The sequence below is a fragment of the Pseudophryne corroboree genome, chromosome 1 (genome assembly GCF_028390025.1).
Source record: "Pseudophryne corroboree isolate aPseCor3 chromosome 1, aPseCor3.hap2, whole genome shotgun sequence".
In the NCBI taxonomy this organism is placed as follows: Eukaryota; Metazoa; Chordata; class Amphibia; order Anura; family Myobatrachidae; genus Pseudophryne; species Pseudophryne corroboree.
The window spans coordinates 896,968,552-897,112,730 of record NC_086444.1 but is presented as its reverse complement, the minus strand read 5'-3'; the positions used below and the strand labels follow the sequence as shown (position 1 = coordinate 897,112,730).

At 47.3% G+C, this 144,179-nt stretch overlaps 1 protein-coding gene across 1 annotated transcript; it reads right to left on the bottom strand.

Moving 5' to 3' along the window:
* Positions 1-31,210: 31,210 nt before the first annotated feature.
* METTL14 (methyltransferase 14, N6-adenosine-methyltransferase non-catalytic subunit) lies at positions 31,211-125,366 on the bottom strand. Its single transcript, XM_063920225.1, has 11 exons — positions 125,149-125,366; positions 100,900-100,988; positions 71,279-71,366; positions 59,736-59,816; positions 55,372-55,459; positions 54,891-54,981; positions 39,319-39,460; positions 36,654-36,746; positions 33,786-33,902; positions 33,146-33,356; positions 31,211-31,667 (listed from the first exon to the last, which is right to left on the bottom strand). Exons 1-11 carry the CDS (start codon positions 125,212-125,214, stop codon positions 31,363-31,365), a joined length of 1,371 nt encoding a protein of 456 aa, XP_063776295.1. The 5' UTR covers positions 125,215-125,366; the 3' UTR covers positions 31,211-31,362.
* Between the last annotated feature and the right edge of the window lie 18,813 nt (positions 125,367-144,179).

Below are 144,179 nucleotides of genomic sequence, written 5' to 3'. Positions count from 1 at the left end.
ACTTCTAATAGCACAGTGCTGCCTTTGTCTATGGAGCATTCTTACTTGTCCCACTCTCAGCCGCGCACTCCGTTCCGGCCGCCGCCCGCGCTCCCCGCTGCAGTGTTTCAGATCTGGCCGCTCTGTGGAGCGGCTCTAACCCATGCTTCCCTGCTGCGGCCAGTTGGTTTGCCAGCCACAGCTACGTCTTGTACGGGGATTGCTGTTGCAGCACCGCTGTGACTAAGCGCTACATTGATAGGGGTAATAGCAGGAGATTCTATCTCTGACTCCCCTGTCCTGTCTGTCTATAGAGGCTTCCATACAACTAGTACTTAAAGAGCAGGGCTGCAGAGAGGATCTCCCGGAGAAAGATGCAGGTCCCTTCAGAAGGGATCTTTGTCTCTCAAAAACCTTTTTAGCTTTGTCTGCCTTTACTTTAGGTGGACGCAGCACTCATATAAGGTATCAATTTAGTAATACTTCAAGGAGCAGTATATAAAAAACCAGTACTCACTGTTAAAACACTGTTGAACATTAGGATCTCCTTGAAGAGAGATGCAGTTCCCTTCAATAGGGAACTTTGTCTCTCTGATGATATGTAGCCTTGTCCCCCTTTTAGTTAGGTTGACGCAGCCACCCTACATATACGTAGTTTAGTTTTAATCAGGAGCTCAGTGCTCCACGTGCTGTACCTCCAGCACAATTTTTCAAACTGGGGGATGAGGGATGTGAAGGGGGAGGAGCCGGCTGTGCAGACAATGCTAATTTTAGATTGTGCCACACCTCCAGTTGCAAGCTTCACACCCCTACTGTATAAGACTCCAGTGTCCCCTAGTGGATGAAAGAGAAAACAGCTAGCGAGCAATTAACTCGGAATGACCCCCATACACTTTAGGATAGGTTTCTATCTTCCGATCCCCAGGGTCCTTCATGGAAAAGGAGCCCGGGGTAGGTAGCACCGCCTTCTTAGACAAGCGAGAGACTGAGACATCCACCCCAAGGGGGTCCTCCCAAAATTTGGGAGGAAAAAATAAGAATTTACTCACCGGTAATTCTATTTCTCGTAGTCCGTAGTGGATGCTGGGAACTCCGTAAGGACCATGGGGAATAGCGGGCTCCGAAGGAGGCTGGGCACTCTAGAAAGATCTTAGACTACCTGGTGTGCACTGGCTCCTCCCACTATGACCCTCCTCCAAGCCTCAGTTAGGTACTGTGCCCGGACGAGCGTACACAATAAGGAAGGATTTTGAATCCCGGGTAAGACTCATACCAGCCACACCAATCACACCGTACAACTCGTGATATGAAACACAGTTAACAGTATGAAACAATAGAGCCTCTCAACAGATGGCTCAACAATAACCCGATTTAGTTAACCATAACTATGTACAAGTATTGCAGATAAACCGCACTTGGGATGGGCGCCCAGCATCCACTACGGACTACGAGAAATAGAATTACCGGTGAGTAAATTCTTATTTTCTCTAACGTCCTAGTGGATGCTGGGAACTCCGTAAGGACCATGGGGATTATACCAAAGCTCCCAAACGGGCGGGAGAGTGCGGATGACTCTGCAGCACTGAATGAGAGAACTCCAGGTCCTCCTCAGCCAGGGTATCAAATTTGTAGAATTTTTGCAAACGTGTTTGCCCCTGACCAAGTAGCTGCTCGGCAAAATTGTAAAGCCGAGACCTCTCGGGCAGCCGCCCAAGATGAGCCCACCTTCCTTGTGGAATGGGCATTGACAGATTTTGGCTGTGGCAGGCCTGCCACAGTATGTGCAAGCTGAATTGTACTACAAATCCAACGAGCAATAGTCTGCTTAGAAGCAGGAGCACCCAGCTTGTTAGGTGCATATAGGATAAACAGCGAGTCAGATTTTCTGACTCTAGCCGTTCTGGAAACATATTTTCAGTGCCCTGACAACGTCTAGCAACTTGGAGTCCTCCAAGTCCCTAGTAGCCTAGGCACCACAATAGGCTGGTTCAGGTGAAACGCTGACACCACCTTTGGGAGAAACTGGGGACGAGTCCTCAATTCTGCCCTATCCATATGGAAAATCAAATAAGGGCTTTTACAAGACAAAGCCGCCAACTTTGATACTCGCCTGGCAGAAGCCAAGGCCAATAACATAACCACCTTCCACGTGAGATATTTCAGATCCACGGTTTTTAGTGGTTCAAACCAATGTGATTTTAAGAAACTCAACACCACGTTGAGATCCCAAGGTGCCACAGGAGGCACAAACGGGGGCTGACTCTGCAGCACTCCTTTTATAAATGTCTGAACTTCAGGTACTGAAGCTAGTTCTTTTTGAAAGAAAATCGACAGAGCCGAGATCTGTACCTTAATGGAACCCAATTTAAGGCCCATAGTCACCCCTGCTTGCAGGAAATGCAGAAATCGACCTAGTTGAAATTCCTCTGTTGGGGCCCTTTCGGCCTCACACCATGCAACATATTTTCGCCATATGCGGTGATAATGAGTTGCTGTAACCTCTTTCCTGGCTTTAGTAAGCGTAGGAATGACTTCCTCCGGAATGCCCTTTTCCTTCAGGATCCGGCGTTCAACCGCCATGCCGACAAACGCAGCCGCGGTAAGTCTTGGAACAGACAGGGCCCCTGCTGCCGCAGGTCCTGTCTGAGTGGCAGAGGCCATGGGTCCTCTGATATAAGTTCTTGAAGTTCTGGGTACCAAGCTCTTCTTGGCCATCCACGAGTATCGTTCTTACTCCTCGCCTTCTTATTATTCTCAGTACCTTTGGTATGAGAGGCAGAGGGGAGAACACATAAACCGACTGGTACACCCACGGTGTTACCAGAGCATCCATAGCTATCGCCTGAGGGTCCCTTGACCCGGTGCAATATCTTTTATAGCTTTTTGTTGAGGCGGGACGCCATCATGTCCACCTGTGGCCTTTCCCAATGGTGTACAATCCTATTGGAAGACTTCTGGAGAAAGTCCCCATTCTCCCGGGTGGAGGTCGTGTCTGTTGAGAAGATCTGCTTCCCAGTTGTCCACTCCGGAAATGAACACTGCTGACAGTGCTAACACATGATTTTCCGCCTATCGGAGAATCCTTGTGGCTTCTGCCATCGCCATCCTGCTTCTTGTGCCGCCCTGTTGGTTTACATGGGCGACTGCCGTGATGTTGTCTGATTGGATCAGTACCGGCTGGTTTTGAAGCAGAGGCCTTGCCGGCCTCAGGGCATTGTAAATGGCCCTCAGGTCCAGAATATTTATGTGTAGGGAAATAACCTGACTTGACCAAAGTCCCTGGAAATTTCTTCCCTGTGTGACTGCCTCCCAGCCTCAAAGGCTGGAATCCATGGTCACTAGGACCTAGTCCTGTATGCCGAACCTGCGGCCATCTTGAAGATGGGCACTCTGCAGCAACCACAGTAGAGATACCCTGGTCCTTGGAGACAGGGTTATCAGCCTATGCATCGGAAGATGCGATCCGGACCACTTGTCCAACAGGTCCCTCTGAAAAGTTCTTGTATGGAACCTGCCTAATGGGATTGCTTCGTAGGAAGCTACCATTTTTCCCAGGACTCGCGTGCAATGATGCACCGCTACCTATTTTGGCTTCAGGAGGTCTCTGACTAGAGATGACAACTCCTTGGCTTTCTCCTCCGGGAGAAACACTATTTCTGGTTTATGTCCAGAACCATCCCCAGGAACAGTAGACGTGTCATAGGAACCAGCTGTGACTTTGGACTGTTTAGAATCCAACCATGCTGTTGTAGCACTTTCCAAAATAGTGCTACCCCGACTACCAACTGCTCCTTGGACCTCGCCCTTATAACGAGATTGTCCAAGTACGGGATAATTACAACTCCCTTTTTTTGAAGGAGTATCAACATTTCGGCAATTACCTTGATAAAACACCCTCGGTGCCATGTACAGTCCAAACGGCAGAGTCTGGACTTGGTAATGGTAATCCTGTATCACAAATCTGAGGTACTCCTGGCGAGGATGGTAAATGGGGACATGCAGGTAAGCATCCTTGATGTCCCAGGATACCATGTAATCCCCCTCGTCCAGGCTTGGAATAACCGCCCTGAGCGATTCCATCTTGAACTTGAATTTTTGTGTTCAAGGATTTTAAATATAAAATGGGTCACACCGAACCATGCGGTTTCGGTACCCCAACCCGTGTGGAATAGTAACCCCGTCCTTGTTGAAGTAGGGGCACCTTGAGTATTACCTGCTGGGAATACCGCTTATTAATTGCCTCTAGCACAGCCTCCCTGCCTGAGGGAGTTGTCAGCAAGGCATATTTTAGGAAACGGCTGGGGGGAGACATCTCGAATTCCAGCTTGTACCCCTGAAATACTACTTGAAAGAAACAGGGATCCACCTGTGAGCGAGCCCACTAATTGCTGAAATTTTTGAGACGGCCCCCCACCGTACCTGGCTACACCTGTGGAGCACCCGCGTCATGGTGTGGCCTCACAGGAGGCGGGGGAAGAATCTTGATTCTGGGAACAGGCTGACTGGTGCAGCTTTTTTCCCTCTACCCTTGTCTCTGTACAGAAAGGAAGCGCCATTTGACCCGCTTGCTTTTCTGAAGCCGAAAGGACTGTACCTTTGTCTGTGAGGAAACCTGAGGTAAAATTATTTCTTCCCAGCAGTTGCTGTGGATACGAGGTCCCAGAGACCATCCCCAAATAATTCCTCACCCTTATAAGGCTCTCTATGCGCTTTTTAAGTCAGCATCACCTGTCCAGTGACAGGTCTCTAATACCCTCCTGACAGAATGGACATTACATTTATTTTGGATGCCAGCCGGCAAAATATCCCTCTGTGCATCCCCCATATATAAGACGACGTCTTTAATATGTTTTTATGTTTTCCAACTAGTATCCCTGTTTGACAGGGTCACCGACCACGCTGCAGCAGCACTATCTGCAGGTCTCAGTCTAGTACCTGAGTGTGTAAATACAGACTTCAGGATAGCCTCCTGTTTTTTATCAACAGGTACCTATTAAAGTGGCCGTATCCTAAGACGGCAGTGCCACCTTTTTTGACAAACGTGTGAGCGCCTTATCCACCCTAGGGGATATCTCCCAGCGTAACTTATCCACCTGGCGGGAAAGGGTACGCCATCAGTAACTTTTTATAAATTACCAGTTTCTTAACGGGGGAACCCACGCTTTCACATACTTCATTTATTCATCTGATGGGGGAACAAAACACTGCCTGTTTTTTCTCCCCAAACCTAAAACCCATTTTTAGAGGTGCTTGGGTTAAAGTCAGAAATGTATAACACATTTTTTATTGCCGGGATCACGTCACGGATGTTCCTAGTGGATTGTGTATATGTCTCCACCTTGTCGACACTGGAGTCAGACTCCGTGTCGACATCTGTGTCTGCCATCTGAGAGAGCGGGCGTTTTTGAGCCCCTGATGGCCTTTGAGACGCCTGGGCAGGCGCGGGCTGCGAAGCCGGCTGTCCCACAGCTGTTACGTCATCCACCCTTTTATGTAAGGAGTTGACACTGTCGGTTAATACCTTTCACCTATCCATCCACTCTGGTGTCGGCCCCACAGGGGGCGACATCACATATATCGGCCTCTGTTCTGTCACCATATAAGCCTCCTCATTCAACATGTCGACACAGCCGTACCGACACACCGCAGACACACAGGGAATGCTCTAAACGAGGACAGGACCCACAAAAGCCCTTTGGGGGGACAGAGTAAGAGTATGCCAGCACACACCAGAGCGCTATATATATATACAGGGACTAACTGAGTTATGTCCCTAATAGCTTTTATATAATATACTGTATACAGTGCCAATTTTAATGCCCCCCCTCTCTTTTCCCTCTTACTGTACTGTAGAATTGCAGGGAAGAGCCAGGGAGCTTCCCTCCAGCCGAGCTGTGAGGGAAAAATGGCGCCAGTGTGCTGAGGAGATAGGCTCCGCCCCTTTTTCGCGGCCTATTCTCCCGTTTTTTATGGAATTCTGGCAGGGGTATTTACCTCATATATAGCCCCTGGGGCCATATATTGAGGTATTTTAGCCAGCCAAGGTGTTTTTATTGCTGCCTCAGGGCGCCCCCCCCAGCGCCCTGCACCCTCAGTGACCGGAGTGTGAAGTGTGTGAGAGGAGCAATGGCGCACAGCTGCAGTGCTGTGCGCTACCTTGGTGAAGACAGAGTCTTCATGCCGCCGATTTTCCGGACCATCTTCTTGCTTCTGGCTCTGTAAGGGGGACGGCGGCGCGGCTCCGGGACCGAACATCAAGGCTGGGCCTGCGGTCGATCCCTCTGGAGCTAATGGTGTCCAGTAGCCTAAGAAGCCCAATCCGGCTGCAAGCAGGCGAGTTCGCTTCTTCTCCCCTTAGTCCCTCGCTGCAGTGAGCCTGTTGCCAGCAGGTCTCACTGAAAATAACAAATTCTAAGACTATAACTTTCTAAGAGCTCAGGAGAGCCCCTAGTGTGCATCCAACCTCGGCCGGGCACGAAATCTAACAGAGGCTTGGAGGAGGGTCATAGTGGGAGGAGCCAGTGCACACCAGGTAGTCTAAGATCTTTCTAGAGTGCCCAGCCTCCTTCGGAGCCCGCTATTCCCCATGGTCCTTACGGAGTTCCCAGCATCCACTAGGACGTTAGAGAAATAAGAATTTACTCACCGATAATTCTATTTCTCGTAGTCCGTAGTGGATGCTGGGGACTCCGTAAGGACCATGGGGAATAGACGGCTCCGCAGGAGACTGGGCACACTAAAAGAAAGATTTGGTACTACCTGGTGTGCACTGGCTCCTCCCTCTATGCCCCTCCTCCAGACCTCAGTTAGGATACTGTGCCCGGAAGAGCTGAGACAATAAGGAAGGATTTTGAATCCCGGGTAAGGCTCATACCAGCCACACCAATCACACCGTATAACTCGTGATATTCTACCCAGTTAACAGTATAAATAACAACTGAGCCTCTCAACAGATGGCTCAACAATAACCCTTTAGTTAGGCAATAACTATATACAAGTATTGTAGACAATCCGCACTTGGGATGGGCGCCCAGCATCCACTACGGACTACGAGAAATAGAATTATCGGTGAGTAAATTCTTATTTTCTCTAACGTCCTAGTGGATGCTGGGGACTCCGTAAGGACCATGGGGATTATACCAGAGCTCCCAAACGGGCGGGAGAGTGCGGATGACTCTGCAGCACCGAATGAGAGAACTCAAGGTCCTCCTCAGCCAGGGTATCAAATTTGTAGAATTTAGCAAACGTGTTTGCCCCTGACCAAGTAGCAGCTCGGCAAAGTTGTAAATCCGAGACCCCTCGGGCAGCCGCCCAAGATGAGCCCACCTTCCTCGTGGAATGGGCTTTCACTGATTTAGGATGCGGCAAACCAGCCGCAGAATGCGCCAGCTGAATTGTGCTACAAATCCAGAGAGCAACAGTCTGCTTAGAAGCAGGAGCACCTATTTTGTTGGGTGCATACAGGATAAAAAGCGAGTCAGTTTTCCTGACTCCAGCCGTCCTGGAAACATAAATTTTCAAGGCCCTGACTACGTCTAGTAACTTGGAATCCTCCAAGTCCTTAATAGCCGCAGGCACTACAATAGGTTGGTTCAAGTGAAAAGCTGATACCACCTTAGGGAGAAACTGGGGACGAGTCCTCAATTCTGCCCTATCCATATGGAAAATCAGATAAGGGCTTTTACACGACAAAGCCGCCAATTCTGACACACGCCTGGCCGAAGCCAAGGCCAATAACATGACCACTTTCCACGTGAGATATTTGAGATCCACGGTTTTAAGTGGTTCAAACCAATGTGATTTTAGGAAACTCAACACCACATTGAGATCCCAAGGTGCCACAGGAGGCACAAAAGGGGGCTGAATATGAAGCACTCCCTTTACAAAAGTCTGAACTTCAGGCAGTGAAGCCAGTTCTTTCTGGAAGAAAATCGACAGAGCCGAAATCTGGACCTTAATGGAACCCAATTTTAGGCCCATAGTCACTCCTGACTGTAGGAAGTGCAGAAAACGACCCAGTTGAAATTCCTCTGTGGGGGCCTTCCTGGCCTCACACCACGCAACATATTTTCGCCAAATGCGGTGATAATGGTTTGCGGTTACTTCTTTCCTGGCTTTTATCAGCGTAGGAATGACTTCCTCCGGAATGCCCTTCTCCTTTAGGATCCGGAATTCAACCGCCATGCCGTCAAACGCAGCCGCGTTAAGTCTTGGAACAGACAGGGCCTCTGCTGTAGCAGATCCTGTCTGAGCGGTAGAGGCCATGGGTCCTCTGATAACATTTCTTGAAGTTCCGGGTACCAAGCTCTTCTTGGCCAATCCAGAACCACGAGTATCGTCCTTACTCCTCGCCTTCTTATTATTCTCAGTACCTTTGGTATGAGGGGCAAAGGAGGGAACACATAAACCGACTGGTACACCCACGGTGTCACTAGCGCGTCCACAGCTATCGCCTGAGGGTCCCTTGACCTGGCGCAATATCTCTTTAGCTTTTTGTTGAGGCGGGACGCCATCATGTCCACCTGTGGCCTTTCCCAACGGTTTACCAACAGTAGGAAGACTTCTGGATGAAGTCCCCACTCTCCCGGGTGTAGGTCGTGTCTGCTGAGGAAGTCTGCTTCCCAGTTGTCCACTCCCGGAATGAACACTGCCGACAGTGCTATTATGTGATTTTCCGCCCATCGGAGAATCCTTGCGGCTTCTGCCATCGCCATCCTGCTTCTTGTGCCGCCCTGTCGGTTTACATGGGCGACTGCCGTGATGTTGTCTGACTGGATCAGTACCGGCTGGTTTTGAAGCAGGGGTTTTGCCTGACTTAGGGCATTGTAAATGGCCCTTAGTTCCAGAATATTTATGTGCAGGGAAGTCTCCTGACTTGACCATAGTCCTTGGAAGTTTCTTCCCTGTGTGACTGCTCCCCAGCCTCGAAGGCTGGCATCCGTGGTCACCAGGACCCAGTCCTGTATGCCGAATCTGCGGCCCTCTAGAAGATGAGCACTCTGCAGCCACCACAGTAGAGACACCCTGATCCTTGGAGACAGGGTTATCAGTTGATGCATCTGAAGATGCGATCCCGACCACTTGTCCAAGAGGTCCCACTGGAAGGTCCTTGCATGGAACCTGCCGAATGGAATTGCTTCGTATGAAGCCACTATTTTTCCCAGGACTCGTGTGCAGTGATGCACCGATACCCGTTTTGGTTTTAGGAGGTCTCTGACTAGAGATGACAGCTCCTTGGCTTTCTCCTGCGGGAGAAACACTTTTTTCTGTTCTGTGTCCAGAATCATCCCCAGGAACAGTAAGCGTGTGGAAGGAACCAGTTGTGACTTTGGGATGTTTAGAATCCAGCCATGCTGTTGTAGCACTTCCCGAGATAGTGCTACTCCGACCAGTAACTGCTCCCTGGACCTCGCCTTTATTAGGAGATTGTCCAAGTACGGGATAATTAAAACTCCCTTTTTTCGAAGGAGTATCATCATTTCTGCCATTACCTTGGTAAACACCCTCGGTGCCGTGGACAGTCCAAACGGTAGTGTCTGGAATTGGTAATGACAATCCTGTACCACAAATCTGAGGTACTCCTGGTGAGGAAGGTAAATTGGGACATGCAGGTAAGCATCCTTGATGTCCAGGGATACCATGTAATCCCCCTCGTCCAGGCTTGCAATAACCGCCCTGAGCGATTCCATCTTGAACTTTGATTTTTTTATGTATGTGTTCAAGGATTTCAAATTTAAAATGGGTCTCACCGAACCGTCTGGTTTCGGTACCACAAACAGTGTGGAATAGTAACCCCGTCCTTGTTGAAGTAGGGGCACTTTTACTATCACCTGCTGGGAATACAGCTTGTGAATTGCCTCTAGTACAGCCTCCCTGCTCGAGGGAATTGTCGGTAAGGCCGATTTGAGGAAACGGCAGGGGGAGTCACCTCGAATTCCAGCTTGTACCCCTGAGATACTACTTGAAGGATCCAGGGATCCACCCGTGAGCGAACCCACTGATCGCTGAAATTTTTGAGGCGGCCCCCCACCGTACCTGGCTCCGCCTGTGGAGCCCCACCGTCATGCGGCGGATTTGGAAGAAGCGGGGGAGGACTTTTGTTCCTGGGAACCTGCTGCGTGGTGCAGTTTCTTCCCCCTTCCTCTGCCTCTAGACAGAAAGGACCCGCCTTTTCCCCGCCTGTTTTTCTGGGTTCGAAAGGACTGCACCTGATAGTACGGCGCTTTCTTAGGCTGTGAGGGGACATGGGGTAAAAATGCTGACTTCCCAGCTGTTGCTGTGGAAACAAGGTCTGAGAGACCGTCCCCGAATAACTCCTCACCCTTATAAGGCAAAACTTCCATGTGCCTTTTAGAATCTGCATCCCCTGTCCACTGCCGAGTCTATAAACCTCTCCTAGCAGAAATGGACAATGCACTTATTCTAGATGCCAGCCGGCAGATCTCCCTCTGTGCATCTCTAATGTACAAGACTGAGTCTTTTATATGCTCTATGGTAAGCAATATAGTGTCCCTGTCCAGGGTGTCAATATTTTCTGACAGGGAATCTGACCAAGCAGCAGCAGCACTGCACATCCACGCTGAAGCAATAGCTGGTCTCAGTATAACACCAGTGTGTGTATATATAGACTTTAGGATAGCCTCCTGCTTTCTATCAGTAGGTTCCTTTAGGGCGGCCGTATCCGGAGACGGTAGTGCCACCTTTTTAGACAAACGTGCGAGCGCTTTATCCACTCTAGGGGGAGTTTCCCAACGTGACCTATCCTCTGGCGAGAAAGGGAACGCCATTAGTAATTTTTTTGAAATCACCAATTTCTTATCAGGGAAAGCCCACGCTTCTTCACACACTTCATTTAATTCTTCAGATGGGGGAAAAACTATTGGTAGTTTTTTCTCCCCAAACATAATACCCTTTTTTGAGGTACCTGGGTTTATATCAGAAAGGTGTAAAACCTCTTTCATTGCCTCAATCATGCCACGAATGGCCCTAGTGGACATTAAATTTGACTCATCGTCGTCGACACTGGTATCAGTATCTGTGTCGACATCTGTGTCTGCCATCTCAGGTAGTGGGCGTTTTAGAGCCCATGATGGCCATTGAATTGCCTGGGCAGGCACGGGCTGAGAAGCCGGCTGTCCCGTATTTGGCCTGTCGTCAAATTTTTTATGTAAGGAGTCGACACTTGCACGTAATTCCTTCCATAAGTCCATCCACGCAGGTGTCTGCCCCGCAGGGGGTGACATCACATTTATAGACATCTGCTCCGCCTCCACATAAGTCTCCTCATCAAACATGTCGACACAGCCGTACCGACACACCGCACACACACACAGGGAATGCTCTTAAAGGAGACAGGACCCCACAAAAGCCCTTTGGGGAGACAGAGATAGAGTATGCCAGCACACACCAGAGCGCTATATAATGCAGGGACTAACTGAATTATGTCCCTTATAGCTGCTATAATATTTACTGCGCCTCAATCTGTGCCCCCCCCCTCTCTTTTTTACCCTTTTCTGTAGTGTAGACTGCAGGGGAGAGTCAGGGAGCTTCCTTCCAGCGGAACTGTGAGGAAATAATGGCGCCAGTGTGCTGAGGGAGATGGCTCCGCCCCTTTTTCGGCTGACTTTTCTCCCGCTTTTTTCTGTATTCTGGCAGGGGTAATTACCACATATATAGCCTCTGGGGCTATATATTGTGGTTATTTTGCCAGCCAAGGTGATATTATTGCTGCTCAGGGCGCCCCCCCCCAGCGCCCTGCACCCTCAGTGACCGGAGTGTGAAGTGTGTATGAGGAGCAATGGCGCACAGCTGCAGTGCTGTGCGCTGCCTTGGTGAAGACTGAAGTCTTCTGCCGCCGATTTTCCGGACCATCTTCTTGCTTCTGGCTCTGTAAGGGGGACGGCGGCGCGGCTCCGGGAACGAACACCAAGGACGGGTCCTGCGGTCGATCCCTCTGGAGCTAATGGTGTCCAGTAGCCTAAGAAGCCCAAGCTAGCTGCAAGCAGGTAGGTTCGCTTCTTCTCCCCTTAGTCCCTCGTTGCAGTGAGCCTGTTGCCAGCAGGTCTCACTGTAAAATAAAAAACCTAAAATATACTTTCTTTCTAGAAGCTCAGGAGAGCCCCTAGTGTGCATCCAGCTCGGCCGGGCACAGAAATCCAACTGTGGTCTGGAGGAGGGGCATAGAGGGAGGAGCCAGTGCACACCAGGTAGTGCCAAATCTTTCTTTTAGTGTGCCCAGTCTCCTGCGGAGCCGTCTATTCCCTATGGTCCTTACGGAGTCCCCAGCATCCACTAGGACGTTAGAGATACTGGGAAAGTGCACAAAAACTTTTTGGACACTTGGAATTTTTGGTCTGGATTTTTCCAGGCCTGTTTGAATAAGTCATCTAACTCTGGAGAATCAGTAAAAGTGACATTGGGCTTATTTTGCACAAAGAAAAATGACTGCTGTGATGCAGCATCCTCTAGGGGGAGCCTTAACCCTGGGAAGAATCAGGATCCAGGTCATCCCCATAATTCGGTATAACATCATCTGTATCAAACAGCAGTGCAGGTAAACTACGCTTCTGGGGACCTGCATGGGAGAGGGAGGCTGTGCATCAGCCCTAGCAGCTAAATCTGCCACAGCTTGTTGCAGTAGCTATGTTTGCAAGTCTGCCCTACTGTACGTGAGAGGAGACACAGGAGAGAGGACCTCAGTACACCCTGAGCTGCACAGCCCCAGTGAGGCTGTCAGCTCTGTAATTCACAGTAAACACTATCAAATACAGTCCTAATTAGACACAGGACAGTGTACACTAGCGGCTCTCCCCCTTTTGCTACACCCTGTACCAGTTTCCAGCGTGTCTTTGAGGCAGGAAGCACTGAGTGTGTGCTGCTGATGGTTTCTGTAAGCAGAGGAAGGTGCCAAAAATGCCCTGGTCCCGCTCTGAGGAAGCTTCGCTTCCCCCTAATGGCGCCAGAGCTAAGTATATTATTTATACTGGCAAAGTCTTCAAACAGTCTAAAACCTCTCACCAGTGCTCAGGTCTGCATTTTTGTGCCAGTTTACACTAGAGATGAGCGGGTTCGGTTTCTCTGAATCCGAACCCGCCGAACTTCAGCTTTTTTTACACGGGGCCGAGCAGGCTCGGATCCTCCCGCCTTGCTCGGTTAACCCGAGCGCGCCCGAACGTCATCATCCCGCTGTCGAATTCTCGCGAGACTCGGATTCTATATAAGGAGCCGCGCGTCGCCGCCATTTTTCACACGTGCATTGAGATTGATAGGGAGAGGACGTGGCTGGCGTCCTCTCCGTTTAGAGTGACTAATAGTACTAGAGAGAGAGACACACAAATTTTGGGGAGCATAATATAGGAGGAGTACTACTTGCTGCTGATAGTGTGACCAGTGGCAGTGACCAGTGCCACCAGTTTAATGAATCCGTTCTCTGCCTGAAAAAAAACGATACAGTGTGACACAGTCACACATACCATATCTGTGCTCAGCCCAGTGTGCTGCATCATATACTGTATATCATTATCTGACTGCTGAGTGCTCACTGCTCACACAGCTTAATTGTGGGGGAGACTGGGGAGCAGTTATAGCAGGAGTACATATTTTAAGTACAGTGCACACTTTTGCTGCCAGAGTGCCACTGCCAGTGTGACTGACCAGTGACCACTGACCACCAGTATTGTGATTGTCTGCTGACCACCAGTATATTGTGATTGTCTGCCTGAAAAAGTTAAACACTCGTCGTGTGGTGTTTTTATAAACGCATTCTGCAGACAGTGTCCAGCAGGTCCGTCATTACATAATATATACCTGTCCGGCTGCAGTACTAGTGTGATATATATATATATTTTAATTTTATCTCATTATCATCCAGTCTATATTAGCAGCAGACACAGTACGGTAGTCCACGGCTGTAGCTACCTCTGTGTCGGCAGTCGCTCGTCCATCCATAATTGTATACCACCTACCCGTGGTTTATTTATTTTTTTCTATCTTCTTGATACTAGTAGCTTACTTTAGGAGTCTGCAGTGCTGAGTCTGACAGACAGTGTCCAGCAGGTCCGTCATTACATAATATATACCTGTCCGGCTGCAGTACTAGTGTGATATATATATATATTTTAATTTTATCTCATTATCATCCAGTCTATATTAGCAGCAGACACAGTACGGTAGTCCACGGCTGTAGCTACCTCTGTGTCGGCAGTCGCTCGTCCATCCATAATTGTATACCACCTACCCGTGGTTTATTTTTTTTTTCTATCTTCTTGATACTAGTAGCTTACTTTAGGAGTCTGCAGTGCTGACAGACAGTGTCCAGCAGGTCCGTCATTACATAATATATACCTGTCCGGCTGCAGTACTAGTGTGATATATATATATATATATTAATTTTATCTCATTATCATCCAGTCTATATTAGCAGCAGACACAGTACGGTAGTCCACGGCTGTAGCTACCTCTGTGTCGGCAGTCGCTCGTCCATCCATAAGTATACTAGTATCCATCCATCTCCATTGTTTACCTGAGGTGCCTTTTAGTTGTGCCTATTAAAATATGGAGAACAAAAATGTTGAGGTTCCAAAATTAGGGAAAGATCAAGATCGACTTCCACCTCGTGCTGAAGCTGCTGCCACTAGTCATGGCCGAGACGATGAAATGCCAGCAACGTCGTCTGACAAGGCCGATGCCCAATGTCATAGTACAGAGCATGTAAAATCCAAAACACCAAATATCAGTAAAAAAAGGACTCAAAAATCTAAAATAAAATTGTCGGAGGAGAAGCGTAAACTTGCCAATATGCCATTTACCACACGGAGTGGCAAGGAACGGCTGAGGCCCTGGCCTATGTTCATGGCTAGTGGTTCAGCTTCACATGAGGATGGAAGCACTCAGCCTCTCGCTAGAAAAATGAAAAGACTCAAGCTGGCAAAAGCACAGCAAAGAACTGTGCGTTCTTCGAAATCACAAATCCACAAGGAGAGTCCAATTGTGTCGTTTGCGATGCCTGACCTTCCCAACACTGGACGTGAAGAGCATGCGCCTTCCACCATTTGCACGCCCCCTGCAAGTGCTGGAAGGAGCACCCGCAGTCCAGTTCCTGATAGTCAGATTGAAGATGTCAGTGTTGAAGTACACCAGGATGAGGAGGATATGGGTGTTGCTGGCGCTGGGGAGGAAATTGACAAGGAGGATTCTGATGGTGAGGTGGTTTGTTTAAGTCAGGCACCCGGGGAGACACCTGTTGTCCGTGGGAGGAATATGGCCGTTGACATGCCTGGTGAAAATACCAAAAAAATCAGCTCTTCGGTGTGGAAGTATTTCAACAGAAATGCGGACAACATTTGTCAAGCCGTGTGTTGCCTTTGTCAAGCTGTAATAAGTAGGGGTAAGGACGTTAACCACCTCGGAACATCCTCCCTTATACGTCACCTGCAGCGCATTCATAATAAGTCAGTGACAAGTTCAAAAACTTTGGGCGACAGCGGAAGCAGTCCACTGACCAGTAAATCCCTTCCTCTTGTAACCAAGCTCACGCAAACCACCCCACCAACTCCTTCAGTGTCAATTTCCTCCTTCCCCAGGAATGCCAATAGTCCTGCAGGCCATGTCACTGGCAATTCTGACGAGTCCTCTCCTGCCTGGGATTCCTCCGATGCATCCTTGCGTGTAACGCCTACTGCTGCTGGCGCTGCTGTTGTTGCTGCTGGGAGTCGATGGTCATCCCAGAGGGGAAGTCGTAAGCCCACTTTTACTACTTCCACCAAGCAATTGACTGTCCAACAGTCCTTTGCGAGGAAGATGAAATATCACAGCAGTCATCCTGTTGCAAAGCGGATAACTGAGGCCTTGACAACTATGTTGGTGTTAGACGTGCGTCCGGTATCCGCCGTTAGTTCACAGGGAACTAGACAATTTCTTGAGGTAGTGTGCCCCCGTTACCAAATACCATCTAGGTTCCACTTCTCTAGGCAGGCGATACCGAGAATGTACACGGACGTCAGAAAAAGACTCACCAGTGTCCTAAAAAATGCAGTTGTACCCAATGTCCACTTAACCACGGACATGTGGACAAGTGGAGCAGGGCAGGGTCAGGACTATATGACTGTGACAGCCCACTGGGTAGATGTATGGACTCCCGCCGCAAGAACAGCAGCGGCGGCACCAGTAGCAGCATCTCGCAAACGCCAACTCTTTCCTAGGCAGGCTACGCTTTGTATCACCGGTTTCCAGAATACGCACACAGCTGAAAACCTCTTACGGCAACTGAGGAAGATCATCGCGGAATGGCTTACCCCAATTGGACTCTCCTGTGGATTTGTGGCATCGGACAACGCCAGCAATATTGTGTGTGCATTAAATATGGGCAAATTCCAGCACGTCCCATGTTTTGCACATACCTTGAATTTGGTGGTGCAGAATTTTTTTAAAAACGACAGGGGCGTGCAAGAGATGCTGTCGGTGGCCAGAAGAATTGCGGGACACTTTCGGCGTACAGGCACCACGTACAGAAGACTGGAGCAACACCAAAAACGCCTGAACCTGCCCTGCCATCATCTGAAGCAAGAAGTGGTAACGAGGTGGAATTCAACCCTATATATGCTTCAGAGGTTGGAGGAGCAGCAAAAGGCCATTCAAGCCTATACAATTCAGCACGATATAGGAGGTGGAATGCACCTGTCTCAAGCGCAGTGGAGAATGATTTCAACGTTGTGCAAGGTTCTGCTGCCCTTTGAACTTGCCACACGTGAAGTCAGTTCAGACACTGCCAGCCTGAGTCAGGTCATTCCCCTCATCAGGCTTTTGCAGAAAAAGCTGGAGACATTGAAGGAGGAGCTAACACGGAGCGATTCCGCTAGGCATGTGGGACTTGTGGATGGAGCCCTTAATTCGCTTAACAAGGATTCACGGGTGGTCAATCTGTTGAAATCAGATCACTACATTTTGGCCACCGTGCTCGTTCCTAGATTTAAAACCTACCTTGGATCTCTCTTTCCGGCAGACACAAGTCTGCTGGGGTTTCAAAGACCTGCTGGTGAGAAAATTGTCAAGTCAAGCGGAACGCGACCTGTCAACATCTCCTCCTTCACATTCTCCCGCAACTGGGGGTGCGAGGAAAAGGCTCAGAATTCAGAGCCCACCCGCTGGCGGTGATGCAGGGCAGTCTGGAGCGACTGCTGATGCTGACATCTGGTCCGGACTGAAGGACCTGACAACGATTACGGACATGTCGTCTACTGTCACTGCATATGATTCTCTCCCCATTGAAAGAATGGTGGAGGATTATATGAGTGACCGCATCCAAGTAGGCACGTCAGACAGTCCGTACTTATACTGGCAGGAAAAAGAGGCAATTTGGAGGCCCTTGCACAAACTGGCTTTATTCTACCTAAGTTGCCCTCCCACAAGTGTGTACTCCGAAAGAGTGTTTAGTGCCGCCGCTCACCTTGTCAGCAATCGGCGTACGAGGTTACTTCCAGAAAATGTGGAGAAGATGATGTTCATTAAAATGAATTATAATCAATTCCTCCGTGGAGATATTGACCAGCAGCAATTGCCTCCACAAAGTACACAGGGAGCTGAGATGGTGGATTCCAGTGGGGACGAATTGATAATCTGTGAGGAGGGGGATGTACACGGTGATATATCGGAGGATGATGATGAGGTGGACATCTTGCCTCTGTAGAGCCAGTTTGTGCAAGGAGAGATTAATTGCATCTTTTTTGGTGGGGGTCCAAACCAACCCGTCATTTCAGTCACAGTCGTGTGGCAGACCCTGTCACTGAAATGATGGGTTGGTTAAAGTGTGCATGTCCTGTTTATACAACATAAGGGTGGGTGGGAGGGCCCAAGGACAATTCCATCTTGCACCTCTTTTTTCTTTAATTTTTCTTTGCGTCATGTGCTGTTTGGGGAGTGTTTTTTGGAAGGGCCATCCTGCGTGACACTGCAGTGCCACTCCTAGATGGGCCAGGTGTTTGTGTCGACCACTAGGGTCGCTTATCTTACTCACACAGCTACCTCATTGCGCCTCTTTTTTTCTTTGCGTCATGTGCTGTTTGGGGAGTGTTTTTTGGAAGGGCCATCCTGCGTGACACTACAGTGCCACTCCTAGATGGGCCAGGTGTTTGTGTCGGCCACTAGGGTCGCTTAGCTTACTCACACAGCTACCTCATTGCGCCTCTTTTTTTCTTTGCGTCATGTGCTGTTTGGGGAGTGTTTTTTGGAAGGGCCATCCTGCGTGACACTGCAGTGCCACTCCTAGATGGGCCAGGTGTTTGTGTCGGCCACTAGGGTCGCTTAGCTTACTCACACAGCTACCTCATTGCGCCTCTTTTTTTCTTTGCGTCATGTGCTGTTTGGGGAGTGTTTTTTGGAAGGGCCATCCTGCGTGACACTGCAGTGCCACTCCTAGATGGGCCAGGTGTTTGTGTCGGCCACTAGGGTCGCTTAGCTTAGTCATCCAGCGACCTCGGTGCAAATTTTAGGACTAAAAATAATATTGTGAGGTGTGAGGTATTCAGAATAGACTGAAAATGAGTGGAAATTATGGTTTTTGAGGTTAATAATACTTTGGGATCAAAATGACCCCCAAATTCTATGATTTAAGCTGTTTTTTAGTGTTTTTTGAAAAAAACACCCGAATCCAAAACACACCCGAATCCGACAAAAAAAATTCGGTGAGGTTTTGCCAAAACGCGGTCGAACCCAAAACACGGCCGCGGAACCGAACCCAAAACCCGAAAAATTTCAAGTGCACATCTCTAGTTTACACACGGGTGACCTTAGTGGGACCCCCCCAGGGAGGGTCCCATATGCTGCGCCCGTGGTCTGCTGCACTTTGAAACCGGGACACACGGTGTGTACTCCCCACTGATGTCACCTTCAGGCAGCGTTAGGGGTGTGCGGCGTGCTGCAACAGCCAAGGCACAGTGCCCCGCTAAACAAACAGCCCCTTAGGACGGTGGTCCTGCAGCGGGGAAGCGGCTCTGCCCCCCCCCCCCCTCCCCCCACTAACTCCCACGGCGCAGGTATGCTGTTGGCCTGACAGCATACCGAAAAAAATAATAGTTTTAAATGAAATTGAAGAACACTCTCTAGAACTGCAGAGATGTGCATCCTCTCCTGAGAGCACTTTTTTCTAAACTGCCTGTGGGAGGGGGCATAGAGGGGAGGAGCCAGCACACCCAGTTGAAGAAATTTAAAGTGAACTGGCTCCTTTAGACCCCATCTATACCCATCGTACTAGTTTCCCCCAATATCCCTTATGGATGCTAGAGAAAATAAGATTTTACTTACCGGTAAATCTATTTCTCGTAGTCCGTAGTGGATGCTGGGGACTACGTAAGGACCATGGGGATAGACGGGCTCCGCAGGAGACATGGGCACTTTAAGAAAGAATTTAGGTTCTGGTGTGCACTGGCTCCTCCCTCTATGCCACTCCTCCAGACCTCAGTTAGAGAAACTGTGCCCAGAAGAGCTGACAGTACAAGGAAAGGATTTTGGTAATCCAGGGCAAGATTCATACCAGCCACACCAATCACACCGTATAACATGTGATAACAACCAGTTAACAGTATGACAAATAACAGAGCATCAGGTCAAACCCTGATGCAACCATAACTTAACCCTTATTGAAGCAATAACTATATACAAGTATTGCAGAAGAAGTCCGCACTTGGGACGGGCGCCCAGCATCCACTACGGACTACGAGAAATAGATTTACCGGTAAGTAAAATCTTATTTTCTCTAACGTCCTAGTGGATGCTGGGGACTCCGTAAGGACCATGGGGATTATAGCAAAGCTCCCAAACGGGCGGGAGAGTGCGGATGACTCTGCAGCACCGATTGAGCAAACACAAGGTCCTCCTCAGCCAGGGTATCAAACTTGTAGAACTTTGCAAAAGTGTTTGAACCTGACCAAGTAGCCGCCGACAAAGCTGTAATGCCGAGACCCCTCGGGCAGCCGCCCAAGAAGAGCCCACCTTCCTAGTGGAATGGGCCTTAACTGATTTTGGCAGCGGCAATCCAGCCGCAGAATGAGCCTGCTGAATCGTGTTACAGATCCAGCGAGCAATAGTTTGCTTTGAAGCAGGAGCACCAAGCTTGTTGGAAGCATACAGGATAAACAAAGACTCTGTTTTCCTGACCCTAGCCGTTCTGGCTACATAAACCTTCAAAGCCCTGACCACATCAAGTAACTCGGAATCCTCCAAGTCAGTAGTAGCCACAGGCACCACAATAGGTTGGTTTATAAGAAAGGATGAAACCACTTTCGGCAGAAATTGTGGACGGGTCCGCAATTCTGCTCTATCCGCATGGAAAACCAGATAGGGGCTTTTATGTGACAAAGCCGCCAACTCTGACACACGCCTAGCCGAAGCCAAGGCTAATAGCATGACGACCTTCCACGTGAGATATTTCAACTCCACCGTTTTGAGTGGTTCAAACCAGTGGGATTTCAGGAAACTCAACACCACGTTAAGATTCCAAGGTGCCACTGGAGGCACAAAAGGGGGCTGAATATGCAGCACTCCCTTTATAAACGTCTGAACTTCAGGTAGAGAAACCAACTCCTTTTGAAAGAAAAGGGATAGGGCCGAAATCTGGACCTTAATGGAACCCAATTTTAGGCCCAAATTCACTCCGGACTGTAGGAAGTGAAGGAAACGGCCCAGCTGGAATTCCTCCGTAGGAGAATTTCCTGGCCTCACACCAAGCAACATATTTTCGCCATTTACGGTGATAATGTTGAGCTGTCACGTCCTTCCTAACCTTTATCAGCGTAGGGATGACCTCATCCGGAATGCCTTTCTCTGCTAGGATCCGGCGTTCAACTGCCATGCCGTCAAACGCAGCCGTGGTAAGTCTTGGAACAGACAGGGCCCCTGTTGCAACAAGTCCTGTCTTAGAGGAAGAGGCCACGGGTCCTCTGTAGGCATTTCTTGCAGATCTGGATACCAAGTCATTCGTGGCCAATCTGGAACAATGAGTATTGTTCTCACTCCTCTTTTTCTTATTATCCTCAGCACCTTGGGTGTGAGAGGAAGAGGAGGAAATACATAAACCGACTGGAACACCCACGGTGTCACCAGGGCGTCTACAGCTATCGCCTGAGGGTCTCTTGACCTGGCGCAATACCTCTGTAGCTTTTTGTTGAGGCGGGATGCCATCATGTCCACCTGTGGCAGTTCCCACCGACTTGTAATCTGTGCGAAGACTTCCTGATGAAGTCCCCACTCTCCCAGGTGGAGGTCATGTCTGCTGAGGAAGTCTGCTTTCCAGTTGTCCACTCCCGGGATGAACACTGCTGACAGTGCGCTTACGTGATTCTCCGCCCAGCGAAGAATTCTGGTGGCTTCCGCCATCGCCACTCTGCTCATTGTGCCGCCTTGGCGGTTTACATGAGCCACTGCGGTGATGTTGTCTGACTGAATCAGAACCGGTTGGTCGCGAAGCAGGGTCTCCGCTTGACGTAGGGCGTTGTATATGGCCCTTAGTACCAGGATGTTGATGTGAAGGCAAGTATCTTGACTTGACTACAGACCTTGGAAATTTCTTCCCTGTGTGACTGCACCCCAACCTCGGAGGCTTGCGTCCGTGGTCACCAGGACCCAGTCCTGAATGCCGAATCTGCGGCCCTCAAGAAGGTGAGCGCTCTGCAGCCACCACAGGAGTGACACCCTGGCCCTGGGGGATAGGGTGATTAACCGATGCATCTGAAGATGTGATCTGGACCACTTGTCCAGTAAGTCCCATTGAAAAGTCCTCGCATGGAACCTGCCGAAGGGAATGGCCTCGTATGATGCCACCATCTTTCCCAGGACACGAGTGCAGTGATGCACTGACACCTGTTTTGGTTTTAATAGGTTCCTGACCAGTGTCATGAGTTCCTGAGCTTTCTCCATCGGGAGATAAACCCTTTTCTGGTCTGTGTCTAGAATCATGCCCAGGAAAGGCAGACGAGTCGTAGGAACCAACTGCGACTTTGGAATATTTAGAATCCAGCCGTGTTGCCGTAACACTTCCAGAGTAAGTGCTACGCTGATCAGCAACTGCTCTCTTGATCTCGCTTTTACGAGGAGATCGTCCAAGTATGGGATAATTGTGACTCCTTGCTTCCGCAGGAGTACCATCATTTCCGCCAATACCTTGGTAAATAATCTCGGTGCCGTGGAGAGACCAAACGACAACATCTGAAATTGGTAATGACAATCCTGTACCACAAATCTGAGGTACGCCTGATGAGGTGGATAAATGGGGACATGAAGGTATGCATCCTTTATGTCCAGAGACACCATAAAATCCCCCCCTTCCAGGCTTGCGATGACCGCTCTCAGCGATTCCATCTTGAACTTGAACCTTTTCAGGTATATGTTCAGGGATTTTAAATTCAATATGGGTCTGACCGAACCGTCCGGTTTCGGGACTACAAACATGGTCGAATAATAACCCCTTCCTTGTTGAAGGAGGGGAACCTTGACCACCACCTGTTGAAGATACAATTTGTGAATTGCAGTTAACACTATTTCCCTCTCGTGGGGGGAAGCTGGCAGGGACGATTTGAGGTATCGGTGAGGGGGCATCTCCTCGAATTCCAGCTTGTATCCCCTGAGACACAATATCTATTGCCCAGGGATCCAACTGGGAGTGAACCCACTTGTGGCTGAAATTTCGAAGACGTGCCCCCACCGGGCCTAGCTCCGCCTGTGGAGCCCCAGCGTCATGCGGTGGATTTTGTAGAGGCCGGGGAGGACTTCTGTTCCTGGGAACTAGCTGTGTTGTACAGCTTCTTTCCTCTGCCCCTGCCTCTGGCAAGAAAGGACGCACCTCGGACTTTCTTGTTTTTCTGTGATCGAAAGGACTGCATTTGATAATACGGTGCTCTCTTAGGCTGTGAGGAAACCTATGGCAAAAAATTTGACTTTCCAGCAGTAGCTGTGGAGACCAGGTCCGAGAGACCCTCCCCAAACAATTCCTCACCCTTGTAAGGTAAAACCTCCATATGCCTTTTTGAGTCGGCATCACCTGTCCATTGCCGAGTCCACAGGACCCTTCTGGCAGAAATTGACATAGTATTTATTCTAGAACCCAGTAGACTAATGTCTCTTTGAGCACCTCTCATATATAGGACAGCGTCTTTAATATGCCCCAAGGTCAACAATATTAGTATCCTTGTCTAAGGTATCAATTTCCTCAGACACGGTATCCGTCCATGCTGCTACAGCACTACACACCCAGGCCGACGCGATCGCCGGCCTCAGTAAGGTACCTGAATGTGTATAAATGGACTTCAGGGTAACCTCCTGTTTGCGATCCGCAGCATCTTTGAGGGTAGCCGTATCCTGTGACGGCAGGGCTACCTTCTCGGATATGCGTGTTAAAGCTTTGTCCACCTTAGGGGAGGATTCCCAGCGTAACCTGTCCGTTGGCGGGAAAGGATGCGCCATAAGAATCCTTTTGGAAATCTGCAGTTTTTTATCTGGAGATTCCCAAGCCTTTTCACATAACTCATTTAGCTCGTGTGAGGGGGGAAAGGTTACCTCCGGCTTCTTTTCCCCATACATATGTACCCTCTTGTCAGGGACTGGGATTTCCTCTGTGATGTGCAACACATCCTTAATTGCTATAATCATATAACGGATGGATTTAGCCAATTTTGGCTGTAACTTTGCATCATCGTAATCGACACTGGAGTCAGAATCCATGTCGGTATCTGTGTCAACAATTTGGGATAGTGGGCACTTCTGAGACCCTGACGGCCTCTGCGACATAGGATCAGGCACGGGTTGGGACCCTGACTGTCCTGAGGCTTCAGCTTTTTCTAACCTTTTATGCAAGGAATTAACATTATCATTTAAAACCTTACACATATCCATCCAATCAGGTGTCGGCGCCGTCGGAGGAGACACCACATTCATTTGCTCCCGCTCTGCTTCCACATAGCCTTCCTCATCAGACATGTCGACACAAGCGTACCGACACACCACACACACAGGGAATGCCCTTTTTGAAGACAGTTCCCCCACAAGGCCCTTTGGAGAGTCAGAGAGAGAGCATGCCAACACACACCCCAGTGCTATAAACCCAGGAATAACACAGTAACTTAATGTTAACCCAGTAGCTGCTGTTTATATATTGTTTTTTGCACCTAATTATGTGCCCCCCCTCTCTTTTTACCCTCTTCTACCGTGTATCTGCAGGGGAGAGCCTGGGGAGCTTCCTCTCAGCGGAGCTGTGGAGAAAAAATGGCGCTGGTGAGTGCTGAGGAAGAAGCTCCGCCCCCTCGGCGGCGGGCTTCTGTCCCGCTTAAATATGCAATTTTTGGTGGGGGCTCATACATATATACAGTGCCCAGCTGTATATATGTTGCCAAAAGAGGTCCCAAATGCTGCCCAGGGCGCCCCCCCTGCGCCCTGCACCCTTACAGTGACCGGAGTATGTGAGGTGTGTGGGAGCAATGGCGCACAGCTGCAGTGCTGTGCGTTACCTCAGTGAAGAACGGAGTCTTCTGCCGCCTGTGAAGTCTTCTTTGCTTCTCATACTCACCCGGCTTCTGTCTTCCGGCTCTGCGAGGGGGACGGCGGCGTGGCTCTGGGATCGGACGGCGAGGGTGAGATCCTGCGTACGATCCCTCTGGAGCTAATGGTGTCCAGTAGCCTAAGAAGCAGGACCTAGCTTCAGAGAGTAGGGCTGCTTCTCTCCCCTCAGTCCCACGATGCAGGGAGTCTGTTGCCAGCAGAGCTCCCTGAAAATAAAAAACCTAACAAAATACTTTCTCTCAGCAAACTCAGGAGAGCTCACTGAAAAGCACCCAGCTCGTCTGGGCACAGTATCAAACTGAGGTCTGGAGGAGGGGCATAGAGGGAGGAGCCAGTGCACACCAGAACCTAAATTCTTTCTTAAAGTGCCCATGTCTCCTGCGGAGCCAGTCTATCCCCATGGTCCTTACGGAGTCCCCAGCATCCACTACGACGTTAGAGAAATATACAATTAGCAGGTGCATAAAAGGGCAGATGTGTATTTATTCTAACTTCTCCCTCTCTGCTTCTCCTTCTCTACCTCCCAAAGCTACCAACACTAAACGGAACGTTGAGGCCATCTACAGTTTCCCTTATTCTCCCTGCTGGACTCACTTCACTCTCCTGAACAAACCATTTCCCTATACAATGTTCACTCTCCTGTCCTGAACAAGCCATTTCCCCATACAATGCCTCCCTTACTTCTGCTCTTGACTCTGTTGCTTCAGCGACCACTATTCACCCTTGCAGACCCTTGCAAACACCTCAGCCCTGGCATTCCAAATTCACCAGATAGCTGCAAAAATGTTCATGCACTGCTGAGCGATAGTGGAGGAAATTGTGCTCTAAAGCAGACTTTAATTTTAAATTTATGTTCTCATCCTACAGTGCTGCTCTTTCCATCTCTAAACATCATACTTCAAGAACCTCATCTCCTCCCAATCTTCGAACCTCGACGTCTCTTTGCAACCTTCAACTCCCTCCTCTGCCCACCCCTACCTTGACTCCCTTCCTCACTTTCTGCCCTTGACTCTGCCACCTACTTTACATCCAAAATTACCCCCATACGTCATGAAATCACATCCCAACAGACCCTCAACAATCTGCCCCATCCTTTCCCTGACCACTCTTTCCCATCCATCTCACCAACTCTAACTTCTTTTTCCCCTGTATCTGGAGACAAAGTAATAGTTCTCATCCCTTCAAACCACACATTCAGCACCTCTCGCAGTCCTCATCAAAAAATATTTCCAGGATATGACCCTTTCTTACCCAGGATGCTACTAAGACCCTTATCCACTCACTGGTCATCTCCAGATTGGACTACTGTAATCTCCTCCTATATGGCTTCCCTGAGAAACGCCTCTCTCCACTCCAATCTATCCTCAATGCTGCTACCCGGCTCATCTTCCTCTCCAAACGTACTACGTAAATCCACCTCTCCACGCTTACAAGCTCTACACTAGCTCCCCCTTCTCCTTCCAATTCAAGCTTCTGATACTCACTTACAAAGCCCTGACCCACTTCTCTCCCATTTACATATATGACCTTATCTCCCTTTACCTTCCCACCCGCCATCTTTGCTCCAAAAATACATGCCGCCTCTCCTGCCAACTGGTTACTTCCTCCCATTCCTGCCTCCAAGATTTTGGTCGTGGTGCTCCATACCTCTAGAATTCACTACCTCTCCACATCAGACTCCCCACAAAACTTTAAACGGGCTCTCAGGACACTTATCTATCAAGCCCAGCCATCTCTCATCCTAACCTTGTTACATGCTTGCTTCTACCCCCTTCTGTGTCACTCCTGTCTGTCTGCCCCTCCCCTTCAGAATTAAAGCTCTCACAAACAGGGCCCACCCACCTCATGTGCTTTTCCATCACTTAGACTTTCCTACTCCATACACCCTTCAACGGCACTTAACCCTCGGTTTCTGCCACCCTAATGATTATTTCAGTGTCCTGTCCCTAGATGCAGCAATGTTAATATACCATGTACTTGTCCTACATTGTCTTGTACTGTAAGTCGTTTTCTTGTTTTGCTCATTTGTTTATGTATTCTGTTAGGCGCTGCGGAACCCTTGTGGTGCCATATAAATAATAATATTAATAATTATTGTGTACTGTAGTGTATGGCCAGCTTTACCTTGTTGCAGTGTCTTGTAGAGGAGAGACAGTACTGCCACGCTGATCCATGATACGGGAGGTCTGTGTGTTATGCGCCGGAGACATGATCATTGAGAATCACAGTGAGTGCACCTAGTTCTCACTTCAGGGCTCCACATATATTCTCTCCCCACACGTATGAGGGGTCCAGACAATACATTTGCGCACAAACCTAATACATAAAATGTCCCAGCAAGAGGGGGATGACCACCATCACCTTTGAACTTCATATAGTTCATGGAGCTTCAAACACTGGCAATAAGAGCTAATCAAGATGTACGTTTAACCAAGGTTGGAGCAGCACATTACAAATTACTATTCTTGACTACAATAACCATTGTAGTATTCTCTCTAACAAAGTAAGAAGTGTACCAAATCCCATATTTTTTTCACACAGGTTAATCAGAGGTGCGGATCCTCTCTGATAGAATTTCAGCACACCAATTCTTTACACTTCAATTTCATGTGTCCATACCACTCGAGTCACTTTCTTACCAGAAAGCAGAAGTAGTATACTTGCCCCCAAATCATCACACACCACCCTCATTCTAACACTCTCTCATCTGGTTGACAGTTACTCTGGCTGAGGTGATTCGCCTCTCCCAGTAAACCAATTATTGTCACAACAGAAAGCAGAAGTGTTCACACACACTCATTTGGAAAATACACGGTTTGTGTCAAGTACAAAAAGCAGAAGTGTTTCTCCCATTCTTGAATTAACTGCCCACGGCCATACTATTCTGAATACGCCTGATACCGGGGGTAATTCCAAGTTGATCGCAGCAGGAAATTTTTTAGCAGTTGGGCAAAACCATGTGTACTGCAGGGGAGGCAGATATAACATGTGCAGAGAGAGTTAGATTTGGGTGGGTTATTTTGTTTCTGAGCAGGGTAAATACTGTCTGCTTTATTTTTACATTGCAATTTAGATTGCAGATTGTACTCACCACACCAAATCTATCTCTCTCTGCACATGTTATATCTGCCCCCCCCCCCCCTACAGTGCACATGGTTTTGCCCAACTGCTAAAAAAATTCCTGCTGCGATCAACTTGGAATTACCCCCACCGTCCGATCTCGGAAGCTAAGCAGGTAAGGCCTGGTCAGTACCTGGATGGGAGACCACCTGGGAATACTAGGTGTCGTGGGCAATTTTTCAAGAAACAAACATCCCATATATACTACCATATGATCCATCTTTAGATCCTGTTACTGTCAACAGAGATTGTCAGTTAAAGATATCACATAGTTACAAACCACTCAGTGGTCAATCAGATTCCTTTTTATTAATAAAGGGATCCACAATACATTCCACAGATTTTCAACTGCAGTTAATTCTGCACCTTGAACCTTATGGGGTATATGCAATTAGCGGCGAATCACGGCAAATTATCGCCGTTTTTAAATTCGACACAATTCGACCGTCCAATTTCGGCAAGTGGTTGCCGAAATTCACCATATTCAATGGAAAACGGATTCGACAGTCCCGCGGGCGAAAAACGGACAATTTGACGGATTTTGACGCGATTTAAAAAAACAACGGGAAAAAACCCGAAAAAAAATGGCGTGGGGTCCCCCCTCCAAAGCATAACCAGCCTCGGGCTCTTCGAGCTGGTCCTGGTTCTAAAAATCCAGGGAAAAATTGGACAGGGGATCCCCCGTATTTTTAAAACCAGCACCGGGCTCCACTAGCTGGACAGATAATGCCACAGCCGGGGGTCACTTTTATACAGTGCCTTGCGGCCGTGGCATTAAATATCCAACTAGTCACCCCTGGCCGGGGTACCCTGGGGGAGTGGGGACCCCTTCAATCAAGGGGTCCCCCCCCCCCCAGCCACCCAAGGGCCAGGGGTGAAGCCCGAGGCTGTCCCCCCCCATCCAAGGGCTGCGGATGGGGGGCTGATAGCCTTGTCAAAATTGAAAGAATATTGTTTTTTCCAGTAGTACTACAAGTCCCAGCAAGCCTCCCCCGCAAGCTGGTACTTGGAGAACCACAAGTACCAGCATGCGGGAGAAAACGGGCCCGCTGGTACCTGTAGTACTACAGGAAAAAAAATACCCAAATAAAAACAGGAGACACACACCGTGACAAGTACAACTTTATTACACACTGCCGACACACACATACTTACCTATGTTGACACGCCGACTACCACGTCTCGACTCCGACGATCCGGGGTACCTGTGAAAAAAAAAACACTCACCTGATCCAGTGTCCAGAGATAAATCCACGTCCAGAGATAAAATCCTCGTACTTGGCAAAAAAAAAAAAAACACGAACACCCGACCACCGGACTGAAAGGGGTCCCATGTTGACACATGAGACCCCTTTCCCCGAATGCCGGGACCCCACGTGACTGCTGTCACTGAGGTCCCTTCAGCCAATCAGGAAGTGCCACGTCGTAGCGCTCACCTGATTGGCTGTGCGCGTCTGAGCTCAGACAGCGCATCGCACAGCTTCCTCCATTACTTTCAATGGTGGGAACTTTGCCATCAGCGGCGGGGTTACCCACGGTCAGCCGCTGACCGCGGGTGACCCCACCACTAACCGCAAAGTTCCCACCATTGAATATAATGGAGAGGCTTTGCGATGCGCTGTCTGACAGCTCAGACGCGCACAGAGCCAATCAGCAGAATGCAAGGACGTTGCACTCGCTGATTGGCTGAAGAGACACTTCTGTGACAGCTGTCACGGGGGTGTCTGCATTCGTGGAAAGGGGTCTCATGTGTCAACATGGGACCCCTTTCAGTCCGCTGGTCGGGTGGTCGTTTTGTTGTTTTGACAAGTACGAGGATTTATCTCTGGACCCTGGATCAGGTGAGTATAATTATCTTTTATTTTCAGGTACCCGTGGATTCTACTTGGAGAAGAGGACCGACTGCTTCGTGTCAACATAGGTAAGTATGTGTGTGTCGGCAGGTGTGCAATAAAGTTTTACTATCAAGGTGTGTGTCTCCTGTTTTTATTTGGGTATTTTTTCCCCAGTAGTACTACAGGCACCAGCGGGCCCGTTTTTCTCCCGCATGCTGGTACTTGTGGTTCTCCAAGTACCAGCTTGCGGGGGAGGCTTGCTGGGACTTGTAGTACTACTGGGAAAAACAATATTCATGTCATTTTCTCAAGGCTATCAGCCCCCCATCCGCAGCCCTTGGATGGGGGGGGACAGCCTCGGGCTTCACCCCTGGCCCTTGGGTGGCTGGGGGGGGGGACCCCTTGATTGAAGGGGTCCCCACTCCCCCAGGGTACCCCGGCCAGGGGTGACTAGTTGGATATTTAATGCCACGGCCGCAAGGCACTGTATAAAAGTGACCCCCGGCTGTGGCATTATCTGTCCAGCTAGTGGAGCCCGATGCTGGTGTATAAAATACGGGGGACCCCTACTCTTTTTGTCCCCCGTATTTTTTGCACCAGCACCAGGCGCAGAGCCCGGTGCTGGTTTTAAAAATACGGGTGATCCCCTGTCCATTTTTCCCCCAGATTTTTAGAACCAGGACCGGCTCGAAGAGCCCGAGGCTGGTTATGCTTTGGAGGGGGGACCCCACGGCATTTTTTTCTGGGATTTTACCATTCCATCTAAAAAAATAAAAATAAAAATATTATTTTTAAAAATATATAAAAAATACTTGTGCCTCCAAAAAAGACAAACCAAGTACCTAATCCCTTCTAATATAAATAGATATGCTATTACCAAGAAAAAAAAACCACAAAAAAAAACTTGTTTTAATTTTTTTTTATTAGTTTCACCCACCAAAGTGTGGCGGATTGAAAATTACGAATTTACTGTCTAAAAGCACTGTTGTCGAATTTCCAAACTTCAATTGAATATACTTTTGTCGAATTGCAGCACTTGTATCATTGCAGAAAAGTCGAATTTGACAAAAGTCGAATTTCAAAAAGTCGAATTTTGAAAGTCCGTTTTTTTGACGGAAAGTACTGAATTGCATTGTCAATTTTTTTTTTTTGGGGAAAAAGTCCCGAAATTGTCGTTCGACCGCAATTGCATATACCCCTATGTGTTAAAAAAAAGCAATCAAGTTTTTATATAACTGTTCTAAGACAATAATGTCAGATTTTATTGGGAAATCAATTAAAGGTTAAGTTTTATATTATTCGCACATTCAGAATTTTTTCATTCATTTCACTTACTTTATTATTACAAAAGAGTGCTCCCAAAGAGAGTTTTTTTGTCTGTCTTTCTCACTTTAAAATGTGCGATAATGATGCCTGCTCCCGCAGGTCGTTATCGTTTATCAACTGAACATGCAGTCCAATTTAGGCTATATCTTTCATGACTGCATGTCCAGGAATGGGAGAGGTGACGTCACTGAACGATCTTGTTCACTCTATCGTTCAGTGTGTATACTTTTTATCTTTCATTCTGCAGCTGGGGATATTTCAAGTGAAATCTTTATCGGTTCAAAATAGTCTAGTGTGTACCTGCCTTTAGATACATAAGCAGAATCAACTGGTAGTGATTTGCTTGCTAGGCAGTACACATTGCTCCGTCATTAGCAATATCCAAAATAAGCACTTTTAAAATAGTCACATTTAAGTAAAAAACACATTTATTGACCAGGATGACACAGCTTTACAGTATATCCACAGATTTTGAAAAGTTACATCTCAATTTTAAAAAAAAATCCTAACACAATTATGTTTTGGTGAACATAAAAAGTTAAAAGCCTTGAAAAGGAATGAATTAGCGAGGGGCAAATCCTCCTCTATGTGGTCCTCCACGTCCTCGGAAGCTTCCTCTATCCCCTCTGAAACTTCCTCTGTTCCTTTCTCTACCTCTTTCTCCTCTACCAGCGGAAAGCCCACCCCTGCCACCACCTCTAGATGCACCAAACCCTCGATCTGATTTAGGTGGGGGTGTTTTTGGTCGAAGTCTTTCAATTTCATCAGTACACCCAGTTAGAGTTGAGTTAGGAGCGCTGAAATATGAAGTATACACCTCGGTGTTGAAGTTACTATTTGTAAGAGTAGGTCCCACGGTAAGCCAGCCTGGCAAAAGAACAGGAAAGACAAAACAAAACCGTAAGAAATAAAAGTTACTGTAAAACTTACATATTTCAGTGAAGTGGTCAAATGCAACACTAATTATACCATACTAGTAAAATATGCCATGTCACCTCAGCAGCCCTCACTTCGCCTCTTCCCTAATACATACTGTAATGGCCTATAAGTAACAAAGGGTTAATAAGGGATTTATTGAATACCATGATTACTTTAAACCCTTGTTAGTGTATCCTAATAGAGAGGATGTGAACAAGTTAATCTCTTGATTAACAAAATCATCAAGAACATGGATATTGAGTACAACTGCATTAAAGAGCAGCAGTGAACGTGTTAATTCCCTTGTTGTATGGAGCTAGCAGTGAAATTCTGAAACCGATGCATCAACACATTATACAGAAGGATGCACTGCGGACCCATCCACCATAAATCAGCTGGGCTAGAGAGAGCCTCCCATACAGTCAGATAATCATATAACACTGGCTAGAGGCATGTAACACAGAGCAGCATAAGTACACTGTATAGAAAGAAAAATAGGTAAAAAAAACCTTCTAAAGAGGACAGGTAATCTTGCCCATAGCAACCAGATTATGCTACATAAATTATCGCTATTAGCTGGTTGCTACGGGCAACTTCTCAAATTGTCCTTATAAGGTATAATACATCTCCTCCAGTCAGTTACTAACATCCATTTGGTCAGTAAAATAGTTAGTTACTCACATATTGTCAGTAAGTAAAATATAGTCAGTTACTCACAAATGGTCACAGAGGTTAGTATCAATTATTCGATTATTAATACAAGTTACTTAAAGGTAGTCCATCAGATTGATGTTATGCAGTCAGTTTAGTTATCATTAAACAGGCTACTAGTGATAGTCAGTGAGAGTTAACAGTGAGTAGGGTAAAGTTGCAGCCACAACAGCCGACAGGACTTCAGAAGACATCACCAAGGGTCCAAAGGTGAAAACATTGTCCAAATCAAGCCACGGATGTTTTCAGGCTTTGGCCGCATCTCCGATAAATACTAACACCTGGCCACCGAGCTAATGCACATGCGCAGAGACACTCCGGGGCAGAAACCCGAAAGTGCGGCAGTTGCAAAGGAAAGCTCTTATCGGGGAGTACATATGTGATTAGTATCAATGCAGTAAGTGGAGAGATGTACTGCACAGGACTGGACAGTGCCTGAGGTCAGCTCCAAAAAAACAAGTGAGGCTGTGACCGACTAGTCAGCTGCCAGTGAGAGGTGTGAGGGGGGCTCCCTCCAACTCTCTACTATGCAAATGCCAGAAAGATAGCATGAGCTCAAGTTAAAACAGGTTGTCTCCACCTTTTCAAACATAATGTTGGGAATAATGCATAGAAGAAATACATTACTGAAAAAAATAACCCCCCCCCCCCCCCTCCCCCTAAAGAAAAAAAACAACCCAGACAAAAACAACAAAAAAACAGCTACTAATCCTCACCAGGTCTAATGGTGCTATCTCTTCCAAAGAGGTGGAGACGTCTCCGTCCGAGACAGAAATGTTCAATAATGTGAAAGATCTCTACAGGCTTTTCAATGTTTCCTATTTCTGGCTCCTCTGTGATAATGAGGTCAATGTCTACATTGGCATGGATGAAATCGCCATCAGTGCTGCGGTGTACTGTTCCTCTAATACCCATAAGGCAGTGCTCCTGTGGAAACAATGGGTAGAATGTGGAGTTACAGTGATTGGACATTGATGTAGGTTTGCAGATGCAGCATAGCCCTACACACAATGACCACTAAAAGAGTATGGGAAACATTTACTACCAACAATGAGTAGGAAGAGGATGATCTCTGATCAAATAAGCCACTGTAGCAAACCCCCAACGCCTCCACCTTATTTGGAAATTAATTATATACCCAGTAACTCATAAAATGTGCTGACTGTAAGAAAACACACGCTCTCACAAATGCTGCAGCATGTCCACGGCTTTCTGACACCCAAAAGAGAATCTCTGTGATGTAAAAAATGTTGAAGTTTGTACTATAAATATGTAACTAATTTATTTCTCAAGTTTAGACACAATCTTGTGTATTGCAGCAATTCTTTATTCCAGTGACACGCAGGAATGCAGTACCTTTGTCCTCTGGAAGATTGCTTTAGGGTCCAGGGTCTTCGTCTTCCCAGGATTGTCCTTATTTGTTTTTATCCAGCAAATGTCTTCTGATCGCCTGAAACCCCACTTTCGCAAACACTGAAGATCATAACAAGGTTGTTAGAACAATATACAGATATACATACAACTTTGCTGCAGTCGCACCAAACAGCCACTTTTTTGACAAGCCAGGTCATTGAAGAATCTTTTAGCGCCAGGCGTCTTTTTTTGCCAAAAATGCTACTTGGTCGCAATGCAATGTGACTAGGATGCATGAGGAGACTGTGCTGATTAATTTAATATATGACACTTGTGTAATTGTGTGTGCGCGAATGAGATTCTGAATCTGTACACAAAGTGCTACAATGTAGCAGCCGCATCTTTTTTCCAATACATGTTCTGTTCTGCTCCGTATACAGACTCAGTGACACAAAGATATACAAGTGTCATATCACACTAATCTGCACAGTCCCCTTGTGTGTCCTAGTCATGACTAGGACGCATTTTCTGCAAAAACAAACGCCCGATGTTAGCAGAGCAGCGCGGGATCTGGCGTATAACTTGCACCAGGCATCTCACACTGCATGGTGTATTGAGGTCAGATATACTGTAGGACACATCTGTATGCAAAATCATCAATACACTAGCAAACGAAAACTTACACTGTCACAAACGAGCCTTTAATTCTAATGAATAAAGTAAAGCATTAACTCTATAGAATGGCCTTTTTATTATAAGCCCTGCACCACGATGAATTATAGGTCACAAGTGGGCCCTAATAGCAATACCTCTTTGGACTGCCATTGCATCGGTCCAATAACTGTATAAACACATGCTACCCGACCTGCTCTTGGGAGGCTCAGGGAAGACATGCACATGCAGCTGTTCCGGCAATGACTGGGAAGTAACGGAACAGGGAAGGAAACAGTGTGGGCACACATTTACATTTCTACAGGTGGGGGAAGCTCACCTAGAGGCAATTTAATTAATTATTCAGTGAATTCACAGAATTTTTTTTTTTTTTAATATATATACAGGTTGAGTATCCCATATCCAAATATTCCGAAATACAGAATATTCCGAAATACGGACTTTTTTGAGTGAGATAGTGAAACCTTTGTTTTTTGATGGATCAATGTACACAAACTTTGTTTAATACACAAAGTTATTAAAAATATTGTATTGTATGACCTTCAGGCTGTGTGTATAAGGTGTATATGAATCATAAATGAATTGTGTGAATGTACACACACTTTGTTTAATGCACAAAATTATAAAAAATATTGGCTAAAATTACCTTTAGGCTGTGTATATAGGGGGTCATTCCGAGTTGTTCGCTCGCAAGCTGCTTTTAGCAGCTTTGCACACGCTAAGCCACCGCCTACTGGGAGTGAATCTTAGCATATTAAAATTGCGAACGAAAGATTAGCAGAATTGCGAATAGACACTTCTTAGCAGTTTCTGAGTAGCTCCAGACTTACTCGGCATCTGCGATCAGTTCAGTGCTGGTCGTTCCTGGTTTGACGTCACAAACACACCCAGCGTTCGCCCAGACACTCCTCCGTTTCTCCAGCCACTCCCGCGTTTTTCCCAGAAACGGTAGCGTTTTTTCGCACACTCCCATAAAACGGCCAGTTTCCGCCCAGAAACACCCACTTCCTGTCAATCACATTACGATCACCAGAACGAAGAAAAAACCTTGTAATGCCGTGAGTAAAATACCTAACTGCATAGCAAATTTACTTGGCGCAGTCGCAGTGCGGACATTGCGCATGCGCATTAGCGACTATTCGCTCCGTTGCGACAAAAAAATTACGAGCGAACAACTCGGAATGACCCCCATAAGGTGTATATGAAACATAAATGCATTCTGTGCTTAGACTTAGGTCCCATCACCATGATATCTCATTATGATATGCAATTATTCCAAAATACGGAAAAATCAGATATCCAAAATACCTCTGGTCCCAAGCATTTTGGATAAGGGATACTCAACCTGTATATCTATTCACAGCAATAATTAAGAGCAGAGGATTTAATTATGTACTGTTCATTTACCTTCCTCCTGAAAATTAAATGGCAATAAATCCTAGCTGTATGTAAACTCGGTTACTTGGACTACTTGGTTACTTGGTTTACTTGGATAAATGGGATGCAGTACACTCAGACAGTATTATGAGACACCTGCCTCAATGCGCACTATGGGGCTAATTCAGACCTGATCGCTGTTGTGCGTTTTCGCACAGCGGGCAATCAGGTCTGAACTGCGCATGCACCGCAATGCGTAGGCTCGGCGGTGAGCGCCGGGATAGTGCGACAAATCCGATCGCACCAGAGATCACAAGAATATTGACAGGAAGAGGGCGTTTGTGGGTGGCAACTGACCGTTTCTAGGGAGTGTCCGAAAAAACGCAGGAGAGACTTGGAGTTTTGTGGGAGGATTTGCGACGTCAGCTCCGGCCCCGATCATCGCAGCGGCTGAGTAAGTGCTGGGCTGCGCAGAGACTGCAAAAACTGCTGTTTGTGCAGCTCTCCTGCACATGCGATCGCACACCTGCACAGGGAATTCCCCCTCCCCCTGTAGGCGGAGACTACTTGATCGCAGGGATGCAAAAGACGCACTCTAGCGATCAGGTCTGAATTATCCCCTATATCCACATGGCCCACAGAACAGCACCACTATTGTCATGCTAGTAACATGGAATCCAGCTCATTCTGACACATTATCTCACCCACCTGCATCCAGAAACCTCATAACAGACTTCATTTGTCAAATGCGTGTGATAAGTGACTCAGGAAGCAGCCACCAGCTGCAGCCCCCTAATGGAGGAGGACGACATTAAGGCTTACCATTCTGCCGAAATCCAGACCTTCTCCAGAGCCACACCACAGGAAAACAAAGGCTCTTTGGCCGGCAATGCCTTCTATATCTAACTTCATTATCTACAACACAAATGACATTTTAGATGTTGATTCGCACGGACAAGTGGATAATATATCTGGGAGAGTGAAGACATTTGATAATCTACGACAGCTCTGTAGTACCAGATATTATATAATAATAACACTGCTAATATGCAACAGATGTTTTACATTAATAACAAAAACCTAAGTGTATCATGGGTAATCACTCTCTTTGCATACTGTGTGTTGCAGAAGCTTATTTAGATTACTGGGGATACTGTATAAGTAGTCAGATGCGACAGAAAAGACAGCTCGCAGTACTAGGATAACTTCTGCTGGATTTGGGATTTATATTGGTTTGTTTAATTGTTCTTTATTTAGAAGCAGCGTACAGCCATGGAATGAAAGGTACCATGCTGTAAGAAGGAGGTGTATGCTAGGACAGAAGGGTCAGTGTGCTGTAGCGCTGCCTTTACATGCAGTGATAGATAAAAGAAGGGAGAAACAAAGAAAAGACATTGATTAAAACATTGTTCACTGAAGCAGAATCCAATTATTTTCATGAAATGGATTCCTTTAATATAGCAGACAAATAGTAAGGGTTAGGGTCAATCTCTTTCCTCTAACAGGTTGGTGACCAGATTAACCTGTGGTCAAAGCAAAAATCCCAGGGGAAGATACACCATCTGTTCCCATATTGTGGTTGCTCGGCTTCTGACTTTCTCCAGGTGACCCCTGGAGAAACCTAAGTAACAATGCGCACTACCTGCAGCGTATCATATACACAACTGCATTTATTATTTGATATGCCTATAGGAAGGCAAACCATTCTGTAAGTGCTTAACCTGGGCAAACTGCATATGTACCGCATGCAGATGTAGCCGGGCTCAGCTTACCTGTAATGTGTACGTATGCATCGCTGCTCGCGGGTGCGACTATTCACACCCATGATCACATAATGTAAAGTCTATGGATCGCGGGTGCGAATGTACGCAAGCGTCTGCAAACATGCGCAAGCACTACGACAAATAAGTTGCAGGCGCACCCAGACACAGACAGGCTGAGCGTGGCTACATCTGTACATAAGTTATAAGAAGGCGCATGTTTAAAGTTCATAGTCATCTACTCCAGTAGTATAAATATCTATGGAAAGGAATTACCCACAGGTTAGACGCTCTGCTTGGCCGAGACTAGACACGCCTGATACTCGTTTGCTGCAGTGTGCAGACACGTTCGCGGGCACTTGAGCATAATCGCATGCGCGATCCTTAGACTTTATATTATGCGTCTGCGAATTGTCGCAGCTAATCACACCCGCAATGCATACGCCCACGCATCGCGGGTGAGCTGAGCCTGGCTACATCTGTATGTGCATGCATGAAAGTATATCTACCCCTTTACTTGCAAATATTTCTATTTTCCTTGTATAATAAGACTACCAAGATCACTTTCCTTTATTACAGAATCCCGGACACAATGGATCCTGTGCAGTGTCATGCTGAAAAATGTTTAGTTAAATACCGTATGTAACAAACTAAAATTAATTGTCAGACCTGTGACGATGGGTTCCGTATGCTATCCCGGGACTTCGGGATGCCAGTGGTCACATGACCGACACCAGCATCCCAACATTGAAGATACCAACAGGTGAGGGGGTAAATATTTTTACCCATCCACTCACCTACCCTAACCCTGTGGGGGTGGCGGCTAGGGCTAACCTCTCCCTAGTGCCTAACCCTAATCTCCCCTCCCTTGTGCCTAACCCTAACCCGCCCCCAAGCTGCGCCCTAACCCTAAAAGTCTACCCGATACTTACCTTCAGGATGTCGGTCTTCCGGCACAGGTCTCCTGAGTGGTGTTGGGATTCCGGCGTCAATCATGTGACCGCTGGCATCCCGTCCATTGCAATGCTGAAAGCATCCCGTGACGTCTATAAAGGAAGTGTTTCCCAGACCACTGGCTAGGTTTAGCACATTATGGACAATTACTTATCAAGCTGTGGGTAATTCAAAATAACTAAAATGAACAAAAATAAGATTTTTATTTCATTTATTTTTAAAAGGAGGGGGTCCATGTTTCCAAATGTCCTAGTAGATTATGTTGTCTTGCCATTAATATATCCACGTACATTGTATTGATGCCAAATATAAGTGTGCAACCTAAAGCCATAGATGGCAAGCCTTTTGGTTGACCGCATTCATCCTGAATAGTTTTAAAATGCCTTTATATAACAGGAAGAGAAAAGCAGAACCACTAAATATCTGGGAGAGGTGTATGGTGACAGGACAAGAAGATTGGACACTGCATGGTGAAGATAAACCGAAAACAAAACCACACAAACGTTTATTGTACGCGTATAACAAGCAGCGATGGCTCCTTCTGCACTGGCTGTACAATCCTAATCGTTTTGCCAAGACCCACAAGTTCTAACATCAGCATGCTTACCATGTATTGTTACAGCTTTCCCAATTCAGTCACAGAATATCACATATCCGAAAAAAGAACTCATTTTTAAGCACAATGTCACTAGCCACCTAGTAAGATATTACTTAGGTCACAGAAATAAACACTGTTTCAGATCTGATCCAGTTAGCATTTCCTTATAACTTACATCTTCCCAAGCCCACCACTTTTCATTAGCGGCAATGCCAGTTTCCCTGTAATACTCCTCTAGTGGCGGTTCAAGGAGAATTACATCAAACTCACTCTTCAGCTCTCTTAGATCAAACGTCTCCAGGTCTGCTTGTAAGTACCTATATCAGCACAACAAAGAAAAAAAGAAAACAAGAGTGTGCATGATGAGACTGACTTGTCCTAAAGCACAGTACTAATGAGCAATTACAGCCGGGAAGACTTTCTCTGGCACTTAGATGACAGAAGCTCCTCGCTGCACAGAATGAGATCATTACAACAGAACGTGTGCAGTAACATTATATAGAGATATATAGAGAGATATATATATATATATATATATATATATATAAATAAATAATAGTATCAACAGCCCGGCACTCTCTTGTATATGGGAGATATGAAGTGCCCTGGTGCCCTCAGGATCAAATGAACACAAACTGAAGAAAAGGACTGCGGCACTCAAGGACTTTTGAAGAATCACTGTATTAAGTGCAATACATCGTTCATCGACGTTTCGGGGATTTTAACCCCTTTCTCAAGATGTGGTAGAGACACACATCTACCACATCTTGAGAAAGGGGTTAAAATCCCCGAAACGTCGATGAACGATGTATTGCACTTAATACAGTGATTCTTCAAAAGTCCTTGAGTGCCGCAGTCCTTTTCTTCAGTATGTATGTATGTATGTATGTATGTATGTATGCATGCATGCATGCATGTATGTATGTATGTATGTATGTATATATATATATATATATATATATATATATACACACACACATATATACATACATACATACATACATACACACACATATATACATACCCCTTCTGTCCGCACCGGCACTCAGCTGAATAACAGAATTTGCCTGGGTGCCATCCAAAGAAACCCTGTACGGGTCTAAACAGTCTCTATGTAGCAATAGGCGGCACTCACAGGACTAATAGCTTCAAAGCAACGGAAGAGACAAAGAAAAAACTTCTTTGTCTCTTCCGTTGCTTTGAAGCTATTAGTCCTGTGAGTGCCGCCTATTGCTACATAGAGACATATATATATATATATATATATATATATATATATAACTAGTAGGCAAGTACAAACTGCAGAAATGGTCTTGTTAACTCTTGCAGCTGCTGAAAGAGATGGGGTTCATTAGCACTCCATAATACAAAATTAAAGGGACACTTGGTATGTGGAACAGTATTTGGTGACACATTAGGCTTAGTAGGTCTGACATGATCCTACCAAAAATAAAAATGCACATTACAGACAACAAATTATAAGAGGGTACATTTTACATATGCTGGAGCAAGAGAGATGCGGTTGCACACTCTTAGCACTAAGAACACTGATAGTAAAAATAATTTGAATAAACCCTCACAGTTAACATGGAGTATAATTGAAGTTCTTAATACACATTTGCGCAAATATGAGGGCCATGTACCGCGGCCAGGTGACTTCATCACATGGGTCCCTAACATTCCTAATACTATCACATTCTATAAATTTATTCAGGACTTACCTCTAAATAGTGCCTTATCAATGTGTGATCTGAAATGCAGGAACCCAGCTAATTAAAACACCTGAGGGTGAATGGGAGGAGTGCCAATACCAGAGGAAGGAAGCCTTGCCTTCCAGTGTACAATATATACACAAATATAGTGGAAAAAGGAGGGTGACCTGGATTGCACATCCTATTACTAAAGACATCAGGAGGTGCTATATTGCTGAGGCTTCTAATACTATGCTGGATGCAGATGCACACTCCTAGCACTAAGAACACGGATAGTAAAAATAAGAATTTACTTACCGATAATTCTATTTCTCGGAGTCCGTAGTGGATGCTGGGGTTCCTGAAAGGACCATGGGGAATAGCGGCTCCGCAGGAGACAGGGCACAAAAAGTAAAGCTTTAGGATCAGGTGGTGTGCACTGGCTCCTCCCCCTATGACCCTCCTCCAAGCCTCAGTTAGGATACTGTGCCCGGACGAGCGTACACAATAAGGAAGGATTTTGAATCCCGGGTAAGACTCATACCAGCCACACCAATCACACTGTACAACCTGTGATCTGAACCCAGTTAACAGTATGATAACAGCGGAGCCTCTGAAAAGATGGCTCACAACAATAATAACCCGATTTTTGTAACTATGTACAAGTATTGCAGATAATCCGCACTTGGGATGGGCGCCCAGCATCCACTACGGACTCCGAGAAATAGAATTATCGGTAAGTAAATTCTTATTTTCTCTATCGTCCTAGTGGATGCTGGGGTTCCTGAAAGGACCATGGGGATTATACCAAAGCTCCCAAACGGGCGGGAGAGTGCGGATGACTCTGCAGCACCGAATGAGAGAACTCCAGGTCCTCCTTAGCCAGGGTATCAAATTTGTAGGATTTTACAAACGTGTTTGCCCCTGACTAAGTAGCCGCTCGGCAAAGTTGTAAAGCCGAGACCCCTCGGGCAGCCGCCCAAGATGAGCCCACCTTCCTTGTGGAATGGGCATTTACATATTTTGGCTGTGGCAGGCCTGCCACAGAATGTGCAAGCTGAATTGTATTACACATCCAACTAGCAATAGTCTGCTTAGAAGCAAGAGCACCCAGTTTGTTGGGTGCATACAGGATAACAGCAAGTCAGTTTTCCTGACTCCAGCCGTCCTGGAACCTATATTTTCAGGGCCCTGACAACATCTAGCAACTTGGAGTCCTCCAAGTCCCTAGTAGGCGCAAGGCACCACAATAAGCTGGTTCAGGTGAAACACTGACACCACCTTAGGGAGAGAACTGGGGACGAGTCCGCAGCTCTGCCCTGTCCGAATGGACAAACAGATATGGGCTTTTTTGAGAAAAAAAAACCACCAATTTGACACTCGCCTGGCCCAGGCCAGGGCCAAGAGCATGGTCACTTTTCATGTGAGATGCTTCAAATCCACAGATTTGACTGGTTTTAAACCAATGTGATTTGAGGAATCCCAGAACTACGTTGAGATCCCACAGTGCCACTGGAGGCACAAAAGGGGGTTGTATATGCAATACTCGATTGACAAACTTCTGGACTTCAGGAACTGAAGCCAATTCTTTCTGGAAGAAAATCGACAGGGCCGAAATTTGAACCCTAATGGACCCCAATTTGAGGCCCATAGACACTCCTGTTTGCAGGAAATGCAGGAATCGACCGAGTTGAAATTTCTTCGTGGGGCCTTCCTGGCCTCACACCACGCAACATATTTTCGCCCCATGTGGTGATAATGTTGTGCGGTCACCTCCTTCCTGGCTTTGACCAGGGTAGGAATGACCTCTTCCGGAATGCCTTTTTCCCTTAGGATCCGGCGTTCCACCGCCATGCCGTCAAACGCAGCTGCGGTAAGTCTTGGAACAGACATGGTACTTGCTGAAGCAAGTCCCTTCTTAGCGGCAGAGGCCATAAGTCCTCTGTGAGCATCTCTTGCAGTTCCGGGTACCAAGTCCTTCTTGGCCAATCCGGAGCCATGAGTATAGTTCTTACTCCTCTACGTCTTATAATTCTCAGTACCTTAGGTATGAGAAGCAGAGGAGGGAACACATACACCGACTGGTACACCCACGGTGTTACCAGAACGTCCACAGCTATTGCCTGAGGGTCTCTTGACCTGGCGCAATACCTGTCCCGTTTTTTGTTCAGACGGGACGCCATCATGTCCACCTTTGGTATTTCCCAACGGTTCACAATCATGTGGAAAAACTTCCCGATGAAGTTTCCACTCTCCCGGGTGGAGGTCGTGCCTGCTGAGGAAGTCTGCTTCCCAGTTTCCATTCCCGGAATGAAACACTGCTGACAGTGCTATCACATGATTTTCCGCCCAGCGAAAAGTCCTTGCAGTTTTTGCCATTGCCCTCCTGCTTCTTGTGCCGCCCTGTCTGTTTACGTGGGCGACTGCCGTGATGTTTTTCCCACTGGATCAATACCGGCTGACCTTGAAGCAGAGGTCTTGCTAAGCTTAGAGCATTATAAAATTACCCTTAGCTCCAGTATATTTATGTGGAGAAAAGTCTCCAGACTTGATCACACTCCCTGGAAATTTTTTCCTTGTGTGACTGCTCCCCAGCCTCTCGGGCTGGCCTCCGTGGTCACCAGCATCCAATCCTGAATGCCGAATCTGCGGCCCTCTAGAAGATGAGCACTCTGTAACCACCACAGGAGAGACACCCTTGTCCTTGGATATAGGGTTATCCGCTGATGCATCTGAAGATGCGATCCGGACCATTTGTCCAGCAGATCCCACTGAAAAGTTCTTGCGTGAAATCTGCCGAATGGAATTCCTTCGTAGGAAGCCTCTTTTCCTGGTTTTAGGAGGTTCCTGACTAGCTCGGATAACCCCCTGGCTTTCTCTTCCGAGAGAAACACCTTTTTCTGGACTGTGTCCAGAATCATCCCTAGGCACAGCAGACGTGTCGTCGGGAACAGCTGCGATTTTGGAATATTTAGAATCCACCCGTGCTGTTGTAGCAGTATCCGAGATAGTGCTACTCCGACCTCCAACTGTTCCCTGGACTTTGCCCTTATCAGGAGATCGTCCAAGTAAGGGATAATTAAGACGCCTTTTCTTTGAAGAAGAATCATCATTTCGGCCATTACCTTGGTAAAGACCCGGGGTGCCGTGGACAATCCAAACGGCAGCGTCTGAAACTGATAGTGACAGTTCTGTACCACGAACCTGAAGTACCCTTAGTGAGAAGGGCAAATTTGGGACATGGAGGTAAGCATCCCTGATGTCCCGGGACACTATATAGTCCCCTTCTTCCTGGTTCGTTATCACTGCTCTGAGTGACTCCATCTTGATTTGAACCTTTGTAAGTGTTCAAATTTTTTTAGATTTAGAATAGGTCTCACCTAGCCTTCTGGCTTCAGTACCACAATATAGTGTGGAATAATACCCCTTTCCTTGTTGTAGGAGGGGTAATTTGATTATCACCTGCTGGGAATACAGCTTGTGAATTGTTTCCCATACTGCCTCCTTGTCGGAGGGAGACCTTGGTAAAGCAGACTTCAGGAGCCTGCGAGGGGGAAACGTCTCGACATTCCAATCTGCACCCCTGGGATACTACTTGTAGGATCCAGGGGTCCTGTACGGTCCCAGCGTCATGCTGAGAGCTTGGCAGAAGCGGTGGAAGGCTTCTGTTCCTGGGAATGGGCTGCCTGCTGCAGTCTTCTTCCCTTTCCTCTATCCCTGGGCAGATATGACTCTTATAGGGACGAAAGGACTGATGCTGAAAAGACGGTGTCTTTTTCTGCAGAGATGTGACTTAGGGTAAAAACGGTGGATTTTCCAGCAGTTGCCGTGGCCACCAGGTCCGATGGACCGACCCCAAATAACTCCTCTTCCTTTATACGGCAATACACCTTTGTGCCGTTTGGAATCTGCATCACCTGACCACTGTCGTGTCCATAAACATCTTGTGGCAGATATGGACATCGCACTTACTCTTGATGCCAGAGTGCAAATATCCCTCTGTGCATCTCGTATATATAGAAATGCATCCTTTAAATGCTCTATAGTCAATAAAATACTGTCCCTGTCAAGGGTATCAATATTTTTAGTCAGGGAATCCGACCAAGCCACCCCAGCTCTGCACATCCAGGCTGAGGCGATCGCTGGTCGCAGTATAACACCAGTATGTGTGTATATACTTTTTATGATATTTTCCAGCCTCCTGTCAGCTGGCTCCTTGAGGACGGCCCTATCTATAGACGGTACCGCCACTTGTTTTGATAAGCGTGTGAGCGCCTTATCCACCCTAAGGGGTGTTTCCCAACGCGCCCTAACTTCTGGCGGGAAAGGGTATACCGCCAATAATTTTCTATCGGGGGGAACCCACGCATCATCACACACTTCCTTTAATTTATCTGATTCAGGAAAAACTACAGGTAGTTTTTTCACATCCCACATAATACCCTCTTTTGTGGTACTTGTAGTATCAGAAATATGTAACACCTCCTTCATTGCCCTTAACATGTAACGTGTGGCCCTAAAGGGAAATACGTTTGTTTCTTCACCGTCGACACTGAAATCAGTGTCCGTGTCTGTGTCTGTCGACCGACTGAGGTAAAAGGACGTTTTAACGCCCCTGACGGTGTTTGAGACGCCTGGACAGGTACTAATTTGTTTGCCAGCCGTCTCATGTCGCCAACCGACCTTGCAGCGTGTTGACATTATCACGTAATTCCATAAATAAGCCATCCATTCCGGTGTCGACTCCCTAGAGAGTGACATCACCATTACAGGCAATTTGCTCCGCCTCCTCACCAACATCGTCCTCATACATGTCGACACACACGTACCGACATATAGCACACACACACAGGGAATGCTCTGATAGAGGACAGGACCCCACTAGCCCCTTGGGGAGACAGAGGGAGAGTTTGCCAGCACACACCAAAGCGCTATATTTTACAGGGATAGCCTTATAATAAGTGCTCCCTTATAGCTGCTTTTATAAAATCACAATTTCGCCAAATTTTGCCCCCCCTCTCTTGATTTAACCCTGTTTCTGTAGTGCAGTGCAGGGGAGAGCCTGGGAGCCTTCCTGACCAGCGGAACTGTGTGAGGAAATGGCGCTGTGTGCTGAGGAGATAGGCCCCGCCCCCTTTTCGGCGGGCTCATCTCCCGCTTAAAAATGGATTCTGGCAGGGGTTAAATATCTCCATATAGCCCCGGAGGCTATATGTGAGGTATTTTTTGCCAAAAAAAGGATTTTCATTGCTGCCCAGGGCGCCCCCCCCCAGCGCCCTGCACCCTCAGTGACTGCCGTGTGAAGTGTGCTGAGAGCAATGGCGCACAGCTGCAGTGCTGTGCGCTACCTTAAGAAGACTGAGGAGTCTTCTGCCGCCGATTCTGGACCTTCTTCTCTTTTCAGCATCTGCAAGGGGGCCGGCGGCGAGGCTCCGGTGACCATCCAGGCTGTACCTGTGATCGTCCCTCTGGAGCTAATGTCCAGTAGCCAAAGAAGCCAATCCATCCTGCACGCAGGTGAGTTCACTTCTTCTCCCCTAAGTCCCTCGATGCAGTGATCCTGTTGCCAGCAGGACTCACTGTAAAATAAAAAACCTAAGCTAAACTTTTCTAAGCAGCTCTTTAGGAGAGCCACCTAGATTGCACCCTTCTCGGCTGGGCACAAAAACCTAACTGAGGCTTGGAGGAGGGTCATAGGGGGAGGAGCCAGTGCACACCACCTGATCCTAAAGCTTTACTTTTTGTGCCCTGTCTCCTGCGGAGCCGCTATTCCCCATGGTCCTTTCAGGAACCCCAGCATCCACTAGGACGATAGAGAAAATAATTTAAATAAACCCTCACGATTAACATGGAGTATAATTGAAGTTCTTAGCACACATTTGCGCAAATAAGTCACCTGGCCGCGGTACATGGGCCCGCATAGTTGCGCAAATGTGTGCTAAGAACTTCAATTATACTCCATGTTAATTGTGAGGGTTTATTTAAATTATTTAACTACAACAATTAAAAAAACAATTACAAATAAAAAAAATCTCTAATTTATTTCAATTGGATTTTTATAAAGATGATAAAGTAAACCAAAAAACCAAGTAAAAACAATAATACAAAGTTCTTTTAAAATACTGTAACTTTAATATATTTAATTTAAATGGCTTGAGAGTGTCACTATGAATCATGGCATGGCACGGCACCACAAACTACACACCAATCACACAAACTGCAGAAGGAAGGAAACAGCAATGATGTTAAAAGTTGCAATAGTTGCCAACTGCCTGATTTGTAAATCTGAATTGCTACACATTAGGTTTTTAGAACACCTTAAAGAGAAATACAAGTTTTGCAGCTTTGTCAGTACCTAAGCGGTTTCTCAGTTTTTACTGCACCAAACCAAATGTGGAAAATATTCTTTGTACTGAAGAGGATGATGCTGCAGCTGTTAGCAATTGCTCTACTGCTATCATGATATTCTCATTACCAACTACAATTTCTGAACCAACGCGCATTTTCCACCAATCTATTGGTGCCACCGTTGACACAACATTGTGGTCAAACAAGAGGTCAATAAACAGGGTTGCTTTTGCTTGGAACTTAACTAGTGCTGGTAGAAGGGTATTTGAATGTGGATATTTTTCTACAGCTTCTAACTTTTCTTCTGCAGTTAGACAACTACCACAGTAACGTGGGTCCCTCAAGTAAGCAAGAAAATGTGCAGGTCCCAATGCTTGATTATAGTGGTCCAAAAATGTCTTCATGCTTGGTTTGTCCAGATTTAGGTCAAGATTTATCAAGTCCTGGAGAGTGAGAAATTGCACTGTTATAAAGTATCAGTCGGCTCCTAACTGACATGGTACAGGCTGTGTTTGAAAAAATGACAGTTAGGAGCTGATTGGTTGGTACTTTATCACCGTGCAATTTATCACTCTCCAAGGCTTGATAAATCTGAGCCTTAATTTCATCAAACTATCCTCTAATTCTTTCCACACATGTACAGCATTGGGAAAAAAAAAACCTTTTATTTATGATTTATTTATTTTAAATCATGTGTGATTTAAATCGTGATTTAAATCAAGTTGATTTAAATCAGCACACCCCGATACAAAAATAAGAATTTACTCACCGGTAATTCTATTTCTCGTAGTCCGTAGTGGATGCTGGGAACTCCGTAAGGACCATGGGGAATAGACGGGCTCCGAAGGAGACTGGGCACTCTAAAAGAAAGATTAGGTACTATCTGGTGTGCACTGGCTCCTCCCTCTATGCCCCTCCTCCAGACCTCAGTTAAGGAAACTGTGCCCGGAAGAGCTGACATTACAAGGAAAGGATTTGGAATCCAGGGTAAGACTCATACCAGCCACACCAATCACACCGTACAACTCGTGATAACCATACCCAGTTAACAGTATGAACAACAACTGAGCCTCAGTAACAGATGGCTCATAACAATAACCCTTTAGTTAAGCAATAACTATATACATGTATTGCAGAGAGTCCGCACTTGGGACGGGCGCCCAGCATCCACTACGGACTACGAGAAATAGAATTACCGGTGAGTAAATTCTTATTTTCTCTGACGTCCCAGTGGATGCTGGGAACTCCGTAAGGACCATGGGGATTATACCAAAGCTCCCAAATGGGCGGGAGAGTGCGGATGACTCTGCAGCACCGAATGAGCAAAGGCAAGGTCCTCCTCAGCCAGGGTATCAAACTTGTAGAACTTAGAAAATGTGTTTGAACCCGACCAAGTAGCAGCTCGGCAAAGCTGTAAAGCCGAGACCCCTCGGGCAGCCGCCCAAGAAGAGCCCACCTTCCTTGTGGAATGGGCTTTTACTGATTTAGGATGCGGCAATCCTGCCGCAGAATGAGCTTGCTGAATCGTGTTACAGATCCAGCGCGCAATAGTTTGCTTTGAAGCAGGAGCACCCAGCTTGTTGGGCGCATGCAGGATAAACAGCGAGTCAGTTTTCCTGACTCCAGCCATCCTGGCTACATAGATTTTCAAAGCCCTGACTACATCTAGTAACTTGGAGTCCTCCAAGTCCCGAGTAGCCGCAGGCACCACAATAGGTTGGTTCAAATGAAACGCTGATACCACCTTAGGGAGAAATTGGGGACGAGTCCTCAATTCTGCCCTGTCCATATGGAAGATCAGATAAGGGCTTTTACACGACAAAGCCGCCAATTCTGACACCCGCCTAGCCGAAGCTAAGGCCAATAGCATGACCACTTTCCACGTGAGATATTTTAGCTCCACGGTCTTAAGTGGCTCAAACCAGTGGGATTTCAGGAAATCCAACACAACGTTAAGATCCCAAGGTGCCACTGGAGGCACAAAAGGGGGCTGAATATGCAGCACTCCCTTAACAAACGTCTGAACTTCAGGCAGTGAAGCCAGTTCTTTTTGAAAGAAAATAGATAGGGCTGAAATCTGGACCTTTATGGATGCTAATTTTAGGCCCATAGTCACTCCTGACTGTAGGAAGTGCAGGAATCGACCCAGCTGGAATTCATCTGTAGGGGCCTTCCTGGCCTCACACCAAGCAACATATTTTCGCCATATACGGTGATAATGTTGTGCTGTCACGTCTTTCCTAGCCTTTATCAGCGTAGGAATCACTTCATCTGGAATGCCCTTTTCCGTTAGGATCCGGCGTTCAACCGCCATGCCGTCAAACGCAGCCGCGGTAAGTCTTGGAACAGACAGGGCCCCTGCTGTAACAGGTCCTGTCTGAGAGGCAGAGGCCATGGGTCCTCTGAGATCATTTCTTGTAGTTCTGGGTACCAAGTTCTTCTTGGCCAATCCGGAACGATGAGTATAGTTCTTACTCCTCTCTTTCTTACTATCCTCAGTACCTTGGGTATGAGAGGAAGAGGAGGGAACACATAAACCGACTGGTATACCCACGGTGTCACTAGTGCATCCACAGCTATCGCCTGAGGGTCTCTTGACCTGGCGCAATATTTTTTTAGCTTTTTGTTGAGGCGGGACGCCATCATGTCCACCTGTGGCCGCTCCCAACGGTTTACAATCTGCTTGAAGACTTCTGGATGAAGTCCCCACTCTCCCGGGTAGAGGTCGTGTCTGCTGAGGAAGTCTGCTTCCCAGTTGTCCACTCCCGGAATGAACACTGCTGACAGTAGCACGTGATTTTCCGCCCATCGGAGAATCCTTGTGGCTTCTGCCATCGCCATCCTGCTTCTTGTGCCGCCCTGGCGGTTTACATGGGCGACCGCCGTGATGTTGTCTGATTGAATCAGCACTGGTTGGTTTCGAAGCAGGGGCTCTGCTTGGCTCAGGGCGTTGTAAATGGCCCTTAGTTCCAGTATATTTATGTGTAGTGAAGTCTCCTGACTTGACCACTGTCCTTGGAAGTTCCTTCCCTGAGTGACTGCCCCCCATCCTCGGAGGCTTGCGTCCGTGGTCACCAGGACCCAGTCCTGTATGCCGAATCTGCAGCCCTCGAGAAGATGAGCACTCTGCAGCCACCACAGCAGAGACACCTTGGCCCTCGGGGACAGGGTGATCAACCGATGCATCTGAAGATGCGATCCGGACCATTTGTCTAACAGATCCCACTGAAAGATCCTTGCATGGAACCTGCCGAAGGTAATTGCTTCGTAAGAAGCCACCATCTTTCCCAGGACTCGCGTGCAGTGATGCACCGACACCTGTTTTGGTTTCAGGAGGTCCCTGACCAGAGATGACAATTCCTGGGCCTTCTCCACCGGGAGAAACACCTTCTTCTGTTCTGTGTCCAGAATCATGCCCAGGAAGAGCAGACACGTCGCAGGATTCAGCTGCGACTTTGGGATATTCAGAATCCAGCCGTGCTGTTGCAACACTTTCCGAGATAGTGCTACGCTGACTAACAACTGCTCCTTGGACCTCGCCTTTATAAGCAGATCGTCCAAGTACGGGATAATTATAACTCCCTTCTTCCGAAGGAGTATCATTTCGGCCATTACCTTGGTAAATACTCTCGGTGCCGTGGACAGACCAAACGGCAACGTCTGGAATTGGTAATGACAGTCCTGTACCACAAACCTGAGGTACTCCTGGTGAGGTGGGTAAATGGGGACATGCAGGTAAGCATCCTTGATGTCCAGCGACACCATAAAATCCCCCTCTTCCAGGCTTGCAATAACCGCCCTGAGCGATTCCATTTTGAACTTGAACTTCCTTATATAAGTGTTCAAGGATTTTAAATTTAGGATAGGTCTCACCGAACCGTCTGGTTTCGGTACCACAAACATTGTGGAATAGTAACCCCGTCCCTGTTGAAGGAGGGGAACCTTGATTATCACCTGCTGGAGGTACAGCTTGTGAATAGCCGCAGGTACTACCTCCCTTTCCCTGGGAGCAGCTGGCAAGGCTGATTTGAGGTAACGGCGAGGGGGAGTCGCCTCGAACTCCAGCTTGTATCCCTGAGATACAACTTGTACAACCCAGAGATCCACCTGTGAGCGAACCCACTGGTTGCTGAAGTTCCGGAGACGCGCCCCCACCGCACCTGGCTCCACCTGTGGAGCCCCAGCGTCATGCGGTGGACTTAGTGGAAGCAGGGGAGGATTTTTGTTCCTGGGAACTGGCTGCCTGATGCAGCTTTTTTTCTCTACCCCTGCCTCTGGGCAGAAAGGATGCGCCTCTGACCTGCTTGCCTTTCTGAGGCCGAAAGGACTGTACTTGATAATACGGTGCTTTCTTAGGCTGTGAGGGAACCTGAGGTAAAAAAGTCGACTTCCCAGCTGTTGCTGTGGATACGAGGTCCGAGAGACCGTCCCCAAACAATTCCTCACCTTTATAAGGCAAAGCCTCCATGTGCCTTTTAGAATCAGCATCACCTGTCCACTGCCGAGTCCATAATACTCTCCTGGCAGAAATGGACATTGCATTAATTCTAGATGCCAGCCGGCAAATGTCCCTCTGTGCATCCCTCATATATAAGACGACGTCCTTTATATGCTCTATGGTTAGCAAAATAGTATCCCTGTCGAGGGAATCAATATTGTCTGACAGGGTATCAGACCATGCTGCTGCAGCACTACACATCCATGCTGAAGCAATAGCAGGTCTCAGTATAGTACCTGAGTGTGTATACACAGACTTCAGGATAGCCTCCTGCTTTCTATCTGCAGGCTCTTTTAGGGCGGCCGTATCCTGAGACGGCAATGCCACCTTTTTTGATAAGCGTGTGAGCGCCTTGTCCACCCTAGGGGATGTTTCCCAACGTAACCTATTCGTTGGCGGGAAAGGGTACGCCATCAGTAACCTCTTAGAAATCACCAGTTTCTTATCAGGGGAACACCACGCTTCTTCACACAATTCATTTAACTCATCAGAAGGGGAAAAGTCACTGGTTGCTTTTTCTCCCCAAACATAATACCCTTTTTGGTGGTAACCGGGTTAATGTCAGAAATGTGCAATACATTTTTCATTGCAGTAATCATGCATCGGATGGCCCTTGTGGACTGTACATTTGTCTCATCCTCATCTACACTGGAGTCGGACTCCGTGTCGACATCTGTGTCTGCCATCTGAGCTAGCGGGCGTTTATGAGCCCCTGATGGCCTCTGAGACGCCTGGGCAGGCGCGGGCTGAGATCCCTGCTGTCCCAAGGCTGCTGCGTCATCGTACCTTTTATGTAAGGAGTTGACACTGTCGGTTAATACCTTCCACATATCCATCCACTCCGGTGTCGGCCCCGTCGGGGGCGACACCACACATATCGGCTCCTGCTCCGCCTCCACGTAACCCTCATCAAACATGTCGACACAGCCGTACCGACACACCGCACACACACAGGGAATGCTCTGACTGAGGACAAGACCCAACACAAAGTCCTTTGGGGAGACAGAGAGAGAGTATGCCAGCACACACCACAGCGCTATATAACACAGGGATTTACACTAAAAAGAGTGATTTTTCCCAATAGCTGCTTATTATCACAATTGCGCCTAAATTTATGTGCCCCCCCTCTCTTTTTTACCCTTGTTGTAATGGATACTGCAGGGGAGAGCCTGGGGAGCGTCCTTCCAGCGGAGCTGTGAAGAGAAAATGGCGCTGGTGTGCTGAGGAAGAAGGCCCCGCCCCCTCAGCGGCGGGCTTCTCCCGCATTTTGTATAATATTAATGGCGGGGTTTTTTGCACATATACAGTTTTATAAACTGTATTATGTGCATTTTGTGCCAAAAGGTAATCTAATTGCTGCCCAGGGCGCCCCCCCCCCCAGCGCCCTTCACCCAACAGTGACCGGAGTGTGTGGTGTGCTGTGGGAGCAATGGCGCACAGCTGCAGTGCTGTGCGCTACCTTAATGAAGACAGGAGTCTTCAGCCGCCGATTTCGTCGCTTCTTCTGTCTTCTGGCTCTGCAAGGGGGACGGCGGCGCGGCTCCGGGAACGGACGACCGAGGTCGGGCCCTGTGTTCGATCCCTCTGGAGCTAATGGTGTCCAGTAGCCTTAGAAGCACAAGCTAGCTGCAAGCAGGTAGGTTTGCTTCTCTCCCCTCAGTCCCTCGTAGCAGTGAGTCTGTTGCCACCAGATCTCACTGAAAATAAAAAACCTAACAAATACTTTCTTTCTAGCAAGCTCAGGAGAGCCCACTAGGAGCACCCAGCTCTGGCCGGGCACAGATTCTAACTGAGGTCTGGAGGAGGGGCATAGAGGGAGGAGCCAGTGCACACCAGATAGTACCTAATCTTTCTTTTAGAGTGCCCAGTCTCCTTCGGAGCCCGTCTATTCCCCATGGTCCTTACGGAGTTCCCAGCATCCACTAGGACGTCAGAGAAATGAGCATAAGACTCTCAAAGGTGACGGATCTCCTTGTCTTCTTATTCTAAGTAAGGGGTTAACACAGCTCCACCCTACACCATTTCTCTTATCTCCAAGATTCTTCATTACACCCCTTCTGATTCTTCAGTTATCATCTAGATCAGTGGTTTTCAAACTTTTTTGAATAAGGGCACCCTATAGTATCAGAATTTTGTTCATAACACCCCTAGGGCAAAAGTTTCTTATTGTGAAAATGAAATAAAAAAAATATTAAATTAAGTCATTTGTGTTTATAGGTCATCCTTAGGCTCAGTTATGTGGCAAGGGACAGGATTCACTTGTTTATCCACATAAATTATGATGGGAAGCGACAAGCACTGGTTTTGCCTATAACACTGACCAAAAATTATTTGAACTGGCCCTGGACCACCAAACCAGGGCACCCCTGCAAGTGCCCCGAGACACCCAGTCTGAGAACCACTGATCTAGAGTCTTGAACACTTGGGGGGTATCCAATTACAGATGAAAAGACATTGGGCATAAAAAACCTGCAATTTTTCACCGGTATTTTTTCTGGGCTGAAAACAGGGCTGTTCCCTGGGATTCTGTTTTGTCTGCATGAGGCAGGTGAAACAAAATCCCAGATAAACTGGTGCGAGGCGTGGCTTCACGGGGCTAATTGGATAGCCCCCGGCAGGACAATTAGCCACGGTAATTAACCACAGCTAATTGGATAGCCTCCTTGATCTCTGCCCAGTCACATTTACACCACCACTCTTGTGCTGCAAACCAGCAGTTGAAATCTTTGCTGCAAAACAGCACAGTCTTCTAGCTTACCCGCCAATAAACCTCACAAAATACTTTATGCTTTGTCTAGGCATACTTTATATATGTAAATCCCATCATTTCCTTGTAGCTCTTCATGAAGCATGGGCCTAACCACATTATGTTTCCACCTTGCTTATTTTGTGATTATTGGGATTTATTCTCTGCACAGGGCTGTAGAATATCCAGGGACTCCATAACTAAAACGCAATATTAATACATCAGAAATTCAGTAGCTCCTCACTGGCTGCAATGAGATCATGCTGCCACTAGGGAGCAACAAGGGACTGTTTCATTCCAGAACAAAGGTTCATTGCAACACAATATAGTGATGGAACACAGACATTCTGAGAGACGCTGGGACAGGTAAGGAATACATCCATCACTAAACAGTAACTGCAGCAATGTTATAAAGAATTAAATAACTAGTAGAGCAAGCGTTACAGCTGGAGGCGCACACTCACATAGGAGGGGTATTGGATTTACATATGAAGTCATCTTTAAGTCTGATCAGCTCCCGCAGTTTTGGATATTCCTCAAATCGGTCTGCTAATCCTATACATAGAATCAAAAAGGTGTTAATAAGTTCTGCAAAACAAGCTCTGATGTACATGTGCAGACAATCTGACCATTACATCGGAGACCACCAGATCATAAAGCAATCCCATGTGCGGCTAGCTGGCTGCAAACAGGATGTTATTATAGAGCTCATACATTATGTACTTTCAGGACTGCTCTCTGGGCTCAGTGTCTACAGCTATGACGACAGTGTACTACTACAACATACCAATTTACATTATTTACCACTAATGCACTGATATATGCTGTCTGTTTACTCCCGGGAGGTACGGGGCACCTGTCTACAGCAAAGTGCACAGAAACCAATACTGAAAAATACCACTCAGGCAGTAGACAGTGTGTTACTAGCAGCAGGGGGCAACATACCAACATCTCTGATAAAGTTCTGAGGCCTGTGCCCTGTGTCAACAAAATGCTGGCAATAGTCATTGTGGGGGTTCAAGCTTTGGGTCCCCTGCAAAAAAATATAAAAAAACAAAAATAATGGTTAAACAGCAGCTTCAGGTTAATGTGTCCCATAAAATATAGTATTTCAGCTACAAAACTGACTATTTGAGAATCCATAAGCAAATACAGACAATTTCAGTGTTTTACATGTAGCTTCTCACTAGCAGGGACCTTTCCATGACTTGTATCAGTCAGCACTATAAGTCCGTACTTTGCCTCATTTTTTTTGCATCGCCATGCAGTCCTGTAATAAGCAGACTGACACGTGCTGGAAGTGATGACAGTTTAACTGAAACATGTAAACTATTGGGTCAAATGGTATATCAGTCACCTACCCTCACATGGACACGTTTTTAGATGGGGTTAATTCTAAATATAGATTTATGGATAAATACAGTACACCGAGTTGGCAAATTATTATTATTGCTTCATTTACACATTATTTCACAAGCAATACACTTAATTAGTTTGAATACCTTTGCCTTTCCGTTCTTACACAGATTCAGACATCCTACCTCAGCATAAAATCCCCTGGTTGTCATAACAACTGGACCACTCTATGTATGTATATATATATATATATATATATATATATACATACACACACACACACACACACACATACTCCGTAGCCTCTATTAGGGTACATCTTTCTAGTACTGGGTAGAATTCCCCCTTTGCACAGAGAACTGCATGAAATCTTTGTGGTGTGGATTTAACATGATGCTGGAAACACTAAAGAGATTTGGCCCATGTGGCCATGATAGCATAAGGAAGCTGCTACAGATTTGAAGGTAAAAGCTCCTCAGAGCAAGTTATATTGTGTAACAAAACGCATATTCCGTCGTATATGGCTGTGAGACGCTGTTGGCGACTATGACCTTCCTGCGTTACATGATTCCACTTGCTGGTCGCTGCTGGTGGTGACTAATAGAGCAACCTATATATGACAGACCGTTCTGTGTTTTAAACAAGTGCGGCCTTTGCACAAATGTCATTACGGGAGACAAGTTACCCTAATATATGTCAAAGGAATAGGCGTCTGAACCGCTCATCTGTCTTGCTTTGGGACTAATGCTCTGGAGTTAATTATTTGAAGATGGCTATGTGCCCTCGTCACTGCCCATCTACAGTCTTTGTTAGTAAAGAGACTTATTATACGGACATAATAAACTAAATAACATGTGCAGTCACTTGGCAATTTCTCAGTTTGTGAAGGTACATTATTAGTCGAGGCTGAGGTTGTGTCATTGTGGTGTTATTTTTAATAGCTTATGTAGTTAATGTGTTAATTGAGCCACTAATGTATTTTGGTGTACATATTATCTCTTTTTTTTTTACCAAAGAGAATGGACTGGATGTTCTCGGGCCATTCCATAGCTCATCTTACACTGTTCTCTGCATTTCCCCTATTCCGCAATGCTATCTTACTGACTTCCAGCTGCGTGCTGTTAGGGTAAAGGTGTGTACACACGGTGAGATCCTTGCTATGCCCAATTTTGACTATGCGATTTCCCTTGAACTCCCCCAGAGCCCAGAAGCACAGATTTTGACTATCTGTACTTCGATTTTGACTAAGTGCCAATTTTGACTATACTTTGTACTAGATAGTACACTAGTCAAGATTGACTTACCTGCACAGTCTATCTAGTCTTGTGATACCGACCCCGCGGGAGTGTGCATCGGGATCCAATCGGTATCGCAAGCTGCTTAACACCTTGCGTTTCCACTAACTTTCCTTATGGAAAGGATATAGATCACGGTGTGTACACACCTTAACTCAGAGTCAAAGCCTGAAGATTCCTGATGGGCTCCATGCAGCCGCCTCACATGCTCACAGCACAGGAGTGAAGCCATCTCTGCTCTGAACATTCTGATTGGCTGCAGAATGATCTGTCCCCACCCACATTAACACCTGGATGTGCATGATGAATAACAGATCAGAGAGATCTCTTTGGAATGAATATTAAGCAAAGTATCACCAAATACTACAGTAAGCAACTTTCAAATCCCAGAAATGGGCTAATATGGTCGCAATATCCTTACTATGAATGACACAATGTGTTCAAAGGTCTATGAAATGAAACTATAGCCGTGTTTACAGCATGGCCGTCTGGGGATCACTAGCATTGCTGCCTGCACAGCTCTTCCAAACTTGTTTTAAAATAAACTTAGTAAAGCAATCAGGGGCAGAGTCATTAAGCCTGGTGAAGTGATAAAATGGAAGGTGATAAAGGACCAGCCAGTCAGCTCCTGTCATTTTTCAAACCCAGCCTGTGACATGGAAGTTAGGATCTGATTGGCTGGTCCTTTATCACCTTCCACTTAATCACTTCACCAAGCTTAATAAATCTGCCCCTCTGTTACATAAAACAAAAAGATGTTTCCTACATAGCAAAATGAACATTACAATGTCTGAGAAAAGCTTTGTTTTAAAGTTAGATTAATCTTAGTACAATCCTGGCAAAGAAACATTAACTCCATGTGGAATTGATCAATGGGTAATCGCGGTAACCTTATACTATGAAGGGTCACACTAAGCTGTCTACAGGTACAGCCATTATAAATGCAGTGATGCTACAAACATGCTTCTCTCTCCCCGTTGGCTAATACACACTCTGGCAAACCTGGCAGTCACAAGATGAATTACTGGGTGACTCTCTGAAGAAATATCTTACTTGGGCCTGTTCCTGATTACATGTTTAAAATAAAGTAATGGCTTGAGACAAGTCAGTAGGCTAATTGACTTTTCCATTTGTGAAATGTGAAACCATTCAATGGAATATATTAGTAACCTTTCCACATTAGCGTGAACCTTTGATTTTATGTTGTTAGTTTGACTGCCCCTTTGTCATGTTATGTGACAGCTATTTCCCCAGGCTCTCTCAGCAATCTCTGGCCAGCAAATCCGAGATTGCACATTTTTTTTCTGTGAGCTAGAAATACTCCTCTTAAAAATCTTAGGTATTCCCAGCCAAAGAGGATGGTATATCTGTAATTCAGCATAATGGTCATTTTGAAAGATGTAATGCATTTCATATTCTAAGTGTTTGCCTCCAGTCTTAATGGAAGTATGCCTTAGTTACTGAGCCAAATATACACAAAGTGCTATGCTTGTGCACATGTGCCCTAACATGACGTGTATGTGCCTGCAGCAACCAGCAGTTAGCAGGCCATTGTGCTTGTCTGCGAGTCACACACAGAACGCTGAGCAGAGGAGAACAGCAAGTTCTGAGGGGTACATTTACTAAGCAGTGGTAAGAGCGGAGAAGTGAGCCAGTGGAGATATTTCCCCATCAACCAATCAGCAGCTCTGTATCATTTTATAGTATGCAAATTATAAATGTTACTTCAGTGCTGATTGGTTGCCATGGGCAACTTCTCCACTGGCTCAATTCTCCACTCTTATCACTGCTTAGTAAATGTACCCCTGAGTCTGAAAGCAGTGGTCCTGGGAGATGAACTCCTAGGTCTCCAGCAACCCTGACACTAGTCTCAAGCATGAGATGGATATGGAGGAGCGTCAGGCTTGTGTAGGGAGAAAGGAATATCTGCATATAGTTTTCCTATACTAGCTGTGTACAGTTAAAAGAGCTCAGAGAATCAATGTACACCGATTGTGATCGCAGCAACTGTTTGAAGGGGATGCTAACACTCATCTTCACCACAATGGCTATTTAATTCTTTACCGTAATTGGTGCTAATACTCACATCTGCTATATGCTGTATGGCGGAAGGGACATTCCTTTTCTATTTAAGCCTGCTGGTTTTTGCACGTGGCCAACTCTTATAACAAAACGTGCTGGGTGGGTGGCTTTGGCAAAAATCTGCTAAGCCTAGTTTTCCCAGCACAGATATTATCACTTCTGCATAGAACATCCATAAAGACTTTTGCAGACAGCATTCAACGGGTCAAATCGGAGAGAAGAGTTTTTATACCCAATATGTGTGTTACACGGAACTATTCCAGAGAATTTTACTCTATGGAAGCATCCACCCCGTCCCCACTGTTTATAGATATGCCTGTATAAGTATTAACATGATCTCAGAGGCGAATGTTACCATACACCTAGCAATAGTTATTTCTCTTTGTACTAGGAATTCTGAACACTCTGCTACCACAACATTTATTTATATACAAATCACTGTACAATGAGATCAGACCATGGACAGCTAACCAAGCACTATTTGCAGAAAGCCTGCTGCTGAAAGCTAACATGTAATAAGGGCAGTGTAAACCTCAGGAAGAAAAAGGTGCATGAGCGAATTAGTGTTGCAATTACCTTTAAGAAAGTGCTGGAGTCCTTGTAAATTTCCTCTTTATATGGTAGATTTTCCTCTTCTTTCTGGGGTTCAACTGTATCCTGAAAAATGGAAACCGCAAAAACAAAACAGCATAAACACATACAGAAAAACAGAAGAAAACATGGGCGCTACTTAATAAAATAGATGGTTAAATAGAGCAGTTAATATTTTTAATGTTGCTCCGCTTTTCTAGCTGCCCACAATTGGGGATCTGGACATCCACCAAAGCTAGGATACAACCAAAAAAATAATGTAATAATAATATATCACAGTATAAAGACAAATAAACAAATTAATAAAACATTTAAAAAACAATTGTCCAAGAGCTCAGAGCTTGCTGGCAGTCATGGAAATAGCCTATTGGATAACGTGGTTATTATTATCCTTTATTTATATGGCGCCACAAGGGTTCCGCAGCGCCCAATTACAGAGTACATAAACAAATAATCAACCAGGAAAACAGCAACTTACAGTTGACTACAATATAGGACAAGTACAGGGTAAATAAACATAGCTACATATGCAGATGACACTGGAATAAGTATCAGGTGGCAGAAGACTGCTGGATTTGGTGCAGCTGAAGATTATTAAAATAAGAATTTACTTACCGATAATTCTATTTCTCATAGTCCGTAGTGGATGCTGGGGACTCCGAAAGGACCATGGGGAACAGCGGCTCCGCAGGAGACTGGGCACAAAGTAAAAGCTTTAGGACTAGCTGGTGTGCACTGGCTCCTCCCCCTATGACCCTCCTCCAAGCCTCAGTTAGGATACTGTGCCCGGACGAGCGTACACAATAAGGAAGGATTTTGAATCCCGGGTAAGACTCATACCAGCCACACCAATCACACCGTACAACTTGTGATCTGAACCCAGTTAACAGCATGATAACAGAAGGAGCCTCTGAAAAGATGGCTCACAACAATAATAACCCGATTTTTGTAACTATGTACAAGTATTGCAGACAATCCGCACTTGGGATGGGCGCCCAGCATCCACTACGGACTATGAGAAATAGAATTATCGGTAAGTAAATTCTTATTTTCTCTAACGTCCTAGTGGATGCTGGGGACTCCGAAAGGACCATGGGGATTATACCAAAGCTCCCAAACGGGCGGGAGAGTGTGGATGACTCTGCAGCACCGAATGAGAGAACTCTAGGTCCTCCTCAGCCAGGGTATCAAATTTGTAGAATTTAGCAAACGTGTTTGCCCCTGACCAAGTAGCAGCTCGGCAAAGTTGTAAAGCCGAGACCCCTCGGGCAGCCGCCCAAGATGAGCCCACTTTCCGTGTGGAATGGGCTTTTACAGATTTTGGCTGTGGCAGGCCTGCCACAGAATGTGCAAGCTGAATTGTACTACAAATCCAACGAGCAATCGTCTGCTTAGAAGCAGGAGCACCCAGTTTGTTGGGTGCATACAGGATAAACAGCGAGTCAGATTTTCTGACTCCAGCCGTCCTGGAAACATATATTTTCAGGGCCCTGACTACGTCCAGCAACTTGGAATCCTCCAAGTCCCTAGTAGCCGCAGGCACCACAATAGGTTGGTTTAAGTGAAATGCTGAAACCACCTTAGGGAGAAATTGAGGACGAGTCCTCAATTCTGCCCTGTCCGTATGAAAAATTAGGTAAGGGCTTTTATAGGATAAAGCCGCCAATTCTGATACACGCCTGGCTGAAGCCAGGGGCTAACAGCATTACCACTTTCCATGTGAGATATTTCAAGTCCACAGTGGTGAGTGGTTCAAACCAATGTGATTTTAGGAATCCCAACACTACATTGAGATCCCAAGGTGCCACTGGAGGCACAAAAGGAGGCTGTATATGCAGTACTCCCTTGACAAACGTCTGAACTTCAGGAACAGAAGCTAGTTCTTTTTGGAAGAATATCGACAGGGCCGAAATTTGAACCTTAATGGACCCTAATTTGAGGCCCATAGACAGTCCTGTTTGCAGGAAATGCAGGAATCGACCCAGTTGAAATTCCTCCGTAGGGGCCTTCCTGGCCTCGCACCACGCAACATATTTACGCCAACTACGGTGATAATGTTGTACGGTTACATCCTTCCTGGCTTTGATCAGGGTAGGGATGACTTCATCCGGAATGCCTTTTTCCTTCAGGATCCGGCGTTCAACCGCCATGCCGTCAAACGCAGCCGCGGTAAGTCTTGGAACAGACATGGTCCCTGCTGGAGCAGGTCCTGTCTTAGAGGTAGAGGCCACGGGTCTTCCGTGAGCATCTCTTGAATTTCCGGGTACCAAGTCCTTCTTGGCCAATCCGGAGCCACGAGTATAGTCTTTACTCCTCTCCTTCTTATGATTCTCAGTACTTTTGGTATGAGAGGAAGAGGAGGGAACACATACACTGACCGGTACACCCACGGTGTTACCAGAGCGTCCACAGCTATTGCCTGAGGGTCCCTTGACCTGGAGCAATATCTGTCCAGTTTTTTGTTGAGGCGAGACGCCATCATGTCCACCTTTGGTTTTTCCCAACGGTTTACAATCATGTGGAAGACTTCTGGGTGAAGTCCCCACTCCCCCGGGTGAAGATCGTGCCTGCTGAGGAAGTCTGCTTCCCAGTTGTCCACTCCCGGAATGAACACTGCTGACAGTGCTATCACATGATTTTCCGCCCAGCGAAGAATCCTTGTCACTTCCGTCATTGCCCTCCTGCTTCTTGTGCCGCCCTGTCTGTTTACGTGGGCGACTGCCGTGATGTTGTCCGACTGGATCAATACTGGCTGACCCTGAAGCAGAGGCCTTGCCTGACTTAGGGCATTGTAAATGGCCCTTAGTTCCAGGATATTTATGTGAAGTGACGTTTCCATGCTTGACCACAAGCCCTGGAAATTTTTTCCCTGTGTGACTGCTCCCCAGCCTCTCAGGCTGGCATCCGTGGTCACCAGGACCCAATCCTGAATGCCGAATCTGCGGCCCTCTAGGAGATGAGCACTCTGTAACCACCACAGGAGAGACACCCTTGTCCTTGGAGACAGGGTTATCCGCTGATGCATTTGAAGATGCGATCCGGACCATTTGTCTAGCAGATCCAACTGGAAAGTTCTTGCGTGGAATCTGCCGAATGGAATCGCTTCGTAAGAAGCCACCATCTTTCCCAGGACCCTTGTGCACTGATGCACTGACACCTGGCCTGGTCTTAGGAGTTTCCTGACTAGGTCGGATAACTCCCTGGCTTTCTCTTCCGGGAGAAACACCTTTTTCTGTACTGTGTCCAGAATCATCCCTAGGAACAGCAGACGTGTCGTCGGAATCAGCTGTGATTTTGGAATATTTAGAATCCATCCGTGCTGTCGTAGTACTATTTGAGATAGTGCTACTCCGACCTCTAACTGTTCTCTGGACCGTGCCCTTATCAGGAGATCGTCCAAGTAAGGGATAATTAAGACGCCTTTTCTTCGAAGAAGAATCATCATTTCGGCCATTACCTTGGTAAAGACCCGGGGTGCCGTGGACAATCCAAACGGCAGCGTCTGAAACTGATAGTGACAGTTCTGTACCACAAACCTGAGGTACCCTTGGTGAGAAGGGCAAATTGGGACATGGAGGTAAGCATCCTTGATGTCCAGAGACACCATGTAGTCCCCTTCTTCCAGGTTCGCCATCACTGCTCTAAGTGACTCCATCTTGAACTTGAACCTTTTTATGTAAGTGTTCAAGGCTTTCAGATTTAAAATGGGTCTCACCGAGCCGTCCGGCTTCGGTACCACAAACAGCGTGGAGTAATACCCCTTTCCCTGTTGTAGGAGGGGTACCTTGATTATCACTTGCTGGGAATACAGCTTGTGAATGGCTTCCAATACCGCCTCCCTGTCGGGGGTAGACGTTGGTAAAGCAGACTTCAGGAACCGGCGAGGGGGAGACGTCTCGAATTCCAATTTGTACCCCTGAGATACTACCTGCAGGATCCAGGGGTCCACTTGCGAGTGAGCCCACTGCGCGCTGAAATTCTTGAGACGGGCCCCCACCGTGCCTGAGTCCGCTTGTAAGGCCCCAGCGTCATGCTGAGGACTTGGCAGAAGCGGGGGAGGGCTTCTGGTCGTGGGAAGAAGCTGTCTGTTGCAGTCTTTTTCCCCTTCCTCTGCCCCGGGGCAGATATGAGTGGCCTTTTGCCCGCTTGCCCTTATGGGGACGAAAGGACTGAGCCTGAAAAGGCGGTATCTTTTTCTGCTGCGAGGTGACTTGGGGTAAAAAGGTGGATTTCCCAGCCGTTGCCGTGGCCACCAGGTCCGATAGACCGCCCCCAAATAACTCCTCCCCTTTATACGGCAATACTTCCATATGCCGTTTGGAATCCGCATCCCCTGACCACTGTCGCGTCCATAATCCTCTTCTGGCAGAAATGGACATCGCACTTACTCTTGATGCCAGAGTGCAAATGTCTCTCTGTGCATCTCGCATATATAGAAATGCATCCTTTAAATGCTCTATAGTCAATAATATATTGTCCCTGTCCAGGGTATCAATATTTTCAGTCAGGGAATCCGACCAAGCCACCCCAGCACTGCACATCCAGGCTGAGGCGATTGCTGGTCGCAGTATAACACCAGTATGTGTGTATATACTTTTAAGGATATTTTCCAGCCTCATATCTGCTGGCTCCTTAAGGGCGGCCGTCTCTGGAGACGGTAACGCCACTTGTTTTGATAAGCGTGTGAGCGCCTTATCCACCCTAGGGGGTGTTTCCCAACGAGCCCTAACCTCTGATGGGAAGGGATATAGTGCCAATAATTTTTAGAAATTAGCAGTTTTTTGTTGGGGGTAACCCACGCTTCATCACACACTTCATTCAATTCATCTGATTCAGGAAAAACTACGGGTAGTTTTTTCACACCCCACATAATACCCCTTTTTGTGGTACTTGCAGTATCAGAGATGTGCAAAACCTCCTTCATTGCCGTGATCATGTAACGTGTGGCCCTACTGGAAAATACGTTTGTTTCTTCACCGTCGACACTGGAGTCAGTGTCTGTGTCTGGGTCCGTGTCGACCCACTGAGGTAACGGGCGTTTAATAGCCCCTGACGGTGTTTGAGACGCCTGGACAGGCACTAACTGAGCTGCCGGCTGTCTCATGTCGTCAACAGTTTTCTGTAACGTGCCGACACTGTCACGTAATTCCTTAATTACGGCCATCCATTCAGGTGTCGACTCCCTAGGGGGTGACATCACCATTATAGGCAATTGCTCCGCCTCCACATCATTTTCCTCCTCATACATGTCGACACACACGTACCGACACCCAGCACACACACAGGGAATGCTCTGATAGAGGACAGGACCCACTTAGCCCCTTGGGGAGACAGAGGGAGAGTTTGCCAGCACACACCAGAGCGCTATATATGTATAGGGACAACCTTACAATAAGTGTCTATCCCTTATAGCTGCTTATATCTGTTATTTTGCCAAATAAGTGCCCCCCTCTCTTTTTTACCCTGTTTCTGTAGTTGCAGGATGCAGGGGAGATTCTGGGAGCCTTCCTACCAGCGGAGCTGTGTGGGAAAAATGGCGCTGTGTGCTGAGGAGATAGGCCCCGCCCCCTTCACGGCGGGCTCTTCTCCCGCTTTTTTCTGGAAAACTGGCAGGGGTTAAATACATCCATATAGCCCAGGAGCTATATGTGATGTATTTTTTGCCAAATAAGGTAAATTCATTGCTTCCCAGGGCGCCCCCCCCCAGCGTCCTGCACCCTCAGTGACCGAAGTGTGAAGTGTGCTGAGAGCAATGGCGCACAGCTGCAGTGCTGTGCGCTACCTTATGAAGACAGGAAAGTCTTCTGCCGCCGATTTATGGACCTCTTCTTGCTTCAGCATCTGTAAGGGGGCCGGCGGCGCGGCTCCGGGACCCATCCATGGCTGAGCCTGTGATCGTCCCTCTGGAGCTAATGTCCAGTAGCCTAAGAAGCCCAATCCACTCTGCACGCAGGTGAGTTCGCTTCTTCTCCCCTTAGTCCCTCGATGCAGTGAGCCTGTTGCCAGCAGGTCTCACTGAAAATAAAAAACCTATTTAAACTTTTACTCTAAGCAGCTCAGGAGAGCCACCTAGATTGCACCCTTCTCGTTCGGGCACAAAATCTTAACTGAGGCTTGGAGGAGGGTCATAGGGGGAGGAGCCAGTGCACACCAGCTAGTCCTAAAGCTTTTACTTTGTGCCCAGTCTCCTGCGGAGCCGCTATTCCCCATGGTCCTTTCGGAGTCCCCAGCATCCACTAGGACGTTAGAGAAAGTAAGAAAAGGGTAAGCACATGAGGGAAGAGGGCCCTGCTCGTGAGAGCTTACATTCTGAAGGGGAGGGGTAGACAGACAGGGGTGAGACAGATGGGGTACATAGAGAGCGTGGAACAGAGGTTTAGGATGAGATTTGGCTGGGTTTGGTGAAGAAGTGGGTCTTGAGAGCCCGTTTGAAGTTTTGTAGAGAGGTGGAGAGTCTGAGGGGGAGAGGTAGGGAATTCCATAGAAGTGGTGCAGCACGTGAAAAATCTTGGAGGTAGGAGTGGGAGGAAGTAATCCGTAGGCAGGAGAGTCGGCGAGCATTAGCAGAGCGAAGAGGACGGGTGGGAGTGTAAAGCGAGATAAGATCAGAGATGTAGATGGGAGAGGAGTGGGTGAGGGCTTTGTAAGCAAGTGTGAGAAGCTTGAAATGGATTCTGAAAGGGAAGGGGAGCCAGTGAAGGTCTAGTAAGAGAGGAGAGGTGGACGTAGTGCGTTTGGTGAGGAAAATGAGCCGGGCAGCAGCATTGAGGATAGATTGGAGTGGAGAGAGGTATTTGTCAGGAATGCCAGTCAGGAGGAGATTACAGTAGTCCAGTCTGGAGATGACCAGTGAGTGGATAAGAGTCTTAGTAGCATCCTGGGTCAGAAAGGGTCTGATCCTGGAAATATTTTTTAGATGAAAACGGCAGGTATGTGAGAGGTGCTGAATGTGTGGTTTGAAGGAGAGGGAGGAGTCAAGGATTACTCCAAGACAGCGCACTTGGGGGGTAGAGGAGATAGTAGTGCCATCAATAGATAATGAGATTGTAGGAGGTGAGGTTATGCGGGAGGGAGGGAAGATGATCAGCTTGGTCTTAGACATGTTAAGTTTAAGTTTAAGAAAGCGCTGGGACATCCAGGAAGAGATAGCAGAGAGACAGTTGGAGATACGAGTGAGGAGAGTAGGGGAGAGGTCTGGAGAGGAAAGATAGATTTGAGTGTCATCAGCATAGAGATGATATTGGAAACCAAAAGAACTAATGAGCTTACCTAGTGAGGACGTATAGAGAGAGAAGAGAAGAGGACCAAGGACAGAACCGGTTAGTATGCATAAGCCGGCTGTTAATGATCGTTAGTAATTTAGGCACATACAGATTATTTCTAATATAGAAAAACAATGCTCAAGCTTAAATATATTAGCATAATCTCATAATAGGTAGTAACTTAAAAACTGTATTTAGCTAATACATTGCCATACGTGCCAAATAGTCTAGTCTAAAGTCAACCCTATATTCTTTTATAAAGGTCTGCTAGATAATACAGTAAACACCTCATTTATTTCCATCTCATTAGCGGTGTACAGGTGTGTGGGTACACACTAATCGATATATCTGCAGATCAATTGATCTGCAGATATATCTATGGACGGATCGGGCAGTGTGTTGTGCATACACACTGCCCGATCCGTCGGGGACTGACGTCATGAACTGGGCGGGCGTGTACACACGCCCGCCCAGTTCAGCTGTCAATCACCGCCGGCCGCCGCAGCATGATTACGGGCGGTCGGCCGACCGCCCCGTACACACACAGCGACGCGCTAATATATCGGTAGATATATAGGCCGTCGGCTGTGCTGCGCGGCCGACGCGATACGTCTGTGAACGACGGAGTTCACAGACGTATCGACCGTACACACTGGCCGACGGACCCGCGATATATCGGCCATTCAAGAGAACGGACGATATATCGACCAGTGTGTACGGGCCTTAAGAGGAAGCACAGCTTTCCCGGTGCTCCTCCTACAGTCATGTTCAAGGGTCAGTAAGATCTAACCCATGCTGTAAGACCGTCATGTAGGATTTAGCAGTAGGGACCCAGCTAAATAGACAACAGAGGTTACCAGGAAGAGAAGGGTGGCTATCTAAGCGTTGCTCATAGTGCATTCATCAACAGCAACTTGTGACAGAAGAACAAACCCACCATAAGGGTCAGAGTCTTACAATGCTTGTAAACCAACATTATGACTTGGTGAAATGTTTAGTAAAATTCACAGCAATTTGGTTACCCACACTACCTAGATTTAACAAGGTGTTAGTGTTTTAGTTTTATTACTATTCTATAGCAGCCTTAGATCTGAGAATTAAGAGTTACTATTTCATTCCAAAAAATCCTAAAAATATTCAGATATGTTTGGAGGACTAATCCCTTACTCAATCTGTTGTTCAACTGAAGTGTACAGGCAATGTTCCCGATCACCAAATCACCCAGGAAGACCTAAATTTACACTAATGAAAGTTAATTACTCCAAGCAAAATAAAAAAAGCAATAAAAGTATTAAAGGTCAATAATGAAACATGATCTTCTAATCAGCACAAGGAGGCATCACCAATTTTGCCTTGTATCATATGTGAACAAACAATGTAAGTGGCCAACCAAACTGTTCTCCTAACCCAGCACTAACGCCTGTTGTGCGCATAGATGTGGTGTACCTGGAACACTTGCAACACTCAGCAAAGAATACTAAAAGATTCTAAAACCACATACATGTATATTCTGTCCATATCAACTTTCTAGTGTCAAAATGGTCACTGTAAAGAATCGGACTGCATGCCGTAGCAAACCACCCCACATGCTCTTATGCAGTCCAACCCAGGTAGAGGTACTGTACATTCCTGCAGGTAGGGACACAAAAGGAAAGCAGAAGCTGCTAGCGGAGTCTACATAGGAGGAATCCGTCAGTGCGATGGTGCCACGCTTCCTGGGGTATTCACCACCCACACCACCCTACTGAGCAGCACAGAAGCCACTGTAATGTGGCAAGTGCACTGCTGTTCCAGCTTATTTACAAAGACTCTCCATTTCTACAAAATTATCAGATGGTGTATGTAGGAATAACTGTATTGACCAATCTGTATATAGATTTAGAAGTGTTATGACATAGGACATACCTGAAACTACTGAGGGGACAAATTAAGCCTTTGCATTTCTTTGTTTCTCTTCTGGGAAATCAAATCTATTCTTTTTTTTTTCTTTTCTTTTTAAACAAGTATAGATTTTTTTTTTCTGTTAATAAAAAGTATTATTGATAAATTAGCTTTTGTAGGGAGTCTACTCTGACAACTGTGGCACAGGGTGCTAGTAAAACTGGGGGTTTCAGCAACGAAACGCCAACATCCACCATATCAATATCTCCGGGGTCCAGTGTCTGCCAACAGGATGATCGTGAAAGCCAATTACAGCATTTCAGAAACCTGCAATCAGCATACCAACGCTAAACAATCAGCATACGAGAAGTGACGTTCCTTATTCCTATCCCCTAGATGTATTACTTATGATGCACATCTTTCTGAAGGTGTGTACACACGGTGAGATACATACTTTCAATTTTGACGTTATAGTCAAAATTACAAGGAAAGTTATTGGAAATCATAAGGTGTTAGGCAGCTTGCGATACGATCCTGATGCGTACTCCCGTGGGGTCGGTATCGTAAGGCTAGGTAGAGTGCAGGCAAGTCACTCTTGACTATCTAGTGTACTATCTAGTACAAAGTATAGTCAAAATTGGCACTTAGTCAAAATTGTACATAGACAAAATTGGAAGTACAGATAGTCAAAATCTATGTTACAGTATCTGGGCTCTGGGGGAGTTCAAGGGAAATCGCATAGTCAAAATCGGGCATAGCAAGGATCTCACCGTGTGTATGCACCTTGAGATAGCAGCATGAACAAATCATTTCCTTACTGTACATTTCTTAAACAGTTTTTTCAGTGTAGAGAAAAAAAAAAACTTTTATAACTGGTTTATGCTTGATCAAGTAAAGGCTCTACAGAGCTAGTAGAACCTCACCCATCCAATACTAACCACTTGCAATGTGTTTCTGGTTTAACTAAAAAAAAAAAAAAAATTGTGTGTACACAGCCCAATATTAAATTTAGCTGTGCTACTGTGTTCTCTCTTAATTCTCTTTCCATTCTCACTCCATTGTTGTTGGGGTTTTTTTTTTTTTTGGGGGGGGGGTTGATTAGTCAGCTTTTCAATTATATTTCAAGCAACTGTACTTAGCTGAAGATCTTGTCTGAATATCAATAAATGCTTAAAGTGCTATTTTTTTAACCAATGTCAATCATCTGAATAAAGTTCAACATTATCCAATCAGGCTGCATGTGAAAACAAAATAAAATATAGACTTGTTTCCCCTTGTGATAGAATATGGTCGCTTTTACAGGCTGGACGGCATTCCCTAATGTTAAACATAATAAGAGGTGCTACAATGCTGAGATATGTAGTACCATACAGGAAAAAGAAAAGTGTAGATGCACACTCTAAGCACTAAATAGCTTTTAATTAGCACATGTTCCTGCATTGCTGTCTACATATTACAATGGGCACTACTTAAAGGGAAGAGCTGGATACATGGATATAACGTGTTAGTATTAGGATGTCAGGGAGCCATCTGATTAAGTTCACCTGGACGCGGTAGTTGTGTCCGCATTTTTGGCCAAACATGTGCCAAGAACTTCTCTTATACTCAATGTTAATTGCAAGAGTTAATCAAAATTATTTTGACTATCTGTATTCTTAGCGCTTAACGTGTGCACCAGCATTTTTCGTTTTCCTGTATGGCTTTGACAGATATCCATCCAAACACTTGTTCCTACTGCACGTAATCTGAAGAGGCCATGACCATTCTAACTTGCAGCTAAATCATATAGAAAATATCTACTAGATTAATACAGTAGGCTACAACCAGTCATTAAAACAGAATGAAGCCTCAACGTGAAAGTACATTTAAACTTTGTGCAAGCAATGTAAAAATTAAGAGGATTTTTAATACTGACTTAAGCTCTCCTGTCTCAGGCTTTGCAGACTAATTGGAAAAATAAATCCTATGATAAACAGAAATACTTTGCCCAATTATGCCAAAATAAGCAAAACATGACTGTGCAATCAATTAATGAAATTTAAATATATTTTATAGAACTGATATAGTATAAATACTGTGAATGGTGCAGTTTATTAATTAATGTTAGCAATATGGGAGGGGTGATAGCTTTTCATAGAAATTTGGTATCTTCAGATCAGGATGCAGCCAGCTAATTCCGATTTAAAATGTCGACACTGACAAAGAGGGCATCACATTACTACCATGCTGGCACGCTGGGGTCGACATATCGCTGTCCCTCTTGTCAGTGTTCTGAATGTCAAACATACATACAGTACCTATCCCTTCTGATCTGTAGGTCACATGAGCACAACATGGAATGACATTAATTGTTTTGATAATTAATACAAAATACTGCAGTCCTACCTTGCACTCCTCAACCACTTCTTCATCTGCCTCTCCTTCTTCTGGTGGTTTCCGCTTCAAATTAGGTGACGATGTATCGTATGAAGAACTTAAAGAACAAAACTACTGTCAAATTGTCAATTATGCAAAACAGGAACTAATATAAACATCAGGGTCAAAGCAATCAATTAAAGAAATAGAATACACATGGTTACAGAGCATGTGGGGTACTAGTAAAACTGCAAGCTCCAGCATGCCCTGACATCCAGGGCAAAGTTTCTACCTGTAGTCCATCTGTATGCAACTTATGAATGAAAAACATTGTACCAATGTGGGTTTACACACTTCAAACCAATGAGAGCAACATTTCCCACACTTTGACCAATCAGAATGAAGCTGCTCTGATTGGTTACAAAGACTAGCCCTAAGCCTGTCATTTGTGAAACAGATTCTCAAAAGAGCAATCCTTTAAGCATTTATGATTTTTATTTTAACTCTTTGGCGTACAAGCCTGCCAGCAAACAGAGCCCCCACTATACAGTGCATCCAGAAAGTATTCCCAGTGCTTCACTTTTTCCACATTTTGTTATGTTACAGCCTTATTCCAAAATGGTCGGGATAGAGGGAAAGATGAATGCAGCAATGTACAGAGAAATCCTGAATAAAAACCTGCTCCAGAGCACTCTTGACCTCAGACCAGGGCAACGGTTCATCTTTCTGAAGGACAACGACCCTAAGCACACAGCCAAGATATCAAATGAGTGGCTTTAGGACAACTCTGTGAATGTCCTTTAGTGGCCCAGACTTGAATCCGATCTCTGGAGAGATCTGAAAATGGCTGCGCATCAACGCTTCCCATCCAACCTGATGGAGCTTGAGAGGTGCTGCAAAGAGGAATGGGCAAAACTGCCCTAAGATAGGTGAGCCAACCTTGTGGCATCATACTCAAAGACTTGAGGCGGTAATTGCTGACAAAGGTGCATCAACAAAGTATTGAGCAAAGGCTGTGAATACTTAAGTACATGTGATTTCTTAGTTTTTTTAGTTTTAATAATTTACAAAAAATCTCAAAAAACCTTTTCACATTGTCATTATGGGTACCGTGTGTAGAATTTGGAGGGAAAAAATTAATTCCATTTTGGAATAAGGCTGTAACATAACAAAATGTTGAAAAGGTGAAGCGCTGTGAATACTTTTCGGATACACTAATTATGTGAGACACGGTGTGGCTGTGTTTTAATTGTAAAGGGCCCCATACACTAGAACGATAATGACCGATTTCAGCCAATTTCAGGCATTCGGGCCGATATATCGGGTGAAATCGGGCATTTTGGAGGCGTTTCCAATCCGATCCACGTTCCCATGAGGGTCGGATCAGCTCCCCTAGATCGTTAGTGCTGCAGTCATTATATGTCGGTTCCCGCAGGCATGGCTGGGATCGCATACGATATACTGCATGCAAAATGTACCAAATCGTTTGGAATCGTATGGAACCTAGAGTTCAAGGCAAATCGCCTCCCACTTCAGCCTCTAGACATATCGTTCTAGTGTATGGGGCCCTCAACAAAGAATTTTAAATCAAGGGATTCTATCTATTTTCCACTGTGTTTATACAGTGGAACTGTGTAAGCTGGGCATACACTTGTCCAATTTTCATCCAATCTGACGTCTGATCTTCCATTATCCAACATTATTAGGCTGTGTACGCTCACACAACTTCTGGTTTCATCCAATACTGGTCATCTGGTTATAGCAAAAAAATTATTCAACCTGCTGAAAATAAATAAATAATCAGGCGACCCAATCGCCAATCACCCAACCAAAATAGAAGTGCGTATGTTATGTTACTGCAACTGTTTTGTTCAATTCTTCGCCCCATTCATCCCTCAAACAGTACCACCCTTGTGGTGTACATTAACTAAGAATCAGGTTTGCTATCTACAGCAAACCACTGGATACCACCATCAATCCATGGTGGAAAGAAAGTACGATCTGTGCAGGCTTCATCATGTTTAACAGTTAATACATGGTTAAAAGGAGATTTATGGTAAGAACTTACCCTTGTTAAATCTCTTTCTGCGAGGTACACTGGATTCCACAGGGAATAACATCGGGGTGTAGAGTAGGATCTTGATCCGAGGCACCAACAGGCTAAAAGCTTTGACTGTTCCCAGGATGCATAGCGCAGCGTCCTCTATATCCCCGCCTCCAGGCACTGGAGCTCAGTTTTGTTAACCAGTCCAATGCAGTAGCAGATAAAAGAGAAGACAACAGTTAGTAGCTACAGACATCACATTCTCACGACAGGAGAAGATATCAGCGGCTAATGCCATACCAACCCAAAGAAGCTAAGTGCATCAGGGCGGACGCCCTGTGGAATCCAGTGTACCTTGCAGAAAGAGATTTAACAAGGGTAAGTTCTTATCATAAATCTCCTTTTCTGCAGTGAAGTACATTGGTATTCCACAGGGAATAACATCGGGGATGTCCTAAAGCAGTTCCTCGTGGGAGGGGATGCACTGTAGCGGGCACAAGAACCTGGCGTCCAAAGGAAGCATCCTGGGATGCGGAACTATCGAAGGCATAGAACCTTATGAACGTGTTCACTGAGGACCATGTAGCCGCCTTGCATAATTGCTCAAGGGTCGCACCACGGCGGGCCGCCCAAGAAGGTCCAACAGACAGAGTAGAATGGGCTTTGATGGTAGCAGGAGCTGGAAGACCAGCCTGTACATAAGCTTGTGCAATCACCATTCTAATCCATCTGGCCAGGGTCTGCTTATTCGCAGGCCAGTCACGTTTGTGAAAACCAAAAAGTACAAAGAGAGAATCAGACTTCCTAATGGAGGCTGTCCACTTCACATAGATACGGAGAGCCCGTACCACATCCAAAGACCGATCTTTGGAGGACAAATCAGGAGAGATAAGGGCCGGAACCACAATCTCTTGATTAAGGTGGAAAGGTAGATAACCAGGGAGCGTTCTAAGAACTGCCCGGTCACGGTAAAAAATCAGAAAGGGAGACCTACAGGATAAGGCACCCAAGTCTGAAACCCATCTAGCAGAGGCAATAGCCAGTAAAAACAAGACCTTAAGCGGAAAGCCATTTGAAGTCGACAGACTAAAGAGATTCAAACGGAGACTCTTGTCGGTTGTTCTGAATGCCCTACAAATCCCAAGGAGCCACAGGAGGAACATAGGGAGGCTGAATCCGAAGAACACCCTGAGTGAATGTGTGAACATCAGAAAGAGTCGCAATTTTTCTCTGAAACCAAACTGACAAGGCAGAAACATGAACCTTGAGGGAGGCCAGACGAAGGCCTAAGTCCAGGCCCTGTTGCAGAATAGCCAAAAGATTGGCAGTACTGAACTTGAAAGCATCACAATTCTTAGCGGCACAAGTAAGAATTCCAGACCCTATGATAAATCCGGGCAGAAGCTGGCTTACGTGCCTTCAACATAGTTTGAATGACCGCCTCAGAAAAACCTTTAGCTCCCAGGACTGAAGCTTTCAAGAGCCACGCCGTCAAAGCCAGCTGGGCCAAATCCTGGTAGACACAGGGGCCCTGAACAAGGAGGTCTGGTCGTTGCGGAAGCAGAAGAGGACACTCTAATGAGAGACCCTGTAGGTATGAGAACCAATGCCATCTGGGCCACGCTGGAGCGATCAGAAGTAGGATTCCTCCTTCTTGCTTGAACTTCCTTATTACTCTGGGCAGGAGTAACACCGGAGGGAACACGTACGGCAGCTGAAAGTTCCATGGAATTTCCAGTGCGTCCACGAACGCTGCTTGAGGATCCCTTGTACTTGCTCTGAAGACCGGAACCATATGATTGTGTCGAGACGCTATCAGGTCTACATCTGGTAGGCACCACTTGTCCATTAGGAGTTGAAATACTTCTGGATGAAGGCTACACTCTCCGGCGTGTACGTCCTGATGACTGAGGAAGTCCACTTCCAGTTGAGGACTCCCGGATTGAAAACTGCCGATATGGCTGGCAGATGGCGTTTCGCCCATCGAAGAATCTTTGACACTTCCATCATTGTCATGCGGCTTTGAGTGCCTCATTGATGATTTATACCACCGAGTATACCACCGAGGTGGAGTTGTCTGACTGTACTTGAACAGGCCTGTTCCGTACCAGAGGCAAGGCTAGTGTCAGCGCATTGAACACTGCCCGTAATTCCAGAACGTTTATCGGGAGGCAAGACTCCTCCCAGGTCCACCGACCCAGAAGAGAGAGTATTGCTCCAACACTGCTCACCAACCCCTCAGACTGGCATCTGTCGTCAGAAGTACGTGGCGACAGACAGACCTCCAGAGACAATGAGATCAATTGAGACCTAATCCGGTGAGGCAGGCTGTCCCACTTGGCCAGAATCAGTTTCTGGAGAGGGTGGGAATGAAAGTGAGCGTACGCTACCATGTCGAAAGCTTTCACCATGAGGTCTAGTATCAACAAACGCGGGCGAGACAGGAAGCATCATATTCTGTCCTGAAGGTTCAGGACCTTCACTTGGGACAACAACCACCGCTGGTTGTGAGTGATCAACAGTGCCCCCAGGTGCACCATGCTCTGTGCAGGGACCAGGGCTGATTTCTTCCAGTTGGTGAGCCACCCGTGGACTTGCAGAAACTGGACCGTCAGAACCAGATGATGGAGGAGAACTTCTAGTGAATTGGCCAGGATCAGCAAGTCGTCCAGATACGTCAGTATCCTGATACCCCAACGGCGGAGTAGAGCAGTCATCACCGCCATGACTTTGGTGAAGATTCGTGGAGCTGTTGTCAGTCCAAAAGGCAAGGCCCGGAATTAATAATGTAGGTTGCCAATAGCAAACCGCAGGTACTGCTGGTGCGACATGGCAATAGGAATATGTAGGTAAGCATCCTGTATGTCCAAGGATACCATATAGTGCCCGGGCTCCAAAGCCAGAACAATCGAGTGAAAAGTCTCCATATGGAACTTGGATACTCGCACAAATTTGTTCAAAGACTTGAGGTTGAGAATGGGCCGTGAGGACCCATTCGGTTTCGGGACTAGGAACAGCGTTGAATAGTACCCCCCTGCCTCTCTGAGTCAGAGGCACCGGTACTACCACTCCTGTGTCCAGGAGGGATCGTACCACCACCTGTAGAGCGTTTGCTTTCACCGGATCGGAAGGGACGTTTGTTGAGCAAAACTGACGAGGGGGTCGCTTCTGGAAGGAGATGGCGTATCAGTGAGTGACGACTTCCCGTACCCAGGCGTCTGTAACCATGTCTGAGCAAACCCTCTAAAAATTGGCCTCCCACCCTGGGATCCCCCAGAGGGAGGCCCGCCCCATCATGCAGCAGGCTTGTCAGATTTGGAAGCAGGCTGATGGGCGGCCCAGGCTCTTTTAGGCTTGGGCTTACTGGACTTGGAAGTGCGTGACTGTTTCGGGTACGCCTGACCCTTTGCTTTACCTGGAGCTCGAAAAGGAAGTACTCTTAGCCTTCAGAACTGAAGGAGCAGTACTAGGCAGACATGCAGTCTTAGCAGAGGCAAGATCAGCAACAATTTTGTTTAGGTCTTCCTTAAAAAGAATATTCCCCTTAAATGGGAGAACCCTCCAGAGTTTTCTTAGAGTCCAGATCCACAGACCAGGACTGTAACCACAGGATACGGCGAGCCAGAATGGACGTAGTAGGCGCTTTGTCCGCCAGAACACCAGCATCAGATGCCGCCTCCTGAATGTATGGAGAAGCCGTAACAAAATACTAGAGACATTGTTTAGCATATCAGGAAAGTTAGATGGCAGTTCCGCTTCCACCTCCTGAACCCAAGAAGTGATGGCTTCAGCAGACCAAGAGCCCGCAATAGTAGGTCTATGCACAGCTCCAACGAAAGTATACTTCAAGCAACCCTTCACACGCTTACCCGTCGGTTCTTTCAGAGAAGTGACAGTAGTGACAGGCAGAGCAGAAGAAACCACCAGCCGTGCGACTTGCGAGTCTACTGGAGGCGGTGTTTCCCAATTTTTACTTAGCTCTGTGGCAAGAGGATAGCGAGCTAGCATCTTCTTATGAGGTGTAAACTTTTTCCCAGGACACTCCCAGGACTCCTATGTCAACCAAATGGTCAGAATGAGGTAAAACAAGTTTAGCGACCTTCTGACATTTGAACCTATAAGGTTTCTTAGAGGCCTCTTGGTGTTCTGTGTCATCAATGATTTAGAGAATCAGCCTGATAGCCTCCAAGAGAACAGGTACATCTACCTGTGAAACAGATTCCACATCAGAAGCATCTGCATCAGTGTCTGAGGTGTCAGTATACACACCTTCTTCATCAGAAGAGGTATCCGGAACATGAGTGGATTGCGAGAAGTAAGGGCCCGCTTAGAAGGCCCCTTGGCCTTAGGCGGGCTAGGGCCTGGTATCTGCTTAGCCATTGTCTGATAGAATTGCTGTTACTGAGTGGACAGAGTATCTGTCCATAGCAGATTAACCTCAGGGACAAATTGTGGCTGCAAAGGCACAGGTGGTCCCATAGGGGGCGCGAGTCTAGTTACAACCGTATTCAGCAATGTAGAGAAGGTAGCCCAAGGTGGGTCTGAATGTGCCCCCGTTGCTACAACCTTACTGGGAGGTAAAGAGCCCCCAGCACTTGAGCCCTCAGCTGCAATGTTATCCTCTAAGGGGTCCATGACGTCACCACCGCGACTGGCGGGATCAGCCACGGAACCATCGCCCCTTGTAGACGACATGATAGGAAGAGTAATCCAAAAGCAAAACAGTACAATAAATGCAGAAAATTTACCCAAACAAGAACCCCATGTACAGTGTAATGCAAAACATAGGATTCAAGTGGCAAATGGTGACTGAAAAACACAGGGAAAAATACTATAGAAGTATATCCTGTGAAAAAATAAGATTTTACTCACCGGTAAATCTATTTCTCGTAGTCCGTAGTGGATGCTGGGAACTCCGTAAGGACCATGGGGAATAGACGGGCTCCGCAGGAGACTGGGCACTCTAAAAGAAAGATTAGGTACTATCTGGTGTGCACTGGCTCCTCCCTCTATGCCCCTCCTCCAGACCCCAGTTAGGATACTGTGCCCGGAAGAGCTGACACAATAAGGAAGGATTTTGAATCCCGGGTAAGACTCATACCAGCCACACCAATCACACCGTATAACTCGTGATACTATACCCAGTTAACAGTATGAAATATAACTGAGCCTCTCAACAGATGGCTCAACAATAACCCTTTAGTTAAGCAATAACTATATACAAGTATTGCAGACAATCCGCACTTGGGATGGGCGCCCAGCATCCACTACGGACTACGAGAAATAGATTTACCGGTGAGTAAAATCTTATTTTCTCTGACGTCCTAGTGGATGCTGGGAACTCCGTAAGGACCATGGGGATTATACCAAAGCTCCCAAACGGGCGGGAGAGTGCGGATGACTCTGCAGCACCGAATGAGAGAACTCAAGGTCCTCCTCAGCCAGGGTATCAAATTTGTAGAATTTAGCAAACGTGTTTGCCCCTGACCAAGTTGCAGCTCGGCAAAGTTGTAAAGCCGAGACCCCTCGGGCAGCCGCCCAAGATGAGCCCACTTTCCTTGTGGAATGGGCTTTTACTGATTTAGGATGCGGCAATCCAGCCGCAGAATGCGCCAGCTGAATTGTGCTACAAATCCAGCGAGCAATAGTCTGCTCAGAAGCAGGAGCACCTAGTTTGTTGGGTGCCTACAGGATAAAAAGCGAGTCAGTTTTCCTGACTCCAGCCGTCCTGGAAACATACATTTTCAAGGCCCTGACTACGTCCAGTAACTTGGAATCTTCCAAGCCCCTAGTAGCCGCAGGCACTACAATAGGTTGGTTCAAGTGAAAAGCTGATACCACCTTAGGGAGAAACTGGGGACGAGTCCTCAATTCTGCCCTATCCATATGGAAAATCAGATAAGGGCTTTTACATGACGAAGCCGCCAATTCTGACACACGCCTGGCCGAAGCCAATAACATGACCACTTTTTTCCACATGAGATATTTCAGATCCACAGTTTTAAGTGGCTCAAACCAATGTGATTTCAGGAAACTCAACACCACGTTGAGATCCCAAGGTGCCAAAGGAGGCACAAAAGGGGCTGAATATGTAGCACTCCCTTTACAAATGTCTGAACTTCAGGCAGTGAAGCCAGTTCTTTCTGGAAGAAAATCGACAGAGCCGAAATCTGGACCTTAATGGAACCCAATTTTTAGGCCCATAGTCACTCCCGACTGTAGGAAGTGCAGAAAACGACCCAGCAGAAATTCCTCTGTAGGGGCCTTCCTGGCCTCACACAACGCAACATATTTTCGCCAAATACGGTGATAATGGTTTGCGGTTACTTCTTTCCTGGCTTTTATCAGCGTAGGAATGACTTCCTCCGGAATGCCCTTTTCCTTTAGGATCCGGAATTCAACCGCCATGCCGTCAAACGCAGCCGCGGGAAGTCTTGGAACAGACAGGGCCCCTGCTGTAACAGATCCTGTCTGAGCGGTAGAGGCCATGGGTCCTCTGAAATCATTTCTTGAAGTTCTGGGTACCAAGCTCTTCTTGGCCAATCCGGAACCACGAGTATCGTTCTTACTCCTCGCCTTCTTATTATTCTCAGTACCTTTGGTATGAGGGGCAGAGGAGGGAACACATAAACTGACTGGTACACCCACGGTGTCACTAGAGCGTCCACAGCTATCGCCTGAGGGTCCCTTGACCTGGCGCAATATCTCTTTAGCTTTTTGTTGAGGCGGGACGCCATCATGTCCACCTGTGGCTTTCCCAATGGTTTACCAACAGTTTGAAGACTTCTGGATGAAGTCCCCACTCTCCCGGGTGTAGGTCGTGTCTGCTGAGGAAGTCTGCTTCCCAGTTGTCCACTCCCGGAATGAACACTGCTGACAGTGCTAAGACGTGATTTTCCGCCCATCGGAGAATCCTTGTGGCTTCTGCCACGACATCCTGCTTCTTGTGCCGCCCTGTCGGTTTACATGGGCGACTGCCGTGATGTTGTCTGATTGGATCAGTACCGGCTGGTTTTGAAGCAGAGGTCTTGCCTGACTTAGGGCCTTGTAAATGGCCCTCAGTTGCAGAATATTTATGTGTAGGGACGACTCCTGACTTGACCAAAGTCCTTGGAAATTTTTTCCCTGTGTGACTGCCCCCCAGCCTCGAAGGCTGGCATCCGTGATCACCAGGACCCAGTCCTGTATGCCGAATCTGCGGCCCTCTAGAAGATGAGCACTCTGCAGCCACCACAGCAGAGACACCCTGGTCCTTGGAGACAGGGTTATCAGCCGATGCATCTGAAGATGCGATCCCGTCCAAGAGGTCCCACTGAAATGTTCTTGCATGGAACCTGCCGAATGGAACTGCTTCGTAGGAAGCTACCATTTTTTCCAGGACTCACGTGCAGTGATGCACCGACACCTGTTTTGGTTTCAGGAGGCCTCTGACTAGAGATGACAGCTCCTTGGCTTTCTCCTGCGGGAGAAACACTTTTTTCTGTTCTGTGTCCAGAACCATCCCCAGGAACAGTAGATGCGTCGTAGGAACCAGCTGCGACTTTGGAATATTCAGAATCCAGCCGTGCTGTTGTAGCACTTCCCGAGATAGTGCTACTCTGACAAACAACTGCTCCCTGGACCTCGCCTTTATAAGGAGATTGTCCAAGTACTGGATAATTCTTTCGGCCATTACCTTGGTAAATACCCTCGGTGCCGGGGACAGACCAACGGCAACGTCTGGAATTGGTAATGACAATTCTGTACCGCAATTTTGAGGTACTCCTGGTGAGGAGGGTAAATAGGGACATGCAGGTAAGCATCCTTGATGTCCAGTGATACCCTGAAATTCTCCAGGCTTGCAATAATCGCCCTGAGCGATTCCATTTTGAACTTGAACCTTCGTATATAAGTGTTCAAGGATTTCAATTTTAGAATGGGTCTCACCGAACCGTCTGGTTTCGGTACCACAACATTTTTGGAACAGTAACCCCGGCCTTGTTGAAGGAGGGGTACCTTGATTTCACCTGCTGGAAGTACAGCTTGAGAATTGCCGCCAGTACTAACTCCCTATATCCGAGGGCAGCAGGCAAGGCTGATGTGAGGTAACGGCGAGGGGGAGTCGCCTCGAACTCCAGCTTGTATCCCTGTGATACTACTTGCAGAACCCAGTGATTCACCTGTGGGCAAGCCCACTGGTCCCTGAAGTTCCCGAGACGCGCCCCCACCGCACCTGTCTGTGGAGCCCCAGCGTCATGCTGTGGACTTAGAGGAAGCGGGGGAGGATTTTTGATCCTGGGAACTGGTTGTCTGTGCAGCTTTTTCCTTCTTCCCTTGTGCAGAAAGGAAGCGCCTTTGGCCCCCTTGCTTTTCTGAAGCCGAAAGAACTGTACCCGATAATACAGTGCTTTCTTAGGGTGTGAGGAAACCTGAGGTAGAAATTTTTCTTCCCAGCTGTTGCTGTGGATACAAGGTCCCAGAGACCATCCCCAAACAATTCCTCACCCTTATAAGGCATAATCTCCATGTGCCTTTTAAAGTCAACATCACCTGTCTACTGCCGGGTCTCTAATACCCTCCTGGCAGAATGGACCTTGCATTAATTCTGGACGTCAGCCGGCAAATATCCCTCTGTGCATCCCTCATATATAAGACTACGTCTTTAATATGCTCCATGTTAGCACCATATTCTCCCTGTCTAGGGTATTAATATTATTTGACAGGGTATCAGACCCTGCTGCAGCAGCACTATTCATGCTGAGGCAATTGCAGGTCTCAGTATAATACCTGAGTGTGTATATACAGACTTCAGGATAGCCTCCTGCTTTTTATCAGCAGGCTCCTTCAAAGTGGCCGTATCCTAAGACGGCAGTGCCACCTTTTATGACAAACGTGTGAGCGCCTTATCCACCCTAGGGGATATCTCCCAACGTGACCTATCCTCTGGCGGGAAAGGGTACGCCAGCAGTAATTTTTTTGAAATTACCAGTTTCTTATCGGGGGAACCCACGCTTCTTCACACACTTCATTCACTCATCTGATGGGGGAACAAAACACCGGCTGCTTTTTCTCCCCAAACATAAAACCCCTTTTATGTGGTACTTGGGTTAATGTCAGAAATGTGTAACACAATTTTTATTGCCGAGATCATGCAACGGATGTTCCTAGTGGATTGTGTATATGTCTCAACCTCGCCGACACTGGAGTCAGACTCCGTGTCGACATCTGTGTCTGCCATCTGAGGTAACGGGCGTTTTTTGAGCCCCTGATGGCCTTTGAGACGCCTGGGCAGGCGCGGGCTGAGAAGCCGGCTGTCCCACAGCTGTTACGTCATCCAGCCTTTTATGTAAGGAGTTGACACTGTCGGTTAATACCTTCCACCTATCCATCCACTCTGGTGTCGGCCCCACAGGGTGCGACATCCCATTTATCGGCATCTGCTCCGCCTCCACATAAGCCTCCTCATCCAACATGTCGACACAGCCGTACCGACACACCGCACACACACAGGGAATGCTCTGACTGAGGACAGGACCCCACACAGCCCTTTGGGGAGACAGAGAGAGAGTATGCCAGCACACACCAGAGCGCTATATAATGTAGGGATAAACACTATCACTGAGTGAATTTTCCCCAATAGCTGCTTGTATAAACAATATTGCGCCTAAATTTAGTGCCCCCCCTCTCTTTTTAACCCTTTAAGCCTGAAAACTACAGGGGAGAGCCTGGGGAGCTGTCTTCCAGCTACACTGTGAAGAGAAAATGGCGCCAGTGTGCCGAGGGAGATAGCTCTGCCCCTTTTTCGCGGACTTTTCTCCCGCTTTTTTATGGATTCTGGCAGGGGTAATTATCACATATATAGCCTCTGGGGCTATATATTGTGATTATTTTGCCAGCCAAGGTGTTTTTATTGCTGCTCAGGGCGCCCCCCCCCAGCGCCCTGCACCCTCAGTGACCAGAGTGTGAAGTGTGTATGAGGAGCAATGGCGCACAGCTGCAGTGCTGTGCGCTACCTTGGTGAAGACTGAAGTCTTCTGCCGACGATTTTCCGGACCATCTTCATGCTTCTGGCTCTGTAAGGGGGACGGCGGCGCGGCTCCGGGAACGAACACCAAGGACGGGTCCTGCGGTCGATCCCTCTGGAGCTAATGGTGTCGAGTAGCCTAAGAAGCCCAAGCTAGCTGCAAGCAGGTAGGTTCGCTTCTTCTCCCCTTAGTCCCTCATTGCAGTGAGCCTGTTGCCAGCAGGTCTCACTGTAAAATAAAAAACCTAACATATACTTTCTTTCTAGGAGCTCAGGAGAGCCCCTAGTGTGCATCCAGCTCGGCCGGGCACAGAAATCCAACTGGGGTCTGGAGGAGGGGCATAGAGGGAGGAGCCAGTGCACACCAGATAGTACCTAATCTTTCTTTTAGAGTGCCCAGTCTCCTGCGGAGCCCGTCTATTCCCCATGGTCCTTACGGAGTTCCCAGCATCCACTAGGACGTCAGAGAAACACCTATATTAACCAAAAGCCTTGACGCACTGAGCCCCCCTCAGGGTAGAGAATATAGGGTTAGCCCTTATGAGATAGAGACACGGAGCAGATATCACACAGCAGCTATATGCAAACACAGTCACATATACAATGCAGAAGTTATGACCAGCAATAAAACTGCACTGGACTAGCAACACTAAGTAAAGCTATATATGTCACTAGATATAACAATGCACAGTAAAGACTGGATGTATATCACAGGGAACTTGTACCAGATTACCCTGTCACAATGCACTATTTCTTAACCAACAATGCCAAAAGACATGTAGAATACTTAAGTGTCCTGCAAATGCACAGTGCTTACTACAGAGGCGGCTTTGCAGAGGAGGTTTTGCCCATGCAGTCCCAGAGCAGTGTGATTGCGCCAAACACTGCCACAGGGAATGAGGGAGAAGATATATGCAGCACCAGGGCGGGAACATTTATATAAAATGGCGCCTGGGGCTGGGGGAGGGGCTACAGGCTGGAGCCATATCCCCTAGCTGGACTTCCTCACCGGGTACTGCGGGCCCTTGTAAAACCCGACCTGTGCCCTTTCCTGGTGGTCTAGTGGGGTCGCTGTACCAGCACAGAGTCCACGCTAACGCGTGCGGCCTGCCTCCCACAGGCCGCGCTGGATCACGGTTTGCGGCGAGTCCCGCCTGGGGGACCCTCTTACCGCCTCCTTGATGCGACCACGTGATCCTGGAGAGCAGCGGTGGATGTGTGTGCTATGTGCCAGGAACCGGAGCCCTCCGCTGTAAGTACCCGGCAACCAGGGACACGGGAGTATACAGCGCCGCCAGGGGAGGTGATGGAGCCGCAGCATTTAATGTCAGACTGACATCCAGCACTTGTCAGTGCTATGCTGTGGCCCTTGAAGTCTTCAGTTTTCAGAAAAAAAGCTCTTGTCAGGGCTGCTTGGAGCAGCCCACCTGTAAGTGATCCTGCCTGCAGGGCACCAACTTACAAACTGAGCTCCTGTGCCTGGAGGCTGGGATATAGAGGAGGCGGCGCAATGCATCCTGGGAACTGTCAAAGCTTTTAGCCTGTTGGTGCCTCGGATCAAGATCCTACTCTACACCCCAATGTTATTCCCTGTGGAATACCAGTGTACCCGCTGCAGAAATGTAATTAACAACAAAAAAAAAAGTGTGCCTGCCAAACCAATAAACAGTCCTGGACATCTGAGCCTGATCTGGTAATGGAACATTAAAAATAGGGGGAAATAATGGTGTGGGGTTCCCACTATTTTCTCAATAACCAGCACCGGGTCAAACCAGCCGAGGGGGATAATGCTACTGTATAAGCTGGGAGAAACACAGCATGGGGTTACCACTGCCATAAAAAGTTAACTATCCCAAACTGGTCAGGCCAGGGCTGGAATCACTCAGAAAGTCTTGACCCCCAAATAAAAAATGGGGTCCCCGCTTCCGAGGGATAAACAGCCCAGTCTTCTTCACACCCCTTGGGCTCCGGGTACAGGGTGTCAAAGTCAAATTGCATATTTCGATATTTAGAATACACTATGGCATTTACTAAGGGATGCGTCTACGACACAAGTCAAATACGCATGCTATAGATAATACGGTAGAAGACACATTTGTTAATAAATATCATACTGTAACACAATAGCAAATATTTCTTACAGAAAATATACACTCTAATAGTGTCCTACACATATCAGATTGTTCTGTCCAAACAGGCATTGTGTCATAAAATATGATATTCATTTATTCATGGAAGATAGACCTTTGACTGATTGGATGTGCAAATACCGTTGTTTGCCTCAATTGTGAACCTGAACAATTGGGACTTGGTGATGATCCCACTGATCCTGTGCAGTCATTGTCTCTAAATTGCAGTATAACAAACAAGAAGCCAGATACCATAGAATGCGTGTTCTAACACACCCCGGCACATACCAGAATCCTGTGTGCTTTTTAAGTGATCTAAGCCAGGCATCTTAAGTGATATTCAATATAATACAGACCAGAGAATGATATTTGAATTAATAGTGATATGTCAAATGTATGATGTACTCTGGATTTATGGCTTACACAGTACTGACCTAACCCCATACACAATGAGTTATACGTAGTCTTTTTTTGTTTTTGTTTCATTAGATATCCAGCCATACGTTTAGTACAGGGATGGCATTGCATAAGGACACCGTGTGTGGGATCAAATTGTTCAGGGTCACATAAGTAGTAATCCGGTGGTTGTGAGGATGTTGTTACATGTTGCGACAACCAGTTATTAGCGATACCGGATTCATGTACTGTATATTCCTGTATGATACTGTGATCGGTTTGAACTGGTCTTTAGGTGGGAGCCCAGAGGTAAACAACTGTAATCCCATCCCAAGATTAGGCATCACCCAGTGTTCGAACTGACCAACAACCCACGGTGTACTAAATATGTCCCGCCCCTGGACCAATGGAAGAAGATTTTACATTCCCCATTATACTGTTTTTAGAACATTGTATAAAAGGACACGCACCTGGCCCAGGAGTCAGTCACCTTTTCTAACCACCAGGATCCCGACATCCTGCAAATTTAACTGATCCCATTTGAAATATGAGCACAACACACATTAATAAAAAAATAGGATTTTAATACCCATAACGGTAAATCCTTTTCTCTTAGTCCGTAGAGGATGCTGGGGATGCTTCAAGAACCATGGGGTATAGACGGGATCCGCAGGAGACATGGGCACTTTAAGACTTTAAATGGGTGTGAACTGGCTCCTCCCTCTATGCCCCTCCTCCAGACTCCAGTTATAGGAACTGTGCCCAGGGAGAAGGACATTTTGAGGAAAAGGATTTATTTAACGTTTTTAACTAAGGTGAGATACATACCAGCTCACACCTCAAACCACGCCGTACAACACGGCATTCAACAACAACGCATGCAACGGCATGACCAACAACAGTCACAGACTGACTGAACTTAACTCAACATGAGTGTAACTACAACCAAACTGCAGATACAGCCCGCACTGGGACGGGCGCCCAGCATCCTCTACGGACTAAGAGAAAAGGATTTACCGGTATGTATTAAAATCCTAGAGGATGCTGGGGATGCTTCAAGAACCATGGGGTTTATACCAAAGCTCTAGAATGGGCGGGAGAGTGCTGATGACTCTGCAGCACCGATTGACCAAACAAGAGGTCCTCCTCAGCCAGGGTATCAAACTTGTAAAACTTCGCAAAGGTGTTTGATCCCGACCAAGTAGCCGAGACCCCCCGGGCAGCCGCCCAGGATGAGCCCACCTTTCTGGTAGAATGGGCCTTCACAGATTTTGATAACGGCAATCCTGCCGTAGAGTGAGCTTGCTGAATCATATTACAGATCCAACGTGCAATAGCCTGCTTGGAAGCAGGAGCCCCAATCTTGTTGGGAGCCCACAGGACAAACAGAGCCTTTGTTTTCCTAATTTGAGCCGTTCTGGTGACATAGATTTTCAAAGCTCTGACCACATCGAGAGACTTTGATTCCGCCAAAGCGTCAGTAGCCACAGGCACCACAATAGGCTGGTTTACGTGAAACGATGAAACCACCTTTGGCAAAAATTGCTGACGAGTTCTCGACTCCGCTCTATCAGCATGGAAGATTAAATAGGGACTTTTGTGAGTCAAAGCCGCCAATTCAGAGACCCGCCTTGCGGAAGCCAAGGCCAACAACATGACCACTTTCCAAGTAAGGAACGTTAACTCAACCTTACGCAAAGGTTCAAACCAATGAGATTGCAGGAACTGCAACACCACATTCAGATCCCATGGCGCCACTGGGGGCACAAAGGGAGGTTGGATGTGTAGTACGCCTTTCACGAAGGTCTGAACTTCTGGAAGGGAGACCAATTCTTTCTGAAAGAAAATCGACAAAGCCGAAATTTGTACTTTAATTGAGCCCAACTTTAGACCCGCATCCACACCAGCTTGTAAAAAATGGAGCAAACGCCCCAGCTGAAATTCCTCCGTAGGAGCCTTCTTGGATTCACATCAAGAAACATATTTCCTCCAAATACGGTGGTAACGCTTTGCCATTACTTCTTTTCTAGCCTGAAGAAGTGTGGGAATCACTTCACTGGGAATACCCTTCCGGGCTAGGATTTGGCGCTCAACCGCCATGCCGTCAAACGCAGCCGCGGTAAGTCTTGATACACGCACGGCCCCTGTTGTAACAGGTCCTCTCGTAGAGGAAGAGGCCAGGGTTCTTCTATGAGCAACTCCTGAAGATCTGGATACCTCAGTGTTCGCAAATACGCGCTATAGCGCGTATTTTACCCTGATCTGTGGTCCGGGGACTCACTTTTCTAAACTGTGTGGGTCCCCGGGGACGCGCTCCGCTAAAGCTGGTTATCTTGTTTAAGCTTCCTGTATCTTGTTCAAGTCCTCTCGTGGCGGCGCGGCCCCCCCCCCGGACAGAGAATGAGGACGGCTCCCCCCCCCCCCTCGCCGATCACCTGCTGCAGCTTCACGGGAGCCAGACAGACAGGGAGGACGGCTTTCCCCCCCCCCCCACCGGTCACCTGCTGCAGCTTATCGGGAGCCGAACAGACAGTGAGGACGCCCCCCCCCCCCTTCCCGCCCATCACCTGCTGCAGTTTCACGGGGGCCGGACAGAGAGCAAGGACGGCTCTGCGGCACGCTACACACTGTGCTGCGCGGGAAGTTGAACGCCGGTGACCGCGGACTGTGCGTGCTGTGCGGAAGGGTGAGCTGGACTTGTGGTGGCGGCTGGGGGGCTGCTCATATCGGTGGGATGGCGGAGATGGGGGCTGCATGGCACCGGCAAACAGGTGTTAAACACCACAAAAATGTTGCATGGAGTGGGGGTGAGGCGAGAGGGTGACACTGCCGCTGGTCTCTGCAGCATACAGGACACTTGATACAACCACTGGATTCGAGTCATGCTGCCTGTAATTTATGTGCTGACTGATCAACTTCAGTGACACTCACTGTGCTGGCTGCCTTTGTTGGTTACTGCTGGTTGCCGCTGGTTACTGTAAAGGCAGCCAGCACAGTGAGTATCACTGAAGATGATCAGTCCGCACATAAATTACAGGCAGCATGACTCGAATCCAGTGGTTGTACCAAGTGTCCGAAGTCGTCGGTCAGGATGTTGGCATTTAGTATACCGACACCAGCATCCCAATCGCAGCAAAGCCGACAAGAGTGACGAGTGCAGAGGGTACCCTAACCTCCCACCCCTAACCCTCCGTTTCCCGCAGCCTAAACCTAACCCACCCCTTTAGTGCCTAACACTTATACCCCCTCTCTGCAGCCTAACCCTAACCTCCCCAATACCATATCCTAAGCCCCACCCGCACGCTAAACCAGTGGCGGCAGTGCATACTTACCTTCAGGATCCTGACTGTCAGGATATCGTTGCCGGGATCCTGATCTCCTCGGGATGCCAGCGTTGGTATTCTGGCGGCTGTCAGGATTCCGACATCGGTATTACGGCTGCTGGGATCCCGACAGCCAGGATCCTGAACGCATACTTCCGATATGATAACAGCCCAGCAGCATTGTCACCCTCCCTCCCCCACAACACTTTTGTAGTGTCTAAATCCAGTCTGGGGCTCTATTATAGCGGCACCATAAAGCCATTACATATAGAAAATGTATTATTTAATAATGTTGTCCTGTTTTTTAATCATATAATTGTTAAGTGCTCTACCTGGCGCAATGTGCATAATGTGCTCTGCCTGGCGCAATGTGAATAACGTGCTCTGCCTGGCGCAATGTTTATAACGTGCTCTACCTGGCGCAATGTGTGGCGCAATATGTATAACGTGCTCTACCTGGTGCAATGTGTGGCGCAATGTGTATAACGTGCTCTACCTGGTGCAATGTGTGGCGCAATGTGTATAACGTGCTCTACCTGGTGCAATGTGTATAACGTGCTCAACCTGGCGCAATGTGTATAACGTGCTCAACCTGGCGCAATGTGTATAGGAGGTTCTACCTGGTGCAATGTGTATAAGCGGCACTACTGTGTGGAATAATGTGAATTGGTACTATTATGTGACCACGCCCCTTCCCCACGAAGCTACGCCCCTAAAAAATTCCAGCGCGCCTTCGCCGCGCACTGTTGCAGTTTTCAGTGTAGGTGCAGGAGAACCAATTCTCTTTCTGCCACAAGGTCACCAAAATGTCTAGTTACATCTAAAGTGCGGGGTATCCTGTATGCTACGCAGCCCAGCAGCATCGTCACCCCATCCTCCCCCTTGCACCACTTTTGTAGTGTCCAAATCAAGTTTGTGTTTTTATATTTGAATCATTAATAAGACTAATTAAAACCTTCATTCCGATGGGACCCAGAAAAGGACAGGTAGGACCCCAATTTTTAAAAGTGAGGGATCCCTGAGACCCACTTTTTTTTGGGTCTCAGCGCGATCACTGGGCCCTCCTTGGCCAGTCTGGAACAATGAGTATCGCCTGAACCCTTGTTCTTCTTATGATCTTTATCACCTTTGGAATGAGTGGAAGTGGAGGGAACACATATACCGACTGAAACACCCACGGTGTCTCTAGGGCGTCCACCGCCATCGCTTGAGGGTCCCTTGACCTGGAACAATATCTCTGAAGTTTCTTGTTGAGGCGGGACGCCATCATGTCTATTTGAGGAAATCCCCAACGACTTGTCACTTCTGCAAAGACCTCTTGATGAAGACCCCACTCTCCTGGATGGAGATCGTGTCTGCCGAGGAAGTCTGCTTCCCAGTTGTCCACTCCTGGAATGAAGACCGCTGACAGAGCGCTTGCATGTTTCTCCGCCCAGCTAAGAATTCTCGTGGCCTCGGCCATTGCCGCTCTGCTCCTTGTTCTGCCCTGGCGGTTTATGTACACCACTGCTGTTATGTTGTCTGACTGAATCAAGACGGGCAGACCGCAAAGAAAATTATCCGCTTGCAGAATGCCGTTGTAAATGGCCCTTAATTCCAGAATGTTTCTGTGCAGACAGGCTTCCTGGCTTGACCATTTTCCCTGAAAATTTCTCCCGTGTAACTGCTCCCCAGCCTCAGAGACTTGCATCTGTGTCCAATCCTGAATCCCGAACCTGCGTCCCTCCAGAAGGTGAGAACTGTGCAGCCACCACAGAAGGGAGATCCTGGTCCTGGACGATAGGAATATTTTCCGGTGCATGTCCAGGTGAGACCCAGACCACTTGTCCAGCAGGTCCCACTGAAACACCCTGGCATGGAACCTACCATACTGAATGGCCTCGTAGGCCGCCACCATCTTCCCCACAACCGAGTGCATTGAAGAATCGACACTCTTGCCGGTTTCAGAATCTGTTTTACCATGATCTGTATTTCCAGAGCCTTTTCCACTGGAAATTCTCTGTAATTCTGTATCCAGAATCATACCCAGGAACGACAACCGTGTCGTCGGAACCAACTGTGATTTTGGCAAGTTTAGAAGCCAACCATGTTGTTGCAGAATCGTCAGAGAGAGTGCAACGTTTTTCAGCAATTGTTCTTTGGATCTTGCCTTTATCAGGAGATCGTCCAAGTACGAGATAATTGCGACTCCCTGCTTGCGCAGGAGAACCATCATTTCCACCATAACCTTGGTGAAAATCCTCGGAGCCGTGGACAGACCAAATGGCAATGTCTGAAATTGGTAATGACAATCCTGAACAGCAAACCTCAGGTATGCCTGATGTGGAGGATATATGGGAACGTGTAAGTAGGCATCCTTTATGTCGACCGACACCATAAAATCGACCTCCTCCAGACTGGAGATCACTGCTCGGAGAGATTCCATCTTGAATTTGAATCTTTTTTAGAAAGAAAGAAATTGAGAGATTTTAGGTTCAGAATCGGTCTGACCGAGCCATCCGGCTTTGGTACCACGAACAAACTCGAATAAAAACCCTCCCCCTGTTGTGACGGGGGTACCGTGACAATGACTTGATTTTGACACAGCTTTAGTATCGCAGCGCATACCACCTCTCTTTCTGGAAGAGAAACTGGCAAGGCGGATTTGAAAAATCGTGAGGGGGCAAGTCCTGAAACTCTAATTTGTACCCTTGGTCTACTATTTCTAATATCCAAGGATCCAGGTCCGAGTGCACCCAGACCTGACTGAAGAGCCTCAGACGTGCCCCCACTGGTGCGGACTCCCGCAGAGGAGCCCCAGCGTCATGCGGTGGATTTGGTAGAAGCAGGAGAGGACTTCTGCTCTTGGGAACTTGCCACAGCCGGTGACCTTTTTCCCCTTCCTCTTCCTCTCGCAGCAATGAAGGAGGAGCCTCGTCCTTTCTTGTATTTATTGGGCCGAAAGGACTGCATCTGATAGTGGGGCGTTTTCTTCTGTTGTGCAGCAACATAAGGTAAAAATGACGACTTACCCGCGGTAGCCTTAGATACCAGGTCAGTGAGGCCGTCACCAAACAAGACACTACCGTTAAACGGTAACGACTCCATCGCCTTCTTAGAGTCAGCATCAGCATTCCATTGATGAATCCACAATGCTCTCCTTGCCGAGACAGCCATGGCATTGGCCCTTGATCCCAAAAGGCCAATATCCCTTACAGCTTCCTTTAAATATGCTGCAGCGTCCCTGATATGACCCAGAGTCAAAAGCACATTATCCCTGTCTAGGGTATCTATCTCAGATGACAAGTTATCTGCCCACTTTTCAATAGCGCTACTCACCCATGCCGAAGCAACGGCAGGCCTGAGTAGCGAACCCGTAGTGACATAAATGGATTTTAGGGTATTTTCCTGCTTACGCTCCGCAGGATCCTTTAGGGCTGCCGTGTCAAGAGACGGAAGCACCACATTTTTGGATAGACGCGATAAAGCTTTGTCTACCGTGGGGGTTGACTCCCACTTTTCCCTGTCCCCTAAAGGAAACGGATATGTCACTGGAATTCTTTTGGGAACCTGTATCTTCTTGTCAAGATTTTCCCAAGCCTTTTCAAAAAGAGCGTTTAGTTCATGAGATGGAGGAAACGTTACCTCAGGTTTCTTTCTTTTATATATACAGACTTTAGTATCAGGAACAGCAGGGTCCTCTGTTATATGCAACACTTCTTTTATTGCCACAATCATGTACTGAATGCTCTTAGCCAGTTTTGGATTCAATCTGGCATCACTATAGTCGACACTGGAATCAGAGTCCATGTCGGTATCTGTATCGGCTATCTGGGTAAAAGCATGTTTCTGTGACCCCAAAGGGGTCTGAGCTTGCGACAATGCATCCTCCATGGATTTTCTCCATGTCTGGTTCTTAGACTCAGATTTATCAAACCTCTTAGACAACCGAGTCACATTTGCATTCAGAACACTCAATATATTTACCCAATCGTCCGTCGGCGGTGCAGACACGGTCACTCTCAGTCTTTTCTGCCCCCACTCCAGCCTCCTCCTGGGAAGAGCACTCAGCCTCAGACATGTCGACACACACGTACCGACACCTACAACCACACTGGGGCTATAGGAGACAGACCCACAACAAAACCTGTTAGAGAGACACAGAGGGAGTTCTGCCAGCTCACAAACCAGCGCCTATCCCGATACTGAAGCGAGTAAAAAGACTGCCCAGACCTGTTAGCGCTTTATATTATATATCAATTAGCACCAAATCACTTGTGACCCCCCCCCCCTTTTGCACCCTGCTACTTGCACAGCAGTGTGGAGGTCAGGGCCAGCGTCTCTGCAGCTTCTGTGAAGAGAAAATGGCGCTGGTCAGAGCTGTGTGGGCTAAGCCACGCCCACTACATGGCGCGCTTCAGTCCCGCTTAAACTTATATTTATACTGGCGGGGGTCCCTTAACTAGTGCCTAGGCACTGTTTTAACTTATGCCAGTCGCTATTTGAGGTCTTTCATGCTGCCCAGGGCGCCCCCCCTGCGCCCTGCAGTGCCATGTAATGTGTGGGAGCGCGCCCGCTGCGCGGTACCTCAAACGCGTCTTCTGTCGTCACTGAAGTCTTCTGATCTTCTCATACTCACCCGGCTTCTGTCTTCCGGCTCTGTGAGGGGGTGACGGCGCGGCTCCGGGAACAAGCAGCTAGGCGGACCAAGTGATCGAACCCTCTGGAGCTAATGGTGTCCAGTAGCCTAAGAAGCAGAGCCTTTGAACTCAGAGAAGTAGGAATGCTTCTCTCCCCTCAGTCCCATGATGCAGGTCTCCCTGACAATAAAAAACCTAACAAAAGTCTTTTTCCGAGAAACTCAGGAGAGCTCCTCAGTGTGTGACCAGTCTCTCTGGGCACAGAATCTAATTGGAGTCTGGAGGAGGGGCATAGAGGGAGGAGCCAGTTTACACCCATTTAAAGTCTTAAAGTGCCCATGTCTCCTGCGGATCCTGTCTATACCCCATGGTTCTTGAAGCATCCCCAGCATCCTCTAGGACGTATGAGAAATAAAAGTGTTGTGGGGCTGCAAACCCTACCCCCTACCCTGCCCCAGTACCCAGGGATTACCCCGTTACCACCACCAACATAGCACCGGCCCCACACCTTATAGCAGAGCACAGTGGAGAGTTTGGCGGAGGAGACTGATCATCAGTCCCCCCTGCTGCAGTTGATCTCTGCACACACATCGCAGCGTAAAGGTCCTGGCATAGCACCTGCTTTAAAAAAAAAATAAGATTTTAAACCTACCGGTAAATCTTTTTCACCTAGTCCGTAGAGGATGCTGGGGACTCCGTAAGGACCATGGGGAATAGACGGGCTCCGCAGGAGACATGGGCACTAAAAAGAACTTTAGATATGGGTGTGCACTGGCTCCTCCCTCTATGCCCCTCCTCCAGACCTCAGTTAGAGAAACTGTGCCCAGAGGAGACGGACAGTACAAGGAAAGGATTTTTGTTAATCTAAGGGCAAGATTCATACCAGCCCACACCATCCACACCGTATAACATGGAATATACGAACCAGTTAACAGCATGAAACAAAACAGCATCAGCCGGAGACTGATCAAAACTGTAACATAACCCTTAAGTAAGCAAAACTATACACAAGTCTTGCAGATGCAGTCCGCACTGGGACGGGCGCCCAGCATCCTCTACGGACTAGGAGAAAAAGATTTACCGGTAGGTTTAAAATCTTATTTTCTCTTACGTCCTAGTGGATGCTGGGACTCCGTAAGGACCATGGGGATTATACCAAAGCTCCAAAACGGGCGGGAGAGTGCGGATGACTCTGCAGCACCGATTGAGCAAACAGGAGGTCCTCATCAGCCAGGGTATCAAACTTGTAGAACTTCGCAAAGGTGTTTGAACCCGACCAAGTAGCAGCTCGGCACAGCTGTAATGCCGAGACACCTCGGGCAGCCGCCCAAGAAGAGCCCACCTTCCTAGTGGAATGGGCCTTTACAGAATTCGGTAACGGCAATCCAGCCGTAAAATGAGCCTGCTGAATCGTGTTACAGATCCAGCGAGCAATAGTCTGCTTCGAAGCAGGAACGCCAACCTTGTCGGCTGCATACAGGACAAACAGTGCCTCTGTTTTCCTAACCCGAGCTGTTCTGGCCACATAAATTTTCAATGCACTGACCACATCAAGGGACTCGGAATCCTCCAAGTCCCGTGTAGCCACAGGCACCACAATAGGTTGGTTCATAAGAAAAGAAGAAACCACCTTGGGCAAAAATTGAGGACGAGTCCGCAACTCTGCTCTATCCACATGGAAAATCAGATGGGGGTTCTTGTGAGATAAAGCCGCCAACTCCTACACTCGCCTTGCCGATGTCAAGGCCAACAACATGACCACTTTCCAAGTGAGATATTTTAATTCCACAGTTTTAAGTGGTTCAAACCAGTGAGACTTAAGGAACCGCAACACCACGTTAAGGTCCCAGGGTGCCACTGGAGGCACAAAAGGAGGCTGGATATGCAGCACTCCCTTCACAAAAGTCTGGATTTCTGGGAGAGAAGACAAATCCTTCTGAAAGAAAATGGATAGGGCCGAAATCTGAACCTTAATGGAACCTAATTTTAGGCCCAAATTCACTCACGTCTGTAGGAAGTGAAGGAAACGGCACAAATGGAATTCTTCCGGAGGAGCATTCCTGGACTCACACCAAGATACATACTTTCGCCATATATGGTGATAATGTTTAGCTGTCACGTCTTTCCTATCCTTTATCAGAGTAGGAATGACCTCATCCGGAATGCCCTTTTCCGCTAGGATCCGGCGTTTAACCGCCATGCCGTCAAACGCAGCCGCGGTAAGTCTTAGAACAGACAGGGCCCCTGTTGTAACAGGTCATCTCTGAGAGGAAGAGGCCACAGATCTTCTGTGAGCATTTCCTGCAGATCTTGATACCAGGCCCTTCGCGGCCAATCTGGAACAGTGAGAATTGTCTGTACTCCTCTTCGTCTTATGATTATCAATATCTTTGAGATGAGAGGAAGAGGAGGGAACACATAGACCGACTGAAACACCCATGGTGTCACCAGGGCATCCACCGCCACTGCCTGAGGGTCCCTCAACCTGGCGCAATACTTCGGTAGTTTCTTGTTGAGGCGTGACGCCATCATGTCTATCTGAGGCAGTCCCCACCGACTTGCAATCTCTGCGAAGACTTCCTGATGAAGTCCCCACTCTCCTGGATGTAGATCGTGTCTGCTGAGGACGTCTGCTTCCCAGTTGTCCACTCCCGGAATGAAGACTGCTGTCATGGCGCTTACATGATTTTCCGCCCAGCGAAGAATCCTGGTGGCTTCTGCCATTGCCACTCTGCTCTTTGTTTCACCTTGGCGGTTTACATGCGCCACTGCGGTGATGTTGTCTGATTGGATCAGAACCGGTAGGTCGCATAGCAAATTTTCAGCTTGTCGAAGGGCATTGTATATGGCCCTCGACTCCAGTATGTTGATGTGAAGACAAGCCTCCTGGCTTGACCAGAGACCCTGGAAGTTTCTTCCCTTTGTGACTGCTCGCGTCCGTGGTTACCAGAACCCAGTCCTGAATGCCGAACCTGCGACCCTCCAGAAGGTGAGCACTCTGCAGCCACCCCAGGAGAGATACCCTGGCCCTGGAGGACAGGGTGATCATCTGATGAATCTGTAGATGAGACCCGGACCACTTGTCCAGAAGGTCCCATTGAAAAGTTCTCGCATGGAACCTGCCGAATGGAATGGCCTCGTAAGTCGCCACCATCTTTCCCAGAACTCGAGTGCAGTGATGCACAGAAACCCTTTTTGGCTTCAATAGGTCCTTGACCAAAGACATGAGTTCTTGGGCCTTTTCCATCGGAAGATAAACCCTTTTCTGGTCCGTATCCAGAATCATGCCTAAAAAAGCCAACCGAGTCGTTGGAACCAACTGTGACTTCGGGATATTGAGATTCCAGCCGTGCTGTTGCAACACCCTCAGGGAGAGTGATACGCTGTTCAGTAACTGTTCTCTCGATCTCGCTTTTATTCGGAGATCGTCCAAGTACGGGATAATTGTGACACCCTGCTTGCGCAGGAGCACCATCATTTCCGCCATTACCTTGGTGAAAATTCTCGGGGCCGTGGAAAGCCCAAACGGCAACGTCTGAAATTGGTAATGACAATCCGGTACAGCACACCTCAGGAACGCCTGATGAGGCGGATATATGGGGACATGAAGGTATGCATCCTTTATGTCCAGGGACACCATATAATCCCCCCCTTCCAGGCTGGCGATGACCGCTCTGAGCGACTCCATCTTGAACTTGAACCTTTTTAAGTATAGGTTTAAGGATTTTAAATTCAAAATGGGCCTGACCGAACCGTCCGGTTTTGGGACTACAAACAGGGTTGAGTAATACCCCACCCCCTGCTGCAGCAGGGGGACTTTGACCACCACTTGTTGAAGACACAATTTTTGAATTGCATTTAACACTATCTCCCTCTCTGGGGGAGAAGCCAGTAGGGCCAATTTGAAAAACCGGCGAGGAGGCAGCTCTTCGAATTCCAGCTTGTAACCCTGGGAAACAATTTCTATTGCCCAGGGATCCACCTGTGAGTGAACCCAGACGTGGCTGAACAGTCGAAGACGTGCCCCCACTGGGGCGGACTCCCTCAGCGGAGCCCCAGCGTCATGCGGTGGATTTTGTAGAGGCCGGGGAGGACTTCTGCTCCTGGGAACTAGCTGTGGTTGGCAGCTTCTTCCCCTTGCCCTTACCTCTGGCAAGAAAGGAAGATCCCCGCACTCTCTTGGGTTTATGCGACCGAAAGGACTGCATCTGATAATGTGGTGCTTTCTTAGGCTGTGAGGAAACATAAGGCAAAAAAGTTGAATAGCATTGGCTCTGGAACCCAGTAGGCCAATGTCTCTCTGAGCATCTCTCATATATAGGACAGCATCTTTAATATGACCCAGGGTCAATAAAATGTTTTCCTTATCCAGCGTAGCTATATCAGCAGATAAGGTATCTGTCCACGCTGCTACCGCGCTACAAACCCAAGCCGACGCTATCGCCGGTCTGAGTAAGGTACCAGTATGTGTGTAAATAGACTTCAAGGTAGTCTCCTGCCTGCGATCAGCAAGATCCTTGAGGGTTGCTGTATCTTGAGATGGCAGCGCTACCATTTTGGATAAGCGTGTCAACGCTTTATCCACCCTCGGGGAGGATTCCCACCGTATCCTGTCCTAAGTCGGGAAAGGATACGCCATAAGAATCCTTTTGGGAATCTGCAGTTTTTTGTCTGGAGATTCCCAAGCCTTTTCAAATAATTCGTTCAGCTCATGAGATGGGGGAAAGGTTACCTCAGGTTTCTTCTCCTTATACATGCGCACCCTCGTGTCAGGGACAGAGGGTTCATCCGTGATATGCAACACCTCTTTTATAGCAATAATCATATAATGAATACTTTTAGCCAATTTTGGCTGCAACTTTGCATCATCGTAGTCGACACTGGAGTCAGAATCCGTGTCGGTATCGGTGTCTACTATTTGGGATAATGGGCGCTTTTGAGACCCAGAAGGTCCCTGCGACATAGTGAAAGACAGGGCTAAACTCCCTGTACATTCCCTGGACTCAGCTTTGTCCAACCTTTTGTACAATAAATTCACATTTACATTTAAAACATTCCACATATCCAACCAGTCAGGTGTCGGCGTTGCTGACGGAGACACCACACTCATTTGCTCCACCTCCTCCCTAGAAGAGCCTTCCGCTTCAGACATGCCGACACACGCGTACCGACACCACACACTCAGGGAATTCTCTTATCTGGAGACAGTTCCCCCACAAGGCCCTTTGGAGAGACAGAGAGAGAGTATGCCAGCACACACCCAGCACCAATGACCCAGGGAAAAAAATTACCCAGATAGCGCCTTTAATACATTACATTATATATATATATATAAATAAAACACTGCGCCTAATTATGTGCCCTCCCCTCTTCTTTCAAACTCTCTGTCACCGTGTTCAGCAGGGGAGAGTCCGGGGAGCCAGCTTCTCAGCGGTGTGCTGTGGAGAAAATGGCGCTGGTGAGTGCTGAGGATCAAGCTCTGCCCCCTCAGCGGCGGGCTTCGGTCCCGCTTGATTTCTTTCAAAAACTGACGGAGGATCTCAAATATACAGTTCAGAGCCCATATATTTCCTGATTTTGCCAGACCAGAGGTTTAATTGCTGCCCAAGGCACCCCACCCTGCGCCCTGCACCCTTACAGTGCCTGCCGTGTGTGTGTTGTACGGGAGCAATGGCACGCAGCGTTACCGCTGCGCTTTACCTCAGTGAAGATCCGAAGTCTTCTGCCGCCTCTGAAGTCTTCTTTCTTCTCATACTCACCCGGCTTCTATCTTCCGGCTCTGTGAGGAGGACGGCGGCGCGGCTCCAGGACGAACAGCTAGGAGAGACCTGCGTTCCGACTCCCTCTGGAGCTAATGGTGTCCAGTAGCCTAAGAAGCAGAGCCTAGCAGCTAAGTAGGTCTGCTTCTCTCTGCTCAGTCCCTCAATGCTCCCCAGGGAGCCTGTTGCCAGCAGTGCTCCCTGAAAATAAAAACCTAACAAATATTCTTTCTTTCAGGAAACTCAGGAGAGCTCCCTGTAATGCACCCAGTCTCCTCTGGGCACAGTATCAAACGGAGGTCTGGAGGAGGGGCATAGAGGGAGGAGCAAGTGCACACCCATATCTAAAGTTCTTTTTAGTGCCCATGTCTCCTGCGGAGCCCGTCTATTCCCCATGGTCCTTACGGAGTCCCCAGCATCCTCTAGGACGTAAGAGAAAAATCAGTGAGTTCAGCCGGCAGTTTGCACTTCGGACGAACTCAGACTCCAGTACATCCTGCCCACAAATTGAGAGTTGTGTCTGCTACTTAGTTCCCCAGTAGGATTGTGTGAAGAGTCTTGTCAGGAGGTGGATCCCCGGAGAATTGAGTAAGTATGCGCCCAGCTTTACAGTAGATTCCTCGCCTCCAGCAGCTCATCCAGTCAGCAGTTCCCTGATATCTTGTGTAACCCTCCCTCATTTTCATAACTCATACTGGCACATTGGGCACAATTCAATTATAAGAGAGTTGAAGAACACTGGGAATTAGCTCCCGGGGCTATTCAATACAGCGCAGTGGTAAGTCGGAGAATGCCTGTTCTCCCGGACTAAACAGGGTGTTTTGTCAGGAGAACAGACATTCTCCGACTTAAGTGCCCGACACAACGCTGTTTCCACCATGCTACGGGCAGAGATCATCACCGCGCTGTCACGTTTCTCCGATTTCTGCTCGCACCCCACCGGGGGTGCGAGAAGAAATCCCGTTGTCGGGTGTCACAGGGTGCTGTATTGAATAGCCCTAGGATCTAATTCCCGGCGCTATTCAACTCTCCTAGAATTGAATCGTGTCCATTGATACGGATGGAAAGAAACTAAGGAAACAGGCCTGATGGTTCTTACTACAATGACACGAGGAAGGGATTCTAGTGGACACGTCAAATGAATGGAGTTTGTCAAACCACAGCCTGCTGCATTAGTGATTGCAATATATTAAGCGGATTTGCTCACAACACTGAATTTTCATTCTGTGATGATACTGTATAACATAATAACACTGATAAAAAGAGATGCCTGCAAACAGATAGCTTATAATAACACTACTATAAAAAGTAGGTGTAATGTCAATAGTTGTGTAAATACAATCATTAAAGTGTATAGCAGCAGATCACGTTTATTTACCGACACATTTCTCTAGTCTCTGCTATTTCCCTTTGCTCATCCTTGCTGTTTAGTATAGCTCCGATATTGTCAGCACTTTCCGCTCCGAGCTGTAAAAAAAAAAAAAAAAAAACCACACTGTTTATAACAGCCACCTAATACATACAAGATATGCCACACTATAAATACCAACAACACATTGCTGCTGTGTAGAAATGAGAGATATAGTCAAAGATAAGAAAAAGGATGCGTCTGCCACCCAAAGCTTAACTACAGGCAGCACAGCTATAGAGAAACCCCAAATTTGCTAGTGGATACAGCTGTCTACATACAGTATTATGGTTTTATGTACTGTATAATGAATTGTAGTCTGACTTCACAATTATGGACTGTACAGTGAAAAAGACCACTCCCCTTCATATATCTTAAAGTAAGTACTATAGAATAAGGCTCAGAGACGGATTATAGGATGAGCGACAGGGGTAATCTTCCCGGGCCCCCACACATTAGGGGACCGCACACACTGTCCCCCAGTCTCCCCACTATCACTGGTGTAGCCAGTGCCCACAGTCAGCATCATTAACAGCAGCACTAATAATGAGTCAGACTGACTCATTATTAGTAAGCCACAGGCAGTCACAACAGCAACGAAGAAGGATTGAAGCAGTGCACCAGAGTAGAGAAGGAGGCCCTTCCCCACCCTGCCCAGCCTCTCTCCACACCTCTCACTTTCTTCTCCTCTCTGCGGTTGCTGCCGGGGACTGTCTCACAATGTCAGATCCCGTAGGGTGGAGCTGCCCAGCGTCCTGCAATGTCTGACCCCAATGGGGGCAAGATGCAGCTGACAAGCACCTAGCAATGTCAGATCCCAGTGTGTGTGTGTGTGTGTGTGTGTGTGTGTGTGTGTGTGTGTGTGTGTGTGTGTGTGTGTGTGTGTGTGTGTGTGTGTGGGGGGGGGGGGGAGGGGGGGGAGCCACCCAGTGTCCTGCCTCTGCTAGTGCTTAGCTGACCCAGCCACCCCAGGTAGGCACCTCACATGGACACCGGGGGTGGGGATCAGGTACTCTTTACCCCCTTCCTCGTTCCAGACAGCAGGGAGAAAGAGGACTGGGCTGGGGAGAGAGCGGGCTGCAGAGTCCTCCCTGCGCAATGATGAACAGCATTGGATACAGTATAATAATTATATACATACATACACATTTTTGATGTGACGCTTTGCGCACAAAGCATAGCGCATATGTTTAGAGTTTTTATACATATATTTCCCCCTTAGTGTATCATATACCGCTATATACATAACACGTAACACCCAATTAAAATATATAGGTACAAATAAAAGTCTGTTCTTCTACTAGGGACATACTACAAGCAGTGCATGCCCACTGCTTACCCTGTTCTTTCCCTCTTTATCAGAGTGCTGTGTTATGCTGGCAGCCACAGCAGTGATGCTATTTACAGTACCTCCTCTGCCATCCACTTCGCTAAGGATAGAAATGGGGTTCCAATTTCAGAGGTGGGCAAGGAGTAACATGCACTCAGACTGTTTCATCCTGGGTACAAGGGGCCAATTTATGGTCCTGCAGGGTGCAATGAAAAAGGGTAGGGTGCTTTTTCACATTTCAAAAAATGGGGTGCGGCACCCTGCTGAAACAGCCTAGAAGGAACACGCACACACACACACACGCACACACACACTCTCTATAGCCAATTTGGACCGGCACTTATAGCAATTAACATCAATTGAGTCAATCCATGGTCAATTAATGCTTGATTTTTTTATGCAAATTTTCGTCTGACGAAAGGTTTGTATAAAAACTCAAACATTAATTGATCACACGGGTCTAGTTTCTTTATTTACATCGAAGTCCTGTGAGTGCAGTCCTATCAACTACCGTAAATAGGATTTTAATTACCTACCGGTAAATCCTTTTCTCAGAGTCCATAAGAAATATTGGGGAGACTTAGAGCGATGGGGTATAGACGGGGTCCACAGGAGTCAGTGCACTTTAAATTTCTTCACTGGGTGTGCTGGCTCCTCCCCTGTATGCCCCCTCCCACAGGCAGTTATAGGTAAAACAGTGCCCGAAGGAGAAAGGACATATAGGAGAGAAGGAACATAATAACAATGAGTGGTGAGATTTATATACCAGAACACCACTAACATACAACAACCAGCAACGGCTGGTAACAATAACAGCAACAGCTGAACAGGTAATCACATAAAAGAGAACCCGCAGAAAAGTCAACGCACTGAGGCAGGCGACCAATATTCCTATAGAAAAGGATTTACCGGTAGGTAATTAAAATCCTATTTTCTCTAGCATTCATAAGGGATAATGGAGAGACTTAGGGGGTCATTCCGACCCGATCGCTCGCTGCAGTTTATCGCAGCGAAGCGATTGGGTCAGAACTGCGCATGCGCCAGCGCCGCAGTGCGCCGGCGCATGCCAGACAGCCAAAGGCCGTCGTTGCCTAGCTGGGTGGGAGGGGGCTTGACAGCAGCGTTAAGCCGACGTTTAGGGGGCGCTGTCCAGCCAACACAGGCGTGGCTGGACCGTTGGGGGAGCGGGCTGCGGCGGCTGCGTGACATCACACGCAGCCTCTGTGACCCAGGCAGCGAAGAAGTTCTCCCGAACAGCCGCAGGAGCTGCGCTGGCCGGGAGTTACTCCTCAAATGCAAAAGCATCGCCGCTGTGGATGGGCCTTCATAGACTTAGGAACAGGTAAAGCTGTCGACACATAGGCCTGTTGGATAGTAAGCCTAAGCGAACCAGCAATGGACTACTTTGAAGCAGGACAACCCTTTTTCGGTGCATCATAGAGCACAAACAAGGAATCAGTCTTTCTGATCTGAGCCGTCCGCTTGACACTGATCTTCAAGGCTCGCACAGCATCCAATGCCTCCGGAGGAGCAGAAGCGTCAGAACTTGACGAAACCACAATAGGATGATTCAGGTGAAACGCAGCGACAACCTTTGGCAGGAACTGCTGTGTAGTCCTGAACTCCGCTTTGTCCTTGTAAAAAAAGACCAAGTACGGACTTTTAAGACAAGGCCCCCAATTCTGAGACACGTCTAGCAGAAGCCAGGGCCACGTGAGGTACTTGTCTTCTATCATCATCAGAGGTTCAAACCAGGATAACTGTAGAAATTCCAACACCGCAATCAAATCCCAGGGTGCCGTAGGCGGCACGACAGGAGGTTGTATGTGGAGTACCCCTTGCAAGAAGGTCTGAACTTCTGGAGAAAAAAAAACGGAGAGAGCTGAAATCTGGACATTAACGGAACCCAGACGTAAGCCATTATCCACACCAGCCTGCAGGAAACGTAAGAAGCGTCCCAAGTGGAACTCTGCAGGTGGATACATGCATTCCTCGCACCAGGAGACATATCTTCTCCAGATATGATGATAGTGCTTTGATGTCACAGGTTTCCTGGCCTGAACCATGGTAGCAATAACCTTTGTGGAAAGGCCCTTGTGAGCTAGGGTGTTCTGCTCAACCTACATGCCGTCAAACGAAGTCGCCGTAAGTCCGGGTAGACGAATGGTCCTTGTTGAAGAAGATCTCTTCTTAGTGGTACAGGCCAAAGGTCTTCGACGGACATGTCCAGAAGATCCGTGTACCACGCCCTCCGAGGCCAATCTGGGGCAATAAGAATTGCCAGGACTCTTTGATTCCTGATTTGCTTGAGCACCCTTGGGAGCAACAGAATCGGAGGAAACAGGTAGACCAGCCGGTAAGGCCAAGGCGGCGTCAGTGCATCCACTGCCCTCGCCTGAGGGTCCCTGGTTCGTGAGCAATACCAGTGAAGCTTCTTGTTGAGACGAGACACCATCATGTCTATTTGTGGGCAGCCCCAACGGTCGATGGTCTGCTACAACACCAGATGGTGGAGCCTCCACATCCCCGGGTGGAGATTGTGACGACTCAGGAAATCTGCTTCCCAGTTGTCCACTCCTGGAATGAAGATTGCTGACATTGCTCTTGCATTTCTTTACGCCCGGAGGAGTATCTTTGACACCTCTCGCATGCATGCTCTGCTTTTTGTCCCTCTTTGCCGATTGATGTACGACACTGCTGTGGTGTTGTCCGACTGTACTTGGATCACATGATCCTTGAGCAGAGGAGAGGCCTGAAGCAGAGCATTGTAGATCGCCCGAAGTTCCAGAATGTTGATCGGAAGGAGGGCTTCGTGGGCTGACCACCTGCCCTGGAACTGCGTCCATTGGGTGACAGCTCCGCATCCTCTCAGATTCGCATCCGTTGTGAGGAGGATCCAATCCTGAATCCCGAAACTCCGGCCTTCCAGGAGATTGGAGGACTGCAGCCACCACAGGGAAATTCTGGCCTGAGGTGACAGCCATATCATCCGGTGCATCTGTAGATGTGATCTGGACCACTTGCTCAGGAGATCCAATTGAAATGTTTTGGCATGGAACCCCCCATATTGGATCACCTCGTATGAGACGACCATCTTCCCCAACAATCTTATGCAGAGATGGATGGATACTCGAGCAGGTTGGAGCACCAGGCGGACCATCTCCTGAAGTGTTCTTGCTTTGTCCTACGGGAGGAACACCTAACATCCCCAGGAACAGGAGCCGCTGAGTTGGCTCCAGGTGGGACTTCTGTAAATTGAGAATCCACCAATGGTGTGACAGAAGTTGGATAGTGTGGTTGATATGGAGGAATAAAAGCTGCCTGGATCTTGCTTTTATCAGAAGATCGTCCAGGTAAGGGACAACATCGAACCCCTGGAGCTGGAACATCATCTCTGCCATCACCTTTGTGAATACCCTCGGAGCTGTGGACAGGCTGAAGGGCAGTGCCTGGAACTGGTAGTGGTCGTCCAGCAGGGCAAACCTCAGATTAGCCTGATGAGGTGTCCAAATAGGAATGGTATGGTATGGTATGAAGGTAGGCGTCATTGATATCCATGGAAACCATGAATTCCTGTTCTTCCAGGCCCGCAATCACTGCTCTCAAGGATTCCATTTTGAACTTGAAAACCTTTAGGTAAGGGTTCAAGGACTTTAGATTCAACATGAGCCTTACCGAACTGTCCGGCTTCGGTACCACAAACAGGTTGGAGTAATAACCCCTGCCTTGTTGTGGTATTGGTACTCTTACAATGACGTGGGACTGGACCAACTTTTGGATGCCCTGTTGCACGTAACTTGCGTAATCTCCAGATTTTAAAAAGCGTTGGGGAGGAGCACCATCGAACTCCGGCTTGTAGCCCTGAGAAATTAGGTCCCTGACCCAGGTACCCTGGCAGGAAACCTCCAAGACGCGGCTGAAGTGACGCATTCGAGCTCCCACCTCGGGATACCCTCGGGGTAGGTGGGCACGATCATGCTGAGGACTTAGTGGAAGTAGAACTGGTGCGCTGTTCCTGAGAACCAGTGTTTGCAGGTCTTTTTGTCTTACCTCTGGTGCCTCTAGTCGCATTAGAGGAACCCCTAGCCCTAGATTGAAATCGGTTAGACTGACAGGACTGAACAGATGGTTCCGGGTAGGAACGCCCAGCAAGCAGGGCCCTAGAGGGGAGAAACGTAGATTTCCCTGTAGTGACTTTGAAAATCCACGTATCCAACTCAACCTCAAAGAGCCATTTCCCAGAAAAGGGGGAGGGGGAGTTGGGATTCCACACTGCGCTTGGATTCTGCATCCACTATCCACAAGGCCCTGCGTGCAGACACTGCCATGGCAGACGTCCTAGCACTAATATTGCCCATTTCCTTGAGCGAATCACACAGGACGCGTGCAGTGTCCTGAATGTGCATCAGGAGAGTAACCGTAGTGACCAGAGGCATGTCCCCGGAGAGGCCCTCCTGAATCTGAGTAGCCCACGTATGAATGGCATGGGTTATCCAGCAACCTGCTGTGTAGATAGACTTTAGTGTAGTCTCTATCTTTCTGAACCCAGGGTCCTTTATGGTAAAGGAGCCCGAGGCAGGCAGCACCGCCTTTTTTGACAGTCGAGAGACAGACGTCAACTCCCGGGGGCTCTTCCCAGAATTTCCTACCTTCAGGAGCAAACAGGAAAGTGTGCAAAAATAAGATTTTATCCGGAGATACTCAAGCCTTTTCGCACAAGTCACTTAATTCAAATGAGGATGGGAAAGTGACTTCAGGCTTTTTCCCTTTATACATGTGTACCCTCGTGTCAGGGACAGGGGGTTCCTCAGTAATATGCAAAACCTCTTTAATGGCCATAATCATGTACCGTATACCCTTAGCCACCTTTGGCTGTAATTTTGCATCTTCATAGTCGACACTAGAGTCAGTATCTGTGTCGGTATCTGTGTGATCAATCTGGGATATGGTGCGCTTCTGAGACCCCGAAGGACCTGGCGCCCCAGGGGCAGGCATGGACTGGCTACCTGACTGATCCCTAGCTTCTGCTTTGTCTAATCTTTTATGCAATAGATTAACATTTGCATTCAAGACATTCAGCATATCCACCCATTCCGGTGTCGGCGTTGCCGACGGCGACCTGACATTCAAGCACTCCCCCTCCACATTTAGCGAGCCTTCCTCGTCAAACATGTCGACACACGCGTACCGACACACTTCACACACACACAGGGAACCCCTTTCCTGAAGACAGTATCCCTGTCAAGGCCCTTTGGAGAGACAGAGAGAGAGAGCCAGCACACACCAGCACACACCCCAGCGCAATAACCCTGGAGACCAACACAAATTGTTTTTCCCCAGCAGCGCTGTATAATATATAAACCGCCAATTATGTGCCCCCCCCCCTCTCTTTTAAGCACCCTTTCACCGTGTGTAAGCAGAGGAGAGTCCGGGGAGCTTCCTCTCAGCAGTGCTGTGGAGAGAAAATGGCGCTGGTGAGTGCTGAGGGAGAAGCCCCGCCCCTTCGGCGGCGAGCTTCTGTCCCGCTCAAACTTAGTGAAATATGGCGAGGGTTCTTTTATATACATGTACAGAGCCCACCTGTACATGTATATATTCTTTATGCCATGCAGAGGTTTATATGAAATGTAAGCTCTCACGAGTAGGGCCCTCTTCCCTCATGTGCTCACCCTTTTCTTCTTTAATAATTCTCAACTGCCCAAATCACAGTTTTTGGGCCACCTGGAACTTATCTCTGTCATTTACTGGTGTAGTTATGCTTAGTTACCCTGTACTTGTCCAAAATTGATTTCAACTGTAAGTCACTGTTTTGATTATGTGCATATGTACTCTGTAATTGGGCGCTGCGGAACCCTTGTTGCGCCATATAAATAAATGATAATAATAATAATAATAATAATAATAATAATAATTGCCACCCAGGGCGCAACCCCCCCTGCGCCCTGCACCCTTACAGTGACCGGAGTATGTGAGGTGTATGGGAGCAATGACGCACAGCTGCAGTGCGTCACCTCAGTGAAGCTGAAGGCTTCTGCCGCCTGACGACTCCTGTACTTCTAGCTCGGTGAGGAGAACGGCGGCGCGGCTACAGGGGTGGACGCCCAGTAAGAACCTGCGTTCACCCCCTCTGGAGCTAATGGTGTCCAGTAGCCGAGGAAGCAGAGCCTATTTTTGACAAGAAGGTCTGCTCCTCTCTCCTCAGTCCCACGATGCAGGGAGCCTGTTGCCAGCAGTGCTCCCTGTGAAAAAGTAAAATGTAGAAAGAAAAAAAAAAATCCAAACAAAAATGCTTCTAGGCAGAGAACTCTGGAGAGCTCTCTGCAGTGCACCCATCTTGCTCTGGGCACAGTGTAAAACTGAGGTCTGGAGGAGGGGCATAGAGGGAGGAGCCAGTGCACACCCAGAGTCCAAAGCTTTCTTAAAGTGCCCTATCTCCTGCGGAGGCCGTCTATTCCCCATGGTCCTTACGGAGTCCCCAGCATCCTCTAGGACGTTAGAGAAAATCTTTTTGACACTTGGTATTTTTTTGTCTGGATTTTTCCAGGCTAATTTAAATAGGTCATCTAACTCTGCAGAATCAGGGAAAGTGACATTAGGCTTGTTTTGTGTAAAGAAAAACGACTGCTGTGACGCAGTGTCCTCTAGAGGGAGCTTTAACATGTGCTGTATAGCCAGAATGAGGGGTTGAGCAGAAGTGGAATTCCCACTAATGGGATCCAAGTCAACCCCATCCTCCTGTATTTCCTCATCTGAATCAGAGTAGAGCAGGTAAACCACGCTTTTGTGGTCCTGAGTTAGAAGGGGGGGAGGGGGGGGGGGCTGTGTAACATCAGCCCCAGCAGCTAAGTCTGCAACAGCCTGTTGTAGTAGCTGAGTTTTCTAAACATTAGCAGTGAGTTGTGATGACATATCAGACATCATAGTCTTAAGAGCCCCTAACCAGAATGGCTCAGGTCCCTCTCCCCAGCCCATTCACTGAGCTGTGAAGATTGGCTGCATTGTTCACATGAAACTGTGTACAGTGTACTGAGATGCAGTGTGTACTGTGTCTGGAGACGCATTCCGCCCCATTTAGAAGCCGTGCGTCACCGTACCCTCGTGCCGCCATAATGGCCAGCGCCCTGCTAACCGGGATGCCGTCACAGTACTCACCACTCTTCATGCTGTTAAGGGTGGCGGCGTGCTGCGGGAATGTCCGCTCGCCGTGGTGGGGCTTGCGAATAGTTCCCTCAGGAGCTCAGTGTCCTGTCAGCGGGGAACAGGACCATTAATCCTTCAAGAGGTTGGGCCGTCCCGTCCCCCTAAGTCCCACGAAGCAGGCAGGCTGGTGACAATCAGCCCTGCCTGAAAATAACAAACATAGAAAATAAATGCAGGAATTTCTTCAGGCGCTTCCTTCAGCGTGACCGGCTCCTCCGGGCATATTTTCTAAACGGAGTCTGGTAGGAGAGGCATAGAGGGAGGAGCCAGCCCACACTATCAAATTCTTAAAGTGCCCATGACTCCTAGTGGACCCGTCTATACCCCATGGTACTAAATGGACCCCAGAATCCTCTAGGACGTTAAGAGAAAACTCTCTGGAGCTGCAGAGATGTGCATCCTCTCCTGAGGGCACTTTTCTCTAAACTGCCTGTGGGAGGGTGCATAGAGGGGGAGGAGCCAGCACACCCACTGAAGAAATTTTACGTGAACCGGCGCCTTTGGACCCCGGCTATACCGAGTCCTACTCAGTGCCAGATTAAGGTTCACATGGGCCTGGAACTGAAATTTATGAAGGACCTGTTGTGTGCCTCTGATGGAGGTGTGACAGTCGCTGCGATGGTGTGACTAGTGATGTGACCAGTGTGGTAGTGTCTAAATAGAGGGTGTGGCCATCTCCATGAAGATCATAGCTAGTGTTTACCTTTAACCACTTAATAGTTAACAATAAAAAGTTTGTGACCACTATATAATACAGAACATCCGTGACCAAAATATCAAGCATGGAGCATCGCAATGACCTCCATATAATACAGAGAGCTGTATCAACACGCAAAGAAGGATGAAGGGCAATGATGGGGTAAAACAGAGCAGATATGGTAAGATTACAAAAGATAGGGGCAATACAGAGCAGACAGGGAACTGAGGGCTCCTGGGACACACCGACACCAATTACTGACATAAACCCCCTACTGACACAAACACACTTATATAGACACACACATACACCACTTACTGACACACACCACTGACACATACTGACATACGTTACTGACAAACACGTACTGATACACACATTTCTTGATTCAGACACCACTTACTGACAGATACCCATTACGGACACAGACATCACTTACTGGCACATACTTAATGACAGACACCCCTTACTGACACAGATACAACTTACTGACACAAACACACCTTACTGACAGATGCCACTTACTTACACAGACACCCCTTAATAAAACAGATCCCACTTACTGACATGGTACACTGATACAGACACACTGGCACATACACACTAAAGGTGCATACACTTGGAGAGATTTTGACTATGAGAGATTTTGACTGAGGGAATTCCCTTGAACTGACAGTAGGAAATTGTGACTAACTTTTCCAGCTATTTTGAGTAACTCAAAAGGGGATGCTTTTTCTTTTCCAGCGACCTAGTCAAAATTGACTTGCTTGCACAGTCTATTTTTTGCAGCGATAGCGACCTGGTGGGGACGCGCATCGCTATTGCTCGCTGTGTACACACAGAGCGATATGCACTAACTTTCTAAGCGAATTGACTATATAGTCAAAATCGCTTAGCTATATCGCTCTGTGTGTATGGACTTTTACTGACAAACACTTACTGACAACCAAATTTACTGACACAAACACCTTTTACGGATACCACTTACTAACACAGACACCATTTACTGATACAGATTCCACCTACTGACAAACACTGATAGACTTACTGACACCGACACAATGATGCACACACTTATTGACACAGATACCCCTTACTGACAGATACCACTTACTGACACACATACCCCTTACCGACACACCCGACAGATACCACTTACTGACACACATACCATTTACTGAGACAGAGACCACTTAATGATCGATACCGCTTACCGACACACACATACTGACTCAGATACCACTCACTGACACAAAAAAATACAGATAAACTTACTGACAAAGACACCACTTAAATATGGGAGAGGAGACCCCAAAGCCTGGTGTGTTCTGCAACTCGCCGGGTTTTGCACGCCAGCTTTGCTCTGACATCCATGGAAGCATGGGCGATCCAAGGCGTAGTTTTCCAATGGACGGTAAACTGCGCATGTGCAGAACAGGTCCTGCGATCGCATCGCAGGGATGATAACGTCTCGGCCTGATTGACAGGCAGAGGCATTCAAAGGGAGGGGCAGGGGAGGCCAGTGTTTATGGAAACGTGAGTGGCAAGGCGAAGGGCTGTGTCCCAGACGCAGTTTCCTTGGCCACCCAAGCCACACAGTGACTGCTAATCTGAGTAAACTCAGGCTTACTAGCCTGCAGTCAAAGATGAACATCGTGACCGATGGTTGCTATGTTCATCCAGAACTGCAATTGCATTACAGTTTAGAGATCGCAAATGCAGGAATGATGTGGTATGCACCTCCACCTGCATTGCTAAGTATTGCATTTGCAAAGCCCTATGTTCCCTACCACATGTACAAGCACACACTTACACACTAGAGTTAATTTATGTCGGGAACCAATTAACCTGTGGGAGGAAACCAGAGCACCTGGAGGAAACCCACATAAGTATGGGGAGAATATAAAAACTCCACACAGAGTCATTGTGGAAATCAAGCCTACAACCTCAGTGCTGTGAATAAATGGACTCATCTGTAACTTTATTATACATAAATGACCTTTAATATGAGAGAACTCCGCCCCTCTATAATACACTTTCAGATTATCGACACAAGTTCCATTCTATGACAATACCAAGCACATCCTGTTCTATATTAAGTTAGATCCATACCAAAACTCTGACAATACCTGGGGTTACATACATAATCCAATTTCATTTTTGTGCAATTTCCCTATAAAAAAATATTTACACAGAATTTAATTCTTATATGCCTCCTGCCTTCACTCCTTATATAGGCACGAATTCAGCTTGTGTTGTAGTCTTGCGAAAAATCGCAAAACTAAAACTCTTTCTCTAGCATGCTAATTGCATTTTAAGGGAAGCCCCTTGTTAGTTGCCGGGCCGACATGTTTTGGATTGCAGTGGCTACAATGAAAGTTACGCAACCACCGCGGCCTGCCCCACAACCGGTCCGGACACACCTCCGTTGCCTGGACTGCACCCCTGCATCACCGAATCCAAAACACCGGGACTTAGACTGCGTGCGATCTCAGACTTCACGCATGCCTTTAGCGGTGTGCATGTTCAGAAGTGCGGAAATCGCCACATAGCGATTTACACACTTCTGCTAACGATACTGAATTGGGCCCATAACGTCTCATTAATGTGTGCAACCTGTTCCCTTTTATGTTCAATTAATGTGTACTTTATTTATGTCACGTTCTCTCTCTTATATATATATATATATATATATATATAAAAAAAAATACAACAAACCCGGCTCTCCACCTAAATATTATAACCAGTCCTGCTGCCCTCACAGCAAATGAATAGAGGATGGCAATGGTGCGGCACTCAGAGATATTTTTCCATCAGAGAATAAAACTCACGGACACAGGGGTCACTGGATTCAGTGACCCCCGTGTCCGTGAGTTTTATTCTCTGATGGAAAAATGTCTCTGAGTGCCGCACCATTGCCATCCTCTCTCATATATATATATATATATATATATATATATATATATATATATATATATATATATATATATATATATATATATATATATATATACACACACACACACACATAATGCTCAAAAAAAATAAAGGGAACACTAAAATAACACATCCTAGATCTGAATGAATGAAATATTCTTATTAAATACTTTGTTCTTTACATAGTTGAATGTGCTGACAACAAAATCACACAATAATCATCAATGGAAATCAAATTTATTAACCCATGGAGGTCTGAATATGGAGTCACACTCAAAATTAAAGTGGAAAAACACACTACAGGCTGATCCAACTTTGATGTAATGTCCTTAAAACAAGTCAAAATGAGGCTCAGTAGTGTGTGTGGCCTCCATGTGCCTGTATGACCTCCCTACAACACCTGGGCATGCTCCTGATGAGGTGGCGGATGGTCTCCTGAGGGATCTCCTCCCAGACCTGGACTAAAGCATCCACCAACTCCTGGACAGTCTGTGGTGCAACGTGGCGTTGGTGGATGGAGCGAGACATGATGTCCCAGATGTGCTCAATTGGATTCAGGTCTGGGAAACGGGCAGGCCAGTCCATAGCATCAATGCTATGTTTTGCACTGTTTTCACACTTTGTATTTGGCTCACCTTGAAAAAGGGGCTTGTGTGCCCCGAAACGTTGGAGTTACCAGCCATGAATTAAAAGCACCAGCACTTTATTCACGCTGTGTCAGTCTCTGAGTGCCGCTGTTTGTTACACAGTTTGCTACCTGCATTAATTCCTCCAGATGGCACCTGAGCAACATATCCATCGCTAGGAGAGTGCCGATCCGACAATTGCAAGTATATATATATATATATATATATATATATATATATATATATATATCTCTAATATCTCTTTACCTATATCTATATAAAGTTGTTTCCCCAGTCTCCTCTTACATAACCAATTTGTGTCCCCTGCCCACCCTTATATATTTATCTTGTGCTTCCAGTTCTCTCTTATATAGTTAACTTATGCCACTGTCCCAGCGTTAGATAATACTGTTCTGCCACCTGCACCCCCATTTATATTTAAGTTGTGCCTCCTGTCCCCCCAAAGTTATATTTAACTTGCGCCCATCCTTCCCTTATATATTTAACTTGTGCCGCTATCTCATCTTAAATAATATATTAATGTATGATATTATTAATTTATTCCACATGCCCCCATACATATTTAATTACATTGTCACTTGTCCCGTGATATATATTTACTTTGTATCAGCATCCCCCCTTTTATATTTAAGTTGCACCTACTAAGTGACCCCGTTTATATTAAAATTGTGTCCCTGTTCCTCCTTATATTTAACTTATGCCCACTAACCCTCCTTTTATATACTTATATAACTTGAGCTTCCTGTCCCCTCTTTTATAATATCATTGTTAAACTTATGCCCCCTGTTCTCTAATATATGTACTGACGTCATGACACCACCCCACCACCTACCTTGCTCTTCTGCTGTGCTGTAACTGTTGTATTTATTATGTGCAGCCCCACACCATACAGGGTAAATTGAACAGGCTTACTGTGTGCTGCCAGTGCCATAAGCCACATTGTGTGGGGGCGGAGCTTTGGGTGACATGGGGGCGGAGCCTCGGACGGGACAGGGGGTGGAGCCTCAGGCAGATATAGGCAGGGGAATCAGCCCACTCTGGACAGGCCCTGGGGTGGTCAGCAGTCGGACTTTGGCCAGCCGATCAGGGGTGGAGGTGAGTGAGCTGCTGGTGATGACAGGATCTTTTTTTGCTCCCATCAACTCTGGCTGCACTGGAGGGAGCCTGTGGGCCTTTTTTCAATGGGGGGCCTGGAGCTCCAGCACCATCCGCCCCATTGTTAATCCGGCCCTGGTCATACTAAGTCTCCCAATATCCCTTATGGATGCTAGAGAATATATATGTACTTTGAAGCAGCAGCTATGCACTAGTATGGTAATGCAGCAGGAGGCATCTGGAATAAGTAGACGCCCCCTGCTTGCTTTAGATATCTGTGCTGTGTCCGGTATCCGGACTCTGGTTCAACATCACTTAGGTCGACAGTGAATAGGTTGACGCAACCATTATATCGACATGAACAAGGTCGACATGCAAAAAGGTCAACATGAGTTTTTCACATTTTTTTTTTTTTTTTTTACTTTTTCATACTTTACGATCCACGTGGACTACAATTGGGAATGGTAACCTGTGCCATGCGGAGCAGTGGCACCTTGCCCGAAGCATGGCGACCGAAGCGAGCCATGTGAGGGGACACAGTGCACTAACTGGGGTTCCCGGTCACTGTACGAAGAAAACGACACCAAAAAACCCCCCATGAAAAACACGTCGACCTTTTTTCATGTACGACGTAATGACCGTGTCGACCTATTTATAGTGTAGACATAGAGACTGTCGACCATGAGTCCCATACCCGCTGTGTCCATGGGGTCACAAAAGCATGCTGCTGTAGTTCCCATAAAGAGGCCAGGAAATCTCAGTCTTCTGAAAAAGATCCTGTCCTAGTCACTCATCCAAAATGGAAAACTAAGGCAGTCACCGCTTCCTCCTCACCTCCAAACGGCAGTCTGCAGCCATAGTGCGTCCAACGACACAGTATGTGGTAGGTGCATGTGCAAAGTACCGAACATCGGTACTATGCGCTATGTACTGTAACACCATCAGGACCTGAATCAGGCCCAGTGTGACTTCCATGGGGGGAGAAAAAAAAAATATTCCTATGAGATACCAGGGAGATCTAAACATGATAACATTATACCATAATGCCACTAAGATATGACATATTCTGTAATAATGGAAATTGTGTCCTTTATAGGCTGCACTTGCATCTACTTTATAAAAGTGAAAATTTGTCCTTCTGTCTTTCTATACAAATCCAGAGTTTACAAGCGAAGATCATGAAATTTGTCATACAAGCGTATTAAAACACGCCGGAGGCAACTAAAAAATTAGAAATCCCTAGCACCCCTAGGGGGGGGGGGGGGGGGGGAACAGCAGCACAGAGTATATCAGGAGACAGCATAACTCCGGAATTGCTGGACCCATGTACTCCAAAATTAGTACACATCTGCCTAATGGTGTGTTCACACGGTGAGATATTTTCTTATGATTTTGACTATATAGTCAAAATCGTAAGAAAAGTTAGTGCAGATCGCAAGGTGAAAGTCACCTTGCGATCCCGATTCGATGCAGATATGTGGTCCCGTGCGGTCGGCATCACAAGCATAGATAGGCTGTGTAGGCAAGTCAATTTTGACTACATCGTAGAAAAGATAGTCAAAACTGACACTTAGCCAAAATCGCACATAGTCAGTATCGCAAGCAAACTCATTATGTGCTTGCGATGCCGACCTAGCCCGTCGCATAGTGAGAATCAGGCATAGCCCGAATCTCACCGTATGTATGGGCCTTTACACTCTGGAAACAAACACTGTGGGGGGAAGACACCCAAAGCACCCCTAGGGGTGAGGCAGCAGCACTGAGTATTTCAGCAGACAGCATAACTCTGGAATACCTGCAGCAGTTTACACTAGAGATGAGCGCCTGAAATTTTTCGGGTTTTGTGTTTTGGTTTTGGGTTCGGTTCCGCGGCCGTGTTTTGGGTTCGAACGCGTTTTGGCAAAACCTCACCGAATTTTTTTTGTCGGATTCGGGTGTGTTTTGGATTCGGGTGTTTTTTTCAAAAAACACTAAAAAACAGCTTAAATCATAGAATTTGGGGGTCATTTTGATCCCAAAGTATTATTAACCTCAAAAACCATAATTTACACTCATTTTCAGTCTATTCTGAATACCTCACACCTCACAATATTATTTTTAGTCCTAAAATTTGCACCGAGGTCGCTGTGTGAGTAAGATAAGCGACCCTAGTGGCCGACACAAACACCGGGCCCATCTAGGAGTGGCACTGCAGTGTCACGCAGGATGTCCCTTCCAAAAAACCCTCCCCAAACAGCACATGACGCAAAGAAAAAAAGAGGCGCAATGAGGTAGCTGTGTGAGTAAGATTAGCGACCCTAGTGGCCGACACAAACACCGGGCCCATCTAGGAGTGGCACTGCAGTGTCACGCAGGATGGCCCTTCCAAAAAACCCTCCCCAAACAGCACATGACGCAAAGAAAAAAAGAGGCGCAATGAGGTAGCTGACTGTGTGAGTAAGATTAGCGACCCTAGTGGCCGACACAAACACCGGGCACATCTAGGAGTGGCACTGCAGTGTCACGCAGGATGTCCCTTCCAAAAAACCCTCCCCAAACAGCACATGACGCAAAGAAAAAAAGAGGCGCAATGAGGTAGCTGTGTGAGTAAGATTAGCGACCCTAGTGGCCGACACAAACACCGGGCCCATCTAGGAGTGGCACTGCAGTGTCACGCAGGGTGTCCCTTCCAAAAAACCCACCCCAATCAGCACATGATGCAAAGAAAAAGAAAAGAAAAAAGAGGTGCAAGATGGAATTATCCTTGGGCCCTCCCACCCACCCTTATGTTGTATAAACAAAACAGGACATGCACACTTTAACCAACCCATCATTTCAGTGACAGGGTCTGCCACACGACTGTGACTGATATGACGGGTTGGTTTGGACCCCCCCCAAAAAAGAAGCAATTAATCTCTCCTTGCACAAACTGGCTCTACAGAGGCAAGATGTCCACCTCATCTTCACCCTCCGATATATCACCGTGTACATCCCCCTCCTCACAGATTATCAATTCGTCCCCACTGGAATCCACCATCTCAGCTCCCTGTGTACTTTGTGGAGGCAATTGCTGCTGGTCAATGTCTCCGCGGAGGAATTGATTATAATTCATTTTAATGAACATCATCTTCTCCACATTTTCTGGATGTAACCTCGTACGCCGATTGCTGACAAGGTGAGCGGCGGCACTAAACACTCTTTCGGAGTACACACTTGTGGGAGGGCAACTTAGGTAGAATAAAGCCAGTTTGTGCAAGGGCCTCCAAATTGCCTCTTTTTCCTGCCAGTATAAGTACGGACTGTGTGACGTGCCTACTTGGATGCGGTCACTCATATAATCCTCCACCATTCTATCAATGTTGAGAGAATCATATGCAGTGACAGTAGACGACATGTCCGTAATCGTTGTCAGGTCCTTCAGTCCGGACCAGATGTCAGCATCAGCAGTCGCTCCAGACTGCCCTGCATCACCGCCAGCGGGTGGGCTCGGAATTCTGAGCCTTTTCCTCGCACCCCCAGTTGCGGGAGAATGTGAAGGAGGAGATGTTGACAGGTCGCGTTCCGCTTGACTTGACAATTTTGTCACCAGCAGGTCTTTCAACCCCAGCAGACCTGTGTCTGCCGGAAAGAGAGATCCAAGGTAGGCTTTAAATCTAGGATCGAGCACGGTGGCCAAAATGTAGTGCTCTGATTTCAACAGATTGACCACCCGTGAATCCTTGTTAAGCGAATTAAGGGCTGCATCCACAAGTCCCACATGCCTAGCGGAATCGCTCCGTGTTAGCTCCTCCTTCAATGCCTCCAGCTTCTTCTGCAAAAGCCTGATGAGGGGAATGACCTGACTCAGGCTGGCAGTGTCTGAACTGACTTCACGTGTGGCAAGTTCAAAGGGCATCAGAACCTTGCACAACGTTGAAATCATTCTCCACTGCACTTGAGACAGGTGCATTCCACCTACTATATCGTGCTCAATTGTATAGGCTTGAATGGCCTTTTGCTGCTCCTCCAACCTCTGAAGCATATAGAGGGTTGAATTCCACCTCGTTACCACTTCTTGCTTCAGATGATGGCAGGGCAGGTTCAGTAGTTTTTGGTGGTGCTCCAGTTTTCTGTACGTGGTGCCTGTACGCCGAAAGTGTCCCGCAATTCTTCTGGCCACCGACAGCATCTCTTGCACGGCCCTGTCGTTTTTTAAAAAATTCTGCACCACCAAATTCAAGGTATGTGCAAAACATGGGACGTGCTGGAATTGGCCCAGATTTAATGCACACACAATATTGCTGGCGTTGTCCGATGCCACAAATCCACAGGAGAGTCCAATTGGGGTAAGCCATTCCGCGATGATCTTCCTCAGTTGCCGTAAGAGGTTTTCAGCTGTGTGCGTATTCTGGAAAGCGGTGATACAAAGCGTAGCCTGCCTAGGAAAGAGTTGGCGTTTGCGAGATGCTGCTACTGGTGCCGCCGCTGCTGTTCTTGCGGCGGGAGTCCATACATCTACCCAGTGGGCTGTCACAGTCATATAGTCCTGACCCTGCCCTGCTCCACTTGTCCACATGTCCGTGGTTAAGTGGACATTGGGTACAGCTGCATTTTTTAGGACACTGGTGACTCTTTTTCTGAGGTCTGTGTACATTTTCGGTATCGCCTGCCTAGAGAAATGGAACCTAGATGGTATTTGGTACCGGGGACACAGTACCTCCAACAAGTCTCTAGTTGGCTCTGCAGTAATGATGGATACCGGAACCACGTTTCTCACCACCCAGGATGCCAAGGCCTCAGTTATCCGCTTTGCAGTAGGATGACTGCTGTGATATTTCATCTTCCTCGCAAAGGACTGTTGAACAGTCAATTGCTTACTGGAAGTAGTACAAGTGGGCTTACGACTTCCCCTCTGGGATGACCATCGACTCCCAGCGGCAACAACAGCAGCGCCAGCAGCAGTAGGCGTTACACGCAAGGATGCATCGGAGGAATCCCAGGCAGGAGAGGACTCGTCAGACTTGCCAGTGACATGGCCTGCAGGACTATTGGCATTCCTGGGGAAGGAGGAAATTGACACTGAGGGAGTTGGTGGGGTGGTTTGCGTGAGCTTGGTTACAAGAGGAAGGGATTTACTGGTCAGTGGACTGCTTCCGCTGTCACCCAAAGTTTTTGAACTTGTCACTGACTTATTATGAATGCGCTGCAGGTGACGTATAAGGGAGGATGTTCCGAGGTGGTTAACGTCCTTACCCCTACTTATTACAGCTTGACAAAGGGAACACACGGCTTGACACCTGTTGTCCGCATTTGTGGTGAAATACCTCCACACCGAAGAGCTGATTTTTTTGGTATTTTCACCTGGCATGTCAACGGCCATATTCCTCCCACGGACAACAGGTGTCTCCCCGGGTGCCTGACTTAAACAAACCACCTCACCATCAGAATCCTCCTGGTCAATTTCCTCCCCAGCGCCAGCAACACCCATATCCTCCTCATCCTGGTGTACTTCAACACTGACATCTTCAATCTGACTATCAGGAACTGGACTGCGGGTGCTCCTTCCAGCACTTGCAGGGGGCATGCAAATAGTGGAAGGCGCATGCTCTTCACGTCCAGTGTTGGGAAGGTCAGGCATCGCAAACGACACAATTGGACTCTCCTTGTGGATTTGGGATTTCAAAGAACGCACAGTTCTTTGCGGTGCTTTTGCCAGCTTGAGTCTTTTCAGTTTTCTAGCGAGAGGCTGAGTGCTTCCATCCTCATGTGAAGCTGAACCACTAGCCATGAACATAGGCCAGGGCCTCAGCCGTTCCTTGCCACTCCGTGTGGTAAATGGCATATTGGCAAGTTTACGCTTCTCCTCCGACAATTTTATTTTAGGTTTTGGAGTCCTTTTTTTTCTGATATTTGGTGTTTTGGATTTGACATGCTCTGTACTATGACATTGGGCATCGGCCTTGGCAGACGACGTTGCTGGCATTTCATCGTCTCGGCCATGACTAGTGGCAGCAGCTTCAGCACGAGGTGGAAGTGGATCTTGATCTTTCCCTAATTTTGGAACCTCAACTTTTTTGTTCTCCATATTTTATAGGCAGAACTAAAAGGCACCTCAGGTAAACAATGGAGATGGATGGATTGGATACTAGTATACAATTATGGATGGACTGCCACGGTTAGGTGGTATAAAAAAACCACGGTTAGGTGGTATATATTATAATAATAATACAATTATGGATGGACGGACTGCCTGCCGACTGCCGACACAGAGGTAGCCACAGCCGTGAACTACCGCACTGTACACTGGTTGATAAAGAGATAGTAGTATACTCGTAACAACTAGTATGACACTATGACGACGGTATAAAGAATGCAAAAAAAACCACAGTTAGGTGGTATATATTATAATAATAATACAATTATGGATGGACGGACTGCCTGCCGACTGCCGACACAGAGGTAGCCACAGCCGTGAACTACCGCACTGTACACTGGTTGATAAAGAGATAGTAGTATACTCGTAACAATTAGGATGACACTATGACGGTATAAAGAATGAAAAAAAAACCACGGTTAGGTGGTAGGTATATAATAATAAATAATACAATTCTGGTCGGACGGACTGCCTGCCGTGTGCCGACACAGAGGTAGCCACAGCCGTGAACTACCGCACTGTACACTGGTTGATAAAGAGATAGTAGTATACTCGTAACAATTAGGATGACACTATGACGGTATAAAGAATGAAAAAAAAACCACGGTTAGGTGGTAGGTATATAATAATAAATAATACAATTCTGGTCGGACGGACTGCCTGCCGTGTGCCGACACAGAGGTAGCCACAGCCGTGAACTACCGCACTGTACACTGGTTGATAAAGAGATAGTAGTATACTCGTAACAATTAGGATGACACTATGACGGTATAAAGAATGAAAAAAAAACCACGGTTAGGTGGTAGGTATATAATAATAAATAATACAATTCTGGTCGGACGGACTGCCTGCCGTGTGCCGACACAGAGGTAGCCACAGCCGTGAACTACCGCACTGTACTGTGTCTGCTGCTAATATAGACTGGTTGATATTTAAAGAGATATTAGTAGTATACAACAATACTATACTGGTGGTCAGGCACTGGTCACCACTCCTGCAGCAAAAGTGTGCACTGTTAATTAATATAATTGTACTCCTGGCTCCTGCTAACAACCTGCAGTGCTCCCCAGTCTCCCCCACAATTAATTATAAGCTTTTAATTTATACATTGATGACTGTGCAGCACACTGGGCTGAGCTGAGTGCACACAGACTGAGTCACACTGTGTGACTGACTGTGCTGTGTATCGTTTTTTTTTTCAGGCAGAGAACGGATATAGCAGAGAGAAGTGAACGGATATATTATATTAAATAAAAGTTAACTAGCAACTGCACTGGTCACTGACTGTGGTAAACTAACTCTGTCTGCGACTCTGCACAATCTCTCTCTCTCTATCTAATCTATCTCTATTCTAATGGAGAGGACGCCAGACACGTCCTCTCCCTATCAATCTCAATGCACGAGTGAAAATGGCGGCGACGCGCGGCTCCTTATATAGAATCCGAGTCTCGCGATAGAATCCGAGCCTCGCGAGAATCCGACAGCGTCATGATGACGTTCGGGCGCGCTCGGGTTAACCGAGCAAGGCGGGAAGATCCGAGTCGCTCGGACCCGTGAAAAAAACCATGAAGTTCGGGCGGGTTCGGATTCCGAGGAACCGAACCCGCTCATCTCTAGTTTACACCAAACTTGGTACACATCTTACTTACACTCTGGAAACAAACTCTGTGGGGGTTAGACACCCATAGCACCCCTAGGTGTGGGACAGCAACACAGTATTTCGGGAGACAGCATAACTCCCGAATGCCTGGACCTATTTACAAAAAACTTGGTACACATATGACTTACAAGCTGGGAACAAACACTGTGGGGTGTAAGACACCCCTAGCACCCCTAGGGTGAGGCAGCAGCACAGAGTTTTTCAGCAGCCAGCATAACTCTGAAATGCCTGGAGCAATTTACACCCAACTTGCTACACAAATGACTTACACTCTGGGAACAAACACTGTGGGTGGGCCAGCAGCACAGACTATGGGGGTCATTCCGAGTTGATCGCAAGCTGCCGATGTTCGCTGCGTTGCAATCTTTAAAAAAGTGCAAAACTACGCATGCCTATGGGGCACAATGCGCACGTGCGGCGTACGGGTACAAAGAGCATTGTTGTTTTGCACTGCTTATAGCGACGATCACATTCGCACAGCAGAGATTGACAGGAAGAGGTTGTTTATGGGTATCAACTGACAATTTTCTGGGAGTGTTTGGAAAAACGCAGGTGTGTCCAGGCGTTTGCAAGGCGGGTATCTGACGTCAATTCCGGGACCTTCGTCGCTGCAATCATCGCACAGAATAAGTAACTACAGGGCTGGTCTTGTTCTGCACAAAATGTTTTTGTTCTGTTTGGCTGCACAGGCGTTCGCACTCTTGCAAAGCGACGATTATGCATTTGCACAGCTGCTAAAAGTACCTAGCAAGCGATCAACTCGGAATGACCCCTTATATCAGGACATGCATGTCAGTGACGACAGGGCTGCATGTGACAAAGCCAGTGACATTATGCGAGGAGGGGAATGCAGGTAGCACAAACCCACACACTGAGAGTTATATAGTGGAAGTAGCACGGTCCCCCAGCAGCATGGAGTATATCAGGGGATACATAATGTGCTGCGCTATATAAGAAACTTTAAAAAACAAAAACAAAAAAAAAAACACTAATTTCAAAGGGGGCACTGACATGATGGGAGCAGGGGAATGGAGGCAGCAGGAAGCCACAGACTGAGTAGTATAGTGGGAAGAGCAAGGTCCCTTGGGGGACCAAAAAGGGGTCCGGTCACTACACAAAGTGCATCAGGGAAGCAAGATATGCCTATATACTAGATCTCCAACCAACGTAAATTAACAAACTATCATTCTAATTTACCATCCTCATCCTGTACCAAAGCACGGGTATTCAGCTATCTACAATGTTATGTATACTGTGTGTTTAATATTTACATATATTTTTGTAAACAGACTTTCTTAAGGCCCATACACACTTGACGATGCACACGTCGTTAACAACTTCCCTTGAACAGCTGAGCAAACGACATGAGCATACACACTACCAACGACCAAAGACCATTCATCGTTGAAGCATCCAAGCTGAACAGTTTATTAAAATAATGAGCTGGGAACAGGGCTGGTGAACAGTGGCTTGGTCGTTGACACCATAAACATTCAACGACGTCTCTGGTCGGTAAAGACCATAGTGGAAATTGAGCATACATGCTCCACAGATAAGCGAGGGTCGTTAACGTCCCGCGGGGCCGCGCATCGGTGGTTGTCGGATGCATACACACTTGACGTTATAATGAGCTACGTCGTTGATGAGGGCTGAAATGAACGACGTCGCTCATTTTATCGTCAAGTGTGTATGGGCCTTTAAAATCCCGGGCAACTATTTTTAAATATATGGATCAATCACTCTCAAGTGGTCATATTTAACCCCGGGCCATCCTACTATACAATTATCTAGCAGATTATCTGCCAGATCTGGCTGGTTGGAATGAAAATCTGGTAATGGATGGAAGTAAATGACAATCATGGCTTTAACCAATTTGCATGAACAACAGTTTTTGACCGGTTTTCATTTTTTTTGAGAAAATGGTCGATTGTTATTTGCTCTCATCCATTACCAGATTTTCATTCCAACCAGCCAGATCTGGCAGATAATCTTCCAGATAATTGTATAGTGTATGTCTAGCTTTACACCATCCGTACTGCCCAATTAAGAGAAGTTCAGGAGCAGAGCATTTTGTCCCTCCTGGAGAGGGTCATGTTGGGAGGTATGCCCCTGTAATCTGCACCATAATAACACTAATGCAGATCGATGTGACACAAAAACTTCCCATGTAAGAGTCATGTTACTCTCTCGGTCAGTGCTGCACCACATACACTTCAGGCTACATTATACTGCAGATACACACACACTCAATATCAGACTGCATGTCACACATTGGCACTATACGCTGTCTATAGGTTCTAGGCTAGGGTATGCCATCCTCTAAACAGCTTAATGTTATTTCACTAACTGAACTATCTGTGCACAGAGCACTGGAACGCTAACTCCCTATATTACATGTGTATTCATTGCTTATCTATAGCAGTGGTGAGTAGGGGAAGGAGTTAGACCTGTAGCCATTCTAATATTATCCAAGTGACACAATAGGAGAGCCCTGCTCGCCAGAGCTGACACTCTAATCACGTGCATCTGTATAGGCATTACTTGCTGAGCCAGTAACTTCCTGCGCAGCTTCTGCCGGGCCCGGATCTCCTGCAGGCGGCTGTTCATAGCTGCTCGATCGGTTGTGTCTATGCTCCCTTCGTGAAATTCCACTACCCGACGGCTGCAGAGCAGGCACTAACAATCGGCTGCGACTCTCGCGTCGCACTGTGATTACGTCAGATGAAAACATGTGCAGAGAGCAGCCATGATTAATTAGGGCACAGGGAATGGCATAAGAATTTAGCGTAGCACATGTGATATTCCCTTCACTTGAGCGGCGCACTGTCAGAGGAATGAGGTCGGGCATAGGGAAACCATCCATTTTTGTGGAGATCTATCTGTATGGTTGCGGGCTTTTGTACGAACGGATAGTAAAAAAATGAGTGTAACGCAGCCTAAAACAGAGGCCTGTGCAGCATGCCATGGATGCTATACCCTCCAACTGGACCTTTTTGGCAGGTACAGTACCTTTTTTTATGGTCTGTACCGATTTTTGGCTCTCCAAACTTCCATTGAAAGTATAGGAAAAGGGGCGTGGCCATGCCCCATTCATACCTCCCAACTGTCCCGATTTTCGCGGAACATAACCCGTTTTTTGAGGACTGTCCCACCCGCGGGCCGCAGTGTCCCGCGGTGGGGAGGGGGGCAGTTGGGAGGCTCTGTTTCTCGCTGCCCTGCTATTCATTGGAGTCAGAGGGATAGGGGGCATGCCAGCGGCTCACAGAGCGCTGGGCATGCCCCAACACTGACGAAAATGGGGGCGTGGCTCGCGATTGCGGGTCCTCAGCGAAGCCACGCACCCTTTTCTTTGGCCACACCCCTTTCCAGGGAGCGCGAGCGGCTTCGCCGCGCATGTGTTCCTCCTTCTAGAAATGCAAAGTTGGGAGGTATGCCCATTTAACTGTGGCCACACCCCACTTTTCGAATTTGTACCAATTTTTATGTGTAAAATGTTGGAGGGTATGGGATGCAAGCAGAATAGTGTTCATGGTAACATTCACTCAGTATTATTTAACGATATATATATAGATAGATATAATTTTTATTTTTTATTTTTTTTAGGTTAAAGTTCAGAACACAGGACCCAGTGGATTAGCATAACTAAACCCGCAAGGGCCGTTGATGACTTGCCTCGCTGCCGGCATACTGGTGGCCAGGATGCCGCTGTCAGTATCCTGGCCGCTGGTAATTTATACTGAACATATAGAGAGAGAGAGAAAAAAAATGGATGAAAAGAGGGCGCCCATAGTGCAAATCAATTTTATTCACTTAAAAACAGTTCTTGTAAAATACCACAATACAAATTGCAGCCTCGATACCAAGTATCTCACCGCTGTGGGGCTGGATACCACAAGATGTAAAACATACCCTCCAACAATTTACACATACATATCAGTACAAATTCAAAAAGGGTGTGTGGCCACGGGTACAGTGGCATGGACACGCCCCTTTTCCAATACTTTCAATGGAAGTTTGGAGAGCCAAAAATTGGTACAGACCATAAAAAAAGGTACTGTACCTGCCAAAAAGGTACAGCTGGAGGGTATGCCACTGCATCTGCAGCAAGTCTCTGCGCTGTAGATAGGGAGGACGGGGGGGGACGGGATCTTTTACCTCAGCATTCTATGTCCTGCTGCCAGTCCGCCTGCCCCCTCCAGCATCAACAATCTCCGCTCCCTAGCCGCGGCGCAGGTGGAACAAAAGCTGCTGCGGCCACCGGCACAGATGTGTATGAAAGCGGCACAGTGGAAGGTTTTCATAGCCCTCCCTGCAGCATACTCGCTGAGCCTCGGAGCCTCCTCTGCGTGTGATGTCACAGAAGTGCATCCCCGCCACAGCTGTGCCCAGATCCCCAGAGGCCCTGACTCCGCAACACAGCACCTGGGCTGCCTGCCTGGAAGCCCCGAGATGGCTAATGTAACGGATGGAGTGGGTGATATCGCGGAGGGTAATGTCTGGACGCTGAATCAATGTAAAAGGTGGCAGTGCAGTGCAGTGGAGAGCCACTGCCAAAGGGAGGACAGCAGCTTAGGTGCTTTCTGGAGGAGAAGCAGAAGAAGCATTACCCGCCCCTCCCCCACTCGCAGAACCTCCGAGCCCCATCCCCGGCAACCCACCACCACCACCCGTGGTGACCCCTCCCCCACCCGCAGCACCCCCCGCTGCAAATTTGTTAGCAGTTGGTCAAAACCATGTGCACTGCAGGTGAGGCAGATATAACGTGCAGAGAGAGTTAGATTTGGGTGGGTTATTATGTTTCTGTGCAGGGTAAATGCTGGCTGCTTTATTTTTACACTACAATCTAGATTTCAGTTTGGACACAGCCCACCCAAACATAACTCTCTCTGCACATGTTATATCTGCCCCCCCCCCCCCCCCCCCCTGCAGTGCTACTGCTAATAAATTTGCTGCTGTAATCAACTCTGAATTAGGCCCCATAAATCGATGTAGCGAAAAAATGCTTTGATGTTATTCAGTGTTACAGGATTGGTGAGAAACATATCGTTTTCCGCTTCACACATAAAAATATTTGCAAAGCACGCAGCTACGCAAGATCTCATTGCGCAGCCCGAGCCTTGTTGGTAAATTTTTCCATCGAATAAAAACAAATTTTGTGTTAATGTGATTTCCAATAGTCGTATAAAGAAATCAACATCCGGTCCATTGTACTTTATGTTACCTGTTATTGAACACCTGGTGGCTTCGATTCCCTGCTGATGGGGAATATTGGTGTTCAAATTAATAACATCGATGGTACACATGAGATATTTATCCGGTAATGGAGTTAGCGCTTCTAGTTGGTGCAGAAAGGTCGTAGTATCCTTAAGACATCTTGCTCGGTGCTGCACAATGGGTTGTAAAATATAATCCAAATACTTTGAGATCATAAAATATAATGAGTCACGTGCCGCAATAATAGGCCATCCCAGAGGCTGCACCGGATTTTAGTGCAACTTAGGGATGGTATACAGTACCGGTATGGTTGGCCAATCCTGAATGAGCGCATCCCTTGTTTTGGGTGTAATGACATTAGCAAAGACCGCTTCCGTGAGTATCCCATCAATTTCTTGTTTCTATGTCACAGTGGGATCTGCCGGCAGTAGTTGGTATACTTGTGTATTCGAAAGCTGACTATAGATTTAATTCTTATATACCTCAAGATCTTGGACCACAACACCGCCGCCATTATCCATTAGGCGAATAACAATATCTTGGTAGGTGCCCAGGTTCCTCAATGCAACTCTCTCTGTAGGTGTCAAATTACCAACATATTGGGAACTTCGTGCCTCAATGTTGTACATATTGCTCATATGATTGATAAAACAATTGATGGTGGAATTAGATGAAACAGGATTAAAGATGGACATCTTCTGTATAGGCAGGATAGGCTCTGGAGTTAGTTTATCCTATCCAAAATATTTCTTCAGTCATATATTGATATGTGTTCTAGTTCAAGACAAGGAACCCCCTTGGTAAGCATAACTAAACTTCAGAAGATCATTAACCTTGTTTGGATCATTGAAAAACAAACACCCGCCATGCTATGTGCAAAGTGGCTCACTTCACATGCCAGAGGTTACTCTTCCCAGAAGATGTCCATGTGGATAGTGCTCTGAGGCAGTTTACAGGGGGTCCCATGTTTATAAATATATTTCTCATACGTCCTAGAGGATGCTGGGGTCCACTTCAGTACCATGGGGTATAGACGGTTCCGCAGGAGCCATGGGCACTTTAAGACTTTTCCAGAGTGTGAACTGGCTCCTCCCTCTATGCCCCTCATCCAGACCTCAGTTTAGAAAATGTGCTCAGGCAGACTGGTTGCACTCTAGTGGAGCTCTACTGAGTTTCACTAAAAGACTTTATTTAGGATTTTTATTTTCAGGGAGACTGCTGGCAACAGTCTGCCTGCTTCGTGGGACTTAGGGGGAAGAAGTAGGAACCAACTTCCTAAATAGTTTCATGGCTCTGCTTCTGCTGTCAGGACACCATTAGCTCCTGAATGGTACTGAACACTAGCTGCGGCTATGCGCTCACTCCCACAGCATGCCGTCACCCCCCTAACAGAGCCAGAAGTCAGAAGACTGGTAAGTAGTATTACCGGAGATCTGCAGAGAGGGACCTCCGGTCATCGTGACGGCTTAAGGTACCGCGCATCGAGCGGGAACGCTGCGCGAGCATGCTATCCATAGTGCACAGCAGGGGGGGGGGGTGCCCTGGGCAGCATGAAACCTGCTCTCACTGGCAAAGGGTAGCATATGATGTTGTGGCACAGTCCTACACCCCCGCCAGTATAAATATCTATTACAATAGCTGAGGAAAAACGCGCCATTGCAGGGGGCGGGGCTTCTTCCTCAGGCAGCCAGCACACTGCTCAGTGCCATTTTCTCCCAGCAGACAGCAGGGGAAGAAACGCTGATCCTCCTCTCCACTTCTGAATCAAGTATCAGGGTGCAAAAAGGGGGGGAAAGTGTAATATTGAGGTACTCAAACCTATTATTGACAATATATAAGCGCTTGAAAGTCTCTGTGTACAAAGTATGCGACACAGGGATTTTTTATTTTGGCGCTGAGTTGTGGACTAGCTATTCCTTTCTGTGTCTCTCTGACAGATTTTACTGTGGGTCTGTCCCCAGAAGCCCCGGAGTGGCTGTGATGTGATTGTGTACGTGTGTGACATGTGTGAGACAGGGAGCTCTTCCCCTGAGGGAGCCATTTTAGGGACACAGAGTTGTAATGTGGTGGCGCTGCCGTCACACCACGAGCCTGAATGGGTGAAAGAATTATGTGATAGTGTGAATCATATCAGTAAGAGACTGGATAAGTCTGAGTCTCATGCAGAAAACTGGAGAAAATCCGTGGAAGACGTGATTTTTAATAGTGCTGTTTTTTCATCAACAGGGGAACCCTCTGGTTCACAGAAAAGGTCATTTGCACAAGTAGTACAAACTGATACCGACACGGACTCTGACTCCTGTGTCGACACTAGTGATTCCAGGGGAATAGATCCAAAGTTAGCAAAAAAAACATTCAATACATGATTGTTGCTGTAAAGGAGGTGTTAGACGTTATGAAGGCCCCTCCTGTACCACAGGAAAAGGCTTACTTTTATAATGAAAAGAAAATTAATGTAACTTTCCCTCCATCTCATGAGCTGAACAGTCTCTTTGAGGGAGTCTGGACTAACCCTGAAAAGAAATTTCAGATTCCAAAACGAATTCAGGCTGCTTACCCTTTCCCTGCAGAGTACAGGAAAAGGTGGGAGTCACCCCCCATTCTAGACCGTGCCCTATCACAGTTAACAAAAAAGGTGATTCTCCCTGCGCCTGGGACGGCTTCACTAAAGGAGCCGGCAGACCGCAAGTTAGAGACTACATTGAAATCTATCTATGTGGCCAATGGGACACTACTCAGGCCTACCATTGCCTGTGCGTGGGTGAGTAGTGCTATTGAAAAGTGGTCAGAAAACTTGTCGTCAGACATTGACACGATAGATAAAGACGAGATACTCCTAACGCTAGGTCATATCAGAGACGCTGCTGCGTTCATGCGTGAAGCCATGAAAGATATTGGTCTCTTGGGAACAAGAGCCGCTACCATGGCGATCTCAGCACGAAGCGCATTGTGGATTTGCCAATGGAATGCTGATGCAGATTCCAAAAGGAATATGGAGGCTCTCCCGTATAAAGGAGAGGCCTTGTTTGGAGATGGGCTGGATGCCTTAGTTTCTGCGGCTACCGCAGGTAAATCATCATTTTTGCCTAATGCTCCTGCGCCGGCAAAAAAGATACATCACTCTCAGATGCAGTCCTTTCGGCCCAATAAGTACAAAAAGAGCAAAGGTTCCCCTTTCTTTGCAGGTAAAGAAAGGGGAAAGGGTAAAAAGTCCACAGTGTATACAGGATCACAGGAGCAGAAATCAACCTCTGCTTCTGCCAAATCTTCAGCATGATGCTGGGACTCCTTTGCGGGAGTCCGCTCAGGTGGGGGCACGTCTGAAGTTCTTCAGTCAGCTTTGGGTTCAATCTGGTCTGGACCCGTGGGTCTTACAAATTGTGTCCCACGGGTACAAGCTGGAGTTTCAAGACATTCCCTCATGCCGATATTTCAAATCGGCCTTACCAGTTTCTATCCCAGACAGGGAAGTGGTATCAGCAGCAATACAAAAATTGTGTCAGGATCAAGTGATTGTCCTGGTTCCCTTGTCACAACAAGGAGAAGGGTTTTATTCAAGCCTTTTCGTAGTTCCGAAGCCGTACGGCTCGGTCAGACCGATTCTAAATCTGAAAACACTGAATCTCTACCTGCAAAGGTTCAAGTTCAAGATGGAATCTCTGAGGGCAGTGATTTCCAGTCTGGAGGATGGGGACTTCATGGTGTCAGTAGACATAAAGGATGCCTACTTACATGTCCCTATCCATCCTCCACATCAAGCTTATCTGAGATTTGCAGTGCAGGATTGTCATTACCAATTTCAGACGTTGCCGTTCGGACTCTCCACGGCACCGAGGGTGTTCACCAAGGTGATGGCGGAGATGATGGTCCTCCGACAGCAAGGAGTCAATATAATTCCTTACCTGGATGATCTCCTGATCAAAGCGAGGTCCAGGGAAAGGTTGGTGCAGAACATTGCACTCTCCCTGACAGTACTTCAACAACACGGTTGGATCATAAATTTTCCAAAGTCACAGTTGGAACTGATGACAAGATTGTCCTTTCTGGGGATGTTACTGGACACAGAAGTACAGAGGGTATTTCTTCCAGTAGAAAAGGCTCTGGAAATCCAGAGAATGGTCAAACAAATTCTGAAACCAACATGAGTGTTGATTCATCAATGCATTCGGTTGTTGGGAACAGGGCCGGATTAACAATGGGGCTGATGGAGCTGCAGCTCCAGGCCCACACTCCAAATAGGCCCACCTCATCTGCAGAGCTCCGTGCTGCTGTAGATAGGAAACAAATGTTTCCTTCTACTGCAGCCTGCCTGCAGTGTCCTAGGCCCCGCCCCCTTCCAGCATCAACATCTTCCCCCATCGCTGCGGCGCCCGTGGATCAAATGCCGCCCTCCTGCATGGAGCGTTGCAGTGAAAGTCTTTCCTAGGCCTTCATGTGCCGCATACGGACGGGGACTGCTTCCTCCTTCGCTCCACGTGTGACATCACAAAGGTACCGCAGCGCCACTACTGTGCAGTGTGCGCACAGCCACAGACTTCACATCCACATCACAGCACAGCAGTGATGTACGTTTGCTGCTCCGTGAAGGCGGCCCGGCGTCTGATAACCCTCTGTAATGCAGTGACTGAGGTGAGCTGTCCGGGCTGCTGTCTGCCTGGCTGCTGCTCCTGCTCTAGCCTCTTAATAATATGATACAGTATGCTGAGGACAGGTTGAGGAGCTGTTTAATAAAGCTGCAGTATATATTTTTATATTATATATATATATATAATAAAAAAAATTCTAGTCAAAATATAATATTAATTATAATTATATAAACAAAACATGTATATAAATATATGTATAGTGTCTGTAATATAGTATGCAAAGCATATTATACATACATGTACAGGTATATATATGCAGAGATGTGTGTGTGTGTGTGTGTGTGTGTGTGTGTGTGTGTATGTATATATATATATATATATATATGTGTGTGTGTGTATATATGTGTGTATTGAAGTGTGGCGGTGTATATATATGTGTGCGTGTCGAAGTGGGGCGGTATGAATATATATGTGTGTCAAAGTGTGGCGGTGTTTATATTTCTATACGTGTGTTCACTGCTCAAAGTGGGCCGGTATACACCGGTATGGCTTACTGGCACTGCAAGCACTGACAGTGAAGACCCCTGCCGCATCTTTTTAAATTTGGCGCTATTCACGTGCCAACTGGAGCTCTCGAACTGGCAGCTAATGAGGAGCGGCCGCTCCTGATTGGCTGCCTGTCTGCAGCAGATTAGAAATAGTGGCAGTCTTAGGAGCCGCACCGAAGGCCGCCGACCACAGCCTCCTCTGCACCGCAGACGCCCACAGCTGCCTTCTCTGCACCGCCGCGGCCCAGGGCCTCCTCATCCACCTCACCGCTCACCACAGTCTCCTCCACACCGCTGCAGATGCCCCCAGCCTCCTCCGCGCCGCAGACACCCACAGCCGCCTCCTCCACCACCCACAGCCTCCTCATCCTCTGCACCGTCGACCACAGCCTCCTCCGCACCACTGCTGCTCATTAGGTAATCTCTTACCCTGCTGTCTTTCTCTCTCCCTAGTCCCTACTGTATGTCCTTGCTCTCTCTGTCCCTGCTGTCACTCTCCCTGTCCCTGCTGTCACTTTCCTTGTCCCTATGTCCCTGCTGTCACTTTTCCTGTCACTGTCCCTGCTGCCACTCTCCCTGTCCTTATGTCCCTGCTGTCATTTACTCTGTCCCTATGTCAATCTCCCTGTCCCTGTTGTCACTTTCTATATCCCTATATCACTCTCCCTGTCCCTGCTGTTACTCTCCCTGTCCCTGCTGTCACTTTCCCTGTCTCTATGTCCCTGCTGTCACTCTCCCTGTACCTGAATTTTGTCTCATTCAGTGTGGCATAATGTGAATTTTGTCTCATTCAGTGTGAATTGTGGCTCATACTGTGTGGCATAATGTGACTTGTGGCTCATACTGTGTGGCATAAGGTGAATTTTGTCTCATTCAGTGTGAATTTCGGCTTCTACTGTGTGGCTTAATGTGAATTTCTGCTCATACAGTGTCCTATAATGTGAATTTCGGCTCATACCACGTGCTATAATGTGAATTTCGGCTCATACCGTGTGCTATAATGTGAATTTCCTCTCATACTGTGTGATATAATGTGAATTTCGTCTCATACCGTGTGGTATATTGTGAATTTCGTCTCATACAGTGTGATATAATGTGAATTTCGTCTCATACCGTGTGGTATAATGTGAATTTTGGCTCATACTGTGTGGTATAGTGTGAATTTCGGCTCATACCGTGTGGTATAATGTGAATTTCGGCTCATACCGTGTGGTATAATGTGAATTTCGGCTCATACTGTGTGCTATAATGTGAATTTCAGCTCATACTGTGTGCTATAATGTGAATTTCAGCTCATACTGTGTGCTATAATGTGAATTTCGGCTCATACTGTGCCACCTTAATGTGAAAGTTGCACCAGTACTAGTGATGAGCGGATTCGGTTTTACTCGGTTTTACTCGGTTCTCAAAACCGAATCTTATTGGCTATCCAAAACACGTGACATCAGTGAGCCAATAAGATTCGGTTTTGAGAACCGAGTAAAACCGAATCCGCTCATCACTAACCAGTACTAGATAGTATAAGGGGTCCTACTATTGTGGTGCATAATGTGTATAAGGGGTATATGGTGTGGTAAACTACACTTAAGGACACGCCCCCTTTTGAGTGGCCTCACCCCGGCGCACAAAGTTACAGCCTTCACTTTTACATATCCTCACTTCAAAATTTCCACTTTGACTGCTGCGTGTGTTTAAATGGGGCGGGGTATGTGTGTGTGTATGTGTGTGTGTGTGTGTGTGTGTGTGTGTGTGTGTGTGTGTGTGTGTGAAGAACTGTACCGCCACTTTGATATGGGATTTGAAATATAAAATAAAAAATAATATTGGGTCCCTCAGGATGCATTCTGGACAGTCAGCAGCGCTGTCCTATCAGTCGTGCTCCAGAGGAAGTGGAGGAGACCAACAAGAGTGTGCTTTCCAGGCTCCCACCCTCCTCTTATCTTCTTCACTGCACAGGATATTTGATTCTATGGAGCCTGCTGTGTGGCTTGGGGCTGTCAGGCAGGGTATGATATACTGAGGGAAAGCCACGGTGCTCTATTTTTGAGGGCACAGGAGGACTGACAGCCACTATCTGTCCAGCTGCAGAGTGCAGCATCAGCCTCTTGCCCTCTCATCTGCCCCACTGCCCACCTCCACCTCTGTATTCAGGATGCAGGGCCCTGGATGGGAGTCTGCCAGTGTCAGCAGGCCCCTGAGAGGGTAGCAGGGAGTAGGAGGACTGTGTTGAGCAAGGCATGGAAAGAGGGAGAGGTGCAGGGCTGAGTAATTGAAGAACAGAGTTAGTAATACAGAGTTAAGCACACCCTAAGAGTGAGGGAAGCAGGGAGTGAGTAGTTTAGGGGGAGAGAGGGTAGCAGGGTACTAATCACATTCTTTGTTTACGGCTCATTTGTGGTGTGAATGCTCCGTGAGGCCTAGGGGAGGGAGATTGAGGGGGTTGAAGGTAGGTGGGTAGCTATGCAATTCATGATGCTAGCCACACCCCACAGCACTGGTCACCCCCCCCATATCAGTAGCCCCACCCCCTGCAGCGACACACAATAGGCCCATCATAGACTTCAGCTCCAAGCCCATGAGGACCTTAATCTGGCACTGGTTGGGAAAGATGGTAGCGGCCTACGAGGCCATACAGTTTGGCCGATCCATGCTAGAGTATTCCAGTGGGACCTATTGGACAAGTGGTCCGGATCCCATCTACACATGCATCAGAGGATAATCCTGTCATCCAAAGCCAGAATTTCGCTCCTGTGGTGGCTACACAGTTCTCACCTCCTAGAGGGACGCAGGTTCGAGATTCAGGACTGGGTCCTAGTAACCACGGATGCAAGTCTCCGAGGCTGGGGAGCAGTCACACAGGGGGAAAGCTTCCAAGGAAGATGGTCAAGTCAAGAAACTTGTCTTCACATAAACCTTCTGGAGTTGAGAGCCATTTAATTACAACAGCCTTCTACAAGCGGTGCATCTTCTTCAAGATCAACCCGTACAGATCCAGTTGGACAATGTAACAGCAGTCGCGTACATAAACCGTCAGGGTGGAATGAAAAGCAGAGCGGCAATGGCAGAGGTGTCAAAGATCCTCCTCTGGGCAGAAAGACATGCAAGAGCTCTGTCGGCAATTTTCATTCTGGGAGTGGACAACTGGGAAGCAGACTTCCTCAGCAGACACGATCTCCATCCAGGAGAATTGGGCCTCCACCAAGAAGTCTTCGCAGAAGTGACAGGCCTTTGGGGAGTTCCTCAAGTAGACATGATGGCATCTCGTCTCAACAAGAAGCATCAGAGATATTGTTCCAGGTCGAGAGACCCTCAAGCAATAGCAGTGGATGCACTAGTGACCCAGTGGGTATTTCGGTCGGTGTATGTCTTCCCTCCACTTCCTCTGATACCAAAAGTTCTCAAACTCATAAGAAGAACGGGGGTTCGAGCGATCCTCATTGTCCCAGACTGGCCAAGGAGGGCTTGGTATCCAGATCTTCAGGAGTTGCTCATAGAAGATCCTCGGCCTCTTCCACTTCACGAGGACCTGCTGCAGCAGGGGCCGTGCGTGTATCAAGACTTACCGCAGCTATGTTTGACAGCATGGCGGTTGAGCGCCGGATCCTAGCCTGAAAGGGTATTCCTAAAGAAGTCATCCCCACTCTTATTCAGGCCAGGAAAGGAGTAACGTCTAGACATTACCACCGCATTTGGAGAAAATATGTTTCTTGGTGTGAAACCAAGAAGGCTCCAACGGAAGAGTTTCAGTTAGGATGTTTTCTCCATTTTCTTCAGGCAAGTGTGGATGCTGGCTTAAGATTGGGTTCAATCAAGGTTCAGATTTCGGCCTTGTCCGTTTTCTTTCAGAAACAATTGGCCTCCCTTTCAGAAGTTCAGACCTTCATGAAAGGGGTTCTGCACATCCAACCTCCATTTGTGCCTCCTACTGCACCGTGGGATCTTGACGTGGTGTTGCATTTCCTTCAATCTGATTGGTTTGAACCTCTCCAGGAGGTATAGTTAAAGTTTCTCACTTGGAAAGTGGTCATGCTGTTGGCCTTGGCATCTGCAAGGAGGGTGTCTGAGTTAGGGGCCTTGTCTCACAAGAGCCCTTACTTGATATTTAATGAAGATAGGGCTGAACTAAGAACTCGTCAACAGTTTCTTCCAAAGGTGGTTTCTTGTTTCCATGTCAACCAACCTATTGTGGTGCCAGTGGCTACTGACACCTTCGCTGGTTCGAAATCTCTGGATGTGGTCAGAGCTTTGACATTTTATGTCGCAAGAACAGCTCGGATACAGAAAACAGAGGCTCTGTTTGTCCTGTATGCTCCCAACAAGATTGGGTGTCCTGCTTCTAAGCAGACTATTGCGTGCTGGATCAGAGGTACGATTCAGCATGCTCATTCCACGGCAGGATTGCCAGTACCGAATTCGGTGAATGCCCATTCTACAAGAAAGGTGGGCTCATCCTGGGCGGCTGCCCGGGGAGTCTCGGCATTACAACTTTGCCGAGCAGCTACTTGGTCAGGGACAAACACGTTTGCTAAATTTTACAAGTTTGACACCTTTGCCGCTGAGGACCTAAAGTTTGGTCAATCGGTGCTGCAGGGTCATCCGCACTCTCCCACCCGTACTGGAGCTTTGGTATAACCCCATGGTACTGAAGTGGACCCCAGCATCCTCTAGGACATATGAGAAAACAGGATTTTAATACGTACCGGTAAATCCTTTTCTCCTAGTCCGTAGAGGATGCTGGGCACCCAACCCAGTGCGTACTTTACCTGCAGTAGTTATTTTGTTATAGTTTTAAACAGGTGTTGTGTTAAATTTGTTTTCAGAATGTTGCTGCAATAGTTCATGCCCGTTGGCATGTGTTATGTTGAATGCCATGTTGTGCGGCATGGTTGAAGTGTGAGCTGGTATGAATCTCACCATTAACTTAAAAGTAAATCCTTTTCTCGAAATGTCCGTCTCCCTGGGCACAGTTCCTATACTGAGGTCGGGAGGAGGGGCATAGAGGGAGGAGCCAGTTCACACTCTGGAAAAGTCTTAAAGTGCCCATGGCTCCTGTGGAACCATCTATACCCCATGGTACTGAAGTGGACCCCAGCATCCTCTACGGACTAGGAGAAAAGGATTTACCGGTAGGTATTAAAATCCTGTTTTCTCTTACATCCTAGAGGATACTGGGAATCCATTTAGTACCATGGGGTATAGACGGGTCCACTAGGAGCCTTGGGCACTTTAAGAATCTGATAGTGTGCGCTGGCTCCTCCCTCTATGCCCCTCCCACCAGACTCAGTTTGGAAAATGTCCCCGGAGAAGCAGGTCATGTCGCTGGAAGCTACTGAAGAGTTTTCTGCATTTATTTTGTATGTTTGTTATTTACAGGCAGGTCTGGATGGCACCAGCCTGCCTGCTTCGTGGGACTAGAGGGGGGGGCAACCTCTTGAAGGGTTAATGGTCCCGTTCCCCGCTGACTGGACACTAAGCTCCTGAGGGAACTATTTGCAAGCCCCACCATGGCGAGCGTACATTCCCGCAGCACGCCGCCACCCCTAACAGAGACAGAAGAGTGGTGAGTACTAAGCCGGCATCCCAGTTAGCGGGTCACCATTATGAGGGTACGGAGACGCACGGCTTCTGCGTGGGGCGGCTGGGTCTCCAGACTCAGTACACAGTGCGGATGCATCGCTTCTGAGGGAGCGAACTGAGTCTAACTACACTACGGTTGTACACAGTACCCAGACTGGCATTACAAACTTAAAAGGTGGCTGACTCCATTTTAAGCAATAAAATCACCTCAGCCAGTGTAAAAATGCGGGAAGACCGCACGTCATTGAAGGGGCGAAGCTTCACTATGAGCGGATCCAGCAGCTCACCATCGCCATTTTCCCTCTGCAGTGGACACAGGCGCTGACTGACAGGGACGCGCAGCTCCTCCAGAGAGACTCCAGATTACCTCAGTGGTACCAGGGGGTCATAGTGGGGGGGAGCAATTACTAGTGTACTAAGTCCCCAATCTGGGTACTTAGTCTGCGACCCAGCTAAGCTTTGCATTAGCAGTAAGGGCGCTGTGTGCTGGCTCCAGGCTATCTCTGTGTCTCTCTTGAAGGGCTCTTTGTGGGTTAATTGTGCATTTAACCTTTCCTGTGTGTGTGTGCTGTCACAGTATGTCAGACAAAGAGTGTGTTTCATGAAAGGCACAGTGTTCCTCCTCTCCAGGGAGTTCACTGTAGTGTACTCAGTGCAGTACACCCTCCCAGGCTAGCGGGGCAGAACCAACTTGGCTGGATTCCATTAGGGGAATGATTTCCAATATTTCTAAATTATCCCGCAATGAGAAAGAGACGTAATACTTAAGACAATCGATGACTGAGTTTATGAACAGAGACTCCGTACCCAAACCAGCATCTCAGTCCCCTACCATTGGTCCGCAAAAACGTCCTTTGTCTCATATCCTGCAGTCTGATTCTGATGATGAGGGGCCAGACATGGAGGAGGGGGAGGTGGACGCAGAGAGGCTACTCTGTCACAAGGAATAGAGGCTCTCATAGAGGCTATCAGAGAGGTTCTGCATATCCCTGATAAGGTAACAGAGGAGACTGAATAATCTTATTTTAATATAAGAAAAGAAATCCTCAGCCACTTTTCCTGTGTCAAAGGAACTAAATACCCTGTTTGAAGAACCGTGGGTTAATCCTGATAGGGAATTTTAAATCCCTAAATGATTGATATCTTCTTTTCTCTTTTCTCCTGAGGATAGGAAAAAATGGGAAAATCCACCGATAGTGGATGCATCAGTATCCAGGCTGTCACGGAAAATAGTGTTGCCCGTCCCTGGTACAGCCTCCCTAAAAGACATGGCTGATCGTAGAATTGAGAATACACTCAAATCTTTGTATACAGCTATTGGGGTGGCACAGAGACCCACTATAGCTTGTAGGTGGATTACTAAGGCCAACACAAAATGGTCGGGTAACCTAATTGAGGGGTTAGGTACCTTGCCTAAGGGGGAGATTGTTTTACTCCTGCAACATATACAGGACTCTGCAAATTTTATGGTGGAAGCCATAAAGAAATAGGCTTGCGTAATGCACGCACCACTGCTATGGCAGTGTCAGCACGCAGAGGCTTATGGCTACGCCAGTGGACTGCTGACGCGGACTCCAGGAAAGGCATGGAAGTCCTACCCTTCACAGGAGAGGCCTTATTTGGAGATGAACTAGACAAATGGATCTCCAAAGCTACTGCGGGTAAGTCCACGTATCTTCCTTCTGCAGCTCCCCCAGCCAAGAAAGCCTATTTAGGACCTACTCTACAGTCCTTACAGACTGCCAAGTTTAAGGGCAAAACCAGAGATTCTTCTACAGCCACCAGAGGCGCTAGAGGTAAACCACAAAAACCAGCAACTGCTGCTTCACAGGCACAGAGCTCAAGCTCTGCTTTCTCAAAACCCTCAGCATAACGGTGGACCGCGATGCCTGGAGGACTGGCAGGTAGAAGCCAGACTAAACGTTTTCAGTCACATCTGGACAACATCATGCCAGGATCCCTGGGTCGTAGATCTTATTTACCAGGGCTACAGACTGGAGTTTTATGAGCTCTCACCTCACAGATTCTTCAAATCAGGCTTACCAGTTTCACAGGAAGCAAGTATAACCTTACAGAATGCCATTCAAAAACTGGTACAGACTCATTGTTCAGGTAATTGTTCCAGTTCCAACTCATCTGCAAAACAAGGGATATTAGTTCAACCTGTTTGTAGTACTGAATCCGGAGGGTTCAGTAAGACTGATTTTGAACCTCAAGTCATTGAACCCATACTTACGAGTGTTCAAATTCAAGATGGAGTCTCTGAGAGCGGTGATCTCAGGTCTGGAAGATGGGGAATTCCTTGTGTCTCTGGATATCAAGGATGCGTACCTTCACATTCCGATCTGGCCGCCTCATCAGGCTTATCTACGGTTTGCACTGCAGGACTGCCACTACCAGTTCCAGGCTCTGCCATTTGGTCTCTCCACGGCACCGAGAGTGTTCACCAAGGCGATGGCAGAGATGATGTTTCTACTCCACAAACAGGGAGTGAATGTAATTCCATACCTGGCCGATCTTCTGATAAAAGCACCTTCCAGAGAGCAGTTGGACAGCATTCGCCTATCACCCAGACAACTCCTTGATCACGGGTGGATTCTGAACTTACAAAAATCTCACCTGGAACTGACGCTGAGGCTTTCCTTCCTAGGTATGATACTGGACACGGAATCTCAGAGAGTGTTCCTTCCCTTGGAGAAGGTTATGGAAATCCAGTCGATGGTTCGGGCTGTCCTGAAGCCAGCCCGGATCTCAGTGCATATGTGCATTCGCCTTCTGGGGAAAATGGTGGCCTCTTATGAGGCACTTCAATACGGAATGTTTCATGCAAGGCTTCCAGCTGGATCTGTTGGACAAATGGTCCAGATCGCATCTTCACATGCACCAGAGGATCTGTCTATCGCCAAAAGCCAGGATCTTCCTTCTGTGGTGGCTACAGACTTCTCACCTCATCGAGGGTCAGAGGTTCGGGATTCAGAATTGGATTCTGCTAACCACAGGTGCAAGCCTCAGACGTTGGGGAGCAGTCACCAAGGGGGTGCAATTTCAAGGAAGATGGTCAAGTCAGGAAGTTGTACTTCCAATAAACATCTTGGAACTAAGGGCAATCTACAACGCCCTTCGGCAAGCCTAATCTCTACTTCGGAATCAGGCCATTCAAGTCCAGTCGGACAATGTAACGGTGGTAACGTACATAAACCGACAGGGCGGAACGACAGGGTGTCAAGAATTCTCCTCTGGGCGGAAAAACATGCCGTGGCATTGTCGGCGGTCTTCATTCCGGGAGTAGACAACTGGGAAGCAGACTTCCATAGCAGACACGACCTGCACCCGGGGGAGTGGAGCCTTCACCCACAAGTGTTCAGGTGCTTGACACGTCGGTGGGGATATCCACAAATCGACATGATGGCCTCTCGTCTCAACAAGTAGCTCAAGAAGTATTGTTCCAGATCGAGAGACCCACAGGCAGTGGCAGTAGACGCTCTGACAACTCCATGGGTCTACCAGATGGTGTACGTGTTTCCTCCACTTCCTCTGATCCAAAGAATTCTAAAAAGAATAAGAAGGGAAAAGGTCAGACGGGAGATATTTAATCATAGTGGGCAAATTAGAAAATGTGGAAACCACTTTGGTTTCGTGCTATGCACCTAATGCCAAACAAATTCCGTTTCTTAGAACCTTCTGTAGAACTCTTAAGGAACATACTAGAGGAGCCCTTTTGATTTTAGGTGACTTTAATATGGTACTGGACCCTATTGTTGACCGCTCCCGTCCGACCCGGACCCTCCGTAGCAATCCACCCCAGGAACCCACAGGCAAATTTGGTCAACTGCTAGCTGAGTATGCACTGTATGACGTTTGGAGGGCTAAACATCCGACAGAACGGGATTATACTTTCTATTCTCACGTACATAGTTCGTACTCACGAATAGACTTAGCACTAGCTGATAAATGGACACTAGCGGCTATTAGCAAGATAGACATATTACCCATGTCCTGGTCGGATCACTCACCGCTTATGGTTGTTTGGGATACCAGTAAAAGGGTGGTCCCCCATGCCCCCTGGCGAATGGGCCAATATCTGCTGACCCACCCTGAGGCTCTTCAGGCCATCCAGCAATCTCTGGATTTATATCTGTCCACTAACTGCCCCGGGGACACATCTGTCTTCACCCATTGGTGTTCTCTGAAAGCCGTGATTAGAGGTTCTGCAATTCAAAGTGCGGCTAGACTTAAACGCGATTATAGGAAGAGACAAGCCTCGGCCGAAAAAGAGGCCGCCCGGTTGGAAGCTGCGCATAAAATTAGCCCCGATAATAAATCCCTTTATAAGCAACTTCTCAGTGCCCGTGACAAAGTAAACTCCTTTGCCCTAACTGAAGTCCACCGCAACCTGCAGCGGCTAAATCAAAAATATTATAGGTTGGGTAATAGGGCGGGTCGGTTATTGGCGCGTAAATTGAGGGGGCGTAGAGCCAAGGAACGTATACATGCGATTCATACATCTTCTGGAGTTAAAGTAACTGATCCGGTTGAGATAGCAAATGCGTTTGCTGATTATTACTCGCGGCTGTACAACCTAAGAGATGACCCTGGTACCCCTCAACCCACCCTGGCAGACATCACCGGATTCTTGGAAGGGCTATCGCTCCCCAACATAGATTCCCAAACCCGCGAATCCCTTAATATTCCCTGGTCACTGGACGAAGTCGAAGCAGTTATTGACTCCTGTCCAGTAAATAAAGCCCCTGGCCCGGATGGGTACCCCTCCAGTTTCTACAAAACATTCAAATCTACCCTTGCGCCGCTCTTAAAGTCAGTCTATAATGAAGCCACTGACTCCACATGTTTCCCGAAAGAGATGTTAGAGGCTCGAATAGTTACCATCCCTAAGCCAGGAAAATCCCCTACGGTGGTTCAGAACTACCGCCCAATAGCATTGCTGAACACAGACCTCAAATTGTTCGCCAAAATGGTTGCGAATAGGATCGCCCCTCTCCTGCCTAGTTTGATTAACCCGGATCAGGTAGGTTTTGTTCTGGGCAGGCAAGCGTCAGATAACACACGTAGGGTTATTAACCTGATTGACTGCTGCCAGGCCGGGAGCGAACCCCTTTTGCTTCTTTCCTTGGATGCAGAAAAAGCATTCGATAGGCTCCATTGGGATTATTTGAGGGTTACCCTAGGTCATTTTGGATTTGCGGGTAGGATACTAGATTCTATCTTTGCCTTGTACTCCTCCCCTTCGGCTTCGGTTTTCACCAATGGGTGCAGCTCCTCTATATTTAATATTACCAATGGGACCCGGCAGGGATGCCCTCTATCACCCCTTATCTTTGTATTGGCCGTGGAACCGCTGGCAGAACGAATCAGGGTGTCAGACTCAATTGTGGGTCCAGAGGTGGGAGGGACACCACATAAAATATGTCTTTTTGCAGATGATATACTGGTATGTCTTAGAGAGCCCGAAACGTCCCTACCCCATTTACATTCTCTTTTAAACTCTTATGCAGAGGTCTCCTACTACAAACTGAACGCTACTAAGACTGAGGCCCTCCCCTTAAACATTTCTGACAGCACTCTTAGTCGTCTAAAGAATGACTATAAATATGCGTGGCAACTTAGATCGCTTAAATATCTGGGGGTT

Excerpts from the sequence above, each read along its gene's own strand:
- METTL14 (XM_063920225.1), bottom strand. The coding sequence starts at position 125,214 with ATGAACAGCCGCCTGCAGGAGATCCGGGCCCGGCAGAAGCTGCGCAGG. Across the intron at positions 71,367-100,899 it reads GAGACTAGAGAAATGTGTCG|TTCTTCATACGATACATCGT; the intron begins GTAAATAAACGT and ends TTGTTCTTTAAG. Across the intron at positions 31,668-33,145 it reads AGATAGCACCATTAGACCTG|GCTGGCTTACCGTGGGACCT; the intron begins GTGAGGATTAGT and ends TTCTTTTGCCAG.